The sequence below is a fragment of the Rhineura floridana genome, chromosome 6 (assembly GCF_030035675.1).
Source record: "Rhineura floridana isolate rRhiFlo1 chromosome 6, rRhiFlo1.hap2, whole genome shotgun sequence".
NCBI classification, from domain to species: Eukaryota; Metazoa; Chordata; class Lepidosauria; order Squamata; family Rhineuridae; genus Rhineura; species Rhineura floridana.
Genome location: NC_084485.1, coordinates 25,417,710 through 25,561,888, shown reverse-complemented (window position 1 = coordinate 25,561,888; position 144,179 = coordinate 25,417,710). Strand labels below are relative to the sequence as shown.

Sequence of the window (144,179 nt, the reverse complement as noted above, 5' to 3'; positions counted from 1 at the left end):
TTCCCATGCATTTTAAAAACACAGTTTAGTCTCAGAATTAGCATGGTTGTTTCAGCTCTCTGAATTTTCTTTCTGAACTAATTACTGTTTTGATGTTTTCTTTTCTATATCTGCATCGGAGAACTTGTGGCCCTCCAGATGTTGCTGAACTGGAACTCCCATCAGCCCCAGCCAGCATGACCAGCAGTCAAGGATGATGGGAACTGTAGTCGACCAACATCTGGTGGGCCAGAGGGTCCCATACTATGCTCTCTCCTTTGGAATGATTGATCTGTTTGATGCTTTGTTGATTGTTTTATTGGAATTGTGATTTTTAATCTTGTTTTCTTTAGTACACCAGTCAAAGAACAATTGCTTTTTAGTAACTGCTAAATGAATGAATGAATAAATAGATAAATAAATAAATGTATGTTAACAGGTAGTGGTTAGTGTGTTGGACTATGACCTGGGAGACCAGGGATTGAATCCCCACACAGCCATGAAGCTCACTGGGTGACTTTGGGCCAGTCACTGCCTCTCAGCTTCAGGTAGGCAATGGTAAACCACCTCTGAATACCGCTTACCATGAAAACCCTATTCATAGGGTCGCCATAAATTGGGACCGACTTGAAGGCAGTCATTCCCATTTTTACCAAGTGCAGTTGACAGAACAGTTTGGAGATTAATCCAATTGCTCCACTTAGTCAATGGAAAGAACGTTACTTGTCTCAGTAATCTTTTGATCCCGTCCTCAGTACTGTGAAACCAGATCTCACATTTTTACCACTTCAGGCAAGAGATGCCAGACTTTAGAGACAATTCTGTGTCTACTTTGTTTAACTTGGGAATACCCTCTCCTCCCCTCAAACTCAGTGATCCTTACTTCTGGGTGTTACCTCCTTCTGAGTGATCAGATGCAAAAGAAGATGAGGCCTTTGTACTTTTTGAATTCTTTTATTTTTAGTTAGAAGGATGCTGATAGGACTGGCATAAAAATGCATTTGGTTCAAAAACTGCCTTAACAATGGTGAAAGTAAGATCTTGTGATTCTGATTTAGCGGCTTAAGGCTGTAATCATGTGTACTCTTACCCAGGAATAAGTCCTATTGAGCATAGTGGACTTACTTCTGAGTAAACGTGTGTTGGCTTACATTGCACAAATGTCCCTTATTGGTCTTGAGGAGCTGAGGTTCTATCAAACAGAGCTTGTAGTAATGTAGTGCCTGGCTTACTGGGGGGGGGCAGTGAGGGGCCCTTAACAGAATCTAGAAGGCCCACCCCAATTTCCTCTAATTTTAGCTGTATTATGATCCCCATAGCCTTCTGAAGAACAGCAACAGGAATGGTCAGCCCAAAAAATATATAGTGAAAATGGACCCTTCTGGCTTTCCCTTTTATTCAAGCACTGGGAATATGAAAAGCTGATGGAGTGGAAGGAGGACTGGCATAGAGATCCCTGACAGAGAAAGGGACAGTCCAAGTTTGACCCAGTTTTTATCTACGAAACATTGGAAGGTGTGCAAAGAGGCCAGTTCTCTCCCTGTCCATCCCCCCCCCCCACGTCTTTTCTGTACATACTGTATTTCTTTAAAATGGGTAAGGAAATATATGAAATGCCATTCAGGGGTGATGGGAAGGCACTCAGTACATACTCAAAGGCAGGGATGATGCAGGGTGTTTAAAAAAGGTTCAGAGGCTTATCCCTGCTGTGCACTTACTCATTTATTAAACCATTGATGTGTGTTAACATTTCCTTGAACGTTTGGTTTTGTATTTTCCTAACTGCACTTTACAGAGTTACTTCTGAAGAAGTGAAGGTTAGCGCAAAGACAATATAAGCTCTGTTTGTTTGCACCATGTTCAATATCAAGTGACCATCTAATGGGTTTGTCAGAGAGTGCCGATTGCCTCACACTTCCGTTTTGCATTTAGAGGAACTGACCTTATACTGAGCCTTTGAACTTAACGTTTACATTAGTCACTCACAGCTTGCAAAACACAAGAATTCTTGGAACTACTGCTTAGCTTTTAAATGACACAAGCAAGCCAGATGGAAAAAGTGAAAGGATAAAATAATACCAGAGGAAAAAATGTATAATATTCAGAATCTGTAACAGGCACTGCTCATTCTCTGAAGCCAGGATAAATTCCCAGAACCAGTTTGTACTGAACAAATTTGAGCAAACTTTTTGTTATTGAGGTTATTGTCTTGTTCGACTGAACCTGCTCTTGGAATTCAAACTCCATATTAGACTACAGCAATGTGTTGCACATGAGAATGTCAGAAAAAAGATTTGAAAATGGAAACTGGAGTGGACATTGCCAATGCTTGCTTATTTGGTCCATGTCCCGGATAGAAATCAATCCAGCAAATACATCGTTCTTTTCAGTCTGCAAATGACATGCAATTGATGACTGTTACTTATGTCCATTTTGGAATTATTTTCTGGGCTCTGGGGTGCTGTACAGAAGGAGCAGATCCATTTACTGTGAACTGAACTGTGTGGTTTCAGGAAGACATTATAATTCTGAATAGGGTGAAGGCTGGAGGAGCTGAAAAGATGCTGGCTAAGCCTCCTTCAATGCATGGATAATTCTTCCTACCACACAAACATCAAGTTTAAACACAGCAATGATCCCTTTATCTTTCTTTGAAGATGGGTGTTTGGGTGGTTGATAGTTCTCTGATAACAGCACCAAAGAGACTTCTGGATGAGTAGATTCTGGTTACTCCTTATTAAGGCATTTCTAAAGTAATTGTGTGTCCAAATGGACACCCAGTCCTAGGATTTGGACACCTAATGGACATAAATGGACACATAAAATTTAATCCACCAATAGACATAAAAACCTTGCAGTTTAAGAACATATTTATAGCCAACAGATATTTCATGCCTATTAGTGAATTTCGCTATTAAAAATAGGGGATGTAAGAAATGGGATCCTGTGCAAGTTTTCTGAGAATGGATTGATCATTTGCATGATTATTGAGTTCAATGGGGTTTACTCCCCTGCAGTCATGCTTAGGATAGGTGAAACTGACCACAGAGGGATGGGGAGGGGAGGAGGAGGAAGGGCAGGAGTAGGGGAGGAAGGGCAGAGTGGAGGAGGGGGATGGGAGCAGGCAGGAGGGGGAAGAGGAGGGCAGGTTTTATCATTTGGATGTTTATTGAATTGAAAAGCTCCACTGGATGGCTCCTTGAGGATGTGATGGTGGAAGAGAAGTGGGCCTTCTTTACTGCCCTCACCATCACACAGTAGGCCCGATTATGATGTTTTACTCATGCCCGATTAGCCTCACAGCAAGTTTTCCCTACTTGCGCTCTAGCCATAGTCCAGCCCCTTTCATTGCCCTTAGCTCACTGGTGTACCAAGGTGCAGACTTGGCTCCACAATGCAGGAGAGAGCGCTCGTGTCAAGAGCCTGACGTGCCTTACTGTTCCACAGCGTGACAAGGGCTTCAACAGGGTCACTTGCTCTATCTACTGGGAACTACCCAGGGCATTCAGGAATCCAGTGGATTCCATTAGTCTCCAGGGGCAGACTATCTTAATCTGTCCACCACCCCTGCAGGGAAGGATCGGAGCCATAAGTCTAACCTTCACCAGAAAGTGGTCTGACCATGACAATGGGGTGACATCCACCCCCCCATCTCCAGACCACCCTTCCTTCATCTGGAGCAAAACCAAGTCGAGGGTGTGTCCTGCCCTATGCATCAGGCCGACGACAACTTGAGGCAGTTCCATGGTCATCATGGAGCCATGAAGTCCTGAGCTGGTACACTAGACATAGACTCAGGATTGGAATGGGGACTGGAAGGAGGAGGTGAGAGGAGAAGGTGAGGAGGAAGGAAGGAGGAGGGAGAGGGGAAGGGGAGCAGAAGGAAGAGGGGGAGGGGAGGGGGAGGAGAGGGGAGGGGAGGGGAGGAGAGTGGGAGGAGTAAGGGAGGGGGAGGGAAGGGAAAAGGGGGGGAGAGGGGCAGGAGGGGAGGAGAGGGGGGAGGGGCAAGGGGCCTGTTTTTCCCCGGGGGGGGGCTCTCCTGAGGAGTTTCAATAACAATAAGATCTCCCCAGCAGTAGGAATCAAAGCTTAGAATGAACCTTGCTCCTAGTAACTCACAGCACCTTCACAAGCTACAGTTCCCAGAATTCTTTGGGGGAAGCCATGACTGTTAAAGTGGTATCATAGTGCTTTTAATGTATGGCACAGATGTGGCCTGTACCATTTCACACTGCAAAAGCGGGCTTACATAATTAAATGTACCTCCATCCAAAATGTCCGTCCCCGTAGAAAACTATAAATCAAGGGGAAGGGTTATTGCCTAGTTTCTTTCTAGCATGCTAGTTTTCTATATACAAGCATTTTATGTTTTATGGGTGGCTTTTTCCCCGCCTCTATGTGTGTGTGCATGTGTTTTGCATTCAGTTATGTGAGTCACCTGCTACGGTACAGGCGAAATACACATTTTGCCGCCTCAGTGAAAACTAGGCCAAAGTCCCTTTCTATGAATAGTATACCAGGCTCAGGGTATCCACCATGAAGGTTCACCCAGGGCAGTTTTGTATGAAAGAAAGTTAAAAATAGACAAAAGTCCAATCCTGGTAAAACTTTAATTTGCTGAGATAAAAATAAGTACCGCACTAGGTCGGACAGACCAACAAAAACATTTCTTGGGGTCATTGTGCCTTCAACAGCTGCATAAACTGTGGAACAAGCATAATAACTAACAATTCAGTCTTCAAGAGACTGCACTGGGCCAAACACTAGAGGAATAAAACTTGGATTCTGCCAGAAGAGATATTTGAGGATCAGAATCTACTTGGGTTGCCAGGCTCAGGGCCTGAGACTGATCCTCAATCTTTAGGAGAAGAGAAAGTCAGCCAAGTGCAGGTGTTCTTGCAACTCTGTAATGGGAAAAACCACAAGGTGGAATTCTCCCTTCCCCCTGCACAACTTTTAAAGATACAGAAGACCTCTTGGAGGCTGGGCCTGGCAACTTACAACACTGTTAAAAAAAACCCATACCATAAAAAGTAACAACCACCCCTCCCATAAAGGTACAGAAAGCTTTGGCAGCAGACTAATAACAAAACAACACCATCTTAGTATATCCTGTTAAGTAAAAATCTCTAACCACAGTTTCTTGGGGTGGGAGTGGGAGTGGGGTTTCCAATCTTAGTTTTGTTATAAACCAAGATTTGTTTGTGGGAATATGTCATGGAATTTAACGGTCTTTGTACAAAAAATGGAAATTAATAAAATAAAATAAAAGATCTTAATCTATCAAATGCCTGAGGGGGGGGATATGAGTTTTTACCTGCTGCAGAAAATATGTCAATGAAGGTGCCAGGCGGATCTCAGTTGTGTTTGTCTGCGTGATAATTGTGTGAAGGTGAGAAGAAAGAGGAAACTATCAGGCTCCATCCCCTCTAATGCACCATTATTTTTCTTTGTTTTAGTCCTGCACAAGTTGGAGGACAAATGTCAGAAGTGGGCAGCCTCCTCTACCTATGAAGGCTCCCTGCCCCATTTAAAACCCTGTTTATGCATGATTGTTGTAACTTGGACACAGGGCTGGCACCAGGCATGACTGGGCCCTTGGGAGCCAGCCTGCCCTGGGCCCCCTGCTCCCAGCCCCCTCAGACCATGTGGGACTGCTCCACCTATCCTCTCTTTCTGTGAATGCCTTGAGTGCTGGGCACTCAGGTCGGTGCCATCAATCAAGATGGTGGCGGAGGCTTCTCTAAGGGGCTCATACCCCTGTTGCCATCTTCATTGAGGGCACGCATGTGCACTATGCTGCATGTATGCACATGCCTGCCATCAATCAAGATGGCAGTAGGGGCATCAGCCCCTTAGAGATGTCTCTGCTGCCATCTTGGTTGATGGTAGTTGTGCGCACAGCATGCAGGGCATTCACAGAAAGGGAGGAGAGGTAGGTGGAGTAGGTGGGCATTGCAGGCCTGCACATTCTGGGGGGGGGCTGGGAACTCCATCTCTGCAATCTGTGACAGGGTTGTCAGTCGATCCTGCTGAGGATCGCGGAAGGGGAGCGCTACTCCCACACCCTAAGGAGGGGCCCTTCAGGGGGCCTTCTGGATGACAAGGGCCCTCAACCAGGGCCCAACCTGGCTGCCCTTTGGTGCCGGCCCTGCTTAGACAAATAGTACCCCCCCATATTGCTGAAGTGAATAATCAAAACAAAAGCAAAGGGTCTGTTTTTCAAAGATGTAGGTGTTCACTGGGACAAGAAACTCTTTGCAAATCTTGTTGCCATAGTTGGCAAAAGCAAGAAAGAAATGTTCTTCTGTTTGGGAGCACTTTCCTGATCTGACTGGAGGATTGTCTTGTGATGTCTTCCCCTGGGTTTTAATTGAAATGTAAGCATCTGGGAAAGCTGCAGAGAGCAGACCACTGTTGAAATGAATGAAAGAACACTCACAAACAAAATGGTATACAAAATAACAATCAAGCACAGTATACAACATTAATCATCAAATAACACCCTTTAAAATAACATTATACTATCAGATCTGTAACACAAGGTCCCAGTCATTCACTTTGTACAACACAGACAGTTAACCAGATAACAACTCACATAGCCCCAGAATTTAAGTAAAGATAAATCAATGGTATATTTACTCCCTCCCTGCCTCATATCCATGGTGGGGGGCAGTTTTGTGCTGATAAGACTCTCACTTTGAATGGCAGTGAGCATCTTTATCTCATCAACATGTCAACTGCCCAGGCTCTCACCCTGAACTGGAAATCCCAGCCACCCATCACACCAACTTCTTTAAGCTCCTTACCTTCCAAAACAAACAACAAATGGAACATGGGAGGGGGGGTGAGAAACAAATTGAGAGGAAAAGGGGGACACAAAACAACCCAAGATATAGAAGAGGAATGGAGTGGGTATTCCAAATGTGTTTGCTCCATAGATTTGCATAATGACATTATACAAATAGGGGTGTTGCTGATAGGGACAGTTCTACCATTTGGCAGAGCGAGGGAGTTGCCTTAGGTGGCAGATGCTGGAGGATGGGGACTGTGGTGAGGTTTTGGAGGACTCAGCTATATGTGTGCCATCCAGCTTGCCCCACACCTGCTCAACTAGCCTGCTGAATTCAGGTGCAGTGGAGGATGTTTTTCCATCACCAGTGTTGAAGTAAGATTCATCTGCTAGCCTGGTTGGCTTTTGAACATGGAACAGAGGGGCACCATCTTGTCCCTTGCCTTAGGCACTGAAATGTTTTAGGCCAGCCCTTGCTGTTGTGTTACATAAACAGGCAATTATAGAGAGTGAATCAGTTCACTTGGACATCTATTGTGGGGTATATTCAACAGTGCTAGAAGATTCTAGAGTTGCTTGTATAATAAACCTTTGGCATGCTTTATGAATCCCAAAATGTTGTTATTGAGTAACCAAGCATCTGCAAGATATCTTTTCAGCCTCCAGCAGTCATGAATCATGAGGCAGCTGGAAACAAGTAGTTTATTCTCTAATAAGTGGGTTAAACATGACTATGATTGACATGAAGGAGGGAATGTTATGTTGGATTATTGCTGTTTCGTTGGATAGTCCATTTGTTTTGATGTTCAGTTCATTTTATAACACATGCTGTTGCTGGATCCTGCCTGGCGACTGCAGGGCATGAGGAATACATAATAAAGACAGAAGATGAAATTGTTCATTAAATGTTATTATTGTTATTTAGCAACAGGGTCAAGTGATTTTCCAGTCCTGAAAACAAGCCACTCCATATAAAATTGTAGCACCATAGTAAATATTTCTGCACTCAGAATTTGTGTTTATTATGCTTCCAGTCATATTTCATGTCATCAGAACAGATTATAGAATTAATTTATGCATCATAATGAGTTGAAGGGCTCATTGCCAAAGATCCTTGGGTTGTTGTTTTTGCATAACTCAAGAGCCATCTTTTCAAAACTGTTGAATGTGCCAGTACCTTTCACAGGTCTCCATTGATGAGATTTGCACATATCTCCACAGAATGTGTGAAGTAATGAAGAGAAACTTTTCGCTCTAAGGGAGGAATCCTATGATGTAACTGAGAAATTTATTCTAAGGGAAAAATCAGCCATCTTGGGCCCTACAATGGGCAGGGGAGGCCATGTTGGTGGTGCCACCTCTGGCTGCTACCTGGTTGGAACTGACCCCTGATAGTGCCTTCTTGGTGGTGGTTCCCTATTTGTGGAATGCCGTTTCTGGTGAGATGTGCCTTACTGTTAACTTCCAGGAAAAAAATTAAAGACATTCCTCTTCACCATTTGAGGGCTGATAAATACTGGCCATGGTAACCTTGAAATTAGTAAATGCGAGGGTATGTGATTGCTTTTAAGTTGTTTTAGATGTTCTAAATGTTTTCAATTTAAAACTATTATTATTTTAAATGTTTTTTAAATGTTTTAATTTTATTTTAAATTGTATTAACATTTTGATGTTTGCCATCCCAGGTTCCTTTGGGAGGAAGGGTGGGACACAAAAATTTGTAAAGCTTTTTTCTAAAGATGTTTTGTTTAAATATGTTTCTGAAGATGTTTTGTTTTAATATGTTTTAAAGTCTTTTGTTTTTAAAATGTTTTAGGGTGCTTTTAGTGTTTTGTTTGCCATCCTGAGATTTTTCTGAGAGTAAGGGTGGGATATAAATTAATTAATTAATCAAATAAATAAATAAATAAAATTAACAATGTTGGTGGAGCTGCCACCAGTGGCTGCCTGGTTGGTATGGACCCATGACAGCGCATTTTCAGTGGTGGCTCCCCATTTGTGGAATGTTCTCCCTAGTGAGGTGTGTCTGTCTCCCTCATTATTGACTTTCAGGAGGAATTTAAAAACATTCCTGTTTGTCCAGGCATTTGACGGCTGAAGGAGATTGTTCCTTGCAATCCAAAAATCAATGGATGGAAGAATGTTTTAACCTGTAATTGCTTTTAGGGTGTTTTTATCTGTAACTGTTTTTAGATTGCGCTTTTTTGTTGTTAAAATGTTTTGTTGGTGTGTTTGCCACCCTGAGCTCCATCAGGAGAGAGAGTGGGGTATACATTCTAATGATGATGATGATGATGAATGAATACGCTCCAGGGAAGGGTGGCAGAGGAGCCTCCTCACTGCAGTGGTGGAAAGCTCTGTCACTGTTGCTTCTCTGCTGGTGGTAAAGACCAAAAAGGGACATGCCAGGCTTATCAGGGGGTACCTTGGATCTGCCATCTATACAGAGCTCTCCTGTTCCCCTGACATAGGAGAAATTCATTTCAAATTTGCATTTAAAGGCAAACTTATCTAATTTACACTTTCCGAAATAATACAGAAACGGAAACACAGCCACCCTTGGAAATTCACACTTCTCTGAATTTTGCTAGAGAGTTCTCTAGCCAAGCAATGTACACAAAAATGCATATATGAGAATAAACCTGCATAAAAATGCATACATTTCTGAAAATAGCGCACAAAAATGCCTTATATTAGGGGGAATTGCTTTGCAAAAATGGATATATTAGGCAACATTTGCACTAGCAAAATTGGCACTAAAATGCTAATGAATTTTCATGAGGACTTTTTTTTAAAAAAATGCAAATTGATGTGGATGTGTGGAGAACTGACTTTAAGACGGGGAAAAATAAGAAAGTGAAAGAACAAACAACAACAACAATAAATAGGCATTCAGCTACTGTGTCCCATCAGTGCAATAACTTCCTGCTTGCACAGTGGGGCTTTTTCTACCTCTCCTCCCACTGCATGCACCCTGCACCCTCCCTGAATCTGCTCCAGAGGATTGGGGGAGATGTAGGGGGCACATAGGGGGAGGAGAGGGAGAGAATGTTCTGTTGTGCAAGAGAAATCCTTGGACTGACAGAATTATCGCCTTAGCGATATCTTGAATTCCACTCTTTTTTAAAATTAAAGCTGTTTTACTGCTTGCAGGTCACCTTCTGCTGTGATACCTCCCCACCAGCCACCCAAATTCTTCCATTTTAAAAAATAATAAAGGTTGTATCCAATGCTAGGCCTATTCAGAGTAGATCCACTGAAATTAATTAATATGACTAACTTAGTTTCATTAATTTCAGTGGGTTTACTCTGAGTAGGACGTACATGGATACAATCCTAATTTTGTTTTACACAACCTAAACACAATTCGCTTGGATTGGGGCTGTTTTCTAGGTTAAGGCTGCAATTCGAAACACATTTACTAGGGAATAAGCTGCACTGATTATAGTGGAACCTGTTTCTGAGTTTTTGTTGTTGTTATGTACCTTCAAATCGATTACAACTTATAGCAACCCTATGAATCAGTGACCTCCAATAGCACCTCTCATTAACCACCCTGTGCAGATATTGTACTTTCAAGTCTGTGACCTCCTTTATGGAATCAATCCATCTCTTGTTTGGCCTTCTTCTTTTTCTAAAAATGTAAATGTACTGACTTCAAGTCGATTCCAATTTATGGCGACCCTATGAGTAGGGTTTTCATGAGGCTGAGAGGCAGTGACTGGCCCAGGGTCACCCAGTGAACTTCATGGCTATGTGGGGATTAGAACCCAAGTCCAACACCTTAACCACTACACCGCACTGGCTCTCACCCTTTTTTTCTACCATCTTCTGTTTTTCCCAGCATTATTGTCTTTTCAAATGAATCATGTCTTCTCATTATGTGTCCAAAGTATGATAACCTCAGTTTCATCATTTTAGCTTCTACTGATAGTTCTGGTATAATTTGTTCTAACACCCAATTATTTGTCTTTTTCGCGGTCCATGTTATGTGCAAAGCTCTCCTCCAACACCACATTTCAAATGAGTTGATTTTTCTCTTATCCACTTTTTTCACTGTCGAACTTTCACATCTGTTCATAGAGATTGGGAATACCATGGTCTGAATGATCCTGACTTTAGTGTTCAGTGATACATCTTTGCATTTGAGGACCTTTTCTAGTTCTCTCATAGCTGACCTCCCCAGTCCTAGCCTTCTTCTGATTTCTTGACTATTGTCTCCATTTTGGTTACTGACTGCACCAAGGTATTGATAATCCTTGACAAGTTCAGTGTCCACGTTGTCAACTTGAAAGTTAGATAAATCTTCTGTTGTCATTACTTTAGTCTCTTGACGTTAATAATAAAATAATAATAATAATTTAATTTTTGTGTCGCCTATCTGGCCAAGGCCACTCTAGGCGACGTACACAATTAAATTCCAGTAAAATACAATTTAAAATATGATTTAAAATACATAGCAATACAATACAGTCGACAATAAAGGATTAAATTACAGCATAAAACAGTATGTAAACAACGGGCATTCAGTAATAGTGATAAAAGCTTAGCCCACCCCGGAGGTCCCGAAGGCCTGTCCAAAGAGCCAGGTTTTTAATGCTTGGCGAAATGCATCCAGGGAAGGGGCATGTCGAAGATCGAACGGGAGGGAGTTCCAGAGAATGGGGGCCGCCACTGAAAATGCCCTCTCCCTAGTTCCCACCAACCTAGCTGTTTTCGTTGGTGGGACTGAGAGAAGGCCCTGCGTGGCTGATCTAGTCAGGCGGCTAAGTTGGTGGTACTGGAGGTGCTCCTTCAGGTAAACGGGGCCGAGACCGTATAGGGCTTTAAAGGTTAATACCAACACCTTGAATTGGGCCCGGAAAGCAACTGGAAGCCAGTGTAGATGAACTAACACCGGCATAATGTGATCACGGTGGCGGCTATTTGTAAGTAAACGGGCCGCCGCATTTTGTACCAGCTGTAGTTTCCGGGTCGTTTTCAAGGGTAGCCCCACGTAGAGCGCATTGCAGTAGTCCAGTCGAGAGGTGACCAGTGCATGCACTACCAGTGGGAGCTGATGAGCAGGGAGGTAGGGTTGCAGCCTCCGTATCAGGTGTAACTGATACCAAGCTGCCCGGCTCACTGCCGAAATCTGAGCCTCCATGGACAGCTTGGAGTCAAGAATAACCCCGAGGCTGTGGACCTGATCCTTCAGGGGCAATCTTACCCCACTGAGTTCCAGGTCAACAATACCCAACTTTCCCCTGTCACCCACAAGCAGTACCTCGGTTTTATCAGGATTGAGCTTCAGCCTGTTTCTTCCCATCCATCCACTCACGGATTCCAGGCACTTGGATAAGGTCTCTACAGCCAACTCCGGTGAAGATTTAAACGAGAGATAGAGCTGCGTGTCATCAGCATATTGGTGACACCGCAGCCCAAATCTCCTGATGATACCACCCAGCGGTTTTAAATAGATGTTAAATAGCATGGGAGAGAGAATAGAACCCTGTGGCACTCCACAAGTGAGAGGCCAAGGGTCTGAAATCTCATCCCCCAATGCTACCTGTTGATGCCTGTCAGAGAGAAAGGAACGGAACCACTGTAAAACAGTGCCTCCTATTCCCAACCCTCCCAGGCGATCTAACAGGATACCGTGGTCAACGGTATCAAAAGCCGCTGAGAGATCCAGGAGGACAAGGAAGGTGAATTCTCCCCTATCCATAGCCCTCCTCATATCATCAACCAAAGCGACCAAGGCTGTTTCAGTACCATGTCCAGTCCTGAAACCCAATTGGTATGGATCCAAATAATCCGTTTGCTCCAAGTGTGCTGACAGCTGATTTGCCACCACTCGCTCAATGATCTTGCCCAAGAATGGTAAATTCGAAATAGGGCGAAAGTTGTTCAAAACTTGGGGATCCAAGGAGGACTTTTTCAAGATAGGTCTTACAATTGCCTCCTTGAGGGCCGGTGGCATTACACCCTCCTTCAAGGATGCATTTACCACCGCCCTAATCCCTTCGCCCAATCTTTCTTTACAGTTCACAAGGAACCATGATGGGCCAGGATCAGTCAGACAGGTGGTAGGCTTTACAGTTGAAAGTACCTTGTCCACATCCTCAGAAGGAAGAGGCCGAAACAGATCCCATGAAACCGGATTGCAGCTGGCCAACTCAGGATCATCTACCGCATCCACGGCGTACGGAATCGAGTTCTTTAGATGTTCGACTTTATCCGCAAAGTGCTTTGCCAATTTGTCACAGGAAGCCTTAGAATGTTCCAGGGGTTCCTGAGCGACTGGACCGACCAGGCTACGGACCACCTGGAACAGCTTCCTGGGACAGCTGTAGTCCTGCTTTTGTGCTTTCCTCTTTAACTTTCATCAGCATTCATTTCAAATCATTACTAGTTTCTGCTAGTAGTATGGTATCGTCTGCATATCTTAAATTATTGATATTTCTCCCTCCAATTTTCACACCTCCTTCATCTTGGTCCAATCCCGCTTTCCGTATGATATGTTCTGCATATAGGTTAAACAAATAGGGTGATAAAATACACTCCTGTCTCCAGGGCCAGCCCCAGGCATGCCGGGGCCCTTGGGCACCAGCCTGCCCTGGGCCCTGGCACCCACATGCATGCACGCACGCACGCACCACCTACCTACCTACCTACCACGTGGGGGCAGGATGGCAGGCGAGTAAGCAGGGTTGGTGGGGGAGGTGTGGAGGGCGAGCGAGCGGGGGAGAGGGTGAGTGAGTGAGCAGGTGGGGCAGACAGCGAGTGGGCGGGGGGAAGGAGAGCAGGCAGGGGGAGGGGGAATGAGAGAGCAAGTGGGTGGGGGCAGAGGGAGAGCGAGTGGGCAGGCGGGCAGTGGGGAGAGAGAGAGAGTGAGTGAGGGGAGGGCGAGTGAGTGGGGGAGAGGGCGAGCGAGTAGGTGGGGGAGGGCGAGCAGGTGGGGAGAGGGTGAGTGAGCGGTCATGGGTGGAGGGAGAGCGAACAAGAGGGCAGGCGGATGGGGGAAGATCAAGTGAGCAAGTGGGCAGGCAGCTCCCTCCCTGTGATCCATGGCAGGGAGCCTGCCGCGGAAGGTGAGCAGTACTCCCCCACCATAACAAGGGGCCCTTCAGGGGCCACTGTGGGCTGTGGTGCCCTCGGCCAGGGCCCCACCTGGCCACCCTTTGGAGCCGGCCCTGCCTGTCTCACACCCTTTCTGATGGGGAACCAAACAGTTTCTCCATATTCTGTCCTTACAGTAGCTTCTTGTCCAGAGTATAGGTTGTGCATCAGGACAATCAGATGCTGTGGCACCCCCATTTCTTTTAAAGCATTCCATAGTTTTTCATGATCTACACAATCAAAGGCTATAATCTATAAAGCACAGGGTGATTTTCTTCTGAAATTCCTTGGTCTGTTCCATTATCCATTGTATGTTTGTGATGTGATCTCTGGTGCCTCTTCCCTTTCTAAATCCAGATTGGACGTCTGGCATTTCTCGCTCCGTATATGGTAAGAGCCTTTGTTGTAGAATCTTGAGCAATGAACAGGATTATGCTGAGAATGAGTTTTGCACTCAGCTGTAATCTTGGTTTATATAAGAAGCAGAATTTAATTTCATTTGCTGTGTTTCCCATGTATTTCTGTGTTCAATATTACACATTCCTATGCTTTGTACTCACCAGAAAACCAACTGATTTATTTAATATCTCACTATGAATCTCATTCTTTCCTGATCCAAGGATTAATCACAATACCAAAAGGGAAGTGAAAGAATTCATTTTACCATTTTTTTCATAGAATGAACCCAATGACTAAGAAACTTAATCCTCCTGTCAATTGTTTTGATAAAGTTTCTCATTCTGTGTCACTGGGTGCAACCACGCTGTATTAACATGGAGGAGAGGTTCTCCAATGAAATAAATGAACACTGTTGATATTCCTCTGAAACAAAGTGGGGAGGTGGACACAAGCAAAAGTATATTTGTGGAAGTGTGTGTGTGTGTGTGTGTGTGTGTGTGTGCATGCGCACAGATGCCCCCCAAACATTCACTCACTGTTGCGTGTGGCCTTATGGGCAAATAGATTGCCCACCTCTGTTTTAGATACTGAAAGTTCCTACAGAAATCTCAGTGCCTTTCTCTATAGTTCCAGAAATACTGTGTACTGGAACTGGGAGCTTGGAACTTCAAAGCTGGGAGTGGGAGGAAAGTCATTTTCCGCCTTCAAGAAGACCCCAAATTCTACGTCTGGGCAGGATCACACATCAACCATACACCACAAAATATGCCCCCCACAACCGGGATCATCCTACATTAAGCACAATAGCAACTTCAGCACTTGATAAGAATATAAGAAGATCCTGCTGGATCAGGAGAATGGTCCATCTAGTCCAGCATCCTGTTCTCACAGTGGCCAACCACATGCCTATGGGAAGCCTGAAAGCAGCACCCGAACACAACAGTATTCTCTTCACAACTGTATTCCCAGCAACTGACATTTAGAAGTATACAGTCTGTAACAGTGACCATTATGTGCCAGAGTATTCACATGAAGAATCACTTCTTGGTAACTTCATACCATTAGCTGTCCATCTAAACCCATTCTTAGGTTCCTTAGAGTGACTCACACCAGTATGGTCAGCATTTGATGAGGATAACATCAAGCAGTGGCTTGCTTGTATGAAGATGCCCTTATATATCTGACTTCATTGACAGAACTTTGAATTAACCCAATGTCACCTAAACACAATGTTTTTCAGTGGAGCTCATCTGTCAGTTATTGGGTGTTGAGAAATCATGAGATTAGAAATCAATTTATGTACATCACAAGTGAGCACAAGGTAGACTAAAGTCCATCTGTAGACCACTAGGCAGTTTCCTATGGACTAGCTAGCACCTTCTGGTTGCTGCAAGTCTTGCCAAGAATTCTGGACAACACGAACCCTTGGCTGATCCTGCAAGCCACTTCTTATGTTCTTTAGCAAGAATACATGCTCAGGATCATTAAATACAGATTACGTATGGCTGAAATGTTAAAAGAGATCTTGAGTGTGTGCTCCTTCTTAGACAAAATGACAAATGGACTGCCTTCAAGTCAATCACGATTTATGGCGACCCTATGAATAGGGTTTTCATGGTAAGCAGTATTCAGAGGTGGTTTTACCATTGCCTTCCATTCCCCGCTGAGAGGCAGTGACTGGCCCAAGGTCACCCAGTGAGCTTCATGGCTGTGTGGGGATTCGAATCCTGGTATCCCAGGTTGTAGTCCAACACTCTAACCACTACACCACACTGGCTCTCTTCAGCACATATCAGTGCACAGAGATTCCAGGTTTTTCTTTTATTATTAAAGAGTAGATATTGGCCCAGTCTGGACAATTATTCCTGTGTTCATAAACCATGGCTTACGAACCCAGGAATGAGCATCAGAAGCAAGCACTCCTTCCTTCCCCCGTTGCGCACCAAGTTGCTGATTTATATTAAGCCAGCATTATGTCCAAACTGGGAAACTCTGGCTTTATCTTGGGCGACAAGCAAGAAAAATAAGCTAGGATCACAGCTCCATGGCTTCTTACAAGTCAGGATCTTTGCAAGAAAGCCAGTGTGTGATGGGAGTTGAGGAGGACGTAGGAAGGAGTGTCTGACCCCGAATAGTAAACACGCTTCAGACAGTTTTTAAGTTAGTAAAGGCTGATTCACATTATGAATGTCAATTATTCTTGGCTTCATAACCCATGGATTAAGAAGTTGGAAATGACTGCAGAAATTAAGCCATACAAGACTGAAGCCAGCCCGCCACTGACATTCATACTTATAATAATAATAAAATTTTATTTGTTAGTCGCCCATCTGTCTGACTTAACAGACACTCTGGGCGACTTACACAATATAAAATACAATTTAAAACGTATTCATACAACAGTCACCATATTAAACAATACATCTAAACCACCCGTTAGTAATACAACATAATAGCCTAACCCACCCCAGAAATCCCGTAGGCCTGCCTGAATAACAAGGTCTTTAAGGCTCGACGAAAAGCCATCAGGGAGGAGGCATGTCGAAGGTCAAAAGGAAGCAAGTTCCAGAGGGTGGGGGCCACGACCGAGAAGGCCCTCTCTCTGGTCCGCACCAGCCTAGCTGTTTTCACCGGTGGGACCGAGAGAAGGTCTTGTGAGGCCGATCTTGTTTGGCGGCATATTTGGTGATACTGGAGGCGTTCCTTCAGATAAACTGGGCCAAAACCGTTTAGGGTTTTAAAGGTTAATACCAACACCTTGAATTGGGCCTGGTATACAACTGGCAACCAGTGTAGATCCATCAACACTGGGGTGACATGATCCCGGCGATGGCTTTGCTTTATTAAGCGTGCCGCCGCATTCTGTACCAGCTGCAATTTCCAGACCGTCTTCAAGGGTAACCCCACGTAGAGCGCATTACAGTAGTCTAATCGAGAGGAGACCAGGGCATGTATCACTCGTGGAAGCAGATGTATAGGAAGGTAGGGTCGCAGCCTCTGTACCAGATGAAGTTGGTACCAGGCTGCCCGACTTACTGCAGATACCTGGGGCTCCATGGACAATTGAGAGTCCAAAATGACCCCCAGGCTGCGGACCTGGTCCTTTAGGGGCAATCTCACCCCATTAAACACCAGGTCAAAGTTTCCCAACCTTCCCTTATCCCCCACCAGTAACACCTCGGTCTTGTCGGGGTTCAGCTTCAGCCTGTTCTCTCCCATCCATCCACTTACGGACTCCAGGCAATTGGACAAGGTTTCCACAGCCAACTCTGGTGAGGATTTAAACGAGAGATAGAGCTGCGTGTCATCCGCATACTGGTGACACTGCAGCCCAAAACTCCTGATAGCTCCCAGCGGTTTCATATAAATGTTGAATAGCATGGGGGCAAAGATAGAGCCCTGTGGCACACCACAATTAAGGGGCCAAGGGTCTGAAACCTCATCCCCCAACGCTACTCGTTGATATCTGTTGGAGAGATAGGAACGGAACCACCGTAAAACAGTGCCTCCCATTCCCAATCCCTCCAAGCGATTTAACAGGATACCGTGGTCAACGGTATCGAAAGCCGCTGAGAGATCCAGGAGGACGAGGAAAGTATGTTCTCCCCTATCCAACGCCCTCCTCATATCATCCACCAGAGCGACCAAGGCTGTTTCAGTTCCGTGTCCAGTCCTGAAGCCCAATTGGAAAGGATCTAAATAATCTGCTTCCTCCAAGTGTGTCTGTAACTGTTTAGCCACCACACGCTCAATCACCTTGCCCAAGAATGGTAAATTGGAGACTGGGCGAAAGTTGTTTAAATCTTGGGGGTCCAAGGAGGACAATTAACCAAACAAAAGGGTTATCATCTCAAGGATATGCGATGTAGAATTTAAGATACAACAAAAATAGCATCACAGAATAAGTCATATTTATATATGCTAGATTCTCTTTTTAGTTACTTTCTCGTGGATTCTAATCAATCAAGTTTCTTAGACAACAAATTACAGGTTATAGCCAAAGCATGGATTCTACTCTAAATAATCATATTTCTAAAAATGCCACCCAAGTGGAGTTTCAGAATGCTGGGCCTCAAAAATTCAGATGTTAGGATCCGGAGATATAATATGCAGAAAAGAAAAGTGAAGCTGCACATCTTTTACTACCATCCCACCCACCCCCTGAGAAGTGGACACCAGATGTGCATCTTCCGTTTTTGAATCTTACACTGGAGCGGCAAAAAGGATACAAGATTATAAATCCCAGAATCCACTCAGTTATGACATAGAAGAGTTGCACCTTACAGTGCAACCTCTACACAATCAAGGCCTTAGCTGCCATGATTCTAGAGAATATAATGGGTTGGATCCAGAGTTGCCCAGGGCAGAACTCCACTGACTGGATGCTTCCACAGGCAGAACATGGAACACAATGCTCACAGATTCTGTCTTCCCTGCAACCCGCCAAAACTTTGCACCAGAGTTTGGGGTACCTCCACAACGGTGTGGGAGGCAGCACCAGGAGCAGGTGAAAAATCACCCTCCCCACTTCCTCCAGTGCGGAGTCTCTGATGAAAGTGGATTCCACAAACAAAATAAGCCCTTCTGTACATAGAACAGCAGGTATGAATCCATATCAATCTCTGCTGATTAGAAACTTTAGCCAAGTTTTAGGTCAACTTCTAGAAAGATGAGAACATGTTTGGAATGGTGTTCATGAATTTGTAAAAGAACTGAAGAACAAGAAGGAAGCCCTTAGTAACTTAAAAACTGTCTGAAGTATGTTTATTTTGATTGCCAGAGAGTCTTCAGAACAACCTTGGAGATCACTTTGCCCACTGAATGTCTGGGGTGTGGTTTCTTCCTGGCATTAGCATGAAGAACAAGTATTTGGGAAAACCAGCTAAGGCCTGTGAGTGCCATTGTTTGTTGCAGTAGCCTGCAGTGTATTAAAATCCTCCCTGGAAGGGGAGAACACTGATGCATTTAATTTGGTGATATACTGCAGTTAGGCTATCATTTAGAAACTGGGCAGTGCAACAGGTTCACCTGGTATATGCTCATATATGCTTGGTTATTTTTAATCCTTCGAAGTTGTTCAGAGATTTCACAATGTTGCCAGTTATGCAGTGTTTCTTAATGGGCTGGAAAAGCCAATGTGCTCCTGGGTTTAGCCCTTAGTGATTAACAATGCCCCTTCGTGCTGTGCCAGCAGCTTGAAAATTCATTATGGGTGAGGCCGTGCTTGCATCTGCCAATAATGGTTTAATAATAGGTTTAAGGTGTCCAATTAGTGGAGAGAAGTAAAGCAGCATGTTTTTGTAACAGAGTTCAAGATCACTCATGCTGAGCTCTTGGCTTTCAGGAAAGTCCTTTTGAAGCTTTATCATCGCATTCCTTGAAAGAGAGGTTGTGGATTCACAGGGAGCCATGTGTCCCACATGACAGAGGATGGTCCTATATTTGGAGGGCTCTCTGGACTAAGTCCAGTTTAAAGAGGAAGAACAGTAAGAAGGGAGAATGGATCCCTTGAAGTTGTCTGTCAACAGTTAGCACCTAGACAGGTACACAGGCCACCTGGTCACAGTCTTTCCCATCATGGTGTGATGTATTACATTTAAATTACAGTAATTATTTCTAAATTTGCATTTCTACAATATACATTAGCATGTGCATAAATGCAGGTAACCTGGGACATAGTTTTTGGAGATGCATATTCGTATCTTTTAAGGGGGGCAATGCATAAGAGGCCACCATAACAACACAACATTTTGCATTATAACAAGGGTAGCAAAAACAAATAATAAATAAAATAATAATAATAATAATTTAATTTGTGGGTCGCCTATCTGGCCAATGGCCACTCTAGGCGACGTACAATTTAACAACAATACATTACATCATAATAAAATACATCATAAAATACAATATAACAATAAAACAGTTCCAGTACAGAGTAGTAGGCTATTCGTCGTAAAAATTTAACCCTCCCCGGAAGTCCCAAAGGCCTGTCTGAAGAGCCAGGTCTTCAAAGCTTGGCGGAATACATTCAGGGAAGGGGCATGCCGAAGGTCATACGGGAGGGAGTTTCAGAGAGCGGGGGCTGCCACTGAAAATGCCCTCTCTCTTGTCCCCGCCAATCTAGCTGTTTTAGTTGGCGGGATTGAGAGAAGGTCCTGTGTGGCTGATCTTGTTGGGCGGCATGGTTGGTGGCGCTGGAGGCACTCCATCAGATAAACTGGGCCGAGACCGTGTAGGGATTTAAAGGTTAATACCAACACCTTGAATTGGGCCCGGAAAATAACTGGAAGCCAGTGTAGGTCGAACAACACTGGGGTGATGTGTTCCCGGTGGCGACAGTTTGTAAGCAGTCGAGCCGCAGCATTCTGTATAAGTTGTAATTTCCGGACCGTTTTCAAGGGTAACCCCACGTAGAGCGCATTACAGTAATCCAACCGAGAGGTGACCAGGGCATGTACCACCAGTGGGAGCTGATGAGCAGGAAGGTAGGGCTGCAGTCTACGAATGAGGTGCAATTGACACCAAGCTGCCCGGCTCACTGCCGAAATCTGAGCCTCCATGGACAGCTTGGAATCAAGAACAACCCCGAGGCTGCGGACCTGGTCCTTCAGGGGCAATTTCACCCCATCGAACACCAGGTCAACATCTCCCAACCCTCCCTTGTCTCCCACGAGTAGCACCTCAGTCTTATCAGGATTCAACTTCAGCCTGTTCCTTCCCATCCATCCACTCATGGATTCCAGGCACATGGACATGGTCTCCACAGCAGACTCTGGTGAAGATTTAAACAAGAGATAGAGCTGAGTGTCATCCGCATATTGGTGACACTGCAGCCCAAATCTCCTGATGATTGTCCCCAGCGGCTTCATATAGATATTAAATAGCATGGGAGAGAGGATAGAGCCCTGTGGCACACCACAATTGAGAGGCCAAGGGTCTGAAACCTCCTCCCCCAATGCTACCTGTTGATGGCTGTCGGAAAGAAAAACAAAGCAAAAACAAGGCAAGAGGGGTGGACTGAGACAATGGGGGAATGGGGGAAGCTGACCAAAAGTTTACTCCATTGCTTCAGTTACCATGTGGGAACATAGCACAGGTAAGGCCATCATTGCCATCCGTTCTCAGCTTTTTATGCAAGCATTCTGAGTTAGACCATTGGTCAGGTCTGTTGTCAGGTATTCAGGGACATTCAGGCAAGATGCACTAGGTGAGCCTCTCTCCTCCTCCATGCAATTGTCCACTTGCTCTCCTTCTCTGCCTCTGGACCCAATTCCCACCACTATCCAGAGAGAAAGGGCAGACCAGTGAGCAGTCGACAGCCATTCCTGCTCTGTCTATCCACTCTTGTTGCTCCTTCTGTTTGCTTTCATTGATCTCCCTCTGGGCTAGAACAGACAAGCAGGCTGCAATGGCAACAGGAGCAGCATCAGGGCCTGGGGGTCTCTGGAAGTCAGCAGTGGGGCCACCACAAATGCCCAGTGACACCATCCTCTGACACCAACTCAGCTATTGGTCTGCCTCTTTCTGGGATATGTCTGGTTAAGTGTTCTCTGCTTTAGGATCAAAGCCAAGAGTATTTCCTAGACCTGCTACTTCAGATCATTTCAGCAGGAAACTCCAAAGATGGAACCTGAGATCATTTGTCCTGTTAGAATGTTGGCTGAACCCTCCAGACAAACCATGTGCTGTAAGCCTAGCAGAAACCAAACAGACCTTGGTTTGTTTGGAGTGAGACCAACCATGAGGCTGGGTTCAGCTGTAATGCTAAGACAAACCATGGCTTAACCCTAGACAGTGCAGGAGCAGGAGAGCCAGCATAGCAGCCATGATCTCCTATCTGGGAATCTGCATACTTATTTATTATTATTTATTTATTAAATTTCTATACCGCCCCATAGCCAAAGCTCTCTGGGCGGTTCACAACAACTTCTGTGTTTCCTCTAAGGCATGGTTCGGCTTAGCGCGCAAACTGGGTAACTGTGTGAGTGATGGGCTGTGTGTGTTTTAAAGTGCCATATGCATCTGCCTGGAACCTCTAATTTGGCTGTGACTCCATCATGCATGCACATGGATGCTTAACTGTGTGTGTCTTGTTGCCCACACTTTTTGTGTTTGCTGTGTGGGAAGCGCCATTGTTACCTTTATTTTATTTATTAATTATTTGATTTATATCCCACCCTTCTTCCCAGCAGGAGTCCAGGGCGGCGAACAGAAGTGCTAAAAACACTTCAAAACATCATAAAAACAGACCTTAAAATACATTAAAACAAAACAACGTTAAAAGCTTTAAAAACATCTTTTTAAAAAGGGTTAAAAACATTATTTAAAAAAGCATATTAAAAAGCAATTCCAACACAGGTGCAGACTGGGATAGGTCTCAACTTAAAAGGCTTGTTGAAAGAGGAAAGTCTTCAAAAGGTGCCAAAAAGATAGCAGAGATGGCGCCTGCCTACAATTCAAGGGGAGGGAAGTCCACAGGGTAGGAGCTGCCACACTAAAGGTCCATTTGCTATGTTGTGCAGAACAAACATCCTGATACATCAGTGTATCTGTAGCAAAAGTGATGTTTAAAGCATGTTGCAACTCTTGCACTCCCATTGCTTTGTAGAAGCAAGATGTCCAAATAATTGGCACGTGCATGCCTCCTTTGGCTCTGCATTCAGTTATGCTGGTCGTCACATTTACAAAAAGGGGGAAAGAAAAGAAAAAAAGAATCCAAACTCTCATGGCACAGCAATATCCCTGCCAGCTGGAAACTGACGATCAAGACATCCTATACCGCTAATTTTCTGCACCTCAGAGCCTCCAATGATATTTTCCTGTCAACGACACTTGGCACGTGACTTGCCTCCTCTGATTTGTTTCCATCCACATGAAACACTTTGAGTTCAATGGGCACGCTTAACAATTAAGTGCCAGACTGTTCTAACTTGTCAGCAGGAACATGCCCAAAAAAGCAAAGGGTAATTTTCTCAGGTAATAAACCGCATTCCTCTGTTCTTGTTTTTAGAATATTTCTTGGAGCTAAACATTGTGTGTTACACAAGAAAACCTGTTCATCTTTGGTAGGATTGCTGGGCTGGGCCTGTTTGCTACTGAGAAATCAGTTGTGTTTTCAAGGCAGACTACTTGTAAACTTTAGCCCTAGTTAACCTTAGCTCAGATGAATTCCTGGGGAAGAGAACTACCAAAGCCAGCAGGAGCCCATGCACATGTGCAAAACATCCCCATGGGATTCTGGTCTTCCCTTCTGGTGACAACCCTTTTCCACCTTTGAAATCAGAGATGGGGAACCTCAGAGCTGGAGACGAACTGTGGCCTTCTAGGCCTCTCTGTCTGGCTCTTGGGACTCTCCCCAAGCCATACACCTCATCGGACCTGCTGTCTGCCCTCCCTGAGTGCCGTTGCCTGGACTTGAACTGTGAAAATGCCTCTTGCTTGCCTGGATGATGGATAGAGATGTGATTGTGGTGTGTGTGTGGCTTTTGCATGGCTGGTATACACAGAGGTACTGTACAACATACAAATGTACTTTAGAAATAAGGCATGCACCATCTAATTCCATGGTTTTAGCATATGCTTTTAGACTTTTTTGTTCACTCAAGAATTTCCTATGGATATTGGTGAGTGCGTATTGTTAGACATTATGGAAATTGTGGGATCTGATGTATTGATATTAGTATTTATTGTATCGTACTATATTTGTGTACTGTTTTGGAATTCCTGAATGTTAAGCGGTATGTAAGTTGTTAAAAATAAATAAATAGTGCTGTACAAAGGTAAGGATCTCATCCATTACCCACTCCTTTGTTTTGCTTCTGGCTTTGCCCACTTTTGCACCTGGACCAACCACCACTAGCATGCAGTCCCTGGGAAGCTGGCCACAAGGGAATTGCAGCCATTGGGCTGAAAACAGTTCCCTAGGGCTGTTTTAAATGCTGCTAGGGAAAGTGAGAGGCTTTCACCATTCGGAGTGGGTGAACAAAAAGGTGGACTGAATCCTCATATGCACAGGCCAGCTGCTTAAAGTTAGCTGTCTTAAGAATGCTGCCTGGCTAGAATACATAAAGGAGAATGCATCAGAAAATATCAGAGAGTGTTTGTGAATGAGGAAAAAAGAAACAAACTCTGCTGCTGATACATGATTATTGAGATATATATATTATAATATCATATAATATATATGATATAATATATAATGCAGTGATAATGATATGAATATGTGGAAGGACAATTAGTTTCAACAACTGACCAGCAAGTATTTACATCACACTTCTCCAACCTGGTGCCCTCCAGATGTTTTGGTCTATAATGCCCATCAGCCCTAGTCACTCAGCCCTGCAGGAATTCCCACATGTGTCAATATGTTAGGGGCTGGCTGCCACAATACAAAGGTAAGATAAAGGTGTTCTGCACACAGACACTTGCTTCTTTGTCTCAGATCTCAGCTCAAGTGCTGATAAGTTCAAAGACTGAGCCCTAATGAACTTTGGATAAAGTTAATTTCTGGGGAAATGACAATGCTATTATCTGTTAGAACAGGCAAATGAAGTAATCCAAGGGTACATGCACAAAGATTCCCTGACACAGATTAGTTACCTATTAATATCCTTTCAATCCAACCCTTCTCCAATTACGTTTGCAATTAAGCTTGTTAGACAGTACTGAGATGATGCAGGGTCTTATATTAGGATAAGGGTGCATATATTAATGAAAATATCAGGGTTCTTAATAAATGCAATCAAGGTTCTTGCTGTACAGAAGTAGAGCAGAAATGCTATTCTAATTAACACGAAGCAGGGGAATCTGATTTTGCATCAATGGCTTAGCACTTGCAAAAGCTCTTCTCACCCCTTATATATCTAATTGATCACTGTGCTCTGCAGGCAAGGGCCTCCTGCAGATACCATCTCTTTAGGAGATCTGTTCCACACAATATAGAAATTGGGCCTTTAGGAAGGGTAGTTGTGGCACCTACCCTTTGGAATTCCCTCCCATTAAATATTAGACAGGCACCACCTCTGTTGTTTTTTTGGTGCCTGCTGAAGGCATTCCTCTTTCAACAGAACATTTAGGCAGAGACCTTTATCCCAGTCTGCAATGGTGGCTGGTGGTCATTGGAACTTGTAGAGTAGAAGACAGGGAGTCCAACAGTAGGTGGAGCCAGAGCCTATGACAGGCAGCATTAACTAACCTCCCCTTGTCCTCCTCCTCCCTGCTGAGTTTTACAGTGGCAAAACTGAAACTAAGGAGGAGGACGCTCATAGCCAGGGCTGCACTCCCTTGGTCTAGTTGTAAGTAAGAAGGCAGGCAAGTGATCACAGGCTGAGGCTGGTGGGGCAGCGTCCCTCTTGCCCTAATGGACCAGCCTCAACTGCCAGTCTGCATCTGTACTTCAACTGTTTTTAGATTTTTGTAGATGTTTTAATTGTTTTATTGCTGTGTGTTTGCTGCCTGGACTCCTTTTTGGAGGAATAGTGGGATATAACTTTAATAATAAACCTAGTCAATTTCAGTGAAAGAGACAGGGTTGTTGTTAGGGGGTGGTCCAGGAGGCCTGAGCCCCAGCTCTTTGGCACTGAGCCCCAGATCTCCGACACCTCTCCCTCCCTTTTTTAAAAAAACAACATTTACAGGGCAACTGGGCACACAGCAAAGAGCAGCGATGGTGAGATCCCAGCCACCCTTAATTTGCCTAGACGCATCTATACATATAAATTAATAAGGATGGATGAACCTGTCACTTTTCAGTTCTTTCCATTTTGTCATTTTTCCAATTATAAATTCAGTTCTCCACGTTTCTGTGGCAATTTGCCAACTTGTTTTTAAAGAATGTGAAGGTTTTCAGCATTTTAGTGCTAATTTCTCCAAATAAACACATTTTTGTATGCAGTTTTGACAAATATACACATTTTTGCAAACATTTTTCCTAATATAATGCATTTCTGTATGTTATTTTCACTAACGTGCATTGTTATATACATTACTTGGCTAGAGAACTGCACTGCAAAATTTGGAAAAGTGTGAATTTCTAACAAAGGCTGTGTTTTGGTCTGCATATTTTTTGAGAAACTATGAATTTGGTAAGTTTGCCTTTAAATATGAACTGAATCTAATTTCTCCCCCATCTCTAGTGTCATGGGGCTGTGCCGCAAGCCATGTAACAATGCCCTTTTAGCAGGGCCCTAGAAGGAGATCCATGAACCCTTGTCGTGTGTACCTGATCTCCACCAAAAAAACCCTTTAGTTCTTCTTTTTTGGGTTTTCATTCATGCCAACTCTAGCACATGGCCTGAGAACAGTTAATTTCCACTCTATGTTTTGTGCGGCTTGACTCTTTGAAACAATGCAAGAGCAGTAATTAGACAAGAGGATTTGAGTTCAGTTTCATAACGCTTGTCGAAAAGAATGCCTTCCAAGTCTTATGTCTGGAATTCATTTGTCTGCAAAGTCATGCTTAGCACCACCCACACTCTGGCACACATTTCCATAGTAGGCTAATCTTTTTTAGATCAGTTTTTCACTAACAATAGTGGAGATTTGTCATGAATGCAGCATCATTTGACTGAGTCTGTTGGAGAGGAGAAGACAGGTAGAGGATTCCTACGGCATGCCTCACTGGGGGAAATGCATGAATTAGCCTTCAGGCTCGTAATCAGATTCTAGTAATCAGAACCACCTGCAAGGGAAATGCAGTACCTCTTTTATAGAACCAGAGGGTCCCACAATTTCTTTCCTGAGAGCATAAGGAGAGCCTTGCTGGATCTAATCCATCCTGTTCTCATCAACTAGATGCCTATAGGAAGCCTGTGAGCAGGAGTTGAGTGCAACAGCACTGATACCAGCAACTGGTATTCAGAGGCTTACTGCTTCTGACAGTGGAGGCAGAACATAGGTATTGTGATCAGTAGGTCTTGAATGGGTCTCCCTTAGGGTTTGTATCTCACTGTTTGCTTCTGTCCAGTCCAGCGATAGACCACATGTTGCTGTCCAGATGTTGCTGTCCTACAACTCCCATCACATCTGAAGGGCACCAAGTTGGCTGCCCCTGCTTTACCCAACTGTTCGGCATAACCAAGGTGCCCCCATGGGCAAAGAGGAGAAAAAAATTCCCATAGCCAGATGGCCAGGTGTGTGGACCATAACAGCCTCATGCTTCCAACATGAACAATGTGACTCCCATGGGGACAGGAGAAATTGCCACCTGGTACAAAACTGATGTGGTTCCAATGGGGTTGTTATTTTTAAACACAAATGCCCATATCTGCAAAAGAGATGGCAGTGAGAGAATGCAATTTGTTCTCTCTGTCTCTTTCTCCCAAAACAAGTTCATGTGCACTTATAAGATAAAGGATGGTATTATCTGTCTGACTATGCCACCAGCTTGGTTTTTGTTCCAGATAAACAAAACATCTCAAACTTTTGTAATTAAGGTGAGTAGCTGATAATCTCAGAAAGTAAGGCATGTATATACCTTTAACTCCAGAACATTCATTTCAGGAATTCAAACAGTAGAATTTATACATCTGAGATAAAGGTCTTACATAAAATACTGTAAGTCATAAACTCAATTGGCATAAATTGTTACACTGCATTGGTTTAAAGGTCAGTAGAAGGAGAGGCACTGCACTATGACAATAAAACATGTTTCCAACATCCCATACCTGAGACAGCCTGAAAATGTTAAAAAAACATAGGAACTCTGTCACCCTAGTCCAGTTCTTGTACTTATGCCTGTTTTAACTTAAACTGGGATCTCTAATTCTTAAATATTAGTGTACTATGGTTAAAGTCCTCAGGGAGCTGCACTGGTTGCCAGTGGTCACTTGGGCCAAATTCAAGGTATTGACTATAACTTTTAAGACCCTATATGATGCTGGCCCAGTCTACCTGAAAGAACGCCTTCAATATCACCAGGGGGGCCATTTAACAAGATCGACCACGAAAGGCCTACTTGATATCCCACCAGTTGAAGCAGCTAGACTGGTGAGGACTAGGACGAGAGCCTTTTCAGTTGTGGCCCCCACCTTATGGAATTCTTTACCAATTGACCTTTGCCAGGCCCCTCTTTGATGTGCTTCCACTGGGCCTTGAAGACCAGGCTCTTCAATCAGGCTGTCGAGGTGGGCTAGGTTTTATCAGGTTTGGCAGCTATTAGTTGTGATTTTAACCTTTCTGTATATGCTTTTATATTGACTGTACTATATGTTTTCTTACTGTACGTCGCCCAGAGTGGCAGGTCATCCTTCCAGATGAGTGTCAAATAAATAAATAAATAAAGCCATTCAAACGAGTGAGGGAAAGCTTGGTTGAAGATGCAGATTAACAAGAGGGCCCTTTGAGATTTTGATTGAGTGACCTAACAAAAGCTGTGTGACAAATGTTTGTGTGTGTGTTATGTGCCTTCAGGTCAATTACGACTTATGACGACCCTATGAATCAGCTGCCTCCAATAGCATCTGTTGTGAACCACCAGATCTTGTAAGTTCAGGTCTGTGGCTTCTTTTATGGAATAAACCCATCTCATTTGGTCTTCCTCTTTTTCTACTCCCTTCTGTTTTCCCCAGCATTATCTTTTCTAGTGAATTAGGTCTTCTCATTTATTTTGTGTTCAAAGTACAACAGTTTCATTATTTTAGCTTCTAATGATACTTCTGGTTTAATTTGTTCTAATACCCAGTTATGACTGATACCAAAGCCCAACCTTTCTCTCTCTCTCTCTCTGTATGTCTGCATCTCTCTGCTGAAGATATCCATTGACATGTTACCAGAAACAAGTTCATGGACACCAGTGAAAAAGTCTACAGGAGGAAATAAAAGGCAACCTTTGGAGTATTTCAAACCAACCTTTTTGGAAAACTACTCAACTGGGAAATCTCTCAATGTAATTTCAGACTCAGGTGGTGAGTGGCAACAGAAATGGTTCTAAAATAGGTCCACTGAGAGATAATACAAGCATCATCATTCTTGGGGACCCCAAAATTGCAGAAGTACAAAAAATCCTATTTAAAACTCTTAATACCCCCAAAACTGTCCAAGTGGAGAGTGTGCTCAGTAGTGACATATTGGCAGTCAGTTGGAAATGAAAAGTGTATTTGTGTGTGTGCATCCTGCTTCAGCTTCTTACAACTCAGTATTTTTTAGGAGAACATGGTTAAATGGCACCTTGAACAGGAGCACATCTGGTCGGTGATGAGGATTCATTGCAACATTTTAATGCACCTCCTACTTGGGTCTTCTTAATGCAGAATTTAGTTTTAAAAAATTGTTTTGTGATCCTGCCAAGCCCTGCAGTAATATTTCTCTAGACTGGCAACCCTTGTACCATATCCCACCAACCCTCAGTGGGTTCAACAGAGTTCAGGGGTTCCTAGCGTGCTGGCAAGAGATCTGTTGAACCATGGTACATGGAGCACAGATAAGTTCTTTTGAATGGCTGTCAGACACTGTAACATGTGCACAGATCAGTTGCCAGGAAGGAGCTCATAGCTCAGGTGTAGAGTATGTGCTTTACATGCATAGGATCTCGGGTTCAATTCTGATATTGCCAGTTAAAATTATCTCAGGGAGTAGCTCTGTTAAAACCCTCTGCCTGGACAGCTTGTCAATAGTGAATAATAGATGGAGCAATTATCTGACTTGGTATATAGTAGCAACCTCAACATGTTACTCCAAGCTGCCTCCCTCATTGTGGCCATAATATATACTGACAAATGTTTCAGTGACATCTAGTCACTACCCAGCAATATTCTCTTTACCCTGAATGTTATTTTTTTTGTATGGAGTACAGTACAGCTGCACTGATATGATTTTAATTTAGAAGTTTTCAAGTAGCTTCTAGCACAGAAACTACAATTTAAAGAAGTGTGGTGGTGGGAGTCAACAAGGAATAAGGAACGAGCAAACCAGAAAAGTGTATCACCATGCAACAAAAGGTTTTGCTCTAAACCAAAAACATACACACTGTTGCTTATGGGAGAGTTGATTGTCATTTGCAGGTGGTGTTTTTCCCCCCTTCTAAGTTGGTGAGAAAATATGAGCAACTCACACAATGTTTGCAAGTTTCTAAAAGATATGAAACATATGCACTGAATATGATCAGAGGCATCATATCTGAATATTCTTTTTTATTACAAAATTATCAGAAGTGTGGGTTCAATAACAAAAATTCAAACACTGGAAAAAATGAGAAATTCTATACAATAGATCAGCAACTGTTAACAATTCTCCGTACAGAGATTTTCTTTCGTAAAAAAGTCTAAAATACATTAAAATGTACAAAATAAAGATTCATGTAACAAAACAAGGAAGCTGTTTATTCTACAAGAACAGGAGAAAATACTGATGTACAATAATATTTATATTCTACTGCACACCATGATGCTGAAGTACCGATCTGCACAGCTTGTAGTTCACCAAGCTAAATGCAAGGGAATAAGATTGCTTGTGCTGGATCAGGCCAATGATCCATGCTGTGCAAGAACCCGTTTCCCACAGTATCCAACTGCATGCCTGCAAGGAAGGCAATATCCCTTTCCTATTGTGGCTCCCAGCAACTGATATTTAGAAGCAATATTGCCTCTGAACCTGGGAAGCAGCATATAGCCATAATGATGACCTCGTCTAATCCCATTTCAAAGCCATCAAAACTAGAGGCCATACCACTGTCTTGTAGGAGCAAATTGCATGAATTAATTTACGCATGGTGTAAAGAAGCAGAACACCCATCAGCTATTCATTTTGGTCATCTGAGTACTTCACAACCCCCCTCCCCTTTTTTTGCACTCCCACACAGCAAGCAAACACTCTGCATTTCATGGTGCCCCTGGTAGGCTCCAATACATAACTTTGGCAATGTGTATGACTTGGTGAGTCACAACCTGTGCAGGCCTGCCTGTATTGCATTATTCATCTCTTTGACCAATACTTACAAGCTCTGAAGTGGGCAACTGGATTTTTAAAAACACAAGCGTAGTTCGAGAGGCCTGCTTGTGACCTCCCAGTTCTATCTTCAGAGCACCAGACAGAAAGGACTGGGTAAGCATACAGGGGGTATGTATAGACCTCCCACTTCCCTTAATGGCCTTTTGTGCTGCCTGGCTGCCTCTTCCGGAGTATTGAGATGGATGGGATGCAAGGTTCTCCATACATAGCTGGACCATCAGCAAAGGTTTGATACTTGGTTTCTTCCAAATGTTGTGCCTGTGGTTTTTTTCCCAAGACAGTATTTGTGCAGTAAAGCTTTCACAGCTACTGCAGCAGGGCTCTGAGTTTTAACAGACACATACACTGAAGTGGATTCATTGCTGTTTTCCTCCCCTTTGTAAAAAATAAAAATAAAACTAAACATCACGCCCCTCTTGAAATGCTTCCCCCCTCATCACACTGATCCTTTTCTAAACAAAGATACAGGGGGAACAACAAACTAGCTCTGCAGCAGGTGGAATTCTTCACTTTTAAAACATGCACAGGCTCCCCAAAATTTGGGAAGAGAAATAACAAGTCTCTCCTTCCCCTGAACCTCAACACTAAGCTCACAGGATGCATTTCATCTATTCCTGGCCAGTTGCTCCTAGAAATGTTAACAGGACAGATGTACCAAGCTAAGACCAGTGGATTACATGTTGGCAAGGGAACAGAAATGGATTTTTGCCTGGCCTGTGTGTAAAGATCTACTGTCTTCCACCAGTCTTTTTCACCTTGCCATTTTCCTGCTTCACACCGTTATAAACACAGGCCGGTCCAGTTTCAGCTTTCATTGCGGTATTCAAAGCTTGCTCAGGTGCACTTATTGGCTTGATGGATTTGCCCCCTAAAGCAAAGTCAAAGCTAGCGTCATATGGCCCTTCTTCTCTCCCCATCCACAGCACACAGCTCAAAACATGCCTAGCCACTGGTTGCTGAAGGAGTTGGGGCTCCAAGCATTCAACTCTGCAGAAAAAGCAGCAGTCCACTGTTTTCCTTCAAAAAGTATCTGGTGTGGGGAGAGGAAGAGAGAAAAGAGAATTATTTATTCTTCACTTCTGGAAAAAAGGTGACATGACCATGCTAGAACAGATTCCATTCATATCACTGGGGACTTGCTTCAGTGAACTCGATAGAAACTTATACTGTAAGGTTATGTCTATTCAAACATGACTGAGTGTTCAAAGAATCTCGCTCTTCAGCTCCTATGCTACATTCAAGTAATCAGGTATCTTACTAGTCCAACTAATATATTCAGAGATGGATCCTGCGCAGTGGTTACTGGAAATTTGTCATGGCCCAGATCCATGTGGTTAACATGGTTTGAAATGCAGTCTGGGTGGTAACTTTCTCTTGGCTTACTTTGGCTCTTCTGAGCAATTCTCTGAAATTATGAGGACTAGGAACTTAAAATATATAGAAACTAGAATTAGCCAGAAGCTCCTAGTGCCTTGAGTATTGTCAGTGGCCCAAATGTTGCCCATGCTGGCTCTAGGAGGATAGTTAAATGCAAAGCCAAATCTTGCTCAGTTGATAGTTTCACTGTATAGCCTAACAGCAAAGAAGGTAGGGTGGTGTTGCAATGTTCAGGGTACTGTAGAAACGGATGAAGTGGACAAGAAGAAGTCTCTTATTGGCCAATGTCTCCTGAGAAGGTGGATGCACATTTCTAGATCTCGCATAGCTCTTCAGGCAGCTCTGTAAAGCTCAGGCACAGCCATACTTTCAGAAACACAAAGTGAGTCAGTAAGGGAGAACACCTTAATCCATTAACCAGTGTGGTGTGGTGGTTAGGATGTTGGATTAGGACCTGGAAGACCAGGTTTCAAATCCCTACTCAGCCATGAAACTCACTGGGTGAACATGGGCCTTTCAACCTAACTTGCCTCACAGGGTTGTTGTGAGGATTAAATGAGGGGACAGGATAACCTTGTACACCACCTTGAGCTCCTTGGAGAAAAAGATGGGACATAAATGCAATGAATAAATTACAGTGCCATTTTCTGGGAAGCAGCATGGGGCCACAGAACCCTACAAAAGGGACAGCTTTATTTACCTTTATCGTCTTCTGAAGGCGATGGGAAGTTCTCGATTGGGGATGAGGATCCCCAAGTGCAGGGCTTCCACTGGCTTGTCATCAGTTGCTACAATCTGATATTTCCGGATGAGCTGTAATGAAAAGATGGAAGACTCAAACCAGGGTATCTCAAACTAATCATAGTGAGCACCCCCAGGAGGGAATTCATCTGAGTGTCCCCAACTCATAACCAAGGTTTAGTCTGATCCTCAAAAGATAGCTTCAAAGTCAAAGCACAGCCTTGCTATTAGCAATGGCAAGAGGACAGTCCATCCCAAGTTTAGCATAGGGTGGCTAACCTCTCCTTGTGATGTCAGGTGATTGACAGGTGAACAGACCCGTCCACCTGTCAAAATGGCACATGGGAGTTGGGAGACCTAACAATTCCCCACCTCTGTTATATGGGCTTGTATCCAATGCTAGGCAGCATTCATCTCATACATTTATTCCACTATTATTCCTGGCTCTCTGAAAGAATCTTGGGAGGTGTAATTTGTGAAGGGTCCTGAGAGTTGTTAGGAGACGCTTATTCCCCTCACAGAGCTACAATTCCCAGAGCAGTTAATCCCTCTGGCAGTCAGAGAACTCTTGAGAATTGTAGCTCTGTGAGGGGAATAGGGGTCTCATAGTCTCAGCACCCTTCACAAATTAACTTTCCAGAATCCTTTGGGGGAAGCCAAGATAGTTTAAAGTGGAATAAATGTATGGTGTGAATGTGGCCCTAGACTTCCTCAGGGTAGACCTACTGGAAATAATCAACTTGAGTCCCTCATGTCCATGGGTCTAATCCAAGTACAATGCAACTGGATACCACCCATAGTATTTTATTTATTTAGTTAGTTAGTTAGTTTCATTTATAAACCGCCCATAGCTAATAGCTCTCTGGGCGGTGTACAAAATATTTTAATATTTTATTTTATATATGGAACCCACCCTGGGATCTTGTGATGAAGGGCAGAATGTAACTGAACAAATACCCCCCTCCCTATAATGTGAACTTATTTAATCAAGATTATGTGGCACTGGGACAAGCATACCCAACAGAGAGCTAATTGCAGCTGCAGCTCTGCCAAGCGGCGTCCGACACACATCCTTTTTCCAATCCCAAATGGAACATGAGCAAAAGGATTTATATTTTTCTGGAGCCAACGCTCTGGCTTAAATTGACTCCAGTCACTGAAGTATTCTTCATTGCATCCCAGAGCATGACTGTTGATCATCAACACCGTCTGTAAACATAAAAAATAGCATGGGGGGGAAGCCAGGGGAGAAAAGGTCAGCTGGGTGCAGTTTTATGAAGCCAGAACATCAAGTCATGTTTTGCTAATGGAAAAAGGATTGCAGATCAAGCAAAGCTGTTTTCTCTTGACAGAGCCTCGGTGTTGCATCAAAGGCTGTCATGCTTCATCGGTAAGAGAAAAGAGCACTGAGCAACAGCCAGGAGACATTTTTTTTAAAAAAAACCAAAGAATCCCCAAAACATGCTCCAAGTTGGGATTTATTTCCAGGCGGCTTTTTTAAAAAATAAGCAAGTGCAACCTTAATTTTGTCAGTGAATTTGCCTTCAGAGCCAATTTGGGGTAGAAAATACAAAATATTTTCTTCCCTGCAAATTTTTTAAGTGTGCTTTAAACATGTAAATACACAAGGTGGAACTGTGAGTCGCACAGGGCTTAATTTGTTCCAGAGGCCATGAGGCCTGTTTGCACCCTATTTTCAGTTCCAGTCCTGCTCCCTTAACAGCACAACAGGCAGAAATTCAACAGGTGCATGTTTCCATGTTGGAAAAAAACTACACTGACTGAACTTCTGTCTGCCAGTATTAAAGGCACGGGAGCTATGTCAGGAAAAAAACACATAGAAAACTTAAGATAAGGTGCATTTTCTAGGCAAGGCTGGGCTCAGGCACCTCTCCTTTCAGAAATTAAATCAAACTGACCCACACTGTAAATCAACATGAATAGTAAGCCATGCTCCATTTCCCATACATCTCATGTTGTCAAAGTAACTGATTGCTGAATGCAGCTTATGGTGCTCATATTCCACTGGAGTTACTTAATTGTGTACTTGATGGCATCCCCATTGTACAATCATATGAAGGAGAGAAGACCTGCTCTTTTGAGAGTTCGACATGTTTGAAAAGTGACTGTACAACTACAATGCTATGCTCAACCTGTGCAAAAAGCAATGACTCCATCACATGACAGCTTAGCCATGCCAAACAACCTCCCAATTCTCCCCACGCTTACAAAGAAAGCATCACCAATGTACCAGCGAGTTCAATGCTATTTGGAATAGGGCTGTATCTGAAGTTAATTTTGGTGGTGGGCATTATACTCACCCCTTTAGGAAGAGCATAGTCTCCAAGGACTGTTTCTTCATCTAGGGTCCGAGTGGTAAATGGCACAGATGGTGTTATCCTACAGCAAAAATGGTACATGCATTTACTATATTTGAAAGACAGATCTACCAGGAGCCAAATGATGGCATCATGGTATCAACTAAGAATGCACAAGATAGGAAGTTCCCAGTTCAAATGTCATATCTGCCATGAATTCATTAGATGGTCTTAGCCAAGCCATTCTTTCTCAGCCATCTTCGGGTAATAAAACTGGGCTGGCTTTGAGAGTTCAAATCTTGTGTGTGGGCTTTGAAGGCTTAATTATATAGGGCATTCCCATATCATCATCAGTGGCTATTAGCAAAGCTGGCCAAATAAACCCTCCATATTCCAGACTCAGTTTACCCAAAGATGAGGACAAACAATGAGGGCATTTATGTGATCATCATTCTCTGTTTGGGTGCTTTTCAGAGGTATCTTGGTGCTATATCCTGAAGGTATGTGATGCAGCATCTTTGCTGAAGCTCAGCTGGTATGGGATCCCAGGGAGACCCCATGTTCCATGATAGAAGAGTGGCGGAATATAAATGTAATAAGCATTAAGACCTCACCAAGTGCTAGATATCGGATGCCAGCAGGCAGTATCCTCGGTCAGCTGTAGATGGCCCATTACTGCTAATGGTGTTACCCTGAACCGCTATTTCAAGCCCTCCAATGAACATGGGGTGGCCACCATTGCAGGCAGCTACAACGTCCCGGAGCACGACTACCACTACCCTTAGGCATTGTGGGCAATTACAGTGGTGGCTGCTTCCAGCACCACCATCATGGTCCTCTCCTCCTCCTCCTCCAATAAGACCACTTACCCCCATGACTGTCAGAAATACACAAGGCAGGGATGGGCAGCCTGTGGCCCTCTAGATGTTTTTGGACTCCCAACTCCCATCAGCCCTAGCCCGCATGGCAAATGGTCAGGAACAACAGAAGCTGTAGTCCAACAACATGAGGATGGCCACAGGCTCCCCATCCCTGACACAGGAAGAGGAGGGGAGCCACCCACTGATGGAGGAACTAGAGGCTCTCCTCGAACTCAGAGTGTGGCCCCGAGAGTGCTGGGTTAGATGCAGCTTTGGCCTGATCTACCAAAACAATAATACTTCAGATAACAAACCCTCCAGGAAAGAAGCTCCTTTTAACAAAGTCTTTTTTTGGGTGCATGGGGTGCATAGTCAGAATGTGGCTCCTTGTCTACTAAGCTGTGGCTGCGGCAGGCAGCTCTCTCATATGTGGCTGGAATGGCGCTTCTTGCCAGGTGGCGCAGGCACCTCTGCAGTAAACAATGGTTTGGATGCCCTGGAGGCACTGTTTGCTGCAGACGCATCTGCTCCAGCGTAGGAGAGAGAGAGGGTAGCTGCCCCTTGCCTGCCTGCTGGAGTGTACAGAGAGGAGAATTGTGCTCAAAGCTTTAGATTGCTGCAGCAAGAGGCTACATGATAAAAGAAAAATGGCAAGGCAGGCATCCCTAGATGCGTTTTGGAAGAAGCCTTCAAGTGGTTTGTATGCAAGGCTTACTTGACCTGGTTGTTTCATTTCAGACATGCATACTGTTAGTTTTGCTGAAATATGTAGAACTGCTCTTCTTTTTTGTGTGATAGGAAACTATCCCTTTTCTTTTCATGTTATTCCTACCTCTGGTACCAAAGTTTCTGTTAAAGAAGTAATGTCCAGGATCCCATGTACTTCATTAACTGAGGTATTACTGTACAATCCTTGAATCTCTCTTCAGAGATGAGCATGGAGGGTGGTATTAAATCCTAGTCCTACTCAGAGTAGACCCACTGAAGTTAATAAGTTTTATAGATGCTTTTAGTGTTTTGTTGCTTGTTTGCCACCATGGGCTCCTTCTGGAAGGAAAGATGGGGTATTTATTTATCAGATCTATATTCCACCCTTCCTCCCAGTAAATTTAATAAGTACATAACATACATGACTAACTTAGGTTGATTAATTTCAATGAACCTACTCTGAGTAGGACTTAGTTGAATACAACCCTGACTGCTTATAGGAACACTTGCTTGAAAAACATTTAACCTATTACAGCACATTAATGTCACACCCACACTATGCATTAAAGCACTCTTTATACCACTTTAAGCAGTCATGGCTTCCCCCAAAGAATCCTGGGAACTGTAATTTGCTAAGGATGCTGAGAGTTTTTAGCAGGCTCCTGCACAAAGCTACAGTTCCCAGCACCCTTGAGAAACTACAGTTCCCAGGATTTTTTGGTGAAAGCCATGACTGTTAAAGTGGTACAACGGTGCTTTAAATGAATGGTGTGGGTGTGACCAGAGTGAGAGAGGCAAAACTGTTTATTTTCATGTTACATGCAGAATTTTACCTCATAGATTCTTTCAGGCAGGCCTTTAAATAGGGCATTTTCTTCAGATGTTCAGCATTTGGGTTCTCCCCAGCCGAGACCACACTCTGTATTTCCTCAAACAGCTTTACCTGGACGTGTGGGTTGCATGAGATGTTGTAGAGAGCCCAGAGTAAACTGTTGGCAGTCTGTGAAACAGCAGGAGATGTTTACTGAGCTCACTCTAGACTGCTACGTTAACATGAGTAATGAGCTACAACAAGAAGAAGAACCTTTCACAGTCAGAATATATTTATATTCATTATACACTGTTGGTTTCCGTACATTACAAAACTGGAGGGCTACAAGTTTCCCATCCCTCTTTGTGTACCAAAAACAAAAAGGGCCCTTGGCCACCTACTAAGGTAAGCAAGCACAGCCTGCCTCCTCTTCCGTGTGTGTGTGTGTGTGTCCAATTCCTTGAGAAAGAGACAGAAACAAGAACACCTGTTTCATAGGGAGTGAAGATTTTCCCAGGGGGGGGAATGACGGTTTGGCACAGCACTAGTTGTCGGACCAGAAAAAGGAAGGCATCCAACTTTTTAGATAGGCGACTGTCAGGGAATCCTCATCGCAAATACAGAAAAGTAAGCTAGGATTTACCGTTTCAACTCCGGCAATCTGGAGCTCTGTGATGGCAGCATATAGCTCTTTCTTTGAAAGCTGACTCCCAAAGTAAATGTCGCAGAGGAAATCCTCAGTGGGGTTGGCAGAATGTTTCTTCAGCCTGCTGTCAATAGAACATTTCACTGAGGGAGGAAAGAGAGAAAGTATTGAGCAAACAAAACCTATGCTTATGGGCCTCAGGTGTTTGAATCCTCCTCCAGGTAAGAAATTCCCTGCACACAGAAAGCTAGCTGTCAGGGACAATGGTCCAACCCTAGGCTTTACCCAGGCAGGCTAGTTTTCTATGTGCAGGGTTTGGTGTTTTTTTTGTATGGAAGAACATTCAAATATGTTAGCCACCCACCTGAAGTTTGAAATGCTACAATATGGGAACAGCCTCTACCCCCTACCCCACCCCACCATACACACCAGCTTGCAAAAAGAGGCATGGGGACACATCTAAAATGTGGGAAGACAAGGTTCAATTCCCTGATCAGTTATGAAGCTCCCAGATTAATCTTGGCTAGGTCGCTCCCTTTTAGCTTAACCTGCCTCTGTTGTGAGGTTATAGAAATGCAATCCTGGGCTCCTTCAGTGGAAGCTTGGAATACAAATTTAGGAAACATCTGAAGACTAGACTGAGTGTCGACTATCTGAGACAGAATAGCCAAGCAATCTGAAGGCAAATTTGGCTTTGCTCACCGGTCTATTCTACCATAGCTTTTTTTTTTTCAATTAATTTTTATTCAAATTTTCGAAACCAAAACAATACAAAAAGAAAATAACACAAATCAATAACTAATACAATAAAAAAAGGAAAAAATATATATAAAAATATTGACTTCCGATTTGTCATAATTCAGCTATTCTACCATAGCTTTTGAGGCTTCCCCGGGGAACTCAAGCAACACAAACCAGGGGGAGGCAAAAGGTAGATCTGGATCTGCTCGTAGATCTCTGGTTGATCCGTAGTAGATTAACAAGAATTTCAGACTCCCTATTGTTTAACAATGGCAGCTAAAAAGTGCCTCCTTCCTCCTCATCCTAAATGATATTGAAAGAATGCTTGGTAACGAGGAATGGATTATTGCATGAAAGGACTAGGAGCTCTATTCAGTTCTGGCACTCACCCAACTTGAATGAATGCTCTGCATTCATTATTATTACATGTTTGTCTTTTGCGCCTGGATTCAATTAGTGGATCTCAGGGTTCTAGTAACGAACACATCAGGACCCCTCACCAAGCCTGAAGTCTGCCCATAACTAAGAGCAAGGAAAAGCAATTCAGTTCTAGACTTCAGAATGTGTATCTAAGAGAAAGCTAAACAGGCAGTCTAGTAAGTCAGTGCAGGTTTTTTGGAAGGAAGTATACTAGACTTGGACCAGGAAGGCCTGGGTTCAATCCTTTGTTCAGCCATGGAGCTTAATGGGGAGGCTTAGGCAAATCACCATCTCTTAGCCTAACCTACCTCACAGGGTCGTTGTAGAAAATAAAGTGAGCTAACTCCAGGAATGCAGCCATAAGCTCCACTGCGCAGAATTCAAATATGTATCAAGAATCATTAATAGTCCAAATGTAGCACAGAATCCCAACTAACTGGACCCTTCAGTATGGTGACATGATCTAGAAATGCTACACTGAAGAACAAACATATTCTCCTGTGTTGGACTAGGTTCAACATTCCCTCCCATTCAGAAGATGGAGGGAGCGGTTGCTAAATTTAAGATATAAAGCTTATTTCATAAAATGCAGGCACTGCCCTCCAGATGTGTTCAGTTACCTGTCTTAAAGATATTGTCCCATGCCTTTGTATGAGCCTGCCAAACTTTAGTATTCAGGCTTTTGTGGAGTTCAACTGGGGTCACCATCATCTTCCCAAATGTACACATCATCTGTAATATATAATCAACAGATGAACTCCATTATTCAAATGAAACAAACTACTGTATACACTAGATAAAGAACAGGAACCAAGCCTTTTATTATAACAGAGAAGTGTAATTTAGCCTTCAGTTAAAATAAGTTGCTTTCTATTGTGAGCACACAGTAACGAGCCAAAACCCATTCGTTCGAAATCTCACATAGGGAAAGAACTATTTCATTTAAACCAATGCTCACTGGTGCAAACACCTTGTGTCAAGTCACGACACACTTGTGGATCCCAACGCAACATCTGAAGACCAAGGATGTTGATCAGGTGTGGGGAACCTTTGGCCCTCCAGATGTTGCTGAGCTACAGCTCCTACCATCCCTGGCCATTGGCCAAGCTTGCTAGAGCTGATGGGCGTTGTAGTTCAGTAACATCTGGAGGGCCAAGAATTCTCCACTCCTCGTCTCTATTTCTCAATGGCCATTATTAACACAAGAAAAGCCCTGTTGGATCAGGCCAAGTTCATCTAGTCTAGCACCAACTGTACTTCTTCAGACAGCACACAACTGTGGAATTCACTCCATGAGTGGTAATGGCCACCAACTAAGTAATGGCCACCAACTAAGATGGCTTTAAGAAAGCCTTAGCCTACATGAATTTGGCAAATCATATCAATGGATACTAGCCACGATGGCTATGTTCTACCTCCACTGTTTGATACAGTCTGCCTTTGGATACCAGTTCCTGGGAACTGCAAGTGGGGGACAGCGCTGTGCACTCAGCTCCTGCTTACAGGCTTCCCATAGGCATCTGGTTAAGAACATATGAAGAGCCCTGCTGGACCAGGCTAAAGGTCCATCTAGTCCAGTATCCTGTTCTCACAGTGGCAAACCAGATGCCTATGGGAAGCCTGCAAGTGGGACCCAAGTGCAACAGTGCTCTCCACACTTGCAATTCCTAGCAACTGGTATTCAGAAGCATACTGCCTCTGACAGTGGAGGTAGATCACAGCCATCCTACTAAGCATAAATGGCTCTTTTCGAAAAACTGGGTTGATGGAACTTATGCAGCTTCTGAGCATCTTTACCCATTCTCATTCTAGATATAAAAGACCTACCACTTAATATTGTGCCTGCCTACAATACTGCCACAAGTAATCCATTCCTATCAATAATTACATAAGAAAATGACTATTTTCTAAAGACTATCACTTCAGTGGGAGAGCATACGTTTTGCATGCAAAGGGTCTCAGGCTCAGTTCCCAGTATCTACAGGTAGGGTTAGAAAGAAACTCCTGTCTGAAACCAAAGAGAACTGCTGTTGGTCAGTGTAGATCAGTCTTCTCCAGCCTGGTGCCCTCCAGATGTTGCTGGACACCATCCCCATACAGACCCTTCAGACTATATGCTGACTTATGTGTACCATTGGACTCACCCAGCAAAAGGCTGCTTCCTACATTCATGTTGATATGTGTACACACACATACATTAGGACCCACTCTATTCTTGCAACTATAATTTGCTTTAAACCATTTTTAATGTTTTTAATGCATTTTAATTCTCCCTTTCCTGGGACCTTATGGTGAGGGGCAGATAAGAAACTGAGTAACAACAACGGCTAATGTGATTGGAGCGTAACTTCTTCATACCGTTTTTACAGCCTTGATAAAGTTCAAGCCTTCATCTCCGATGTCCCGCTGCAGGAGTCCAAATCTTTTCCCATACAGTACCAGACAAATACCTATCATTTAAGAGAACATCATTACAATTGATGCAGTGCCTTTGGGGCACTTTATAGTACCAGCAAAAAAGTGCCGAAGATCCTTATCTGAAGGTACTTATATTCTTATATAGAACTGAAGGAGTTTGAAGGGAAAGGCAACAGCAACAAGATATATATATATATAAAGTCCATTTTGTTTGGGGATGAGGAGCAAGAGTTAAGCCACACTCAACACAATGGCTTGTTTCAGATGCAATGCCAAACCATGATTTGGCATTGCACACCCAGAACTCAATCTCATGCTCTTTTCTCCTCTAATGGACGTTGATCCCCAAATAAAGATAATAATAATGATAATAATAATAATAGGTTGTGGTGAACTCTGGGGAGTAATCAAGTGAACTCCTTCACATGTTCAACCTAAGCAGGGTGGCAGGGATACACCAACAAGCTGTGCCTCCGCCCTCTCCTAAACAGCTGCTCGTTTTGCAACAGCATGATTAGTTGGGGTTCCTATTTGCATGTAAGAAGCCTGCACACAGGCATCCGGGTTGGATGCAGAGAGAAAAAAACAGCCAACCTAGTTCCAGGTTGCACATCAAGAAGAAAACTTACTTTCAAATGACCATTTGTTCAGTTCAGAATATAAATCTTCTATTTCTCCATTCTTGTTACAAAGTGTGTCTATCTGATGTATGAAATCTTCTAGGACCTACAAAGGGAATTAAATTTAGAATAGTGATGAAAAGCAAAATAAACATGGTTCTTTATTTTTATATATAATTATACAGCTATACACACAAACATAATAGAACCATTGAAGTTAGTTAATGACTAACTTAGGGTTATTAATTTCAATGGGACTACTCTGAATAATACATAGTTGAGTACAACCGTAGAGGTGTTCTGTGGAATAGAAATGTATTTTTTTATTTTATGCTGGAAGACAAAGTTCTACAGGTAGTGGGCAAGGCTTATATAAAATCCTGTTTGTTCATATTGATAGGTCTGCAGACCATTCCAAGGATTCCTCATTCTCTTATTAGCCAACTCACTAGCTCCATCTCACATCTTTAAAGTTTTTTTATCTCAAATCCATCAGCCACTAATAGGGAACATCTCACAGCAGTAGGTAAAAGTGTGAAACTGAAGTTACAGAGACACTTACTGTTCTGCCGGTTCCAGTGCCCCTCCACCTCTCTTTTCTGAAAACAGGCACATGAGGCTAGTCAAACCCACCACTTTTTACTGTAAAACTGGTGGGAGCAGCTTGAGTGCGGGTTTGTTAAAACTGACTTCACAGAGATTTTGCAACCAAACAGTAGATCAACCTGTTCCCCCTCCAGGTGTGGCCAATGGAAACACTTTGTTGTAGGCAACTAGCATGCTCACAGCCTGAATATGTGCCTCCCAAATGCATCTTCATTGTGATTTGTTGGCAAGAGCAAGTGAAGCCACTTCCAAGAGTAATGCCTCAAGTAACACAAGTTAATCTTGTTTCTACCCAGGGGTACATAAATGAAAAAGAATTTGATCAGTCCTACAGACTCATTATGCTCTTTTAAGAAGAGAAGGTCAAAGAGCAGAGAATTTTTTAAAAAAGACCTGGAAAGAAATAAAGGATTTCACTTGCATCCTCCAAACTGGATTCAGTCCATTTAGTTTTTCTCCCCTCAATGTGCACTGACCACTTCAGTTGCCATGTGGCAGAAAAATCAAGTGGCAGAAGAGGGTCTGAAAGGATACAATGAACGGTGCAGTATGTAGCCGCCACTTGATAGGCAAATGCAAGTTCACTACTTGGCATCCAACATTTATGTGATTGCCAGAATCCATTCACAGCAAGTTTCAAAAGCAGGAACAGACACACCACCCAGATGGAACTGATTGAATATAGAGCCACACATTCATCAAAATCAAGTGGTATAGTCCTTCCTGGACTCAGTCATTTGGAACTGAAGGCAATGGATTGCATTTTGAATGCTTCCCTTTATAAAAACCCACCCTCCATATAGAAACTTGACACATCAGGGAGAAAGTTCTAATCTAGTCCTCTCTCTCCAATATACTCAGTTTCCACATGCAAAGTTTTTAATTTATAAGAAGGATGATTCAATATGATTCCTCCACCTGTATTCCAATTTGGTAAAATTTAGGAAGGACTCCTGATTTTTGCAGAGAGTTTCTTGACTCCCCATATTCTAAAGCAGCCCATTCACAAACAAGGTAGCTCAAAATCTTCAATTATATCTGAATCAGATCAGTATTGGATTTCATGATGCATTACAGTTCAATACTATATGTGTCTACTCAGAAGTAAGCCTTACTGTGTTCAATGAGTTATCCTCAGGTATGTGGGCATAAAACTGCAGCTTTAATAATTTAAAGGATAAAATTAACTTCAGGTCTTTATGAATACCTCATTGATTTTGGTGTCCAACTTCACAATTTCTGTAGGCTTCATTAATTTTTTCTGAAATGCACTTCTTACTCGCTGCCAGTCTTTCCCTTCTCTGTGTGTAAGAAAAATAGAAGGAAATTAAAGGAGATCATTTAAATATGTCTACTATACAAAGTTCCAGAGACTCTGCAAATGCTGACATTTTCTACTTAAGTTAACATAGGGGGGTGTACACACACGGGAAATTAATGGGAAATGTCAGAAAATGTTGATGGTTGAAATCTAAAGAAGCAAATTAAATGGATGCCCTTTGGCCAAATGCTAGGTTTATGCAATTTACAGACAAATGCTAATATATACCAAAGAAGATCAGAAAATGCCCAAGTTAAATCTGATAATGTGAAAATGACCTTATGCTCCAATCCATCACTTTTTAGCTAGCTTTCTGAAGTGATGCTTTAATCAATCTTACAGAGCATTCCCCACAATCTCCATTCCTCTTCCGATTTGAAAGATGGCAGTGTGGGCAAGATGGTGCATTTGATCTAAAAACATGTCCTCCTGCGGTATCTGCACTTTCCTGCCAGCAGCCTGTGCACGCACGTGTGTGTGTGCACACGCATGTGCACGCGCGTGTGTGTGCGCGCGTGTGCACGTGCAAATTAAATTAGGAAAATGGCACAGAGCAAACATCCATCTTCCAGGCCCATTTGCTACGACCAGGTCTATAATGAATGTAAAACTTCCAGAGGCCAGAATGGCTATTTGATTTCTTTTCCATGAACAATTCTTTATTTAATAACATGCATACGTGGCACAAATAACATAGGAGAGACTCAAAAGGTGTTTTTTAAAAAATAAAATTGGATGAGAAAACAAATAAGAGCAGTTGCTTGATTTAATCTTGGATCAACATGGCTTTCCCCCAAAAAACAGATGTATAAGCATGGGACATTCAGCCTCTGCCCTTCACATCACTGGGAATGCAACAGCAAGCCACTCTAATCCTAGCAACTTTTGTGATGCCTAGTGATTGCAGCAGGATGCTATGACTGCCCTCCTTCACTGCTCATGAGCTCTGTCCCCAGCAACGCATGCCCCTTATACCATCCTCACTTACAGGATAAGCAGCCCATAGCCCTCTTTACGGTAGTCCCGGTAGGCTTTCCAGGGCTTGATCTCAAGTCGCTGTGGATAAGCACTCTCTTTCCTGTAAAGGGCCTCCAGCAAGCAGGGTGCTCCGATGTGCACAGAGTCAAAAGCCCCTAGCTTCATGCGGAAGATCTTGCCAAACTTGCGGTGGTAATCAGCCTGCAACAGAAGGAAGGAGAGGGTAAAGAGGGGGAGCTAGTGGATACGAGCTGCCAATATATGTGCGTGCTTACAGAGATTCACCCCAGGTTGCAATGCGAGAGAAGGTTAAGAGATCTGCAATCCAGCATCATTCACCTCTAGAACTGCAAGGGATCCCAAAGGCACATCTCTTGTATCACCTGGAAATAGGATGCTGCCTTATACTGAATCAGTCCATCCATCTATGGGTGCTTCTTAAAAGGAAATGGACTGCCTTCAAGTCTATCCTGGCTAGGGTTGCCAGGTTCAGGGCCTGAGACTGATCCAGTATCTTTAGGAGAAGAGAAGGTCAGCCACGTGCAAGTGTTTTTGCAACACTGTAATAGGAAAAAACATTCTCCCTCCCCCCTGCACAACTTTTAAAGATACAGAAGACCTCTTGGTTGCTAGGCCCGGCCTCCAAGAGGTCTTCTGTATCTTTAAAAGTTGTGCAGGTGGAAGGGAGAACTCCACCTTGTGGTTTTTCCCATCACAGTGTTGCAAGAACACCTGCGCTTGGCTGACTTTCTCTTCTCCTAAAGATACAGGATCAGTCTCAGGCCCTGAACCTAGCAACCCTAATCCTGGCTGATGGTGATCCTATGAATAGGGTTTTCAAGGTAAGCAGTATTCAGAGGGGGGTTACCATTGCCTTCCTCTGAGGCTGACAGGTGGTGACTGCCCAAGGTCACCCACTGAGCTTCATGGCTATGTGGGGATTCGAACCCTGGTCTCCCAGGTTGTAGTCCAACACTCTAACCCAGCCTTACCCAACCAGTATGCCTCCAGATGTTGTTGGACCACAACTCCCATCAGCCTCAGCCAGCATTGCCAATGGTCAGGATAGATGGGAATTGTAGTCCAGCAACATCTGGAAGCACACTGGTTGGGAAAGGCTGCTCTAACCACTACACCACACTGGCTCTTGGGGTGCTTTTAGACTATCACTATTTCCAGGGGGGGGATTCAATCACATACTGGCAAATTTAGGTTGTACAATTAGAATTGATTGGGAGGTCTTGCACAACCAATCTGCTTCCCCACAAGATTGTGGACTTTTTGCCCGAAGGAAAAAGACAGGAAAACACACTGGAAAGTGTGGGATAATACTTGCTTTGGCACAACATAATCTAACCTCCTTACAGGCACTAGAATGAATGCTCATTGAATGGCCAACACTGTCTAGCCTCCCTGCAAAGAAATCAGAAGGATTGCTCAATAAACAGCTGTCTGGAAGCACCCTAAGTCAAGGATTCCTAGAGATCTTTCCCATGCTACTGGCGATGCTATCAAAGTTTAATTGGAGATGGCCAGGAAGACTAAACCTGGGGTTTACTGCATGCAGAGCATATGCTGGACCACTGAGTTCGGAGACTGTTTCAGTGCCTTCGTTCAAAGAATGATCGTTTCAGGGATCCCTTGGATTGACTGTGTAGTCGGATCTGTCAAGATCAGGGGGTGGGACACTAGGAGGTCACTTACCAGCGTCTCGTGCTGTCTCTTGAGGCCCCCTTTCCAGAGGATGTCCAAGAGGCTGCCCATCAGAGGCCACTTGGTGGGACCAGGCAAGGCAGAAAGCGAGTGGGGGGCCTGCCTGGGGCAAGCGGGCATCTCCTCCTTGGGCTGCAAGGCACACACAGACGAGGTGGGCAGCAGCTGCTGCTGGACGGGCGCGCTGCCAGGGCCTCGCCGCTTCAAGAGAGAGCTGAGCAGGGGGACTCGCTTTAAGGGGGAGCTCATGACGCCAGGGATGGATCTCTCTGCGTGCGGCGAAGGAGCGTTAGCGAGGACCTGAGAGACCAGCTAGCCGCACGTGGCGTGGAACTGCAGGGAGAGGAGATCAACATGCAATCGACCAACTGGGGTCTCTCTCTGGTGGAGGAATCTAACCAAACCTCCGACTGCTGGTGGTATTTGGCTACAGGCGGGACCTAACCTTAAAAGCCGCGTGCAGCAGGAAGCTGGCCGGTCTCGTCGTGCGCAGCCAGGTGGGATATGCCCACAGCAGGTTGGATAAAAATACAAGAAGGAAAAGGAGAAAAAGAGACTGCTCAGCAGAAGGCTCTAGCTCGATGGAGGGGAAGAGATCAAGCAGGAGCGTGCCGACTCGTGCGTCTGAGGAGGAGATGGCCTTAGCGCAATCTAGCCGCGGGGAAGGATTTCCTATCAGCAATCTGAGCTGCGATGCGACCGGTTGATTTCTCTCTGGAGACCCGATTTCAAGGGATCGACTTTCCTCCAGGCGATCGCAAGGAAGAACCAAGATCCTGACGCGGAGGCAAGAGAGAGAAAAAGCCTCTAAAAGGGAAAGGGATGCTACTTTGGGCGCCGGCTTTCCGCGCGAAACTGCCATAGACGGTCCGGAACGAGGCTTATTATAGGTCCGGGGCCGGCACTGGACTTTTCTCTGGGGCCAATTGGAAGGGAGGGGAGGAGTGCAGAGCGCGGGGTGGGGCCGGTTGCGGTGGCCCTCGGGGGAAGTCGCGGCAGGGCTGGCAGGTTGTGGGCCGGATCACGTGACTTTCCCGGATTTAGGATGAAGGCAGGGGAATCCTCCCTGTGAAGCTGAAACGGTCCGGGATTATCTCGCCGAGATCCTCCTCCCACGGCGAGCGAGGAGACCTTGGCACCTGCAAACCCGGCGACTCGGGATGTGATCATTGCCCGTTTTATTCTCTCCACTCTGTCCTCCTTGCCAAACTATTCCCCCCTTTTCTTAGGGGGAGACGCCGAGCTTTGCGCCAAGATCTAAAATTTGCGTGCGGTAACAGTGCGACCCTATACTCGGGAGTAAGCCCCGTGTAGTTGGACTTACTCCCAGGTAAGTAGGTATAGGATTGCACTGTAAGTTTACAAGTCAGGTGGAGGAGGACGTGCTTGGGGCGGCCCAGCCAAAGAGGCGAAGGGCTAATCAAAACAGGCATGGTAGATGTCGTGGAACTGTCGCGTGGCGCACATACTTCTTTAAGGAAGGAAACAGCGCCCGGGAAGTTGTCCGATTTCGATTGGGGCAGCGGAGCTGGGCAGGGTGGGGGTGTTTAAACCTCCCGCCTTTTCCCAAGCTGAATCTCCTCCCAGTTAAAGTTAGCCACCTGGTGGGGGGGTATACAGGTAAGTTATAGGTGTGTGATCTAGTTTAATGGATTGTCTAGGGCGTGACCCTGTGCGTTTTTACTCAAAAGTCAGTCTCACTGGCTTCAATGGGACTTAGCTTTCTGAAAATCCAACAGTCAGATTTGTAATGGTGTGCAGTGTGATGCACCTTACCTGGGGGTAAACCTCACTGGACGCAATAGGGTGAATTACGTAGAACCTTATCCAGAGTCAGACCCAATGGTCTGTCTAGCTAGCTCAATATTGTCTACACAGACTGGCAGGCGCTCTCCAGGGTTTCAGGTAAGGAGTCTCTCCCAGCTGTACCTGGAGATACCAGGATTGAACCTGGAATCTTCTGCATGCAAGGCAGATACACTACCACTGAGTGATGGCTCTTCCCAGTGAGTAAGCATGCACAGAGATCCAGTGGGAGCTCCCTCTCCCAATCCAAATGGCAGGTCTGGACCACAGTTGGGTGGGAAAGGGTTCATCCATCCCTGACTCCCATTACAGAGTGCGGACCTGTCGGGAGGATGAGCTGGGCTCCTGGGGGGTTGTCAGAAGAGGATTCAAATGGCTGGCAGAGGGAGGAGGGAGGAACTTACCCTCTGTGGAGCGAAGCCGAAACAGAGGACATGCCAGAGATAGGGTCGCCTAGCAACGGGGAGCCTGAGAGCCTTGAAGTTTTAGAATCCCCCCCAGACATTCCCAGGTCCTCCCTTCTCCGCAGCTCAGAGCAAGAGGGAGGGCTGATCACAGCAGAAAGGCAGAGAGATGGTTTACCCTCAGCTCCTTCTTTATCACCCATAGGGGAATCGGACACTTCAGAAGAGGAGGAGGTGATGCCTTCCCCCTCACCACGCACACGCAGACGGTTGAAAAGACAGGAGAGAAGGGGGGAAGGCGGGCAGTACCTGAGGGGGAGTTAAGGAGGAGCGAAAGGTTGCGCGCCCGTTTAGCCCCTTCTTAAAGAACAGGCGGGAAGCAGCCCCTTGCTTTGTCAACTTTCTCCCAATGTTGCAGGACCTGTATCCCTGTATTGCTTCATGAGAAAGCGCAGTCTTTGTTGGACATTACTCTAATAAAACACGAATTAACTACAACCTCTGGTTTGGTTCCTGAGTCGCATCCTGGGCCTGACACGACCTGGATCAGGCCCCTGTGCCTGCAATTTACTATTAAAAAAGCCATCCACACATGGTTAATTACATGAATGGCATTGGGTCTAATTAGGCCCTGAGGCTGTGAGGACACTAATGGCCTACAGCAAAATGTTTCCATTGGCCACACCTGGAGACGCAATGGCCTCATCTGCCAATCAGTTACATAATCTCTTAGAAGTGAGTTTTTTTTAAAGAAAAACCACTCAAGCTGCTCCCACCAGAAAGGGGCAGAGTTTGTTCTCAGAAAACAGAGGTGAACATGCACCGGAACCAGCAGAACAGTGAATGTCTCTATCCTAAGTGTCCAAGATTTGTCTTCAGTGTGAATCTCTCATCTATTCCTCTTCAGCACAGTTTTGAGGCAAGTGCAGAGGTGAGGTGAATCAAAAGGGGTCCACCGCTTAGGAGAGAAAGCAAGGCATGTTTGTTATTAATTTGCACATCACAACCAAAGCTTGTTTGGTACTGCAAAGTGCTCAATTTTTACTGGATCATCATGCTGTAATGCTTACTCGGGGGGGGGAATATATGCGTGTATCAAAAGAAGCAGGTGACAGACCAGTCCTTTTGGGCCAGAGGCTGCCTCCATACTGAAATGCTGAAGAAAATGTAGAGTAGCTTTGAAGGCAAATGCAGTAGTTGTACCAGGAGAGGCGTGACTGCCTTGGGGAAGGAATTCCTTGCTAAGATGCGTGCCACTTCTTGTTTTCATAAGCTGTTTTTGAAGGTTTTGGAATGGAAAAGATTTTTTTTCCAGCCCCTGTGGTTGTGATGTAACCAGTGGGCAAGGGAGTCAAGGCATCTGCTACTTGCTACTTTAGCTAAGCACTTACTCATTGCCCCACTTTTTTTTTTAAAAAAAGGTCATAATGAACATTTCATACATAACAGCCATTCCACGCCTCTCCTTAAGCCCTTCCCATCTGCAGGAGAAACACGTGTCCAGTTTCCAGCAAGAGAGAAGACAAAGTGTTTTTTTTAATGAACTTTAGAACACAGAGAGCAAGATCAAACAATTTCTTGAAATAATGTGGACCTCTCTTCACTCTGCTACCTGATGCCAGTGAAAATAGAAATGGACTGCCTTCAAGTCAATCCAGACTTATGGTGACCCTATGAAGATGGTTTTCATGGTAAACGGTATTCAGAGGGGGTTTACCATTGCGTTCCTCTGAGGCTGAGAGGCAGTGACTGGCCCAAGGTCACCCAGTGAGCTTCATGGCTGTGTGGGGATTCGAATCCTGGTCTCCCAGGTCATAGTCCAACACCTTAATTACTATACAACACTGCCAGTAGCCACATAAATACTGTATATTTCAAAATGGAGGTAGGGTTGACCTCACTTCCAGTGGAATCCTACGCATATCTCTTAGTCCTATGAAGTTCAATGGGATTTACTCCCAGGTAAAGTGCTTTACCCACCCACTCCAAACCCCCTTTCATTTTTAAATAGCTCAATTAGCAAATCCAGAAAACGTGATCAGTGCATTAATGCATTAACAGAGTCTGCACTTGATTGAATATAGGTGTCCTAATGGGGCATCTTTAACATTATATAATAGATGATCAGGGCCAAATTATTTTTTTCCATATATTTAATTAGAATCCCATAAAAACAAAGGCTAAGGCTGCAATTCTACACAGACATATCTGGGCACCATTTAAAAATGGGACTTATGAGTAGACACACATAGGATTGCTCTGTAAGAAATTCACCAACTGAGGTGCAAAAAAAAAGCTAAGCAGGATATTTATTTCTTAAATTTGTATCCTACCCTTTCTCCTAAAGGAGCCCAGGACAGCAAACATCAAAATGTTAAAAACAGTACAATTTAAAATAAAATGGTATTTAAAACATCTAAAAACAATTTAAACCCATATTTTTATTTATTACATATATGCCCCGCCTTTCCTTCAAGAAACTCAGAGTGGTAAATGGCTCTCCCCCTCTCCATTTCATCCTCATAACAACCTTATGAGGTAGCTTAAGCTGAGAGACAGAGAGAAAGTGATTGGGTCAAAGTAACCCATTGAGCTTTGTGGCTGAATGGGGATTCAGACCTTGGAGGTTGTAGTCCAGCACTCTAACCATTATACCACACATACCCTCAAAATTAATTTCAATGTTGCCATGGCCAGTGTCTGGATAAAGAAAGGAACAAACCCAAAACAGCCTTCTAAAACAATATTGTTTTCGCCTGGCATCTAAAATCCAACAGGAGCAGGAGCAAAGATATGGTATAGCACTCTTCTGAGTCGCCCATTAACATCCAATGGCAGGACAACACAGAGCAGAACCTCCAAGGACAATCTCAGTAGGTGGATAGATTCTGATGAAAGATGGCAGTCCTCAGATTGATAATTTGTGGAAGGCTCCTAAGGGGGGGGGAATACGGTCTCTTCCTTTTGTGGGACTAGCAGTAGTATATTGGCAAATTTAGGAGTGCAGAGTACCTTCATGTTAGCTGCAGCCATGTCAACCTTTTTTGCTGCTGGGTTGAGATGGAGAATGAGATCCTTAATTCTTTCTCCCACAACAACAGATACTGCTTGGAACCAATAAGGACAAAAGGGTTAGCTGCTGAGAAGAGTCTTCTCACTAACACACCTCCTTTCACTTAGATTGGGTCCAATAAGCAGGAAAGGACAAGGAAGCATATTAGTTCTCAGTGGCTAATACAATCCCTTGTCATGCTGATTGCCTCATAGGCTGCTGAAGACATAGGGACCCTGCTCCCAAAAAAGTAAGGGGTCTAAGATCCCCCGAGACTCTGGATGATGAGATCTCTGGAGACAGGTGACTGCAACCAGCTATTTACATCCCCAGGTCTATCAGTATGTGGGCCAGCGGGCACTTTGGCTTCATTCAGATTTTATTGGAATGAAGGGAATAACGAAGTGCTGCTTTGAATGCTGTGCATATTTTTAAAATTATCAGTAGGTGGGAGCATTACTGTAGACAACCATGCAGTATTTTTATTGATTTGTTTGGAAAGATTTATAAACAGCTTAATCACAAAGCTCAACAGAAGATTTATGTAACTTTAAAGTTGACAATGAGGACATTGAACTTGTCAAGGATTATCAATACCTTGGCACAGTCAGTAACCAAAATGGAGACAATAGTCAAGAAATCAGAAGAAGGCTAGGACTGGGGAGGGCAGCTATGAGAGAACTAGAAAAGGTCCTCAAACGCAAAGATGTATCATTGAACACTAAAGTCAGGATCATTCAGACCATGGTATTCCCAATCTCTATGTATGGATGTGAAAGTTGGACAGTGAAAAAAGTGGATAAGAGAAAACAACTCATTTGAAATGTGTTGGAGGAGAATTTTGCGCATACCATGGACCGCGAAAAATACTAATAATTGGGTGTTAGAACAAATTAAACCAGAACTGTCACTAGAAGCTAAAATGATGAAACTGAGGTTATCCTACTTTGGACACATAATGAGAAGACATGATTCACTGGAAAAGACAATAATGCTGGGAAAAACAGAAGGGAGTAGAAAAAGAGGAAGACCAAACAAGCGATGGATTGATTCCATCAAGGAAGCCACAGGCCTGAACCTACAAGATCTGAACAAGGTGATTTATAACTGATGCTCTTGGCGATCACTGATTCATAGGGTCGCCATGAGTCATAATTGACTTGAAGGCACATAACAACTACTACTATGTTGGGCACACAATAAAATTGTAGAAGCAAGAGCTAAAATCCACACAACAATTAAAAACAAATATACAGAAACTAATTATTAAAGTGCTGATAAACTTAGTAAAACTTTTGAAAAACCAATAGGGGTGACTAAACTATGTTTGGGTAGGCTTGCTATAATAATAATTTTTCAGCAGGCATCTAAAATAATATATCGAAGGCACTTGACTAATGTCAATAGGCTGAGAATTCCAAGGCAGGCCTGAGTGTTAGCAACTCATCTAAAATTCGAGCACTACATTTGGTATGTCACTATCGGCAGTCAGAGCAGTTCTAATAAGGATGTGTAATGGGACAGCTCTGCCCTTTTTCCAGATATGACTGGTTTGTTAAAACTTCACTTTAAAGCAGTTGTGGGGGTTGGCTTTGGGGCTTTTGATTTTAACTGGAGCAGCAGTTCTGGAAGAACCTTCGAGGGTGGGGTGGGAGAACCAAGCACGGAAGGGCGAATTGTCTTTGTTTTCCTCCTGGTGAAGTTTTAATTACAGCTTTGTGCACATATCTGTGTGTGATTTAGAGGGGTGGAGGCAGCATGGGGGAGAGGATTTAACATCTTCCAGTGTTGCAGATCCAACATTGGAATTCTCCCCCTCCACAGCTGCCTTAAAACGCATCGGAACACCCGAAGACAAATCTCCTGTACCATGTCATGGCCCTTAAATAAGAGGACAACACAAGCAAATGCCAGCCTAAATCAGCAGGCAGAAACATGCTTTAAAAGACAAATGGTACATTTGATATCTCCTTGGGTCTCTCTCAAGTTGAGCAGGATGTTGGCCCTCCATGACTATCAGAAGAATTTTTTCCCTTCCTCTCTCCCTTTTGAATCAGCTAGACTTGTTTTTTACAGTGAGGCAAGAAATGACAGTGTTATGCTTTTTTATAGAAATAAAAGGTTCTTTGGTTTGAGAGCACTCTCCATCTGCAAAGACACACCATAGCTACTATTTGAAAGCCTCTGAGATTTCCATCAAAACCATAAGTAATTAAGATAGTTATCATCACCTTTGTGGGTAACTGCAATTTAACTTGTAATTAAATAGGGCTATTGTGCCTGCTGAACACAGCTGTGATCACAAGCATTATGAAAATGCAACCTCTTGCATTGAAGAGCATGTTCAAACATTGCTTTGGGATCTTGAAACTATCAGAGCTATTTATAACACCTCAACTGATTTTGCTTTTCTGTGTTAACTTGATTATGCTAAGCTAAGAACTGGCACAGGCTTATATTTTGCAGTTTTATGTTGATTCTGTAGAACAGAGGGGGGTGACCTCAGGCCTGAGGGCCAAATGCAGGCCTGAGGAGAAGGGGGACAGAGGGCAAAATCCCTGGAGCCCAGACCTCTGGGAGGGTCCGGGCCTCTGCAGGCCTGGACTGTGAAAAAACAAACAATACTTCACAAAATATGGTGTCTCAATAGATGAGGGAGTAGGTATGTGTGTTGCTAAATGTCAGTATATCCAAGTCTTCCATAACCACCAATATTTATTAATAAGATTCAAACATGGCAAAGCACAGCATACACCTTGAGACCAGAAGTAGCCCCCAGTTCAATTGACAAAACTACTAGGCTCCAATTCACATTTGCTCAACAAGCATTTCCTACAGTTCTGTTAAAGAAAAAGTGCACCACAGTGGCAGATAAAGAAAAAGCGAGTACATGTTATGGAGTGCATGGCACCTCTTATTGTTTGGTCTGTGACTAGAACTGTTGGAACAAGTAATATCTTTTTTGGCATTGTTTTAAGGTGAAATTAACATTGTGGAGTACAAATTCAAGTCTAGAACACAGGAAAGTGAGAAAAATATGAAAAAGCTAGGTGGGGAAGAAGGCCAGGCAAGTTTATTGAGCCTGGGCTTTGTTTCAAAATTGTCATGAGGTGATGAGGGAGATATTGTTGGATGCTCAAACATCATTAGAAGAAGAAAAGGCTAATGAGGATTCTGCTGAAGTAGAAGAACAGAGTTGCATTAGCACCACTCAGTAAGGATAGATTGGTCTCATATCTCATTCAATGCTTCACTGTGAATTAATTTGCCTGTACACTTAGTACATCAGAAGAATGGCGTATTTTTACTTCTCCTTTCCGTGAATAAAACTAAATATGAAACACTGTTCTTCAAGAATCAAGTTAATATTAGTGTACAGTTCCTAGTTTATAGTACTCGCAGGAAATTTAGGACCACCATGAATTTTCTGGACCTCCTTTGTAGGTCCTTTACTAATTACAAAATAAATAAACTATTTACATCACTGGAAACAACAAAAATTGAATTGACTGAACTGATAAAAGATGTCTCAAAATAATGTTGAATATATTAAAAATGCAAAAATCATGCATTTTCAAGGGTTATTTTGAACAAACTCATTTTAATATGTTAATGATCTCATTCTGTTTTTCATGTATTTTCAATCTTTCTCACCCCAAGTTAAACGTAAGACACGTGAAAACTTGTTTAAAGAAAGTAGTAATGTTTGGTTTATAAGATGATTTAGAGAGGGGGGTTCGCTCATGCCTCTTGCCTTGGGCCAGTTCTCGGCAGCCCTGGCCAAATGTGGACCTCCAGGCTCTGTCTCCAACCCTGGGGATTCTTCCCACACCATCACCCTCTCCCTAGGCCATATCCGTCACTGGCTCTGCTCCATGCCCTCCCTGAGGATTTTGCCTGGATGGAATGTAACCTTAAAATGCCTCTTATTTGCCCGGATGGAAGGGTTTGTGGGTGGGTGTAGAAACCTCCGACTTGAGTGCAGCTGGAATATAGCTTATTGTACCAATTTAAGAATCGCGTCTTGCTCCATCCACTTATGCCTCTGGCCCCATCCACCAGTGGCATGTGGTCCCCGGCAGGTTCTCCGCTGGGGAATTCTGCTAAATGGCTGATCTGTGCCCTCATGTAGCGAGCTGCAGTGAGAATACCAGAGGAGAGTTTAGGGTCAAAACAGATGTCAGACAGGTTATCTGTGGTCAGATTTCCTGATCTTCATGTTAAAGCAGTGGAGAGTACAGATGGATTGGCACATCAGCAAAGGGGGTATGGTGTTTTACCTTTCCCCTATGCCATTTCCTGATTAAGATCCCACTGCTTACTAGTCCCATGGGGAAAAACCATGTGTCTGTTTTTGTGCTTCACTCACCCTGCTAGGATAGCTAATACTAAACTTGGGAGAGTTTTCAATTGGAGAAATGGCACTGGGGAAATTGTCAACTCTTCTCCCCAGCCCCTCCCTCAATTGAAATCTAATTTGGCCCATGTTGCTGCTTTTAGTAAGGCATGACTCTCCTGTGTCATGTTTGCTTTTGACCCTCCCTTCTCCTACCAACACACCTTAAAAAAGTAGACCTTGGGTACACCTCAGCCAAGGTTTTGTTTTCATGGGAGTGTGTAACCCTATGCACATTGAGTTGGGAATGAAGTTCCATTGAGCATGGTAAGACCTACTTCTAAGATGTGTGCTGTTTGTCAGGTCCCACTGTGCTCTGCCTGCATTTTTCTGTTCAGTCTCTGCTTGGTAATTCAGCTGTATCTCCACATCAGGTGCAATTGACTGATCCTTTCACCCTGATGGAGGGATGCAGCAAATTACCTGACTGCAGAAGAGGTTGTTTGTCATGTTTCCGCCTCAGTCACTGCTCTGGCCTTGTATCCTTCCAGTCAGCCTCTGCCAACAAATTTTGCTGTGTCTCTGCATCAGGTGTGATTATGGATTGGCTGAATTATCCAGTTGCCTGATTCAGGGATGCAGCTGAATTACCCGTCCTCAGAGAATGTTGTTTGTCACATCTCTGCTTGAGTTGCTGCTCTGGCCTGCCCTCATTCAGAAGATCAGAGATGCATGCAGAAATATGGCACAGGAAAGGAGAACACACTCCCCTAGAAGTGAAGAATTATGCCCTCTTATGATTCTATTTATTTATATATAAAAAAAATTATACACTGCCCTTTTGCTAAACATCAAGGTGGTGTACAGCAACAGCAGCAAAAAAAAACATTTTAAAGCAATACAAAACAGTAATTGAAATGACTGGCTAGTAAAAAAAACATTTTAAACAGCTGTTGGCACAAAAAGGTCTTCAAGCAACATCTGAAAGTCAAAAGCTTGGATGCCTCTGAATCTCTTATGGAAGAGTATTACACAGCATGGGGTTGGCCTGTGTAACATCATTAGTGATGATGCTTATGCCACTAAAATAGCACTAACTATGCACAAGAGGGGAACCCCTCTTTCAGCAGACTTGAGGAAACCCCAGGGCTTCTAGAAGTACAACCCCTCCTTTTTAAAAATTCCCCCAAACAGACCAATAAGGAATGAGTGTGTTCAGTGGCCAAGAAATGCTGACACACTGTTGGAGGGGAGGGGAAACTGAGAACAAGAGGAGAGGAAATGGATTGGAGTGTCTTGGGAAAGGGCATGGCTGGCTGGCACCTTGAAATGGAGTGATTGTTTTTAAAAACATGTTTTAAGTTTTCAAATATTAAAACAAGTAACCATGTACGATACAATACCGTTCCAGCTCTGTATACAATGTTGAGCGTTGTGTCACATCCCGCCCACTGCAGTGAATGAAATTTAGTGCGATGGGGGGGGGGGTCAGCCAAAACAGCCACTGTGCCATAATGCAACTGCACTGTGAAAGAAATGTTAAAAATTGAGACAGAAGCAGTACCGTTATAATGATAAAGCTAATGCAATAAACCCCATGTCTCAATGTAGCCTGGGACAGCTGTCAAAGGGGGGTGGGGTGGAGGCTGGATCCCAGTGGAGCCTGGCCTCTTAGGGTGAATGGGGCGCTGCCCCCCAAACTCAGTCTGCCCTCAGCCAGACCCCTTCTGCCTGCCTTCCTACTTACAACCATTCCAGGAGGTGGCCTTGGATGTTGGATTCCTCCTCCTTAGTCTCAGTGCTGCCCTTGTAGAACTTAGCAGGGACTTGGGAAGATGGGGCAAAACTAGAATGGGCTGGATCTGCCTTTCATTGGCCACCCACTGTTAGGCCCCCTACCAGTCCCACTGGTCAACAGCCATCATGGCTGGAGCCCTTCCTCCGCGAGTAGGTTCTCCTGAGCAAGGACCCTGTTGTTCCAAGTGACCTTGGTGGGGAGGGGAGGCCTCCTCCACTCCAGCCATTTTTGAGGACTCAGATGTTATTTTCCTCCTTTGACAGCTGCCCTAATACGCAGCTGATGGTGGCAGCCGTCATATGTAGGGACTGTGCTGAAGGTATGCACTGGGGCACTCATAACTGTCCAGGTAATCTACAACAGCAAGTCCAAAGCTCTGGGACCAGCCTGCTTCACTTTGTACCACTTTTGGGAAGACCTGCTTCACTTTGGTGAAGGCCCCAAATAGCTCTGAAGTGACTTTATTTGGTTCTCTATTTGGGCTTCGTCTGAAGCGGGTGCACACCCCTACCAGTCTCTATTATTCAACTTAACCTACCTCACAGGGTTGTTGTGAAGGGAAAAGAAGAGAAAAGGGGGAAGTCTCACATTGGCCGCAATGAGCTCCTTTTGGAGGTCAGGCAGGTGTAAAGATAAGTTGATAAATAAACCACACCTTCTTGTTCAGAAGAACTTTGAAAACCTGTTTGATGTAGTGGCAAAACAGGCAGGTTGGCTACAGCATCAGCAAGATCCAGCTGGAAAAAACTAAAAGGTGTAGAAATGTTTCAACCCTCTAACCCTCCCTCCAATACACACTCAACAAGGGCTGAAGTCAGATTGCCTTTGTGAGAAGCCCATCTCTGTCATAAACATTGCAACAGGGAGTCAATAGCACAGCCTTTTTATCAGAAAACAAACACAAGAGGCCAAGGAACGGATATGTTCAGTACTTGTGTGAAGTGTAGCTAAGACAGATTAGCAATGCACAACTTTGGTTCTGGCTAAGCCCTCTATATAGGTCCTTACATAACTCTACAACCTTTGGATCCTTTCAGAGAAAGAACTTAATTTCAACCACCTCTGCTCAAATATTGTTCATATATGTAGTCTTCAAACCCTTCTCCCTTAAATTCTTATCATCAGTGCTATGACTTATTCACAACTCTTGGCGTTAATCTACTTCCAAGATTTATAGGGTTGACTGACTGCATTTAAATGCAGTTTCATTATTATGTAAATAACAGCCATGGGGAATCCTGAGTAGTTTTGGTACTGTGGGAAGCGGAAGGATTTAAACTGGTTAAGCGACATGGGGGAAATGGTTGAACCCACTTCCAACAACATTAGTGTTCTGATTAAAGTGGGACCTCCGCCCTCACATCTGTTTTAAAAAGTGAGGTGGGGGGAAAAGCCTCCACTGTCAGAAGCGATATGCTTCTGAATACCAGTTTCTGGAAACCAAAGGAGGAGAGGTCCTGGTTGTGGGCTTCCTGTAGGCATCTCGTTAGCTACTATGAGAACAGGATGCTGGACTAGATCCCCCTCCAGTCTGATCCAGCAGGCTCTTCTTAGGAATATAAGAACTTAACACCAGGAGATCCAGTTATGAACTCCTGCATCACATCTATCTTGGCTCTTAAATACAAATACTGAGATTCTTAAGACAAGAGCTGCGGTTGATAAAATGTCCTACTTCTTTGGTGCATCTCCAAACCACAGCCATTATCATCATTCTTTTGATTTCCAATGTGCAGGCTTAGAGTGTTGTCGTGTATGTTGCCAAAACATCACCTTCCACACACAAGAGAGCCATCAGCATGCTTAGGAGAATCCCATGGTTTGCCCATATACAAAATTAGGGTGTTTTTTTTGGGGGGGGGAGAAATCCTGAGGAGGGGTGACCACAAAAACAGTCCAGTGAGGACGGCGCATGTTGAGTGGATACAGAATGGCAACTGATTGATGGGGGAGAGAAAAATAAAAAAATGTGGTGATGGTGGTTAGATGGCATGTGTGTGTGGCGATGGTGGTGAGATGGCATTTGTGTGTGTGTATGTGTGTGGGGGGCAGAACCCTGAATGCTGGCATAAGTCTCCAACCCCAGCTCAGCCGGAGATGTCATTGTAAGTCTCCCATCCTGGTTCAGCAAAGGTTTGTGTGAGTCCCTAAAGTTTGTTTTGGGTGGGGGTGACACTGGATCCTAACTCTGTTCAGTTGAGTCATGTGATCTGGCAACCCAGTGGAACTGACACGAGCCATAAGGGTGGTGGACGTCAAACTCTAAAGGATTGTTTTCTCTCTGCCTGGCTTGGGTCAGTAGCCTCACTCCTAAATGAGGTTTGGATCTGGCATACTTCACACCGGCTTCACTTAAGCTGGTGTAAATTTCAATGGCAACCCGTAGTTGGGATTGCTCCCTTATTGAGTCTCTGGTGGGCCACCCATACTTAGCACAGGACGATTCTAAGTTCTTTCCATTTGTCTCTCACCTTTCTGCAAAAAGGAATTGTCTCCAAATATAATCAATGCATTCGCAAAACCTGACAATTTTTAGATCATTTCTATTTCAGTGCAGCATATGCATCATTTAGCAAAATCTTATTTCCGGGAGACATGGATTTCAAAATGAAACAGTTTGACAAGATTCCATTTCACTAAACATATCAATATTTTAAAGTATCAGAACCGGCCATATGTAGCTAGCCAGTGGTGTTTGCCTTACCTCAGGGATGGGGAAGCTCAGAAGCGTAAAAACTAGCCTACTGTACAAAGGTAAAACTTACATTTCTTGCTTTGCCCGCTTTTGCTACTACCAATCTGAGCAGAGCCGCTGCCAGTCAGTGCAGGCAATATTGAGCTAGATGGACCAATGGTCTGACTTGGTATAAGGCAGCTTCCTGTGTTCACTGCTGGCATGTGACCTGGCCTATGGCCCTTGGGCTGAAAAATGTTGCCCACCCCCAATACAGCAGGCCACAAATTATGCAGGCCCTTTGTAGCCCAACAGTTGCCAGCCCGATTAAAAGGTAAACGTTGACTTTTATCTAGGACAGTGGTTCCCAAACTTTCCCCCCTACACCACTTGAAAGTTGCGGAGGGTCTTGGTGGACCATTTAATGATATTTTTGTAGCAATTGTAATGGGCTGTGCTAGATGGCTGTATTTTTAATTGTATTATTGCTGCTTTTATTTCTTAGATTTTATTGTATTTGCATTCTGTAGAACTTGAAATTGTAATAAAATAAAACATAAGAAATAAAAGCAATAAAATACAATTAAAAATCAATATGAATATTTCATGGAGGCATGCTGAAGACCACCTGACTGAAGCTCGTGGTCCCCAAACTAGGAAATGGGGGGCTCCTATTGATGAACCAAACAGCCCAAACCCTTCAGCTGGGTTCTTATCAGCATCTTGAAAGGTTGTTACACAAAGGCTTGAAGCGATGCCCAAGCCACTTAACGGGCAGAGCTTGTCAACCGAGGCTCCGGTGATGTGTGCTAGATTAGCTTTGACGTACTTCCAATCTGATGGGAGTGTGTCTCTGTGTAAATATTTTCTGTAGCCAAGCTGGTGCCTGCATCCAGCCTGAAGGTTTCCAAAGAGCACACACGAGGGATAAACAAGGTATTCTCCCACTCCACCTTTGTGGCTTGATGTATCAAATGATGCGGAGCACACCACAGGAAAGTGATCTGCATGGATTTCATTCAGTGCCACCGGTGCAACTGGCACTTTGGTAAAAGTAGCAATGAGGATGGTTTATAATGGATCTGGACAGAATACATGCTGCTGTCCAGTGTTGATCTTTTTTCACGCAATGTTAGTAGGTGGAACTGTTGAGAAAGATAGATGGATGATAAGCAGGCAGCCTTCCAGCCTTTGAGACACTGCTGAACTCAGAACTCTGGGCTCTACTTCTGCTGGGAAACTACCCTGGCGTGCAATTTGATCCTATTCCTCAACCTTCCTTTACAAGCAGAATGAATGCAGAATGCTGGCCAAACTGGAGGAGCCTGTATATAGGCGAGGCTTTGCATCCCCTAGTTTTCTCACACTGTTGAGCTCATGCCAAGGGCTATATAGGCATGCCATGGCCAAGATATCATTTATGCCAGGGCTTAATCCCAGCAGCACTGGGGCTAGGGGGTTGGAAGAAATTTGATTCTATTTGCATTTAAAGGTGAAAAAACCACATTCACACTTTTGAAATTTGAATTTTGCAGTGCAGTTCTCCAGCCAAGTAATGTGTACAAAAAGGCATATACTAGGGTAAGGTGTGTATAAAAATGCATATAGCAGTGGAAACAACATACAAACATGCATTACATTGAGGAAAACAGCTTGCAAAAATGTGTATATTAGTAAAAATGCATACAAAAATGTTTATAAGAAGAAATTTGTAATAAACACTGATACATTTTCATGAGGGTTTTTTTTTAAAAAAAAGGCAAATTGTTGCAGAAATGTTAAGAATTTATGAGAAATCTGGAGAAGTGGCAGACTTCAGCTTCCACAATAATTTCTCTAGAAATTAAGTGCTGGCCATAGCCTCTACTTTTTTTTGGTACAAAATCTACAAATTGTATGCTTTTGTAATTCTGGGGTATGGCCCTTTAGTTATAGGAGGCAATAGCATGTTGAGCTGCTCACACTCCGTGGAATATGCTGTTTAGAGAGCTTGTGGTTGTCTTCTTTATGGTGCAGCAGAGACTAGAAAGAATTGAATCTTTAACCTTGGAACAGCTTGGCTCAGGTAAAAGTGAAATATTGATACATTATAAGGGGCATGATCATTTTTGTGTTTGTTGAGTAGATGCTAGTGCTGTGCATAAAAAAAACACTCCCACATTTCCCTCCTGATAATTCTCCAGCCATTAATGAGTAGGGATGGAAAGATCTGTCACTTTCCATTCTCTCAGTTTCTCATTTCTCTACATTTCTGCAGAAATTTGCGATTTTCTTAAAAAAAGATGGTCATGAAAGTTCCCCAGCATTTTAGTGTGAATTTTATCCTAATAAAACACTTTTTTGTAGACAGTCTTGACTAATGTACACATTTCTGCAATTAATTTCTCATAATATAATGCATTTTTGTCTGTTATTTTCACTGATATATTCATTTTAATGCATGCTTTCCCCAATATGTGGATTTTTTGAAACATTGGTTGGAGAACTGTGACAAAATTTGGATAAGTGCGAATTTTGAAGAAGGGCTGTGTTTTGGTTCTCATGTTGTTTTGGAAAGTGCAAATTTGATAGATTCGGCTTTCAATGCAAAATGAATCAAATTTATCCTCTATCCCTAGTAATGAGAAAAGAAATTGCATTCAAAAATGATCAAAGAGGAGAGAAAGTTTTGGTGACATTCTTACAGGGTGAAGTAGAGAGGTTTTGTTGCACTTACCTTACTTTTGCGGTGGTTAAAGGATATTTCTGAGGGTCCTTTCTTTGTCGTATCTCCAGCGGTCTGGCCTCTCCAGCCTTCCCAGATATTCACAGTTCAATTAAAGCCTAGGGGAAGACATCATGAGGCAACCCCTACCACAGGGCTTTTTCAGCCCAAGAAGTGCAGGCAGCCAGGGAGGCTACAAAGCACCGGAGGAATGTTTAATGGAAAGAAAAAAACTGTACACTTTACCCTTGGTCGCTTTGCAATGATGCGGTTAGCTCAGAACTCCTCAGGAGGGGAGAGTGTTCTTGCACTCGGGTCCTGCTTGTGGGCTTCCCCCAGGCACCTGGTTGGCCACTGTGAGAACAGGATGCTGGACTAGATGGGTCACTGGCCTGATCCAGCAGGCTCTTCTTATGTTCTTAACTCTGTACCCTCAGAAATGCTAAAGAAATCCCAAAAAGAGGCTGAAGAATGGGAGCCTCTTTTGGAGGAGGAGAAAACTTTTGAGATACTGGATTTCAGCGCAGCCGTAGCAGACATATTCTGCTCTCTCTCTCTCTCTCTGTGTTTTCAGGGTTTCTCTTTCTCCTTTCAGGCCCTACTTCTCTTTGCACCACTGGAAGGGGATTGTTTCTCTGACTTCATTTGATATTCATTTGATATTCAGTTGGAGTTTCTCTGGACACTATATGCAGGAAACATACCTTGCTGCTGATTTTGAAAGAGAAGGAGTAACTGGATATTGGAACTTTTGGAGAATGTAATGTAAAAATAATACAATAATGTTTGTTATTTTCATTGTGCTGTTCCCATTGTATACCCCTCTATCAAACCGTTATATTAATGAAAGCTATAAGTATGTTACAATTGAACATAGCAGTATGGAAGCAGTAATCCAACAATAAACACAGCAATAATCAAGACCCTTGGTACATCTACCTCAGTGGTGTCTACACTGACTGGCAGCAGCTCTCCAGGATTTCAGGCAGGAGTCTCTCTCAGCAGTACCTGGAGATGCCGGGGATTGAACCTGGGATCTTCTGCCTGCAAAGCAGATGCTGTCCCTCTGAGCTATGGTTTAGTTGTGTTTATTTGGTTTAATTGTCTTTGTGACTGCTTCCATATTACTCTTCCTGGTTTGAATCCTGCGGAAAATAACAGAAGACTACACTTTGATCTGACACTTCAAATCTGTCTGTGGAAAAACTAAGTATCTTAAAATTCTGTTCATCCATAAAATGAAGTTGCTCTTGTAATGAGCAACCTGAGATGGGACCCCTGACAACTCCATCAGAGTATGAGAGAAGGCAGCTGATGCCAGAATGTAGGAAACTTCAGTTACCTGGGGAGGGGGGTTGATCCAATCAGGGTTTGAGTCACTGCAGGATGAGGACCCTCCATAAACTTTGCACCTAGACCAGGGAATGTTGTCCTCTGGATGTTGCTGGATTATAACTCCTATCATCCCTGACCATTGGCCATGCTGGGTGGGGCTGATGGGAGCTGGAGTCCAACAACATCAGGAGAGCCATAGGTTCCCCATCCCTGATCTGGACAGTAGGACTCCTCATGAGAATATCTGCTTGTTGCTGCAGATGACCCTGAAAAGTTTCCCCACAAGCACTCAGGTTGTTCCCCCTGATCCTGGAGTTTACCACATGCGGGAACAGACCAGATCTGCATAGCAACAATATTTGAGAAAGCCTTGGAACAGTATTTGAAAAGTGTACTATAAACAACAATAGATAAATTCCTACAATTTTATATTGATGGGTCAGCATACATATTCTGCTAAGCCATGTATAGAGATCCCATTTGCTTCTTTTTTTCATTGGAGATTATTGCTGCTGCCACAATCGTCAATAGTTCTGCCCCTTCATTATCTCTGCAATCGGTGTCCTTTCTCACATCCATATGCTGCAGTGCTAACTAAGAGTTGGTCTAAAGCTTTATCAATGGATCAACTGTCTTGAAATTGCGCTTCCCTCAACTTTGGAAAATTCTGCATATATAACAAACACACACACACAGTACTATTGCTTCATTTCCCTGCAGTCACAGTGTCAGTTAACTCAAATTCTTGGGCCATAGTTCATTAAACTCAGTGCCCTCGAAGGAACAACTTCGATATCTCCATTCTTGTGCACTGATGTTAAAGATTATATGAGTTTGCTGGAGAGGCTCTTTGGACAAACTCTTTGCCTTGGATCCTGCCTGTCTTTTCCATTCGTTGCCTGGTTGTAATTCTCCCTCCTTAAGAATGGTTTAGATTACTGCATGGGCATATTGCCACAGGGGGAAATGATTGCACCACTTATCCCTTTAGGGGCCGAGCCTCCAATTAGAGCACATCAGAGGCCCTTACCAGAATTCAGTCCCCTCCCCACAAATCTACTTAAGTGATGAAATAAGGAGGAAAGGTGAGGGGGAGAAAAGCTGGGGAGGGGGAGAAAAGCTTTACAGAGGGAAAGAGACAAACTTCCAGTTGTTGTAGTCAGGTCAATGTTGAAAGAATAGAGAAAGCCCCCCCCCCCACTGCATTCATGATTATTTGTGCTTATGATGGCCTAGGGGCAGTTATATGCAATTCAGCTTTCAGTACTGTTCTTGCCTACAAGTTTCAAGGCAGAGCTACTGCCTGGTTTCCAACTAGTGCATGCCCCATAGCTTCTTACTGAAATCCTGTAACTTTTAATACCACAAATGTTTTTGGGGGGGGGTTGGGGAGTAGTGGTGGGGTTTTTTTAGGGGGATTGTCCAGTATAAATTCAGCACTAATAAACTATTATGACATGTTGCAGAATACACCTGCAAAAAAGCCCCCAGTCTGGAGGGGGCCATGCCAGCACAACACTGCGTTTGCAGCTAGAGCCAAAAACACATTTCAGAATTATTTCCCTACTATGAAACAGGGAGGTGAAACTGGCCCTAAGGTTCTTCAGTTCCTCTTCCGTTGCTTTCAGAGCTCTGCATGTAGAAGTGACAGGTGTGTATATTAATCATTATTGCTAAAAGGAAGAGGGATTGATTGTTAAACTACTCAGGAAATTGTAGTTCTGTGATGAGAGTAGGTGTCGCCTAACAACTCTCAGCACCCTTAACAAACTACAGTTCCCAATATTGTCTGTGGGAAGGCATGACGGTTTAAAGTGGTGTAATATTGCTTTAAATGTATAGGGCAGATGGGTCCATGCTTCAGCTCTGCTGACAAGGCAGCAACACCGGGAGGGGAGGGCACCAGGCAAACTTAAGGAGTGCAGAGCAGGCTGGATAGCAGACACAGCTGCAATCTCCAAGCTCTCCCCACTGCTTCCCTTCCCCCCCCCTGAATCTCGCAGAGCTACAATTTCCAGAGCGTTTAGCAGTCAATCCCTCTTGCCAGGTCCTGTAATTGTAGCTCTGTGAGGGGAATAGGGGTCTCCTAACAACTCAGCACCCTTAACCAACTACAGTTCCCAGGATTCTCTGGGGGAAACCATGACTGTATAAAATGATATAATGCTGCTTTAAAAGTATAGCGCAGATGGGGCCTCAGATTCACCTACCAGTTTAGTTGGCTTTGGGACATCATGGAATGCAAGGAGTGCCATCTTGTCCACCACAGGCAGCAAAATATCTTGGGCCAGTCCTTTGGCGAGTCTCACCTCCACAACCAGGGTGCTGCCACAGAAAAGACACTTCAAGCATTTCTGATCATGATTGAAGGGCACTATACAAATATTTACACTATATATTTTAAATCCTTGTATATCACCCTTCAGTCATTTTCCCAGGGTGGTTAGCTGTCAGGATTACTTAGATAAAATGCACGAGCAAAACCAGCCCTGACATGTAGCTGTACTGGCCTTCTTAAGGGACTTGTCATTATAATGGATTTTGTGGGATGCCACTGCAGTGATTCTATTATTATGCAAGGATGACATTGTTCACATTTGCAGAAAGAAACAGAAAATCAGGAAGGCATCCCACACAACTCCAAAGCCTCAAGCCTCCTCCTTGTGGTAAAGTGCAGAGAGTTCGGGAAGTTCATCTGACTCCACCAAGGACACAGCTTTCGCTTTTTAGAGTCAGGGAGAAACAACAACACATTTCTGGCTCAGCAGCATGTACCCAGCACAAGTCTTGCCTGCGCATGTGAGGGAAAGAGTTCTTTGTCATCCTTTAGAGCTGTCCAATCCTTTTTTTTTTAACTTTCTTTTCAATCCTCTTTTTTTCCTTTTTCAACTTTCATCTGGAAAGAAAATAAAAGTGATTCAGACATAACATGAATCATCTGTGGAAGTTGTCAAGCCTCTGGGAGAAAGAACCCACCTAGGTAATCCCCGGTGGGAGAAGGAGAAGCAACTCAGTCACCTTTGCAAAAACATTAAAGGTGGGGTGAAGGAGTTGAGAATTGTTGCATTGCAGGCAGGCAGACCATTGTTCCATCTAGCTCAGGATTGTCTTACACTGATTGGCAGCAGATCTCCAGGATTTTAGGCAGGGGTCCCTCCCAGTCTTACCTGGAGATGCTGGGGATTGAGCCTAGAGCTCTTAGCTTCAGAAGCAGCCACTGGAAAGCTACACTGAGAAAATTCAAAAGCATGGCTGGTTCAAGACATTCTGGTGCCTGAGATGGATTATCCATTCATTCATTCATTCATTCAAATTTATATCTTGCTCTTCCTTTCAAATGGAGCCCAGGGTGTCAAACAACAGTGATAAAACACTGAAAACAAGCTGAAAAACAAAAATCTTGAAAGACAATTACAGTTAGTAGCAGCAGCACAGTGGTAGTATTTCTTGACTGCCCTTTACCAGAAGGCCCTAGGTGGTTTACAGCATATAAAATAGTTAAATAGTTAAAAAAAAACAAAAAAACAAGCTCCACCGACAACCCCAAAATCTTTCCATGCAACACAATTTGCTCCATCCCATGTACTAATTAACAGAAGCTACACAGAAGCAATGCTTTATACATACTCATTGTTAAGATGCTCAAAGAACTGCAAATAAATTATCTTGATATCCATTATAGCAACTGCACAAGATAAGTTAGTACTGTCTCTCGTATCACAGATCAGCCCTCGGCTGAGAGATCAGAGTTGGACTCTTCTCTTGGTTTCCTGAGAGTAAGCAAACGGTGGAGTTTATTGAGAAAGTGGTACATGCTCTGGTAACCTCACGTTTGGACTACTGTAATGCGCTTTACGTAGGGCTACCTTTGAAGACAGTTCGGAAGCTACAACTAGTGCAAAATGCGGCGGCCAGATTGCTGACAAGGACCAAGCGGTCCGAGCATATAACACCTGTTCTGGCCAGCTTGCACTGGTTGCCAATATGTTTCCGGGCTAGATTCAAAGTGTTGGTATTAACCTATAAAGCCTTATACGGTGCGGGACCACGATACCTTGCGGAACGCGTCTTCCGATATGAACCGGCCCGTGCACTATGTTCTGCTACGAAGGCCCTCCTCCGGGTTCCAACTCACAGGGAGGCCCGGAGGGTGATGACAAGATCTAGGGCCTTCTCAGTGGTGGCCCCCGAACTATGGAACAGTCTCCCTGAGGAAGTACGCCTGGCGCCGACTCTGCTCTCCTTCCGGCGCCAGGTCAAAACCTTCCTATTCTCTGAAGCATTTTAAGTTATACTGATTTAATTTTAAAAATGTTTACTGTGTTGGATTGTTGCTTGTATTTTAGTATTGTTTTGTTATTTATTGTATTTTTATGTTGTTTTATGTTCACCGCCCAGAGAGCTATTGCTAGTCGGGCGGTATATAAATTTAATAAATAAATAAATAAATATAAATAAAGTTTGAAGGAGTGTCCAGGGAAACAGCAGATTTATTCGGAGATCCTGAAACCGTGGATGGTACAGTACAGCCTTTGCGATGGTCTGCAGGGCATGTGGCATGTTTGTCACCTGAGAAAGGCATGATACCAGCAGCCAAGTGCTAGTGATTATCTCTGCTGGAAAAGAAAATGAAAGGGATCCCTGGAGCTATTTAGACAGAGGCTGGAAACTATCTGTCAGGGATGCTGTAATTCGTACACCCTGCACTGGTGGGGTTGGACTAGGCCTCTGAGGACACTTTCCACTCTAAAATTCTGTGGCAGAATGGGGGAACCTATGGCTCTCCAGATGTTGCTGGACTACAACTCCCATCATCCCTGAACATGGCTGGGACTGATGGAAGTTGGAGTCCCCAACAACATCTGGAAAGCCAACAGTTTCCCCTCTCTGTTTTGTGATAAGGGCAAAGGCTAAAAAAGAGCAGCCTGCTTAAAGATGCCTGGTGGAGTCACTGGCATGGAGGAAATCTGACACCATCATCTTCCTTCCAGGTTCATTACTCAGTCTCTTAGCCAGTGTGCTACACCAGCTCTTCTAAACAGACTTGCCTTCTATCCAGCATTCCAGATATGAAAATAGGCAGAGCTTGGAAAAGTTACTTTTTTGAACTACAACTCCCATCAGCCCAATCCAGTGGCCATGCTGGCTGGGGCTGATGGGAATCGCAGTTTAAAAAAGTAACTTTTCCAAGCTCTGAAAATAGGAACATGTGAAATACCTGCTGTGCTATCTTAGAGTTTCAGATTATCTGCTGACTTTAATTGTGTACTTAATAATGTTGCTTTATTGCTTTGATTTGTGATCCTTTTTATTCTCAAGCCCTTTACGAGGATCTGTGATCCTGAACAGCAGCATGGAAGCCAAACAAATGATCCCTCTATCTTCACATTTACTCTGGCCCTTTTTGGTTTGGCCCTCAGATGATCCTGGACCAAGAGCTAATACTCTAGCGGCTGGGCAACACAGGGTTTCCTGCTGTGAAAAAATGAGAACAACATTTATCAGGCCACCCACTGGCTCTGCACAGAAGCTTGCTCACTAGTTGGCCTCAGGCCTTCAGCACTGCAATTATGCAACACATTTCATCATAGAAGGGCAGAAAGCCACTGCCAAATACTCGATGCAAGGCAAGCTCTTGGATCTGCAAGCTGTTTTTCTGCTCTCCCTTCACAGTTCTTCTGGACCTAATGAGTCCCAACTACAGCTTTTGTGGGGCAGCCAATGTGGTACAGTGGTCAGAATCCCCACTCGGCCATGAAGCCCACTGCATATCCTTTGGCCAGTCACTGCCTCTCAGCCTAACCTACCTCATAGGGTTGTTGGGAGGATGAAACGGAGAGGAGAAAACCCATGTATGCCACCTTGAGCTCCGTGGAAGGAAAAGCGGGATAGAAATGTAATAATAATAATAAACCTGGTGCCTTCCAGACGTTTTGGACTACAACTCCCATCACCCCCAGCTCAGAGGAGGGACTATTGTTTTTGTTATTTATTTATTTCCTTGATGAATTGCTTCTAATGAAACACCTCAAATCAATTTCACAATAGAATAAAAACCATATACGAAACAAGTGTGTATATTAAAACAATTACATATATAAAAAGAATTGCATGTATAAAATCAATCTCATATGAATTCAGATGCCCAACTGGGATAAAAATCTCAACTAAGAAAGCTTGTTGAAAGAGCAATGCCTTCAGCATACAGTGAAAAGACAATGAAGACGGCACCTGTCTTATATGTAACAGGAGTTGTCACCCAAAACATCTGGAGTCCATCAGGTTTGTGAAGGCTGCCCTATCAAGTGTTGTTTCATAAGCAGGCATGGCCTGAAGCATTTCCACATTATTTTTTAAATTTTCACTTGTTGCATTCTGTCAATTAACTAGACTTTTTTTTTTAAAAAAAATTAGCCTCATAACAGATGTGGAGGAGAGGGTGAAGAAGTTCACCATCACTTACTCTTCCTTGATGCAAAACACTTTTCATGGTCCAGCATTTCCAAAACGTCATGGGTACTTAGCTGGAAATGCTAAGCCAAATTTTGCCAGATGTTAAGAAACCAATTGTTCTTTTTATGTCGGACCAGCACAACCAGATGCCTGAGGTGACAGCAGTTCAAGGACCCCTGGCTCGTGCACCAGGAATACTACTACAACAACTAAATTGTAATACTGTTATGATGTCAGTGATGCAGCAAAATAGTTTATATATTTATTTAAAACTTTTATAATGACAGCCTTTACCAAATGAGATTTCAGGACAGTTTACAAAAATCTTTACAATCCTGTGCAAACTGACGTTCAACAAAAATAAGAGCGGTGTGGGGAAAAAACAATGTAAAACATGCTAGCAGTACATTGTCCAACAGAGTTTAAAAGGCCTGAATGGATAAAAATGGAGAGACGGTGATGCCTGGTGCCTAAAAGACAACAATGGTGCTAACAATGGTGAGTAATTTGGGTGTCTCTGCTTCACTGACATCCACCTTACCTCCAATGGTGGAGGCACTTGGAGGAGGGCTTTGGGAGATGATAGTAGAGCTTGAACCAGTTGTTGGTCTCTCAGTTTCCCCTCTGTGTAATGGGCATAATAATAATCAAGGGTCCACCTCTATGGAGCTCTAAGGGCTCTGAAGACTTTTAAAATCACGTCATATGATAAAACTGTATACCCTCTGCTTTCCTTTAAAGCAGGAATGAGGAACCTCCAGATGTTGTTGGACTTTCACTCCCACCATCGACTGACCATTGGACGTGCTGGCTGGAGCCAGAGGCTCCCCATCTCTGATTTATACTAATAAGTATTTCCCTGTCTTCAATCTCCTTTCCACCCAGCAGCTGAACACTCAAGGCACTCTGTGTGTGTGTGTGTGTGTGTGTGTGTGTGTGTGTGTGTGTGTGTGTGTGTGTGTGTGTGTATATATATATATATATATATATATATATATATATATATATATATATATAAAAAAGACAGTTTTGAAAGCAACAAACAGAACTTCACTCAAGCTTGCTCTGGATCCCTATAAGGATTCTGTTAATCACCTAAAAATATATATGAACGTAATTGTGATTAACCAAACAGAGGTTTTTATTGTATTAACAAAACATTTCAGCTTCCGCCTTCATCAGCTGCTAACATACAAATGCTGTTACCAAGGTGGCAGTTATAGAGATTTGAGGATGGAATGCTCAGAGGGGCTTCATTTGCAGAAGCTAAGTAGTGGTGGTATTGTCCTCCAGGTTCAGGCCATGTGGTGCCAATGTGTCCAGACAGTAAATCCAAAAATTATCCCTTTTAGTCAATGCTGCTGGATCTGCTGGCATCTCTATCGCTGTAATGGAAAAGTCCAACAGGCTGTGACCCTCGATGTTAAAATGCTTTGCAACTGGTTGCTCCACTTTTTTTGTCAAGATTGCCGACTTGTGGTTCCTGAAGCGCGTGCGTAGGTCAGTTGCGGTTTTTCCTATGTATTGGATATGACATCCTGGTCTTTTGCACTCGATGATGTAAACTATATTGCAGGACCTGCAGGTGATGTTCTGTTTGATGTAATATGTCCTGCCTGTCCTAGTGCTTGTAAAAGTGGCTGTCTCCCTGAGGTACACACAGGTGATACAGTGTTTGGAGTGACAAGGATGAGACCCTGGATTGGTGATAGGTGGCTTAAGCACAGCTCTCACCAACAGTCTGCACAAATTAGGAGGTTGGCAAAATGCTATAACAGGAGGCCTGCTGATGGCTCTAGTAAGATGTTCAGAGTTTGCCAGCTATGGGTAGCTCTCCCTGATATATGTGTGTGTGTGTGTGTGTGTTTATATATATATATAATACCAAAAGTCTTTTATGGATATGCTTTTTAAAAAGGCATTTAAGAAAATATGATCTCATAAAATAAAAGCATCTAAGTAATTGCATCGCAGGGTAATGCAATCCTATGCATGCTTATGCAACGTGAGTAAATCCTACTGAGTTCAGGGGCTGTTACAATTTGTAAAAGCTTTTCAAGGAAAATTCTTTCCAAAGTGGTTACAAGTCACATGCTAAACAAACAATAAAACACAACTGAAGATCATATAAAAATCCCACAAGAATCTCAAAACAGTATTTCAAAACATTACTAAAAGCCAAGAGGAGTAACTGTAATCCAGCATAATATAGTATTATCAAAATCAGGCAAAATACTCAATTTACCAGCCCCTTTTCTTTTCACAACATCAAAGCTGGAAGAACACAAAGCTCCCTGGTGGAGTGACTGTTTATGTTTTCCCAGGCTTCACCCTTATGGGTGTACATGTTGGCATAATTGAGAAGGAACATAAAAAAAGCCTGCTGGGTCAGGCCAGTGGCCCATCTAATCCAGCATCCTGTTCTCACAGTGGCCAACCAGTTGCCTATGGGAAGCCCACAAGTAGGACCTGAGTGCAAGAGCACTGTCCCCTGCTGCGGCTTCTGGCAACTGGTTTTCAGAAGCATACTGCCTCTGACTATGGAGGCAAAGCATAGCCATCTTGGCTAATAGGAAAAATTGCGCCCAATCTCTGTTACAAATGGAATTAATTTCAACAGTGAATTCCTATGTGTGGAAGTGTTCTTAGTGATGGAATTTATTATTATCAGTTTTTTATTATCTTGTTTCCTGACAAGACTGCTAAAGTGTAAACCAGAACCTACAACACCAGAGTTTGCAACAGTACCTTCACTGTTGGAAGTAGTATGCTCCCAGGGCTGTGGAGTCGGTACGCCAAACCTTTGACTCCGACTCCTCTATTTTTCTACTGTCCGACTCCGACTCCAACTCCACCCAAAATTGCTTCCAACTCCACAGCCCTGGAAAGGGATGTAAATGTATTTTTAAATTGGAAGCTCTCATAGGAGCATTTTTATCGCTGCCTGAATATGTGCTATCTTGGCATCACAGCATTTGTCTTCATCTGGGTCCTGTGTCATACACTGACACACAAAATGTTTTCCATCTTGAGTTATGGTGAAATGCTCAACTACAGCTGACTTCATGGGAAGCTTCTTTGACATTTTGAATTTATATTTTTAAAAATTTGTCAATCAAAATTTATTTTGAAGCCGGAGTCGGTACATTTCTTCCGACTCCACCCAAACTTGCTTCCGACTCCGACTCCACAGCCCTGTATGCTTCTGAATACCACTTGCTGGGAATCACAAGTGGGGAGAGCGCTGTCGCCCTCAAGTCCTGCTCGTGGGCTTCCCACAGACATCTGGTTGGCCACTGCAGAGCAGAATGTTGGACTAGTTGGCATGATCCATCAGGGGTCTTCTTGGGTTCGTATGAGTATTATGGAGCAACCTGCATGCATTTCTCATTCACTCCACACAAGGTCTGCTTGTGGATCCGGGCATTGACGTTGGGTCTGAAAGAGGTAGCCCACACATGCATGTGAAGCCAGAAGGGTGCTAATATCCTGTCCCTGTTCAATTGAATGGAAACATTGCAGCTAGACAATGCTTTCATCTCCCTAAAGACTGTGCCAAGGCTGTGTGCTCACTCAGGGCAGCCAGCGCCACATGGACTACATGGAAATACTGTCAGGTAGATTCACAACTGGTTGGAAGACCGTACTCAAAGAGTGGTCGTCGGTGGCTCTGCTTCGGACTGGAAGGAGGTCTCGAGTGGAGTGCCACAGGGTTCTGTCCTGGGGCCGATACTCTTCAACATTTTTATCAATGACTTAGATGATGGGGTGGAGGGAAGCCTTATGAAGTTTGCGGATGATACGAAACTGGGAGGGATAGCTAACACAATGGAAGACAGGAATAAAATCCAAAGGGACCTGGATAGACTAGAAAATTGGGCTGAAATTAATAAAATGACATTCAATAAAGACAAATGCAGGATTCTGCATTTAGGCCACAAAAACAAAATGCACAGGTACAGGATGGGAAATACCCGGCTTAGCAGTAGTGCGTGTGAGAAGGACCTTGGAATTGTAGTGGATCGCAAGTTGAACATGACCCAGCAGTGTGATGCTGTGGCAAAAAAGGCAAACGTGGTTTTGGGATGCATAAACAGAGCTATAGTTTCCAGGTCGAGGGAAGTAATAGTCCCACTATATTCTGCATTGGTCAGGCCTCATCTGGAATATTGCGTTCAGTTCTGGGCGCCTCATTTTAAGAAAGATATAGACAAGTTAGAGCGGGTTCAGAAGAGGGCGACAAGGATGATAGCCGGTATGGAGAACAAGTCTTATGAGGAAAGGTTGAAGGAACTTGGCATGTTCAGTCTGATGAAGAGAAGGCTGAGGGGTGACATGATTGCACTCTTTAAATACCTAAAGGGCTGTCACATAGAGGAGGGTACAGATTTGTTCTCTGCTGCCCCAGAGGGTAGGACTAGGTCTAATGGTTTTAAGTTGCAGGAGCGTAGATTCAGATTGGACATTAGAAGGAACTTCTTGACAGTAAGAGCAGTTTGGCAATGGAACCGACTGCCTAGGGAGGTGGTGGGATCCCCTTCACTGGATGTCTTCAAGCAGAGGCTGGACAGCTATCTGCGGGAGATGCTCTAGCTGTGGATTTCCTGCTGTGAGCAGGGGGTTGGACTCGATGGCCTACAAGGCCCCTTCCAACTCTGTGATTCTATGACATCCTGCTCCATCAGAGCTCCCCCGCTTGCCTCTCTCCTCCCAACCGCCCACCATTAAAGCTCAAGGCTTTAATGAAAGAAAAACATGCTGGTGACCGAATATGACTTGCAGCTGCCATTGTGAGATGTTACTGTTTGCCTTTTGTTTTGCTCTCTGGTGAATAGAAAAACAAAGTGAATGTTGAGACTGGATTACAGCGATATTACCCTTACCAACCCCCTTTAGGATGCACACCTTAATGTGGTGAAGGGGTTTGACAGTGTTGAAGAAGCTGAAAGCAAAGCCATCAGGAGTCTAGACCAAGAGGCTAGAGTCCTAGCAGGGGCACCCAATGCGGAATGGTCAAAGCTGAGACACCAGACTAAGATGCATCCAAACTCAGAGGAAGGCAATGGTAAACCACCTTTGAATACCTCTTACTATGAAAACTCTATGAACAGAGTATCCAAAATACAACACGAGATAGTGCTGGAAGATAACACCCCCAGGTCAAAAGGCACTCACTGTCAGGCCCAGGATGTGACTCAGGAACCAGACCAACGGCTGTAGTTAATTCGTGTTTTATTAGGGTAATGTCCAAACAAAGACTGCGTTTTCTCATGAAGCAATACAGGGATACAGGTCCTGCGGCATTGGGAGAAAGTTGACAGAGCAAGGGACTTCTTCCCGCCTGTTCTTTAAGAAGGGGCCAAATGGGCGCGCAATCTTTCGCTCCTCCTTAACTGCCCCTCAGGTACTGCCCGCCTTCCCCCCCTTCTCTCCTGTCTTTTCAGCTGTCTGCGTGTGCGCGGTGAGGGGGGAAGCATCACCCCCTCCTCTTCTGAAGTTTCCAATTCCAGGATGGGGGATAGGGGAGGGGCTGATGGTAAACTGCCTCCCCGCTTTTCGGCTGTGAGCAGCCCTCCCTCTTTCCCCTCTTGCTCTGAGCCTGAAAGAGGGGGAGGCGTGAGAATGTCCAGGGAGGGCTCAGGCTCCCCGTTGCTAAGCGACCTTATCACTGGCAGTTCCTCTGTTTCGTCTTCGCTCCAAAGGGGGGAAGTTCCTCCCCCTTCCCTCTGCCATCCATCCGAATACTCTTCTCCCAACTCTCCGGGATCCAGCTCCCCGGGATTGGGACCCCAGCTCTGCCTTCCGACACTCACTGAGCTACTGGGGAAGAATAAAGGACAAGTACGTGTAGTGCTGTGACTAATGACGCAGCCGAAAGGAAGCCCAGAGGCTGATGCGCACAGATGCGAAAGAGTCCAGAGTTGTACGACGCACACAATAGGAACATGGAATGTGAGAAGCATGAACCGGAGAAAGTTAGAAATTGTCAAACAAGAAATGGAACATATCAACATTACAATACTTGGCATGAGTGAATTAAAATGGACGGGAATGGGACATTTTCAGTCAGGCAACTACAAAATATTTTATGCAGGAAATGAGAAATCAAGAAGAAACAGGGTTGCTTTAATAGTGAGAAGTGATGTAGCAAAAGCAATTAGGAGCTACAACGCAAGGTCTGAGCGAGTTATATCAATGACAATAAATGGGAAACCTATTAACATTACCAGCATCCAAGTCTACGCTCCAATGGCAAACACAGAAGAAGAATTGGAGAAATTTTACACAGAAGTACAGGAGGAAATTGATCACACACCAAAACAAGATGTGCTGATAATCCAGGGGGATTGGAATGCCAAAGTAGGGAGCAGAGAAGAACTAGAAATTGTGGGGAAATGGGGCTTAGGAGACAGAAATGAAGCAGGAGAAAGACTTAGTGAATTCTGTGAAGCCAATAATTTGTTTCTTGCAAACACATTTTTTGAACAACCAAAAAGACGACTGTACAAGTGGGCATCACCAGATGGTCAATATAGCAATCAAATTGATTATATAATTGGTAACAGAAGATGGAGAATTTCCATACTTTTCACAAAAACAAGACCAGGAGCAGACTGCGGTACAGATCATGAACTGGTTGTATCGAAAATCAGAGTAAAGCTAAAGAAGACCAACAAAGCAATCATAATGCCAAAATACAATTTAAATAACATCCCAGAAGAACATAAAGATCAAATAAGGAACAGGTTTGAGGCTTTAAACCTAGTTGACAGAGAACCAGAAGAACTATGCAGTGAAGTCAGAGACATTATCAGGGAAGAATGCAAAAAGACAATACCTCTAGTTAAAAAGAGAGAAGACCTCAATGGATGACTAAAGAAACTCTTAAAATGGTTAAAGAGAGAAGGAAAGCAAAAGCAAAAGGCAATAGAAACACGGTCAGAACCCTAAATGCAACAATACAGCGACTAGTACATAGGGACAAAGAGAACTATTACAATAGTTATTGTATGGAAATGGAAGAGGACGACAAAAAGGGAAGAACAAGAGCCCTATTCCCAAAGATTAGGGAAATGAAAGGGAAATTTAAACCATGACTAGGGATGTTGAATAATCAACAGGGGAACACACTGACTGACCAAGATTAAATAAAAGGAAGATGGAAGCAATACACAGAAGAACTCTATAAAAGAGGTGCAAGGATGACAGATTCATTCACAGAGGAACCATATGATGAAGAACCAGAAATTTTAGAATGTGAGGTAAAAGCTGCTCTTAAAATACTTGGAAGAAACAAATCACCAGGAACAGATGGCATACCAATAGAATTGCTACAAGCTACTGAGACTGAATCTGTCCAAATTTTGACAAAGAAATATGGAAAACAAAACAATGGCTCACAGACTGGAAGCATTCCATATATATCCCAATTCCAAAGAAAGGGGATCCCAGAGAATGCAGTAATTATCGAACTATTGCCTTAATATCTCATGCAAGTAAAGTAATGTAATGCTCAAGATTCTACAAAAAAGGCTCTTACCATGTATGGAGCGAGAAATGGCAGATGTCCAAGCTGGATTTAGAAAGGGAAGAGGCACCAGAGATCATATCGCAAACATACGTTGGATAATGGAGCGGACCAAGGAATTTCAGAAGAAAATCACCCTGTGCTTTATAGATTACAGCAAAGCCTTTGACTGTGTAGATCATGAAAAACTATGGAATGCTTTAAAAGAAATGGGGGTGCCACAGCATCTGATTGTCCTTATGTGCAACCTATACTCTGGACAAGAGGCTACTGTAAGGACAGAATATGGAGATACCGATTGGTTCCCAATCAGAAAGGGTGCGAGACAGGGGTGTATTTTATCACCCTATTTGTTTAATTTGTACGCAGAACGCATCATACGGAAAACGGGATTAGACCAAGATGACGGATGTATGAAAATTGGAGGGAGAAATATCAATAATTTAAGATATGCAGATGATACCATACTACTAGAAGAAACCAGTGATGATTTGAAACGAATGCTGTTGAAAGTTAAAGAGGAAAGCACAAAAGCAGGACTACAGCTGAACGTCAAGAAGACTAAAGTAACGACAACAGAAGATTTATGTAACTTTAAAGTTGACAATAAGAACATTGAACATTGATTATCAATACCTTGGCACAGTCATTAACCAAAATGGAGACAACAGTCAAGAAAACAGAAGAAGGCTAGTACTGGGGAGGGCAGCTATGAGAGAACTAGAAAAGGTCCTCAAATGCAAAGATGTATCACTGAACACTAAAGTCAGGATCATTCAGACCATTGTATTTCCAATCTCTAGGTATGGATGTGAAAGTTGCACAGTGAAAAAAGCAGATAATAGAAAAATAAACTCATTTGAAATGTGTGTTGGAGAGCTTTGTGCATACCATTGACTGCGAAAAAGACAAATAATTGGGTGATGAACAAATTAAACCAGAACTCTCACTAGAAGCTAAAATGATGAAATGGAGATTATCATATTTGGACCCATCATGAGAAGACATGATTCACTAGAAAAGACAATAATGCTGGGAAAAACAGAAGGGAGTAGAAAAAGAGGAAGGCCAAACAAGAGATGGATTGATTCCATAAAGGAAGCCACAGACCTGAATTTACAAGATCTGAACAGGGCGGTTCATGACAGATGCTCTTGGAGGTCAATGATTCATAGGGTCGCCATAAGTCGTAATCAACTTGAAGACACATAACAAGAACAAAACCCTTACCGAGGTTGCAGGGTTGGGGGACCACTCATCACCATCTAAAACCAATTCATATGCTATTATACTGAGTAAGACACTTCTACTGAGTTCAGTGAGTTCAATTACTCTCAGCTGAGTATCGGATGGCCACTTGCGTATCCCGAAAACAGAGGACACGGGTCACCAAAGCAGAAGAAAAGGGAGGGCACAAATTTGCATAAAATGGGCATATGCTAATTTATGTCAGTTGATGCCAATTTAGAAATACTTGCTGTGATTTTCATAGAAAGACAACACACTTGCCCAAAGTGGGGAAGACTGTCACCAGGCGGGCTCTTTGCCTGCTCAGTGGGCTATCCAGGTGTTCCTACTGTGGATGGGCAACTCCAAGGCCGTTCCTGCTTTTCCTTCTTAGGGATTTTTCATCTTTAAACCAGACTGGACAGCCTTTCTAATGCACGTAGAGAACTGAGCGCTGTGAAGTAGACACTGGGTAAGTATTATAGGACTCTGAAACCATGCTGTGCAAGTCCCACTATTTTCAGTTGGGCTCATTCTCAGAGAAGCGAGCAGAGGATTACACTTACTTAGAAGTTAGTCCCACTGAAATTAGCATTATTATTGCAATTCGTATTATCAACTACGCAGGTATATTCCAGTGAGGTTGTTTCATCCTTGTCACCTCAGCTGGCAAAACGGGCAGGAAAACTGCGGCCCTCCAGACAGTATAAGACGACAATCCCCATCAGCCCCAGAGAGCATGGCCAACGGTCATTCCACGCACTCTCCATTCCTGTGCTAAAACCGAATTCATATCCTGGTCCGCTCCGCCACCTGCCGGTCGCTGCTACGCATTGCAACCCACCGCAGCACGTGTACTTGACAGGGCGCTTCCTGTACTGTATTTCCGTCGGCCGACGGCGTTCCGCTGAGTTGTTTCGCTCGTTTAACCTGGACCATACCAACGTCCTCTGCCGGGGGTGACGAAGGGGGCTAGTGGCGGCGTAGTCGGCCATGTGGAATTTCCCTCCCCCCCCGGAAACAAAACACGGAACCGCTTTATGTATTATTATTTGATTCTCAAGAGGTCGAAGAGGAGAAGAGAGGAGCTGCTGGGGGGTGGGCAAGGCGAGTGGAAAATCCTCCCCGTCGAGGAAAGGGAATAGTTCAGTCCCGAAGATGGCGGCCACTATGAAGAAAGCGGTGAGTGGCCTGGCTGAAGCGAGGCCGGGACGGGAATGAGGCCGGGAGTGGCGGCTATGGTTATTGCTATAGTTATGAAGGTTCTCTCCTTCTTCCTCTGGGCCCCATATTGGTTTCCCTGTTAATTGTAGTTGGGGGAAACCAGACGAGGCGGGGTTGTCGGGGAGCCTGTCTCTTACCCCCCCCCCCCGTATCAACATTGGCCTGAAGGCACGTGACGCTCTAGCCTCGCTGAAGCTAAGCAGGGTCGGGGCCTGGAGGGGAGACCTTTTGGCAGCTCCCCCCACTCCGTCCCCGGTGTCCGGCTACACGGCCTTGAGCCACCACCACCCTCCCAGGAAAGGCGGGTTGGAGAGTAATGCAGTAAGAGTTGTAATCTGGCCAAGTCATACTCAGGAGTCGATCCACTGGAATCAATGGATTTCAGTTAGTCTTGGCACAGTTCATTGTTTTCAGTGGGTCTGCCCTGAGTATGAATTCATATAATTCAGTCTCAAATTCCTTGTTGCTGTATGCAGTACAGCCTTTGGCAACCTGGTGACCTCCAGATGTTTTGGGCTACGACTCCCATCAGACCTAGGTAGGTTGGCGAAGGCTGCCTTAGTGATTTTGGGGAGAGGGGTGGTGGTTGTGTAGTGGTGAAGTGCCCTTGTTGATATATATATTCCCTTTTACGGCCCCGGTAAAACAGTGACTGTATCACATTGCCAGTTTTGCCTTTTGGGGAGATTCATTTATTTGTGTGTAAAAAAAAGTGTTTCTGTCCCACCTCTTGGTTCTTAATAAGGGGCCCTAAGGCACTGTATAGGAATGACATCTCTCTCATGCACAGACACACTAGACTTGATGTGAACAGAAAAGTTGGGGGGGGGAGAGAAAGAACCCACGTATGCAATCTACTGCTCCTTTGAGGAAATATGAGGTATAAATGCAATTAATTTAATGCACACCTTTCTGAGTAGCTCTGTTGGTCCTAATGAAGATATTACCCCATAGATCATTTTTTAATTTTATTCTAATGAGCCATCATCCTGCAGTTTTTCTTCTGGCACAGGTAGTGGTATCTTCCCAGTGGCAGCAGCTTGTCGGGATGGAGATGGAGTGAGGGTGTGGGAGCTCTGGGTTGGTTGTGGCCTGCACGAGTGTAGGCACCTGTGGGGATGTTGTTCAGGAGCTTCCGTGACCTTGCTGCCACGTCATGCCAACCTTGTTCTGATGAGCGAAGCACTCTCTTTGCCAGTAAGGCACTGCTCTCTCCGTTCCCCTCATGATCCACCCGTGTACCTATGAAGATAGTCAGTGTTGTTGTATGTGCTGTGTATGTTTTAGCTAAATCTACAGTAAGTAGATTATGCTTTAAGTTGGATTCCTGCATTGAGCAGGGGGTTGGATTCGATGTCCTTATAGACCTTTCCAGGTGTATGATTCTAAATAGAACCAGTTCCCATTGTGAGATTTGCAGCCTGATCCTGTGCATTTTTCCTGGGAAGCAAGTCTTGTTAAATGTAACAGGAATTACTCCCAAGTAGGAGTGCGTAAGCAACCTGGTGTTTGCCCTAAAAAAAAAAGTTTGAATGCCTGAAATTCCTGAAGGGTTGGTGCATGGTTTGCAAACATGAAAGGATTTCCAGAGTACACTGGAGTATTGGTCTTTTTTGCAGAACGACAGTCATGTAGCACCTTAAAGACTAGCAAATTTATTATGTTACCAGCTCTTGTGAAGTATAGTCTACTTCATAAGAAACATGAAATGTTACCCTGGAATGCAGGTACATGAGGTCAATGAGGTCAGAAGAAAATGAAATGCAGAGAAGTATAAGGTAATAATTACCTTATTAAGTGTGACCAATGAACAATGCTTGATAACACAGACATTCTGGCATTGGTAAGCCAGTTAATACACGTAATGTGATAAAATCCATTTTGCTGATTCCACAAGTGACAGCATTGAACTGATTGAATATAGTGGACACCTATTTATTCAAAGATTCTGTGGGAGAAAAACATGCACCCCCATTATAAACATTGACTTTTTATTTATTTTATTTACTACGGATTGGATCCAGATTAAGTTAGTAAATTCCATTGGAATCAAAGGGACCTAGTCAAGACTAACTTTTCACATTGATTTCAATAAGACCTAAGTTCAACTAATTTATTCTGGATCCAACCCTACATTTATCTCCCACCAATTGTCCAAGGAGCTCAAGACAGTATACATGGTTCTCTCTCACACACAACAACCCTGTGAGGTAGGTTTGGCTGAGAATTATTATATTTATTACCCATCCTTCACCAGAAGGTCTCAGGGCGGGTTACAGCAGTTTAAACTTCAGTATTAAAAACAATTAAAACAAATTACAGTCACAGGGGTAGTGTGGGTCCTGAAAACATACATCTCATTTGCCAAAGAGCTGGGTAAAGGGGTGTGTCTTTAGCATTTGCTGAAAACTGTACAGCTAAGGTGCCAGACACACTTCTGTGGGAAGGGAATTCCATAACCTAGGAGATTCCACAGAGAATGTCGTCTCCTGGGCCACTGTCCCTCAAACTTCTGAGGATGGTGGAACTACCAAGAAGGCTTTCTCTGCTGATCTTGACACCCAAGATGCTCTGTAGGGAAGGAGGCAGCCTCTCAGATATTTGGGGCTTAAGTCATTCAGGGCTTTAAACACTAGTGTGAGCTCCTTAACTTGTTCCTGGAAACAAACTAGCAACCAATGCAACAGTTCTAGACCAGGGGTTACAAGAGTATATAAACAGTGACTGGGTGAAAGTCACCCAGTGAACTTCACAGAAGTGTGGATTTGAACCCAGGTCTCTCAGGTACTAGCCCAGCACTCTGACCACTACACCACACTGACACCACTACACCTCCTTTGGTTCCTGTGTGATTTCAGGTGTTTCCTAGGTTACTGCTGTCTATGCTACTGCCCCAAGCCCCTTGGTAATGTTGTGCTTCTCTTTCATTCATGGCCTTGTCCCTAATGAGTTTATAGTAGCTGGCTGGTTTGAAATATTTTGGAAAATAACAAGTGAAATGTGGATATGCTGACTAATTAGTCTAAAGCTTCAATGGTGAGCATGCTATGTTCCCTAATTTGGTGGGAAAAGCATATTACTGTCTTGTGCAGTATGTGTGTTGAGCTCTTGTTGTTTCTGTTGGTCCTTTCCAGGCGGTAGAAGATGTCAATGTAACTTTTGAAGATCAACAGAAAATCAACAAGTTTGCAAGAAACACCAGCAGAATTACAGAACTGAAAGAAGAAATAGAGGATAAAAAGGTACCCTATAAAGCCTCTGGGCAGGATTCTCTTCATTGTCTGCAATCCTATGCACACTTTACTTGTGTGTAAGTTCCATTTAACTGGGAGGAACTTCCAGTGATGTGAGGTGGAAAATGTTCTCCTATTATATTTTTCCATTTCTTTAGAAATGCATTGTTTTCATAGCATTGTTAGCTGAATGAATAAATGCAGTACAAATCAGACTAGGCAACTGAAAATGGATGCTAGTCAAATCTAAAATCAAATGTTGTAATTAATATTTTCTGGGTGACTTTCACTAGGAAGCACATATATTTATGCACACAGCAATTCAGGCATGCTAAAATTAGCCTTCGTTTTCCCCATTTGAATGTTTTGAGAAACCCCTGTTTAATTTTAACTTGGATTCCTGCATTGAGCGGGGGGTTGGACTTGATGGCCTTATAGGTCCTGTCCAAATCTACTATTCTGTGATTCTATATTAATGCTTCTGAGAAAGCATGCTTAGGTTCATGCTGTCAGTGCTCAGTGAGGCTGGGTACTTAGGTTCTTCTGCCAAGTGGGAGTGATGTGGCACTGCCACTTTTTTCTGGACCGTTGAGGTTCTGGGACAAGCTCTAAATCACATGGGAAGAGTCTACATTGTGGGTTTTCCCTAAGCCTGCAGTAACTCAGGAGTACTGACAATGGTGTGGGGAGGAGCCACAGTGTGGGCTTCTCACATTCCACTGACAGAGTAGGAAGGACCAAGCTGCAGTGATTCCCGTACCGCCAGGGTAATGTTAGCACATGTGTCCTTTTCATCAGCTGTGTTGGGTAAATTTTGATGCAGCTCAGAATTGGCATCCAGATAAGGAAGAGTAGGTTGTAACTAGAAAACCTGATTTAGGATGCTAAAAAGGCCCAAACTCTTAGTCTTTCCTTGCAGGAAAATGTGCTGAACCCTTTTGACTTATTTTTGCTGTGGCCTTCTGTGCCTTTCCTAGTGCAATGATACCCTTTTTAAAATGGATTGACCATAACTGTATACAGTAATGTTCCTGTGCACAGCTACAGCAGCTATATACGTTGATATAAAGGCATCATGATACCTCCACATTGTATTCTCAATCCCTTTCCCAGTAGCTCCTAGCACTGAATTTGCCCTTTTCACTTCTATGGCTCATGGAGTTGATGCTTTCATTGAACTCTGACCCAAAGAGCTCTTTTCAAGATAGCTACAGCCAATTTAGAACCCAAAACCATGTGTGTGAAGTTACAGTAGTTTTGTTCCAATATACAGTACATCCTGCTGCCCTTAACAACTAGTTAGTTAAATCAGATGGGAGAGTGACTGATTTTTTTATCACAGAAACAGCTTCAGAACTTGCAAGATGCATGTGATGACCTCATGATGCTTGATGACGATTCACTACTGATACCTTACCAGATTGGAGATGTCTTCATTAGCCATCCCCAAGAAGAAACAGAAGAGATGCTGGAGGAAGCAAAGGTTGGCGCTTTATTCTTTTGTGGTTCTTCTGTGTCTCCTTAATGATGCAGCAAAAAAGTATAGGGTGGTTCAGCCCAGCAGATGAAAAACTGATAAGAATTTGTTCTCTCCCTTTCTTTTTGCTATGCTAATGTATAATAAACATTCCTGCTTGTTAGGTTTTCTGCATAGAACAGGAACAACGTCCTTAATAATAGGGCAGCTGCTCCTATACTGCCCCACTAACTTAGCAACAGGGAGTGGTCTTATAGCAAGCCAGGCCTGCTGTCATCACCTGGTATGGATAACAGGAAGGCTTGGGAAGTCAGCTTCTGCTAGCCCCTTTACACATACTTCACTCTGGATCCAACTGTTTCAGTTTTTTTTCTATGCAGAAGGTCCCAGGTTCAGTCTCCAGCATCTCTAGGTAGGACTGGGGAGAGACTTACGCCTGAAACCCTGAAGAGCTTCTGTTAGTCAGTGTAGACAGTACTGAGCGAGCTGGACTCACGGTCAGACTCAAGATAAGGCAGCTTCCTATGTGAAGTCTTCCGTGGTGAAATGCTCCTCAATTCATCAGATAGCTTCCACATAGAAAATTAAGTTGTCTAAGATAAATAAAAATAATAGTAATAATAATAATGTTAGAATCCTATGCCTTACATCTAATTTTCTGTGTGGAGGTAATATTTTCATATTCAGTCAAGGGAGCCCCCTCTTGCAGTTTGAATGCTCATACACAGGTTTATTACCTTAGTGAAAACTAGGTCTTTGGGCTTTGGAACAGCTTAGTGGAACTGGACCTCAGTACCTAATAATATGTATACCTTTCAGTGGGTTATTGCTCTCATTCTCTGTCTCATATGTAAGAGTATAGTCCTCCAATTTTAATTGTTGGATCTAGAGTAAAGAATATGTAATGATGCTGGTGGAAGCTGAATTCTCCACACCCTTTATTGCCTCCCCTGCCACTGCCTCCTCCCTGCCCCCTGGAAATGCTCCATGGAATGCAGTGGGCTCAGTGTAGTGGGCTATCATGAAAGGGGTTATGGGGGAAGGGGGATTCCCCCTAAAGGGAGGAGAGGATTGGGAAGTCAGCTTCTGCTAGCCACATTTCACATACTTAACTCTGAAACCAACCATTTGGTTATGTTTTTTGTTTGTTTGTTTGTTTGTTTGTTTAAGAAAAGGGTTCTAACCAGAATAGTGGCCAAAACTGGCTGAAACTGATTGTCATCAAGCCCATCAAGTTTCATTTAGGCTGAGTTCAGACAAAACAATCTTGTCTTAATAAACCATGGTTTATTAGGTTAATTACCAGTGTTCTTCCATCCTCTCTCATGCCTTAATGCAAGACTCCTGGAGTTTGTTAAACCACATTTTCCCATTGTATCCAACCTAATCCTGGTTTCCAGGGAACTCTGCCGAGACTTTCCTACTGCTGGGTTCTAAAGAGGGCTAGTCTAAACCCTGACAGAGTAGGAAGCTTGTCTCTCTGATTTTGTTATTTTTGTTCTAGACCCCTAAGCCTGATTAAAGTGTTTTCAAAAAGTGTTTACAGTGGCTTGCCATTTATAATAGTTGGACCAGTCAAAAAAACAAATGTTTTCTTCTGAGAAACAGAGTTTTTAAAAAATTGATTTATCTGTGGTTGCTATGTTTACCTTTTCTGTTTTCTCAGAAAAGCTTGCAGGAAGAAATTGGCGCTTTGGAGTCACGAGTGGAATCCATCCAGAGAGTATTATCAGACCTTAAAGTCCAGCTGTATGCAAAATTTGGCAACAATATAAACCTCGAGGCAGATGATAATTAAATATTGTAGAAATCATTTTTTTTTTGGACTCATTATTCTTCTCTTACAATAATGTTTTGAGAAGCCCAACCTGTTTGTCTGGTGTGGTTTTTTTTTAAAAAAAATTACATTCACTTGCTTGTTTCATGTATTTAAGGAGAGAGTTCCTATTTTGCTAACATAATTATTTATATATGTTAAGTGAATACATCCACATTCTGTTGGTGCATTATTAAGATTAGGTGCTTAAAGGCTTATTGAAATAATAAAAGTCAAACAAACCTATTGTGTCTTGTGCTTAAAGTGTCTCTCCATGGTATAAAAATGGGATGGTGTGAATTCCTTCTGATAAGTCTTCTTCTTCTGGCAGTCATTGTTTTTAAGCACCATCAATGTAATGGTAATGGAGATTGTCATATAGAGGCAAATGGACAGAACTGTGACTTAGGAGGCAGCCAGCTGGAATGGATGTGAACTCATTAAGTGAACTTAGAGTAAACCACCCTCAGCCTCTCATTTACATTATGGGGCTTATAACACTGACCTTCTACATTGATTGTGAGGACTGAGACAATGAAGTGCTTTGAATATCCAGCTGCCACCAGAGAACTGTTTAGCTGATTGGTGAAATATTGATGTTAGAACCCACACTCCAAAGTACCATACAGGCATATCCCACTTTAACATACGCAATGGGACCGGAGCGTGTATGTAAAGTGAAAATGTACTTAAAGTGAAGCAATTATCTATGCATGTACTGTACTGCAATCACCACTAGATGGCAGCGGCGTCATGCCATTAAGTGTCTGTAATTGCGAACCACATGTACGTTAAGCAGGGTATGGTGGTGTATGGAGCATGTACGTTATAGCGAGGAGACGTTAAGTGAAGTGATGTTAAGCGGGGTATGCCTGCATTTTATGTTAATAATTGTTGCTGCATCTCCTTTGTATGATGTGTAATTGCATAGTAGCACCTAACATTAGTGTTATCAAAACATAGGCTCAGATAGTTCTGGTTCAGTTTTTCTTATGTGCCTTCAAGTCAATTACAATTTATGGCAACCCTGTGAATCAGTGACCTCCAATAGCATAAACCACCCTGTTCAGATCTTGTAAGGTCAGGTCTGTGGCTTCCTTTATGGAATCAATCCATCTCTTGTTTGGTCTTCCTCTTTTTCTACTTCCTTCTGTTTTTCCCAGCATTATTGTCTTTTCTAGTGAATCATGTCTTCTCCTGGTGTGTCCAAAGTATGATAACCTCAGTTTCATCATTTTAGCTTCTAATGATAGTTCTGGTTTAATTTGTTACATCACCCAATTATTTCTCTTTTTTGTGGTCCATAGTATCTGCAAAGCTCTTGTCCAACACCACATTTCAAATGAGTTGATTTTTCTCTTACCCACTTTTTTCACTGTCCAACTTTCACATCCATACATAGAGACCGGGAATACCATGGTCTGAATGATCCTGACTTTAGTGTTCAGTGATACATCTTTACATTTGAGGACCTTTTCTAGTTCTCTCATAGCTGCCCTCCCCAGTCCTAGCCTTCTTCTGATTTCTTGACTATTATCTCCATTTGGGTTAATGATTGTGCCAAGATATTGATAATCCTTGACCAGTTCAATGTCCTCGTTGTTAGCTTTAAAGTTACTTAAATCTTCTGTTGTCATTACTTTAGTCTTCTTGACAGTTAGCTGTAGGCCTGCTTTTGTGATTTCCTCTTTAACTTTCAACAGCATTTGTTTCAAATCATCACCAGTTTCTGCTAGGAGTATGGTATTGTCTGCATATCTTAAATTATTGATATTTCTCCCTCCAGTTTTCACACCTTCATCTTGGTCCAATCCCACTTTTTGTATGATCTGCATATAGGTTAAACAAATAGGGTGACAAAATACACCCCTGTCTCACACCCTTTCCGATTGGGGACCAATCGGTATCTCCATATTCTGTCCTTACAGTAGCCTTTTGTCCAGAGTATAGGTTGCACATCTGGACAATCATATGCTGTGGCACCCCCATTTCTTTTAAAGCATTCCATAGTTTTTCATGATCTACACAATCAAAGGCTTTGCTGTAATCTGTAAAGCACAGGGTGATTTTCTTCTGAAATTCCTTGGTCCGCTCCATTATCCAACGTATGTTTGCGATATGATCTCTGGTGCCTCTTCCTTTTCTAAATCCAGCTTGGACATCTGGCATTTCTCGCTCTATATATGGTAAGAGCCTTTGTTGTAGAATCTTGAGCATTACTTTACTTGCATGAGATATTAAGGCAATAGTTCGATAATTACTGCATTCCCTGGGATCCCTGCATCTAGTCTGTGGGCTATTATGTAGTTTTCCATATTTGTTGACAAATTTTTGTCAAAATTTGGACAGATTCAGTCTCAGTAACTTGTAGCCACTCTATTGGTATGCCATCTGTTCCTGGTGATTTGTTTCTTCCAAGCATTTTAACAGCAGCTTTTACCTCACATTCTAAACTTTCTGGTTCTTCATCATATGTTTCCTCCGCTAATGAATCTGTCATTCTTGCATCTCTTTTCTATAGTTCTTCATTGTATTGCTTCCATCTTCCTTTTATTTCATCTCAGTCGGTCAGTGTGTTTCCCTGTTGATTATTCAGTATCCCTACTCTTGGTTTAAATTTCCTTTTAATGTCTCTAATCTTTTGGAATAGGGCCCTTGTTCTTCCCTTTTTGTTGTCTTCTTCTATTTCTATACAATAACTATTATAATAGTTCTTTGTCCCCACATACTAGTCATTGTATTATGCATTTAGGGTTCTTGCCATGTTTGTATCTCCTTTTACTTTTGCTTTCTCTCTCTCTCTCTAACCATTTTAAGAGTTTCTTCAGTCACCCGTTGAGTTCTTTCTCTCTTTTTAACTAGAGGTATTGTCTTTTTGCATTCTTCCCTGATAATGTCTCTGACTTCAATCCATAGTTCTTCTGGTTCTCTGTCAGGTAAGTTTTAAAGCCTAAAATCTGTTCATTACTTGCTACTTATACTGTGACTGATTTATCATCTGCTGTACAAAAATTTAAAGGCAAGGCCCTTGCAGTCTTAAGGAAAATGAATTTGGGGATACAGCAGTTTGCTTTTGTGTTGTTGAATAATGTGTACTAGCAGTTAAGAGGCTTTTTTTATATGTATGCTAGACATTTAACTGCATACAGGCGGGCCCCGCATTACGGCGTTGCGCTAATGCAGCGGCTTTCAGTTCCAGAAAGTCCCCACTTTAAGGCGTTTGTTCCGCTTTTACGGTGTTCTTTTTCATCGCGTGCCATTTTTGTGTCATTTTCACGCAGTGCGCACCATTATTTTCAATGGGTTCCACTTTTCGGTGGTTTCGGCTTTTCGGTGGCAGTCCGGAACGGAACCTGCCATATAAGCGGGGCCCGCCTGCACAAATAAAAACCTCTGTTAATTGCTGAGAATCTTAGATTATCATGTGTGCCTTTGTGGCTAATGAAACAACTGCTATTTTTGACAGTCCAGAAGATGGCACTAGAGCACCAGTTATCTCCAGTCGGAGAACAAGTTAAGGATGTTTCCCTGAACTGAAGTCATTTTTGCCTGAAAACTGCAAATGCATTTTAGTGGTAGTAGGAACTTAGATTAAATAAATTCATGGAGGATTGGCCTATCAATGGTTATTACCCATGACGATGATAGGGAGCTTTCATATTCAGACCCAGGAAGCCATTGGCTATCAATTCCTGAAGTGCAATAGGACCATTTCCCTCTTGTCCTACAGTACTTGTGGATTTCCTGGAGATATCTGGTTGGTCGCTATCAGAAGCAAGATGCTGGACCTTTGGTGTGACCAAGCAGGGCATTCCTTATGGTCTTAGATTCAAGCTCACCTGTGCACCATTGCATCAGGTTCCATCTCACCTCTACAACAGAAACTAGTTCAGATTATTCGAATTCATTCAGTTCTGATTTTCAAAAACCAAGAAGCCATTAGGGAGGAACAGCAGAATGCCATGTACTTTGTTAATGTTATTCAGTAGCAGACATCTGGAAGGCAATGGACTGCATCATGTGCCTTCAAACCATTCTGTGGGCTGAAGCTGAAATAAGTGAGAGATTAGTATAGTATGCTGTCCTTCCACCAAGGGCCTCTCATTCCCCTCCCCTGCCCTAACAGCCCTGTGATGAGTAGTCTGAGAGGTAGGGAATGGCCCAAGGTCACCTTTCTAGAGGAGAGAGTGATGCAGATAGATAATTTTAGGTTCTGGACTTGATAGTCTTAACAAGGTTCTCTTTAGATTGTAATTGTTATTACTTCACTCATATCAAAATGTTAGAAGCCAGATCTGCTGCATTTGGGGGCCCTTCTGCTCAGTGGGGCGCTGGACTGAAGGAGGAGCAAAGCAGCTGCAATCGTCTCTGCTTGTTTGCATTTAGCCAATGGTTTAGCTTAGCATCATGTTGGAACTGTGCGTGTATCTGAGGTGAGGCAGGTAGCTTGGTGGTGATGTAGCATTTATGGAAGGGTCTCCCCAGAGAGGTTTCCTAGTGCCTGTCATGACCCCCAGACCCTCAAGGTACTGGGTTCATGCATCAGACTCAGACCCCCACCCTTAGGGAAATGAGACTGGAACCATAAAGCTATTACTTCACCCTTGCCAAGGCTGTGTACGCTCACAACAACCCTGCAAGGTAGAAGGTAGGCTGCCACCACCCCTGTATACTGGTCCACTCAGAGCCAGGGGATCTCTGAGCCCAGAAGATATATAAAACCAAGGTCCTAAAAGGCAAGAGTCACAGTTACACTCCTTGCCAGGTACCTCTGGTTTAACACTTAAAATCCAAGCCTTTAACTTCTTAACCCTCTTTGGTAGTTAGTGACTGAGATTGGTCAAGGTACTGAATCCAGAACCACCCCTTCTCTCAATTGAACACACCAGGTTAAATAGAAGTAGCTTTATTAAGATATATAAGTGCACATAACATATAGCAGCAAGTAATCCTTTAAGACCATTCATCCAACAGGGGTTTAGGTTCTTACAAGAGAATTCATACACACAACAAGAAAATAACAAACTAACTCACCTAACTACTTACACACGAGGTAGTTGGTTGCGTGGCACCTCTCCTAAGAGAGATGGATGTTCAACATAAAGCAATGGAACCAGACATAGGTTGCCTTCCCATAAGCAACCCCTGGAACCATAAGGCAGAAAGGTTTGGAACTCTGGTGCCAGTCCGCATAGGCAGAGAACAGAGAACAAAGGCTATGGGTCTCTAGCCCTATACTTAAGGGAAAAGGATCCTAACGGTCCAAAATTAATTGACCAATCAGGAATTGGCTGATGTAACTTTCTTCTCGGTGTTTCTCACATTTTCGCGCCTTCAGGCCCCCCTCCCAACTGTGTTTTCCAACTGTACAGGCCAAGGATGACCTTGGGTACCAGGCACTTGCTAATCAGCAAAGATAAACAGGTGCAGCTTGTTAAGGCTTCTCTAACCATCTTCAGCTGGGAAGTGAAACTCAAATTTGCAAATTGGCAAAGGCTTGTCTTTTCTGACTGTAACCGTCTCCCAGAGTCCCTTACTGGAGCCAAAGTATTGCTATTAGATTTTTAATAACTCATGACCATTACAGGTTCATGACAGTGCCCACCTTATGGTCCTTTCAATGCCTGGCAGAGAACTTTTCATTTTCCAAGCTTTTTAGATGCAAATTTAATCCTGTGGACTGTTTCATGTTGCTTTTTTAAATTTGCAATTGTTAGCTAATTTTATTTATGTTTGTTGTATTCTTTTTGCATGAATGATTGAAAGGCAGTATACAAGTACCTATAATAAATCAGTAAATAAACTAGGGACAGACTCGCTACAAAATATCAGGGCTTTCGGGGGCCAAATTACATGGGAGGCTTTTGATGCTTAAAAGCAGCCTTACAGCGGAGGGCTTGGGTTGTATCTAATGTAACACTGAATCAGGGTCCCAGTAGCACAAAGTTTACTGCTAATGCAATGCCCCCTCCTCTCTCCACATGCCCCCCTCAAGCTGTTCTGGGGTTCCCCCAACCCTCCAAAGCAGATTTGGGGAGGGCATGGGGCATGTGTCGGTATATGTATGAAAGTTCTGTTGCACTAGTGGTAATTCTTGCTGATGGGACATGGTAGTTTGATACCAATCCCTGTGTTTAATAATTTTCTCCTGTGCTGTCTCAGTCAGAATCATCTTGCCTCATTCCCAGCCTGTTATTAGGCACACGGGAGTGGGAGGTGGGGAGGGCAAACAAAACAAACAAAAAAACCATACCTGCCTTTTGGGGTGTGTGGGTCTCAATCAGGGGAAAAGGTACAGGGGAGACATGAAACATCACCTTCCTGTGTGCTCTGATCTAATTTGCCACCTCCTCTAGACATGGCTATTTTTAAGCATTTAAAAAAAAATATGTTGAGAGGTTTGATAATTACCCCCCACCCCACGTTTCGCAAGTAATTTGGTGTTCACCATGTATGTATGAATTTATATCATGAAATTGTTCAAGTAAGTTCTTGTTCTTGTGTGTGTGTGTGTGTGTCGGTAATCCACACTCTTGCGGAAACAAGAAGCCAGTAACCAGCACATATCTTTTCTTTAATAATGGAACAATGCAACATAATTGTATTTGGAAACACCAGGGCAATAAGTCAGCACCAAAGAAAGCCTGTTAACCTCTGCATGTAAACAAACTGTTAGAAAGTGGTGGAAGAAGATTGCCCGCTCAATATTGGCCTGTTTTAAAATTAGCACTTGGGGGTAAACTAATAAGATGTGCAGTTTGATTCCAGTTTGTGCTTCTCTGGTGCCCAATAACACAATTAAAAAGTTTTGTACAGAGGAAGAAATTTTGGATGTATGTTTTTGAAAGGCAGAAATTTTACATGGGCATAAAGACCTGCTTCACACACTTGGCCACATCCAATTTGAGCGGCAGCTGAATGTGTGAATTAAGAGCCAAAACAGATAGGAATTGCACAACTAGCAATTACACATAGGTTTGGTTTTTTTAATCCATTGTGGGAAGGGGCCTTGATTTTCATCAGGACCACAGTGTGCAGGGAGGGAAGGTGTAAGGAACTATTGAGAAGGTGATTTGTCTTCGGCTCTGTCTAGCCTCATCATGGACAAGTACAAACACAGCCAGGCCAGAAATTGGCTGGTGAGGTGACAGGACAGGGATGGGAGCACACTTATCAGCAGATCAGGACTAAGATGAACTGTGAGAGGAGGAACAGCAGCCATATAATGAGGAAGCTCCACATTCTGCTATGGCTAGCAGCTGGAAGCCTTTACCACCCTGAGGGAGGAAAGCTTAACAAAAGAGATAAGTATTCCGGACTGGGGTGGTGGGAGAGGTCAGGCAGAGACTGTGGCCCTATCTGCACTATACATTTAAAACATTCAATCCCTCTTCCCAGGGAACTGTGGGAATTGTAGCTCTGCGAGGGGAACAGGGTTCTCCTAAACTCTCAGCACTTCACAAACTGCAGTGCCCAGGATTCTTTGGGGGTAGCCAATTAATATAAACACTCCATATGTCCAAATAGATATTTAAACAAGATTGACAATGATAAGATACACATTCAACTACAGAAAGTGCAATGAGATTTTCAGACCACTGAGTTGTGGATGGTGGGTGTTTATCTTTCCAACTTTGTAAAATCTTTACAACCATAAGGGCTGGCAGGATCCAATTTCATTGTCCATCTGTGTTAGCTTAATTTAATAGTGTATTTTAATATATTTATTTATTAGATTTATATCCTGCCGTTCCTCCCAGTAGGATCTCAGGGTGGCAATAGGAGCTGTAACATTTTATATTGCTGCAACATATCAGCCTCAACTGTGAAAGGTTAATTTATTCTGCTGCATCTCTTTATTGGCTAACACTGGATACTTCTGATGCAGAGGTGCAGCAAGATTACCTGCTCTCAAAGGTGTTTGTTGTATATCTGCATGAGTCACTGCTCTAGGTTATTGTTCTGTCCAATTAGGAACCAAACCTAGATAAATATTTCATGTAGTAGCGTGCAGGTGCTCCTCTGAGAACAGAGCATTTTTACCCTTGGGGCTTAGCTATTCATTAATTCATTCAAAGATGTTTTTCCCGCCGACAAAAACAGCTAGATTGGCGGGAACTAGAGAGAGGGCATTCTCAGTGGCGGCCCCCACCCTCTGGAACTCCCTCCCACAAGATCTCCAGCATGCCTCTTCCCTAAATGTATTTCGTAAAGCCTTAAAGACCTGGCTCTTTCAACAGGCCTTTGGGATTTCCGGGGAGGGTTAACTTCTATGACTGAAATGCCTCTTACCCTGCACTAGTATTGTTGTTGCTGCTGTATTGTTTATATATTGTATTAATGTATTTTATCGCATTGTGTTTTAATTGTTTACATGTACGTCGCCCAGAGTGGCCATCGGCCAGATAGGCGACACATAAATTAAAATTTATTATTATTATTATTTATTATTTAAAGATGTTTTGTTTTTAAAATGTTTTTAAGTTGTTTTCAGTGTTTTTGTTTGCCGCCCTGGGCTCCTCCTGAGAAGAAGGGCGGGATATAATAATAATAATAATAATAATAATAATAATAATAATAATAATAATAATAATAATAATAATAATAATAAATACCCTGGGACCTTTTGGTGAAGAGTGGGTAAGAAATCCCATTAACCATCATCTGATTGGCCACTCTGGGAAACAGGAAGCTGGTTTAGATAGGCCTTTAGTCTGATTCAGCAGGGCTCTTCTTAGCTTCTTCTAACCCTCCCCTCTAACTTTTTTGGGGTGTGTAGTTTCAATGCCCTGTACGGCTCTTTTCTAAGGAGAAGCAAAACTAAGTTTGCAAAAGCAGCAAATAGATGTAGTGACATCATCCGTCTGAGGCAGTGTTCAACACCTTAGTGATTGAAGTTAATTTGTTTTTCTCCTGACATAAAGGGAAATCCATTTTGTGTGTGTGGACTGGATGATTGTCACTTCAAACATAATGCTTGTAAAATTAGGCACTAAGTAAGCTTTTCGCCAGTGGCAATGATTTATATAAGGTGAGTGTCAGCAGTTGTGGGTTGTCATATTTTCTTCCTTTTCGTAACCACATGCAACTGTGGCATGTCGCCTGACGAAGCAGAAACAGGCAAGTCTGAAACAGCATGCCAAGTAGATGTGAACTGCCAGTGGGTGATGGACATCTTCTAATGCATGCAGAATTGGTACTAAGCGCTGTTTACAGCTGCTTGATCTCAACATAGTAACAAAGGGAGGGAGAGTTGTACCAACAACCAGTAACATCATATATTTGCCAGGCTGTGGATTCTGGATCTTTTAATTAGGCACATTTGGAAAAAACAAATAAATCAAAGGAAAAAATAAGAAAGCTGTTTCACTGGTCCCTAGGACCACCCGTATTTCACAGAAATATGGAATCCTCATAGCAACAAACTTTGTTATCAGCCATTTGGAATAAGATGCAATCAGAAGCCTGGAATATATAGTCACACAAATTTGCACTTGGAAACAGACTCTCTCTCCCGCACATTTGGAAAACCCATTCCTTTGTGTGGGGCTTTTGACAAAGTAACCCTTGGTGAAGTGAGATTGCTACAGTTAGGAATATTCAGTTCAAATGCCACCAAAGCACTGATCATCCATAGGTAAGGCTCATTTTAGATTTAGCACTCCCTACTGCAGCATGGAGATAATGATACCTACTTTATAGGGTGGTTGTAAGGACTATTGAGATCCTGCATGCAAAATGAAAAGTAGTTCATTAAGGACAAAACTACAAGCTACAAGAACCATGGTGCTGCTGCTGAAAATGTTGCCCTCTGAACTTATCCAGGACCACTTCCAACTTACCCAGGGCTGCTTCCAGATGACCTGTTTATTGAGCATTCATTCTGGTTTGTTTAGGAACATATGGAGCTGCTGTATGCAGAGTCAGACCATCGATCCGTCTAGCTCAGTATTGCCCACACTGACTGGCAGCAGCTCCCCAGAGTTGCAGGCAGGAGTCTCTCCTAGCCACACCTGGAGGTGCTCGGGACCTGGGGCCTTCTCCATGCAAAGCATGTGCCCTATCATTGAGCTATGGCTCTTCCCCAGGGTGCCTCTCTTGTAGTGTATGCTTAACAAATCTGCCTTATACTGCGTCAGACCACTGGTCTATCTAGGTCAGTTTTGCCTAGACTAACTGGGACAGCCTCTCTGAGGCTTCAGGCAGGAATCTCTCCCAGTCCTACCTAGAGATGTTGAGATTTGAACCTGGGACCAGAACACATGCCAAGTATGTATTCTCACATGACTCCTTGTGGGGAGGTTATGCAGATCACATCAAGCAATTATTACCCCACACTTTCCAGTACATTTTCCTGTCATGTTCCTTACTGCAACACACACATTTGGAAGTTGTTGTTTTTGCCTGTGACTTGCATAATGTGAATTTATTGGTATGCTTTTTTCCCACCTGCAAAATAGCAACAGTCTAGAAGTGACTCAGTGTTCTGACATCATTACTCTGTTTGTTCCCCTGCCCCTGAAAGGCAGCTAATTATGTGCCACAGGAGTACAGCATAATGAGATCCAGAAATGAGGTAAGCTATACTCAGTGCTTTTCTGGTAAATGAATGAATGAATGAGGTGCTGGTACTCATATCTTGATAAAAGTACCATGGGAGCCACCACAAAAGTCTGGCCTAAGCAGCCAAAAAAAGCAAAACCCAGGTCCTGGTATCCATACCAGTGAGCACTGTCACAAAAAGCCATGGCTATACTGCACATTTGGGGAGGGGGAGAGAAAGAATGCAACCTGTAGGGCTGCCTCTTTGAGTGGTAACCCCATATTAGCTCTTCCCTAAACCCTAGCCCATATTCAAGGCAAAATTAAATGCTTCCAATTCTATTGAAATGAATGGGATGAAGGGACCACACTTAACTCTGTACTCAACAGGGGCCGCTAAAAGTTCTTATCTTCAGGGACTGACTTTGCAAAACGACAAGCAGTTTCATTAGTGCATCTTGATCCAGCGGACCCAGATGAAGGAGAGCAGGCTCGCTCAAAGCTTTCTATCAGAACCAGATAAATAATTCATGGGGAAGTTTACCAGGTGCATTTGGTGCATATCTCAGAAAGGATATTATAGAGTTGGAAAAGGTTCAGAGGAGGGCAACCGGAATGATCAAGGGGATGGAGGGACTCCCTTATGAGGAAAGGTTGCAGCATTTGGGGCTTTTTAGTTTAGAGAAAAGGCGGGTCAGAGGAGACATGATAGAAGTGTATAAAATTATGCATGGCATTGAGAAAGTGGATAGAGAAAAGTTCTTCTCCCTCTCTCATAATACTAGAACTCGTGGACATTCAAAGAAGCTGAATGTTGGAAGATTCAGGACAGACAAAAGGAAGTACTTCTTTACTCAGCGCATAGTTAAACTATGGAATTTGCTCCCACAAGATGCAGTAATGGCCACCAGCTTGGATGGCTTTAAAAGAAGATTAGACAAATTCATGGAGGACAGGGCTATCAATGGCTACTAGCCGTGATGGCTGTGCTGTGCCACCCTAGTCAGAGGCAGCGTGCTTCTGAAAACCAGTTGCCGGCTTCCGGGAAGGGTGACTTAGCCTGTGCCTGCTTTTGAGACGGGCTCCTGCCTCAAAAGAAGCTTATTCAGATATATCAGTCAGTTTTTTCTTTTTTTTTTGACTGATTAAACTTCTCCCGGGTAGGGAGAAACGAAGAGATTAACCTCAAAGCCTATTTTTGTTGGGACGACCAGATCTCATTAATTTATGGGACGAGGTCCAGCCGACGAAGGTGGGACGGATTTTTAACAGCAAGCTCTATCTGATAAAGCGAACGTTCACCTTATCTTCTAAGAGAGAACGCACTAACAGGCAAGCACCCTTCTTTCTATATTTTTCTTTTACTTGACTTAAATTGTTGCTGTTTAAAAGAGATTTGCCAGATTGATCAGTTTTTGACATCTCACTGGGGAGCCATAACTTCTCTCTGCTACGCACTAATTAATAGCTTATCTCTGTTTTTGTTGCAAAAAGCTGTCCTGGATTTGCATTCTAAAGATATACACAGAAGAGGGATTTCTATTCCAGATTTTTATTTTGAAAAATATTATACTGTTTTGAGACTACTCTCTTTTTGGTCTATTTTATTTTGACGAATCTGTTTCTTGACGATTGCCATTAATTGTTTCGATCCTGGGAACTGCATTTTGTTTACTTAACTATTGGAGAGATAAGGCTGTCTGCTCTGTTTATACTGTGATGTCACCAAGTTTGGAGTATTAACCCAATTGTTGCTGAAATAAGAAGTGGTTTTCCTATATTTTTCTTTTAAAATGGCAATTAAGAAAGTGGCTGAAAATCTGGAAATAACTATGTTTCAGAAAATAATGGATGAGATTGAGATAATGAAAATTGAATTGAGTAAAATGAAGCAGGAGATTAAAGATATAAGGGTCCCTGTGAGAGAGGTGACCCTGGAAGGGGTCCCTGTGAGAGAGGAGACCCCGGAGATTGGAACAGGGGTCCCTGTGAGAGAGGTGACCCTGGAGACTGGAATAGGGGTCCCTGTGAGAGAGGAGATCCCGGAGATTGGAACCAACGTGGAACAGGAACAAGATTTGGAGTCTATGGACTTTAGAAATAAAATCTATTGTTTGGAACTCAATGTTATCTCTGAAGAAATGAATGAAGATTCTAGAGATAAAGTTATCAATGGCATGGATAATCTTCTGGACTGGAATGATGTGATGGAGCCCAATATAGAGAAAATCTATGGAATTAACTGCAGCCATGTGACAATGGAAAAACTTTTAAGAGATGACCCAGTGTATTTTGAAAAAAAGAACAGAGATATGATTTTACAGCAGTATTTCAGCAACCTATTCAGAATGGATGGCAAGAAAATATTTGGGATAGAGGTAATCCCCATCAGACTCTTACTATATGACTATGGCTTTGACAGCAAGATTATTATGGAATACTGATAATGGAAGATTGGATATTGAAATTACTGGACTTAACAAGACTACTGAAGATGGAAGATGGAAAATGGAACTAATAGAGATAATAGAACAATGGCTACTGAAATTATTGAACCTAACAGATTCTGATGTGATGGATTAATTGAAATGTTTATTTTGACTATGGTTATGACAATAAGATTATCATAATTAGTAATGAGATGGATTAATCGATATGCTTATCTGGAAAAAAAAATTGATAGATATATTTCTTAAAGAATTGAAACCTCTCTTTGACTTTTTGTGGAAAGAATAAAGTAATGTTTATGAGATTTGATGATTAAGTAAGATAACTACTGGAGGAAAGTGATTTTATAATATGACTTAAGAGACAGGATTGTTATATATTATAGACTTATAACTGATTTGATCTTTGACAAATGGGAAGTCAATATTTTACTCTTTATTTTTTATTTTTGTTTTTTTTTTTTTTTCTTTTTTTCTTTTTGTTTAACTATTTTTGATTTTGTTTTTTGTCTTTGAATGTTTTATGATTTTGTCTTGTATGTTTTATGAAAATCTGAATAAAAATTATTGAAAAAAAAAAAAAATGAAAACCAGTTGCCGGAAGCCTCAGGAGGGGAGAGTGTTCTTGCACTTGGGTCCTGCTTGCGGGCTTCCCCCAGGCACCTGGTTGGCCACTGTGAGAACAGGATGCTGGACTAGATGGGCCACTGGCCTGATCCAGCAGGCTCTTCTTATGTTCTTATGGAGTTGCAAATTGGCTGTGAAAAAACGAGTGTGATTTTTCTCCCATGGATTAATTATTCAGGATGAGTTGCTGAATTGTTTCCTCGTTGCTTCCTGATTGTTTTCTTGCAAATATCCAATACTTAGGTGGTGTTTAGGTGCTTGCATGCGGTGCTGCTTGGATGGTATCGATTAGTTCACGCCTGATTAGGGGAGCAACGCTCTTAGAATAAAGTCTGAGAGCTATTGCTCATGATTTTTAATCTGAAACTCAATTTGTGCTGGTTGTCAGAAACACTTGTTTTCAGTTCTGTCCCCTACCTCTTTTTCACACCATCAACACAAAAATCTGGCATGTATGGGAAGGTACCTAAATGTGTAGGTTGTATGTGGAAAGAGACAATGCCACTCATTCATGGAACTATGGCTTATATCCCTTTAAGGAATTGTACCTGGTTTCATAGAATCATAGAGCTAAAAGAGAACGTGGAGGTCATCTAGCTCAACCCCTTGCTCCATGCAGGATCTACAATGCAGGATGCAACTATAGTATCCTTGGCAGATGGCCATCCATCCTCTGTTCAGCTACCTTAAGCCAGGCCTGGTGGCAGCAGTCAGCCAGGTCAGGTACTGGCCAAGAGCCCAGGTGCTCAGAAGGACCTCTCACTAGTCCATGCCAGACCCTGTTGTTCTTCCCACTCTTCTCTCCAGCACATCTCAGATCTCCCCAAAACAGCCATCTTCAAAAGCCAGGGCTGCAGTTCAACCATTCACAGAATGTTTATAGAAGAATCAGACCACCAGAGACAGGGATCTGCAGAGAGGCCCATATGGTGGAACTTACATAATCATGTAAAGGTTGGGAAAGCCTGGTGAAGGGGAGATATGGTGAGTTCCCTGTTCCTTTAATCAGGAGGGCTTGGATTCCTCTGATCACCAGGTCTCCTGGCAGTAAATGTGACCCAATATTTATATGCCCTACTACCTTAACCAATTGCCTTTTTAGTAGGGCCTTGTCATTTCCTCACTGAAAGCCCATTTACTTAGCTGTACTTTCCTTATGAAATTTCCCCCCTCAGAATTTCCATTGCTGCTTTTCCTGTTCTCTCAAAGATAAGTCTAAGGTTCTATCCTGACAGGCATGCTGCTGTCTCTGTACTCCTGGCTAGCTTGCTGTGCTAAATGCCGGCAGGAGAAGTGGAGGCATCCCCTCCCATACACACCCATCAACCACCCATTTCTGACCTGGCTGGGTTTACTTCCATGAACTACCAAAAAGGAGAGGGTTCTACAAAACAAATGCAAAAAAGGAGTCACTACCCAGTATTGAAGAATAACTTAACTCTGTAGTTGAAATTCACAAGTGTGTATTGTTGTTCTTTGACAATAAGGGGTTGCCTTATCAGTCAAAATTTGTTTTACTTTAGAGGGGTGTTATAAGAAATATGTTCGTGACTTGCTCTGGTCAAATAAGTTGCAGGACAGCAGTTTAGAAGAAAAACATATTAAAAGGTTTATTAAAAAGGCACTCACAAGAAACAGCTAGCAATGTGGGTGCGGTCGACAAAACAACTGCCTTTGTTCACTAACTTTTATACCCCCAAGTAAACAAGTACATTCCATGTCCATATAAGGCAATAAGACGAATGCTACATTCTATTTGACTATCTCCCAGCTCACACCAGTTCAGCAGACCTAACACACTTCCGGTCATTCCCTGAAAACGGGACCTGCTTGTTTAGCTGAGATGGCAGATTCAAGACATCCATTGGAAATGGAGGTGCTAAGTTTTACAGTGAAGTAACTTCCAACAGGGGTGAGGCCAAGAGGGAGGAGGAGTATGGCTTGAGGAGGAAAGGGAGTGGACAAGGGTCCCACTGATACCCTGGTGAGCCGGTGACTGCATGGGGTCCTTGTCACTACACACTTTTGCACTGAAATATTGTAAGTCTCCCTGGGAGTGATGGGACTTTACAGCTTGGTGATGTGTTATCACTTTCCAGAGGAAATTGTAAGAGAGAAAAAAAGACATGTTAAAATGTGGGGGCAGCCATGTTTTTTCCATCCAATTTCCCTCTGAGAGTGAGGCCACATCAGCCAATCCCATCACTGTCTGCTCCAGGTGGCTGGATTATCTTTCCTAAAAATGTAAAAGGAAGAGCCTAAGCAGCGCTTGTCCCTCATACCACCTCGTAAGTACTTTAAGGTTTTCCTTTTCTATCAGAGTTATAAGAAAACAGAATGCCACATACTTAATCCTGTCTCCATGCAGAACTGGGAGAGACTAGACTTTAATGAGTCAGTCCACCTCTCATACTGGTGCTGTGCTCAATGTCTTCCCTCACTCCAAGGACAACTTCTATGTCCATGGCCGTCTCCGCTGTCAGATCTGGATCCCAGCCAAACTGACTGCTCTCTTTTCCTTCTTAAAAGTTTAATGGCAAACTGCCATTGGGGGTGAGTGGGGGTGGAATGTTTTTACTTTTTAAAAAAAAAAAAAAAAGCTCAAGAAAAGGCATGAGCAGGTAACACCACCACTGAGGACCCCCTCCCACCTCTAATCCAAGGATTTTTTAAAATGATATTCATCCTGTCATCTGGGCAGAGCTTGGAAAAGTTACTTTTTTAAACTACAGCTCCCCTCAGCCCCAGCAGGAATGGCCACTGGATTGGGCTGATGGGAGTTGTAGTTCAAAAAAGTAACTTTTCCGAGCTCTGCATCTGGGGCTCACATCACAGTCCACATTCATTCTCTCTCTCTCAAAAAGAAGGAAGATGCAATAGCAGTCCTACTCACAGCACTGTGGCAAAATGGCTGCCTGGCATGTTCTGAGAACTTACTGCCCAGAAAAGAAGCAACACTGCACATGCTGACAGCCTGCACTGTGATTGGCTATGAGCAGCCATAGCCCCACCCTATCTCCAATCTTAATTTAATGTACAGTACTGTGCTGCTCTGTGTAAAATTACACTGCCTCACTCGACTATCCTTCCAGAAGCGGGGAGGGGAGGCAAAACTGCTGGTTCCAAGGGACCAGCCACTATAGTAAAATGGTAATCTATTAGATGTTCTGCTTATGTGTTTACTTTGTTTCTTGCCCGGAGACGGGGTAGGACACTAGCTGTTGCAATGGTTTGCTATTGGCTAGAAGTTTAAAAAAGTGGAATGACTGATTTGAGAAGGCTGATAGAAACAAGTTGATGAGTGAAGTTTCAGCTCTCTATAATTGAAAACGGGAGCATGGAAACATTGCAGAGGACAGAGAGGATCCAGAATTTTCATCGGGCGCAACCTCCATCACCCTAAATGAGAGACCTCCACTGATGTAGATTTTTGAGTTTAACTGTAGCCCTCTCCAGTTGTTTTAGAATTGTAAACATGTAGGAGGTACAGGGCTACGTGAGCCAGTCCAAACCTCTCCATGAGCAGAAAATCAAAGCTATAGTCTTCTCTTGTTTTGTTCCCCTGTGACTCTTATTCAGAATCATGTTGCCTCTGGTACTGAAAGTAACATAGATGTAATGAATATAGCCAGGGCTTTTTTGTGATGGTACTCACTGGTACGGAGCACCCACACTTCCTTTTTGGCTGCCCATGGCAGCCATTGGGTGCTGGCACCCACAGCACTTTTGTGTACCAGCACATTATGTGTATTTATTTTTTTTTACCATAAAAAAGCACTGATATAGCCATTGGTAGCCTTATCCTCCATGGATCAGTTTAATTCCCCTTTAAAGCCATCTAATTTGGTGGCCATCGGCACATCTTGCAATAGTGAAGCCCATAGTTTAGCTATGTGCTGTGTGGGAAAAAATGCTTCCTTTCATCTGCCCTGAATCTCCTGGCATTCAGCTTTGTTTGTGAGAGAGAGAAAATCATCTCTGTCTACTTTCTCTCTGTGTGGTTTACATCTCTAGGCAAGAGAACATGCCCAGATTTAGTTACAGCAGCCCACATCTTCAGCCTGGCCTGGACCATTTATATGGCACAAAGACTCGCATCATTTCCATTTTCAGCCCTATTGCTTTTCTGCCTCAATTTGTTCCTTGGGACAGGAGAAACAAATGATTAGACAATAACAACATAGTTATTATTCTGCTGAAATGGCAACAACATGGAGAGTGCAAGATGACATGAAGTCCATGGAAATTAGATATAATCATATTCTCTGCTCAGTTTGTTTCCCTCTCTGGGGTTATTTTTAGTCTTGTTTACTTTAATTGTGTGGATGTCTGAAAGCCTATCTTGTTCCATGTTGCACAGAGTATAATATAGTTGTTGCTTCTGTGTGTGCTGTGCGGTTGTTTTGTCTGCAGCCGTCTCAGTGCAAACTTTACACAGAATGCCAGGCTGAGCATGTCCTTTGCACCTCAACTCTTTCGTTATAAGACCCACTTTTTGAAACTGTAGGCGTATAGGAGGCACAGGCTTGTTCCGGCCAGGCCGCCTCCCCCCTGCCCTCCCATTGACCTTGCCAGAGATTTGTAAGCATGTTTTCCTGACTGTGCTCACGAGTCTCCCTGCACGTGTAGTCAGGGGTCCCTTATTGCAAGCATATTCAGGCAAGCCTTCCTACAGCCCCCCTTCCAACCTTGCCACTCATTGCAGCAAGGTCAAGGGTGGAGTAGAGATGTGTCACCTCCATGCTTACAGTTTTACAGTGACTGGGTAGGGTTATAGTTAAACTCAAAAAGACCCATCTATATTGTGTTCTGCTTGTGGCAGTGAAGCATGTGGCACTGGGAAGACTTGGCATGATGGCTCAGAATGTACAAAGCAGTTTGCCATCCCCCCCCCAAAAAAATCCTCATGAAAATTCATCATCATTTTAGTGTGAATTTCTTCTAATACACACATATTCGTATGCAATTTTGCCTAACATACAATTTTTTTGCAAAGCATATTTCCCCTAATATTTATATTTTCCCCAATAAAGTGCATTTCTGTAAATTAGTTTCACTAATGTATGCGTTTCTATGCACACTTCACTTTAGTATATGCATTCTGTACGCTTTACCTGACTAGAGAACTGCACTGCAAAAATTGGAAAAGTGTAGATTTTGGAGGATGGCTGTGTTTTGGTTTATGTATTGTTTTGCAAAGTGCAAATTAGGTGAGTTTGCCTATAAATACAAACCGAATCAAATTTCTCCTCCATCCCCAGCTGCAGTAGCAGTGGCAGTGAGAGAAGTTCTGTACTGGGTTATCCTGGCATTTGGAAGGAGGCAGGCACTTTCAGAAAAGACGTTTGTTTGGTTTCATCTCATCGCTGGGTGAAAATGGCCTCCCAAAAGTCTCCACCGTATCTGCAAGTTAAATTGGAGAGGAGCAATTACGGGAGGCAGAATTCTCCAACTATTCTGAAGGGACGATACAGGCTCTTTTATTTTATTTATTTATTTATTATTTGATTTATATCCCTCCCTTCCACCCAGCAGGAGCCTAGGGCGTTTTAATATTGAACAAAACAATATTGTATCCGGTGCAATGCAAGAGGAGTTCCACACGCGTGGCAGGACTTCACCTTCCTTTCCTTTCTCTGTGCACTCCCAAAATCTGCTCAAGGGGGTGCCCAATCCTTTTAAGGATACGGAGGGGGGGCTTCAGATTAGAGGAAAGGAGGGGGAAGTTCTAGAGTGCAAGAGGAATGATGGAATTCGATTCAACCCTAAGTTCATGCAGTGGGATGCAGGAAGCAGTGGTTCAAAGAGAAGGGCTGGAATGAGTAGGCACCAAGCTCTTCCTTTAAGAATATGAATATGTATATTGGGTTACATCCACAGTTGTGCTCAAACGTCTCCACATATTTTGCAGATGCTTGGAGGAACAATTTGCCTAATGTTCTCTGGGAAGAGGTCAGAAATCCTCCAATTGTGTATGTGTTTGTGTGTGTGTGTAAACATATGGCTTCATATACACCATATATTTAAAGCATATCCCCCCCCGAAGAATCCTGGGAACTTTAGTTTTTTAAGAAAGCTGGGAATTGTAGCTCTGTAAGGGGTAAACTACAGTTCCCAGGATTCTTGGGAGTGTGTGCTTTAAATGTATGGTGTGTACACAGCCTTAATTAAAACCCTTATGATGAAAACCAAGATCAGATGACTGACAAAATTTGGAGCTTTAATGCAGCTTAATTTCTTGTGACAGGGAAGCAATCGCTCTACCCTAGCAATTTTCAGCTGCACACTCAGAAAATAAGTGGTGATCATCCTGCTTCCAGTTTAAGCAGCACCACTGTAAACTAGTGTATAAATGAGAAACTTGTCAGGGGAAAATACATAAATTAACCCTGACAGCTCAGCTGCACCAAAACACATTTATAAGTCGAAAGAATGCAAATTGTTATTCATGCTTCTGGGCTGACACTAGATACCAACTATTCTGACATACATTATTGCAGTGTGATCATTGGCATTTGTGCCGCTGACAGTAGCCCAGTTCTGTATTAATGAAATGCTACAATGTGGGTCTAGAAGTTCTGCGCAGTGCAGAGTAGTAACATTGGTTGAGTTTAGATAACCTCTTTTGGTTTCATTTTGAGAGATTTATGACAGAGTTATGTTGTCAGGGCTTGGGATCAGCTCAAAGCTCATAGGAACCATAGTTAAGAACATACATTCAGTAGTTGAGAACATGCTTTCCATGCATAAAGTTTCCCGTGCAGTCTGTGGCAGTCATGGTTGGTGGAGTTGTGGCAGTTACCTGACCTCCCATTACTGACATCGCTGTGGATTTCCAGGAGAGACAGGGGTGTCGCAGCAATGAGGTTCATGTGGTGCAAATGCACCAGCAGGGCCAATCCAGCACTCCCAACTTGCATTTGCATCGCACTGACGTCACCTTGCCCTCTCCCTCCCGGTAAGCTGTAGCAATGCCAGTGATGGGAGGTCAGGTAAGCACTACTGCCCCACTTCACTGACCATTACTGCTGTGACATCTGCAGCTAGAGGGTTTCAGTTCACAGGTCTGGGAAAGAGCTTGATGTGAGAGATGAGCTCTAGACAAAATTGCACTCAGACCTCAGTAATTAAGAAACGAGACGCTGTTTGGGCATTTCTGTACCACCAATCCACTGTGTCCTCCGGGCAGTTCACCATTTAAAATGAATAAAATACTAATACAATAATCAGTACTAAAAACAGTCAACATATAAAAGCAACAGCAGCACAAAATTAATAGAAAGCAGCATTAAACCACACAGCAACATAAAATCAGTAAGCAGCAGCAAGGGAAAAACAAATTAGTTCTGAGAAATAAAAGCCTGGGAGAAAAGAAAGATATTCACCTGGCTTTGGAAAACTCCTGATATGAGAGTTTCTAAGAAGAAGCTTTACAGGAAGACCTAGGAAGCGGCCTTATACGGAGTCAGACCACTGGTCCATCTAGCCAAGTATTGTCTACCCTGACTGGCAGCAGCTCTCCTGGGTTTCAGGCAGGGGTCTCTCCCAGCCCTACCTCAAGATGCTAGGAACTGAACTGGGGACCTTCTGCAAGTGAATCAGTTGCTCTACCAGTGAGCTACAGCCCCTTCTGATTACCTAAGAATTGTAATTTATTGTTAAAAGCTTTGGACTATGAGCTAACATAACTATCCTCAAGAAGGTGTAGATAATCCTGGAAAGAGGGATTGGCTGTTAAACCACTCTAGGAATAGTAGCTCTGTGCGGGGGAATAAGGGTCTCTAAACAACTGTCAACACCCTTTACAAACTATAGTTCCCAGGATTCTTTGAGGGAAAGCCATGACTGTTTAAAGGGGTATCATAGTGCCTTAAATGTATAGTGTGGGTGTGGCTAAAGGAAGCTCTGTATGATCAAGTCAGTGGTGGCTCCGTGTCAGTGGGGCAGTGGAATCCCCTCTGAGTTTTAGTCCAAACATTCAAGGAGCTGTCCAAGCACCTTGGACAGTTCCTTGAAAGTGTGGACTAAAACCTGGAGTGGATTCCACTGCCCCACTGACATGGAGCCTCCAGCCACTGGTGTCTCCAACAAATTCTGACCCAAATTCAGTGGGGATCTAAATGTTCTTGTCTCACCCCCCGTGCTTGCTAACTTGATACAACCATTCAAACAACGCACAAAAAGTCTGTGATTGTCACTCCAAGCTCGAGATGGAGAATTAATTGTCCTTTGGAGCACTTTTGACTGCAGGTTTAACTCCTGCAAACATTCTGCAAGAAAAATATAATTGAAATGCCTGAAGAGAGAGAACATTGGTCCTCTTGTGAACAAGCACATTTTATTCAGGAGAAAATGTAATATAAGCAAATAGAATTACCTCTTCATTTTCTGTACTAACAGGCTGGAGAATTCAGGATTAAAAAAGAGAGAAGGGGAAACCCCTTCTCTGCACCTGTCACTCTGTAGATCATATAATCAAATTTCCTTCTAAATTTCATCAGATGAACTCCCTAAGTCATTGCAGAGATAATAAAATATGTTTTGACACTCGTCTCATATACATCAAAATGTCTTTCATATATCTTTAAGCGGTTATTAATCTCTGAATTAGTTTAGAATACATTAACCTTCAAGGTAAATTAGTTCAATCAAGAAAATGACTCTAAAGAATAGATGTCTCTCTGTCACATGCATGCATGCACATGGACATACACACACACTTTCACAAACTCGGTTTATGAATTTTAACAGACCTTAATCCGGGGTAGATAATGTGGTACCCTCCGGATGTTGCTGGACTCCAACTTCCATCAGCCCAGCCAGTGTGGCAATTGGTCAGGGAAATGATGAGAGTTGTAGTCCAACATATTGGAGGACACAATGTTGGCTAACTCTGAGTTAATCAGTGTTGCCAATCAGGGATAGTGGCAGGGGAGCCTTGATACCAACCCCTCATGTTTCAGACCATATGAAAATATTCCTTAGAAGGACCTGGTCATTTCATAAGAACATAAGAAGAGTCTGCTGGATCAGGCCAGTAACCCATCTAGTCCAACATCATGTTCTCTCAGTAGCCAGCCAGATGCCTGTGAGAAGCCCACAATCAGGACGTGAGCACAACAGCACTGTCCCCTCCTGAAGTTCTCAGCAATCGACATTCAGAAGCACACTGCCTCCAACAGTGAGTGGCTCAGGCGTTACGTGCCCTGCCACCTGTGAAGCCGTGGGCAAGCTGCATAGTCCCAAGAAGCCCAGTTGCCCCCCAGCTGGCAGTTGCAGACAAGGAAGGGGCTGGCTTGTGCAGCTGTGGCAAGCTGAGCAGGCCCCAGCCAGCTGGGGAGGACTAGCCTCAGAGGGAGGCAATGGTGAACCCCCTCTGAATACTGCTTACCATGAAAACCCTATTCATGGGTAGCCATAAGTTGGGGATCGACTTGAAGGCAGTCCATTTGCATTTTTTTTCAATCTCCCACCTGTATATTGTGCCAGGTGATGGTGCCAGGATGTGTCTGGGTGGGTATGAAACAGGGAATTGTGAAGATGCTCCCCCAATTTCAGTGGTGGTGGAGCGGGGAAGGTGTAGTCAGAGTGAAGGGGCTAACCACCATTTGGGATGGAGGACTAGATGTTTGGCCCATGTCCCCAATTTCAGCCCTCTCATTCCTCTAGAAATTACAGGTAGTCTGTACTGTTCCTCTGGTCTGGTGGTGCTGTTATTGAATGCTAGGCCAGTCCACAATAAGACCATGCTCCATACATGACTTCATTGTGAATGAAAGGACTGAGTCGGCATGTATCACCAAGACTTGGATGGGTGAGCTGGGTAGGCCTGACTGCACTCACCTGTGCCCACCTGGGTACTCAGTACAGAACCAGGCTAAACTGGGAGTCAAGGGGAGGTGTTGCTATTATCCACAGAAGCACCATCTCTTTCACCAGAAAAATCTCTTGATCTTAGATAGGCTTAGAGAGTCTGTAGCTAGTGTTGGGCCAGAGAGACAGATTGGGGATGTTGCTGGTCTATCAACCCTGTTGCCCAGTGGCAACCGTGCTTGAGCTGACCGAAATAGTCTTGACATAGTGTTGAAGAACCCCAGGATGACAGTTTTGGTGACTTCATCATCTATGTGGAGGCCAGCACGGGATTTCATGACCTCCATGACAACCATGGGGCTGTATCAACTAGTCATTGGTCCCACACATCAAGTAGGGCATGCTCTTGATGTAGTCTTTTTTACACCAAATGGTACGAAGGATGAAGGTGGTGATGGTGGTGCAATGCATTCCCTTGTCACAGTTGGACCATTACCTGGTGAAGTTTGGACTGGTAGTGGCAATTCCCCCCTGTAAGGTGGGATGATGGGCTCATTTGAGTGGCCTGCCCTTGGAGGCTGATGGAAACTCCTCCTGAATGCTCTAGAGGATTTCTAATGGGGAAAGCTGATGAACCTGTTGAAGCCCTGGCCTTGCTATGGAATGGTGAGATGAAATACGTGGTTGAAATGATGGCTCGTGGGCATCCTCTCCGGCATTGCGAAGCCTGAGTGGCTCCTTGGTATTGTGGAGAGCTTCAGGCTATGAAGCAAGCCAGATAAAGACCAGAACACAAGTGGCACAAGTCTTGCTCCAAAGCTGACTGAACACTAGTTAGTGCACACAACTGTGCCTACCATGTGGTGGTGCAGGCTGCGAAGAAGTCTTATTTCACACCTTGCATTGCATCCTCTAGTAGAGTTATTTTGGATGTCCCGTTACTGACATACTCTATGGGGGAGGGACCTCTGGAGCATTTCAGGACCTGCTGTCACCAACTGGCTACACACTTTGAGGATAAAGTCACTTGCTGTCAGAGTGACCTTGACTCTGCAGTTGTTGCAGTTCCAAATGAAGTACCCAATGTCAGAGTCGGTAACGTGTTGTGGGATTGGTTTCAGCCGGTGTAGTCAGCTGATGTGGACAAGGTGCTGGCAGCTATTTGGCTGACCATGCACCCTCTTGATCCCTGTCCTTCTTGGTTTATTAAATCTAGCAGAGGGTGTCCGACTGGTTGGGTCCACAGTGTGGTTAATGCTTGAAGGGGTGGTTCCTGCTGCCTTGAAAGTGGTGATGGTGCGGCCACTCCTACAGAAACCAGCCCTGGACTCCTTGGATTGGAATAACTATTGGCCAGTTATAAATACCCCCTTCTTTGGGAAGGTCATGGAGAGAGTAGTGGTGGGGCAGGTGCAAACATTGTTGGATGACATAGATTATTTAGATCCATTCCAATCTGGATTCAGGTCTGGCCATGGGACTGTCAGCCTTGGTTGCCTTAATGAATGACCTTTACAAACAGCAGGATGGGGGAGTGTGAGCTTGCTCCTGCTTCTCAATCTCTGACGCTTTCAGTACCATTGACCACTGCATCTTCCTAGACGGGCTCCATGTAATGAGAATTGGTGGCACCGTGTTACAGTGGTTCCAGTCCTACCTATGGACCTAGTCCAGACAGCAGCATTGGGAGAATGCTTTTTGGCCCTCTGGCAGTTATGCTATAGGGTGCTGCAGGGCACTATTTTCTCACCAGTGCTATTTAATAACCACATGAAGCCACTAGCAGTGGTCATTAGGGGGGTTGGTGCAAGGTGCAATCAATAATGATGTTGTTATGTGCCTTCAAGTTGATTACGACTTATGGTGACCCTATGAATCAGCAACCTCCAATAGCATATGTTATAAACCACCCAGGTTAGATCTTGTAAGTTCAGGTCTGTGGCTTCCTTGATGGAATCAATCCATCTCTTGTTTGGTCTTCCTCTTTTTCTACTCCCTGCTGTTTTTCCCAGCATTATTGTCATCTTCTCATTAAGTATCCAAAGTATGATAACCTCAGTTTCATCATTTTAGCTTCTAATGATAGTTCTGGTTTAATTTGTTCCATCACCCAATTTGTCTTTTTTGTGGTCCGTGGTATCTGCAAAGCTCTCCTCCAACACCACATTTCAAATGAGTTGATTTTTCTCTTATCCACTTTTTTCACTGTCAAACTTTCACATCTGTTCATAGAGATTGGGAGTACCATGGTCTGAATGATCCTGACTTTAGTGTTCAGTGATACATCTTTGCATTTGAGAATCTTTTCTAGTTCTCTCATAGCTGCCCTTCCCAGTCCTGGCCTTCTTTTAATTTCTTGACTATTGTTTCCATTTTGGTTAATGACTGTGCCAAGGTATTGATAATCCTTGACCAGTTCAATGTCCTCATTGTCAACTTTAAAGTTACATAAACCTTCTGTTGTCATTACTTTAGTCTTCTTGATGTTCAGGTGTAGTCCTGCTTTTGTGCTTTCCTCTTTAACTTTCAACAGCATTTGTTTCAAATCATTACTGGTTTCTGCTAGTAGTATGGTATCATCTACACATCTTACATTATTGATATTTCTCCCTCCAGTTTTCAGAACTCCTTCATCTTGGTCCAATTCCGCCTTCCGTATGATATGTTCTGCATATAGATTAAACAAATAGGGTGATAAAATACACCCTTGTCTCACACTTTTTCTGATTGTGAACCAATCAGTTTCTCCATATTCTGTCCTTACAGTAGCCTCTTGTCCAGAGTATAGGTTGCACATCAGGACAATCAGATGCTGTGGCACCCCCATTTCTTTTAAAGCATTCCATAGTTTTTCATGATCTACACAGTCAAAGGCTTTGCTGTAATCTATAAAGCACAGGGTGGTTTTCTTCTGAAATTCCTTGGTCCGTTCCATTATCCAACTGGACCAGTGCCTGAATACAGTGGTGGGATGGATGAAAAGAATAAGCTGAGACTGAATCCTGGCAAGACAAAGGCACTGTGAATGAGTAGCTCCCCTGTCTGAGAAATCGCCTGTCCTGGGTGGAGTTGCACTCTCCCTGAAGGAACAGGTATACAGTCTAGGGGTGCTTCTGGACCCAGCTTTGTCACTGGAGGCCCAGTAAGTCTCAGCAGTTAGAAGTACCTTAATCAGCTGCACCTGGTATGACAGCTACAAAAATTCCTGGACTGAGTGAGCTTGACCACAGTAGTTCAGACACTGGTGACTTCAAGACTGGATTACTGCAATGCACTCTATCTGGGTTTCCCTTGCACTTGACTGGGAAACTGCACTTAGTGCAGAATCCTGCAGCGAGGCTGCTGACAGGCAGCATATAATATGTCTGCTCAGAGATCTGCACTGTTTGCCGATTTGTTATCGGGCTAAGTTGAAGGTGTTACTATTGGATTATAAATCCCTTAACAGCTTGAGACCAGTTTACTAGTTGGACCACCTTACCCCATATGTGCCCACTTGACCACTCCAATCTGCGGAACTAGCACTGTTACCAGTGCCGCATAATAGTCGTTCCACCCTTGTAAGAGATTGTTCTTTTAGTGTGACAGCACTTACACTTTGGAACTCCCTGCCTATGGACATCAGGCAGGTAACTTAGCTGTGCTGGTTTTGGTGCCTGCTTAAAACATTTTTGTTTAGGCATGCCTAGCCACACTTAGATGTTGATGTGTTTTAATTTCTTTTTAGTTTATTGCTGTTTTAATAGTTTTAAAAAATGTTTTTAATTACTTGTTTTTAACTGTTTTTATTGATAATTGTAATATTTCTTGTAAACTGTTTAGAGGTCTTTTTACAATCAAGCAGTATGTAAATTTTGTTAAATAAACAAATATAAAATGCATTTCCTCTTTGAAGAAATCTCTCTCTTTTTCTCTTCCTCCTCAAAATCTATAATGACAGCTTATCTTGAGCTCACACCTGGGAACAGGCTGGTACAGAGGGCTGAGCTGTCTGCCTTCAAGTGTAACTCACTAGGAATGATACCCTGCAGCATCTTTTATGGAGGTACCTAACTCCTTCGAAAGGTCATGATAACCCAGTGCAGAATTACCATTGCTACTGCAAGTAGGGATGGGGGAGAAATTAAATTTAGTTTGCATTTAAAGCCAAATCTATCAAATTCATGCCTTCCAAAATAATATGAGAACTGAAAAAAATATGAGAGCTATCCTCAGAAATATGCACTTATCAGAATTTTGTGAAGCAGTTCTCCAACCAAACAAGGTTTACAGAAATGCATGTATTAGGGGAAAGTGTGCATAAAAGTGAACATAGTGAAAATAACATTAAAATGCATTATATTAGATGAAATTGTTTGCAAAAATCTGCTCATAAGTCAAAACTGCATACAAAAATGTCTTTATTAGGAGAAATAAGCATTAAAATGCTGAATTATTTTCATGAGGATTTAATTTTTTTTCACAGATTGCTGAAGAACTGAATTTATTGTTGGAAAAAACAGAAAGCTAGAGAACCAAACTTGACAGATCCTTTCTGTCCCTAACTGCAGCCCTCAATTCTGGCCTCTCTTGCTTCTCTCAATGATCCACCTGTCAACCTTCATTTTGTTTTTGGTTTTTGTAAAAATAATTGTATTAATTTTCAGAAAAATAAATCATACATCCATTGAGAGTAAGGGGTAAACCACATATATAAAATAAAATTTCCTGCACTTTAATATACAAGCAAATAATCAGTTATTATTATTTGGTGACCTTTATAAGTTCCATAAATTTTGAAAAGCCTTGGGAACCTTGTTTTTATTGTCTCCTGCATTAGTATATGTAATAAAGCTCCCCCCCTGCCATAAAAGATTTCTTACATTTCTGTCCTTTCACCATCTTTAGCTTCTGCAACAATTTCTCCAATAAGGCTAATTGCCAGACTTTACTATACCACAACAAAATAGATACACCTTTCAGATCCTTCCAAAATTGTGCTATTAATAACAGGGCTGCGACTAACTAAAACCTCATCAATTGTTTATCCTTCATTTTGTGTTTATCATTTGACATCTTGAGCAGTGCCTAATCCTTTCCCCAACTTCATGGCATTGAAAAAGAGCCAGTCATATTTGACGAGACCCTAGGGCTAGCTGCCTCCTTTTTCTGGATTTTGTAGTTGAGTATAGTGCCAGCTCAAGATCTGGAGGAGGAGGGCTTCAGCGGTTCACAATGTGGCTCTCTCTTTTCCTTGCCTCATCCTGTTTTCATTGCTGCTCGCTTGCTCAACCCTTCTGAGCCAGAGTTGGGTGAGCAAAGAGATGACTTCAGAAAGAAGTTCAGACTCAGGACAGGCTCTCTGTAGTGGGCTTCAGCAGGTGCCTGGCTCTGTTTAATTATGTGTATCCCTGAGTAGAAGAGTAGAATGTGCAAGATGCTCTTCAAAAGTGTAAGAAGCCACTATACTGAGCCAGACTACTTATCTATAGCTGAGAACATGTGTGGGTGAAAAACTCCCATCATCTATGGCTATCAGCCAGGCTTGTTGGGGCTGATGGGAGTTGTAGTGCAGCAACATCTGGAGGCCCACAGGTTCCTCACATCTGGTCAAGAGGAACACAGAAAACTGCCTTCTACCAAATGAGACCATAATGCATCTAAGCCACTACTGTCTACATTTAATGGCAATGGTTCTCCACAATTTCACACAGGAGTCTTTTGTAGCCCTTCATGGAATGCCTGGGATTGAATTTGGGACCTTCTACATGCAAAGCATGTGTTCTTCCCAATGAGCTAAAGCCCTTCTCCAGAGATGTTTCTAGCCCTGATATGACAGGAGCAGTTCTTAGAGATCCCTGGCAAACAACTTCTTCAGATACATGAGGTTCTTTAACTAGAGATGTTGAAGGATTGCACCTGGAATGGTTTACATACCTAATATTTTCTCTGCCACTGCAGCCCTGTCTTCTCTCTTGTGTTTCTAGTGCAGGAACAGACCATAGTTCTGTGGGACAGAGTTCATGCTTTACATGCAGAAGGTCCCAGTTTCAATTCCTGTCATTTTCAGTTGAAAGGATCGGAAAGCAAGGATGGGACAGAGTCCTGTCAGAAACCCTGGAGAACCATTGCCAGTCAGCTGGACAATGCTGGGCTGGTTGGACAAATCGTCTGACCAGGTATCGCACAGTTTCTTATGCTCCTAGGTGTGTTGGATCTGGATGGAAAAAGCATTTGAGCAAGGGTATTTTGACGAGCACTTCAGTGGGCTGTCATAGCAATGAGAAAAAGTTGAAGGCAATTCCAGAACTGAAACTAATAGTGAAAAATGGCCAAGGGTACTGAGGGACAATATGAAACTGTTTGGAATGGTAAGCTGCTAATGATGCAGAGAATGATCTGGAGGTATGGTATGTAGCACAGTTCTTCAGCAGGTTCTGGTCCAGTAAGCTGTCTGGAAGGGAGACTGAATGGGAACTATAGATAGGTTGCTCTGAGCTGTTTAGAAAAAAGTGGCTGTAGCTACAGAAGTCAAAACAAAAGGAGATAGGCTCTGGTGCTATGTAGATGATTTATTACGTTCTCTATGTGTTTTGGAGAATATATCTCCTTCCTCAGGAGCTGAAAACAAAAACAATCAATTGGACGGAACACTTTGGTCAGTGCTATGAACATACTTTTACTATAATCCAAAGATTTTTCCATTGTTCAAACGTAACTTTCTAAAAAACTTGTTTTATTGCAAGAGGTTGCATCTGCAGTCACGTTTCAAAAAATATTACTATGCTCTGACCTTTAGCTAGATACATAATCTGAGTATTGCCGTATTTCCCAATTGCATAGCCATTGACAACTCCTACCTCCCCCCAAAAAACAAACAATGGCTTGTACTGACCTATGGAGCCATGTGTTTTCTTCACTCTGCCAAATTATTAGTCAGAACAATAGAACATATACAAATCCTTTGCCAAAGCCCCACACAAAACTTAGTTATCTGGGTGTAAGACTCTCATACAAAATGCTAGATCTAAGATTCAGATATCTCAGCTATGGATGCAACCACTTGCAATAAAACAAGTTGTTTTCTTTTTTAAAAAAGGTTAAGTTTTAGCAATGGAGGAGTTTTGGGGTTATAGTAAAAGTATGTTCATAGCAATGACCAAGGTGTTGTCTTTATGGTATTAATTCTGTCTAACTGAATGTTTTTGCTTTTAGCTCCTGAGGAAGGAGATATATCTTGCAAAATGCATAGAGCGCATAATAAATCATCTACATAGCATCAGAGTCTGTCTCCTTTTGTTTCAACTACTACTTGGTGCTTTCCCCCTTTTTGTTCCTGTAGCTACAGAAGGACGTAGGAGCATAGGAAATACTGAGTCAGATCATTGATCCATCTAACTCTGTACTGTTGACTATGACTGGCAGTGGCTCTCCAGGGTTTCAGGCAAAGGTCTCTCCCAGCCTTACCTGAAGATGGTAAGGATTGAAGATGGGACCTTCTGTGGGTAAGTCAAATGCTCTATCATAGAGCTATGGCTGCTCCCCCTAAAGTATGGCCCTTCCCATTTCACTAGGGAATGCAAATGCTGTGACCCTCCTCATTAAAAACCCTGTTTAAATGCCACTTCTACGATGACACCTACTACAGCACATGAATGCATAATTTAAAACAGGGATGAGGTAACCTATGGCATTCCAGATGTTGTTGGACCACAGCTCCCATGATTCCTGATGACTGGTCATGCTGGCCGGGACTGATTGGAGTTGGAGTCCAAAAACATCTGGAGGGCCACAGGTTCCCCATCCCTGTTTGGACAGGAATTTAAGTATCTCCTTCCTTCAGAACCTTAAATGCATGCAAATGTAATTGATGGATCAAAGCCATATGATTAATGGTGACTAAGATTTATTTAATAGGACCAGGGGCTTGGCTACTGCGCGCTTTGCACACCAACCCCACATAAATACATGCACACAAGGACTCCCAAACACACACACACACACACACACACACACACACACAGGGACTTCCAAACACGCACACACAGACAACTCCCACAATAGCCCCTCACCTCCCAGGCAACTCCCTAAATGGCCCCCCAACTCCAGGCAACTGCCCAAATGCCTCCCATCCTCAGGCAGCTCACCAACTCCCCCCTCTTCCAAGGCGACTCCTAAAAGATCCCCCCAGGCACTTGGCACTACCCCATTTAGGAAGCTTACAAGCCTCCCACCTGCCCAGGCTGCTGCTGTCCTTACTGCCCTTCCTCAACTGCCAACCTGAATCTCATGTTGTTGCTGCTGCTTGCTCGCCCATGCCCTACCTTGCCTCCTCGCTTGTGCCCTCACTGCTGTCTCCCGCTTGCATATCTCCAGCTGCCATCCACCCCCACCTGCTATCCTTCCGTCCTTCACTCCCCCACCTTGCTTGCCTGCCCTCCTGCTGATGCACCTTGCCCCCATGCGTGATGGCTTACAAAAATACTATGTAGTTAGAGTTAGATAGAAATTCCACTAGTTCAACCCAGTGTTTCTATATCTCCCTGGCTTCTTCAAAGCTTTCTTGCCCTTATTGGCAGTGCAAATTAAGCCTGGTAACGTGCCACAACTCCGTCAATGATTCAGCAGCAATCCTGTAATAGATTTGCCCAGGGTAATTTTGGGAATGATCTGTCTGCTGACACAACATGCAAATGACGTGGAACAAATTATTTTATTTCTGCTTGTTTATCATCTTGTCACCATTTGTCTTCTGCCTTTTCCATACAGGATTGTAAATCTGACACGCACAGGGAAAGTTAGGGGAGGTGCTTGCCTGTTTAGAATTGCAGTAATAGGATGATGAAAAATGCATTCGTTTATCTGTAGAAAAAGATTTAAAGGTTGTTGCATTCATTTGTTACCTAGGATCTGGCATTTTATCATACAGACTCTGGCCAGAAAATTATCTCTTCTTCTCAAGTCTATTAAGGGTATTTTTTTTTCTTCCAGAGCCCTGACAAATATAAATACTGGAACCCATTCATGAAAATTGCATTTAAACCTGAAGTTTTAGTGTGCTGAAGACATGATTAAGTAACCTGTTAATTAACTTCTTTTTGGAATGATAATGGTAAATGTGCTGTCACACTTTTTAAATCATTTGCACTGTCTACAAAAGAGTACAACTATTCAGGCGGTTCAAGACTCCAGAATTCTGAACATGGAATGCAGCCTCCATTAAAACACACAAATACAGGTAGAAAATATTAGGAATTAATATGGGATTAGATCCAACCTAAGTTAGTCACACTTAGGACCCACTGAAATCAATGGGACATAAACGCTTTATTCATGAGTCGTGACTAACTTCTCACATTGATTTCAGTGTGACCTAAGTGCAGTGGATCTAATCCACTGAGATTTAGCACTGCCATTTTATTGTGTCTTTGGGCTACTCTAGATGACCTGTTTATTGAGCATTCATCCTGATTTGTTTGCACAAAGCTTATGCAGAGGTTAGGCGATATTCAGTCTTTACTAAACATTTGTTCTGATTCATCTGCAGAGAAGTTTTATGACAATGATCTTTCATCCTGATTTGCTTATGTGGATGTTTTACAACTTCTGGTTCATCAGTCATTTATCCCACATTTTTAGGACATTTCCCCATCACTTTCCTAACTGCAAAAAGTCCATTTTTTGTATGTGTGGATTTATTGTGCCAGAGCGCCAGAGTGCTTTAATCTACTTTAATTGTGCAAACTTAAATTTCCAGGATGTGACTGAATCTCTACCACAAAATACTGACAGTCAGAAGGTGACCCTTGACTGCTGCATATTAGACAGATGATCACAGGTGTTCTTTCTCCATCATTGCATTACAGTTCTGGGAAATGCCATACCTTTCTCTTGTGTAGCAGTTAAATACACAGAAACCTGTGAGATAAAGCCTCTCAGATCAGGTCTGATTGACACTGTATGCTTTGCCTTGATAGTTGAAGTCTTCTGATGAGGCACTTTTGGTAGTTAGAACATAAGAACACAAGAAGAGCCTGCTGGATCAGGCCAGTGGCCATTATTATTATTATTATTGTTGTTGTTGTTGTTGTTGTTGTTGTTGTTGTTGTTATTGGTTTTATTTATTTATTTATTTATTTATTTATTTATACCCCGCTTTATGGCCAAAAGGCGCTCAAGGCGGCTTACAAGAAAAACACAAATATAAAAATACATCATTAAAACAATACAATTTACAAAAATTAGGTAACAAATAATATTATTAAAAAAACTAATATGAGGCCTATGGGAAGCCGGAAAGCAGGACCTGAGTGCAACAGCACTTTCTCTACTTGTGATTCCCAGCAAGTGACACACTGCCTCAATCAGTGGAGATAGAACATTTGAGGGACATGTGACAAAAGCCACATCTCTTCCAAGATATTCCATTCCCACCTCCTGGTGGGTGTTCACACATTGCATTCAATGTGTGTACAATTTGTGCACTGTTATTCACATGTAACATTCAACCTTGGCAGGGTCTGTGTGTCTGTGTACACAGTACTTGAACTGTACAAGTCAACATGTGTACGCTGTTTCATGCAAACACTTGTACGTGTGTAGACAGCTTGTACCAGCGTTCAGTGTTCAGTGTGAGCAAGACACATTTCACGCTCCAGCAATCATCAGTCAGCATTCTGTGCCTACTGAGTGTTATATTGATCAGGATGAGACCGAGGATAAAATAGAGCTTCTTTATTTAACAATTCTCAAACAGTAAAACATCTGAGCTTGTTCTGTGCTAGGCCTCACCCAGCACACACAACACTGACTAACTCCAGTAACTAAATCAATCTAGGGTGCGTAATACCCTCTCTAGAGAAAGTTAACTCTTTCTTTGCTCAGCTAACCTAAAGACACATTTAATTACACTGAGCATACTCAGTCCTCATTGGGCTGTTTGGGGTTTCTCTAACACATACACCTTTATGCACTACCCCCAGTCTTTGTATTTCTGCTCCCCTTGGGGTTCTTGTAAGGGTTAAGTCCTTCTGTTTTCCTTTGGCTAGAAAGACACAGCCCCCTTTAGGATGCACACCTTAACGTGGTGAGGGGGTTTGAAAGTGTTGAAGAAGCTAAGAGCAATGCCGTCAGGAGTCTAGACCAAGAGGTAGACTCCTAGCAGGGGCACCCAAGGTGGAATGGTCAAAGCTGAGACACCAAACTAAGATGCGTCTAAACTCAGAGGAAGGCAATGATTGACACAAGCAAGGCGCCCTGATACTGTATTCTGAACTTGGTTCTATGACATTGTTTAATTATATTGTTTATTGTTATACTGTTATAGTTTTTTGATGTTTCTGATATTTTGATGTGTTATATGCTGTATTGTATGTCGCTCAGAGTGGCTCGGAAGTCAGCCAGATGAGTGTTTAACAAATCAAATAAATAAATAATAATAATAATAAACCACCTCTGAATACCTCTTACCACGAAAACCCTATGAACAGAGTATCCAAAATGCAACATGAGATAGTACTGGAAGATGAGATCCCCAGGTCAGAAGGCACTCACTGAGCTACTGGGGAAGAACAAAGGACAAGTACGAGTAGCGCTGTGACTAATGACGCAGCTGAGTCAAAGCCGAAAGGAAGCCCAGAGGCTGATGCGCACAGATGAGAAAGGAGAGTCCATAGTTGTACGGCACACACAATAGGAACATGAAACGTGAGAAGCATGAACCAGGGAAAGTTAGAAATTGTCAAGCAAGAAATGGAACGTATCAACATTACAATATTTGGAGTGAGTGAATTAAAATGGATGGGAATGGGGCATATTCAATCAGGCAACTACAAAATATTTTATGCAGGAAATGAGAAATCAAGAAGAAACGGGGCGGCTTTAATAGTGAGAAGTGATGTCGCAAAAGCAATTAGGAGCTACAACGCAAGGTCTGAGCGAGTGATATCAATGAGATTAAGTGGGAAACCTATTAACATAACCATTATTCAAGTCGACGCTCCAACGGCAAACGCAGAAGAAGAGGAATTTGGGACATTTTATGCAGAAGTACAGGGGGAAATTGATCACACACCAAAACAAGATATGATTATAATCATGGGGGACTGGAATGCAAAGGTAGGGAACTAGGAATTTTGGGAAAATAGGGCTTAGGAGACAGAAATGAAGTAGGAGAAAGACTTAGTGAATTATGTGAAGCCAATAATTTGTTTCTTGCAAACGCATTTTTGAGCAACCAAAAAGACGACTGTACATGTGGGGATCACCAAATGGTCAATATAGGAATCAAATTGATTACATAGTTGGCAACAGAAGTTCCATACTATCGGCAAAAACAAGACCAAAAGCAGACTGCGGTACAGATCATGAACGGGTCATATCGAAAATCAGAGTAAAGCTAAAGAACACCAACAAAGCAATCATAATGTTAAAATACAATTTAAATAACATCCCAGAAGAATATAAAGATCAAATAAGGAACAGATTTGAGGCTTTAAGCTTAGTTGACAGAGAACCAGAAGAACTGTGGAGTGAAGTCAGAGACATGATCAGGGAAGAATGCAAAAAGACAATACCTCTTGTTAAAAAGAGAGAAAGACCTCAATGGATGACGGAAGAAACTCTTGAAATGGTTAAGGAGAGAAGGAAAGCAAAAGGAAAAGGAGATAGAAACACAGTCAGCACCCTAAGTGCAACAATACAGCGACTAGTATGTAGAGACAAAGAAAACTATTATAATAGTAATTGTATAGAAATAGAAGAGGACAACAAAAAGGGTAGAATAAGAGCCCTATTCCCAAAGATTAGGGAAATTAAAGGGAAATTTAAACTACGAGTAGGGATGTTGAATAATCAACAGGGGAACACAGGAAGATGGAAGCAATACACTGAAGAACTCTATAAAAGAGATGCAAGGATGACAGATTCATTTGCGGAGGAACCATATGATGAAGAACCAGAAATTTTAGAATGTGAGGTAAAAGCTGCTCTTAAAATACTTGGAAGGAACAAATCACCAGGAACAGATGGCATACCAATAGAGTGGCTACAAGCTACTGAGACTGAATCCGTCCAAATTTTGATAAAAATTTGTTAAGAAACATGGAAAACTAAACAATGGCAAACTAAACAATGGGCTACAGACTGGAAGCATTCAATATATATCCCAATTCCAAAGAAAGGGGATCGCAGTAATTATCAAACTATTGCCTTAATATCCCATGCAAGTAAAGTAATTCTCTACAACAAAGGCTCTTACCATATATGGAACGAGAAATGCCAGACGTCCAAGCTGGATTTAGAAACAGAAGAGGCACCAGAGATCATATCACAAACTTACTTTGGATAATGGAACAGAGCAAGAAATTTCAGAAGAAAATCACCCTGTGCTTTATAAATTACAGCAAAGCCTTTGACTGAGTAGATCATGAAAAACTATGGAATGCTTTAAAAGAAATGGGGGTGCCACAGCATCTGATTGTTCTGATGCGCAACCTATACTCTGGACAAGAGGCTACTGTAAGGACAGAATATGGAGTAACCGATTGGTTCCCAATCGGAAAAGATATAAGCAAGGATGTATTTTATCACCCTATATGCAGAACATATCATACGAAAGTGGGATTGGACCAAGATGAAGGAGGTATGAAAACTAGAGGGAGAAATATCAGTAATTTAAGATATGCAGATGATACCATACTACTAGCAGAAACCAGTAATGATTTGAAACAAATGCTGTTGAAAGTTAAAAGAGCAAATCACAAAAGCTTTATTTATGTAACTTTAAAGTTGACAATGGGGACACTGAACTTGTCAAGGATTATCAATACCTCGGCACAGTCCTTAATCAAAATGGAGACAATAGTCAAGAAATCAGAAGAAGGCTAGGACTGGGGAGGGCAGCTATGAGAGAACTACAAAAGGTCCTCAAATGCAAAGATGTATCACTGAACACCAAAGTCAAGATCATTCAGACCATGGTATTTCCAATCTCTAGGTATGGATGTGAAAGTTGGACAGTGAAAAAAGCAGATAAGAAAAAATCAACTCATTTGAAATGTGGTGTTGGAGGAGAGCTTTGTGCATACCATGGACTGCCAAAAAGGCAAATAATTGGGTGTTAGAACAAATTAAACCAGAACTGTCACTGGAAGCTAAAATGATGAAACTGAGGTTATCATCCTTTGGACACATAATGAGAAGACCGGATTCACTGGAAAAGACAATAATGCTGGGAAAAACAGAAGGGAGTAGAAAAAGAGGAAGGCCAAACAAGAGATGGATTGATTCCATAAAGGAAGCCACAGACCTGAACTAACAAGGTCTGAACAGGGTGGTTCATGACAAATGCTCTTGAAGGTCACTGATTCATAGGGTCCCCATAAGTTGTAATCGACGAAGGCACATAACAACAACAACAGATTACAGAATTATATCTTTGACGAGGTGCGCCTGGCGCCAACACTGTTATCTTTTCGGCGCCAGGTCAAGACTTTCCTCTTCTCCCAGGCATTTTAGCATGTGTTTTAAATTGTTTTTATTTTGTTTTAAATTTTAAAATTGTATTTTAAATTGTTTTTAAAATATGTGTTTTAAATTGTATATTTGTTTTAATGTTTTTGATTGCTGTAAACTGCCCAGAGGACTTCAGCTATTGGGGGGGGGGGTATACAAGTGCAATAAATAAATAAATAAATAAACAAAAAGACACAGAAGGGGAGCTTTTCTGCTGCTTGCTTTTTACTGAACATTCTAGCAAAAAGACCAGGACACACACAAGGGGACATGTCTGAATCTGTTTTCAGGCAGCCTTCAATAATCAATGGAAGAACAATAGATTACAGGCACACTCAATCAACCACAGTCATAACGTTACAGCATGCCTGCTGACACCTCCCTCTTCTGTGTTGGTGGTCCTGTTTTGGCTACATAAAGACAGGCTCTCAGAGAATGCGTTCACCAGTAGCATATGTCTAAAGTGGTTTTATAGAGGAGGCTCTTTTTCTTAGCCCTCTGAAGCCAAGAGGTGGGGAAAAGGCCTGGAGACCTGTTGTCTTTTCTTTATTACTAATGTGCTTCCAGAGTTTGAGGGCTTTTTAAATGATTGATTTCTTACTCCCTTCGATAAAAAAGCAAAACTCTCTATAAAACCCTTGTTGAATCTACCTCATCGATAAACTGTATAATAATAATAATAATAATAACAATAATAATAATAATATTCCTCGCCTTTATGCTGGGACATAATTTACAAGCTGGGAGATATATCAAAATTGTCCCGGTGTATTATGCATTATTAATCAGTTAGTGGCCTGTATGGAAGAAATAAATAGTACATTAAATAAAGTGGGGGGAGGAAATATGAGCATCAGTAAAGCCCATGAGTGTAGGTTTTAATTACACTCCCCTCTTCAGATCATTAGCTGCATAACTACCTGTGGATGAAGTGATAAAATGCTCTCTCATAAAGCTAATGAATTTGCTTTGGCTACAGTAAAACTTCATACACATAACCACATTAGACGACCTGAATAATTATATCTGGTTATATAGGCACATGAAACTTTGTCATCTTATGATGGGGTGGAGAAGCATTTCATCCGGTCCGCATTTTTAAGCAAACTGAACTAATTTGCACTTCCTGGATCAGAATGTAACTATCCTTTGGATTTTGCCCTTCAAAATTTCCTATATAGGCCATATTTAAAGCACTATCATACCATTATAAACAGCCATGGCTTCCCTTAGGGAATCCTGGGAGCTATAGTTTGTTAAGGGTGCTGAGAGTGGTCAAGAAACCACTATTCCACCACACAGCTATAATTCGTGAAATGATTTAAGAGTCAATTCCTGTTCCCAGGGAACTCTGGGAATTCCCCTCTGTGAGGGAAAGAGGGGTTCCTTAACAATCTCAGCACCCCTTACAAACTAAAGTTTCTAGGAGCAGATGTGGCCACAGTCCTTGGCTCAAAAATGTATGAAAAATTATTATTATTATTATTATTAATACTCTGCCCTTTCTCCAAATGGGAACTCAAGGCGGCTTCCAGATAAAAGTAAGTACATATCATTAAGAACATATAAACATATAAAACATATAAACATATAAAAAGCATTAAAACAGAATTAAACTATTAAGATGTTAAAACCAATTAGACATACACTTAAAATACTGCAACCCAGTTTAAGAGCATACAAATAAAACAATAACATACAGCACCCTCTTTAATCACTACCTTGAAAGCCTTCAGTTCCAAAGGCCTGCCGGAAGAAAAAAGTCTTTAGCTGAAAATGTGCAAAACCATGTACCTTAGGATAAAATATTTAGAAATTTATACACTAAGATAAAATATATGTTTAAATAATATTTTGTGAAAAAATACACATTTAAATATATTCTTACAAATTTTCTTTTTTTATTATTAAAAAAATCACAGATAAATGAGAAAATGGGACAAAATAGACTTATGAGTCAACACAGATGAAACTGCCATGGATTGGAAATAGAGTGATCTGTCCATCCCTATCTTACAGATGTGATGATAGAATTCTTTGAATTGGTGGATTAGGTTATATCCATTGCAGTGCCTGTGCAAGGCTGATTGTGTGTAGGGGGAATTTCAGAAGTGTGGTTTAGAAATTTTCCCAGGCAGAGAGCCTCCTCAAGCGTTGGAGGACTTGAGGCATGTCCTCCTTCCGTCATGGTCTCATGTGTGATAAGTACTGTTAAAATAATATTTTCCCCACACAACAACAGCTGTGACCTGATACTCTGATTCTTTGCGCAGATGACACACAAAAACTTTCCACCTAGAAAGATATAGTTGGAAGGTACCACAAAGGTCATCCAATCCAAACCAATGTTGATTCAGGACTTCCCTGCTACAGTGTCCCTGATAAGGGTGGCCATCCAGCCTGTGAACATAAGAGTGTTTCTGGATCAGGCCAGTGGCCCATCTAATCCAGCCTCTTGTTCTCACACTAGCCAACAAGATGCCCATGGGAAACCCAAAAGTAGGATCTGAGTGCCACAGTTCTGTCTCCTCCTGCAGCTTCCAGCAGCTGGTATTTAGGGATGGAAAAATCTGCCTGTTTTGGTTCTCTCTGTTTCTTATTTTTCCAATGTTAAATTCAGTTCTCTACATTTCTACACAGTGATCTGAGATTTTTTTAAAAAAAAATCCTCATGAAAATTCTCCATTTTAGTGCAAATTTCTCCAAATAAACACATTTTTGTAGGCAGTTTTGACAAAGGTACACATTTTTGAAAGCCATTTCTCATCATTTCATGCCTTTTTGCATGTTATTTTCATTCATGTATTCATTTTTATGCACTCTTTCCCCTAATGTATGCATTTTTGTAAATGTTGTTTAGTTGGCGAGCTACATTCCAAAATTCTAATAAATGTGAATTTTGAAGGATAGCTGTATTTCAGCTCTCAAATTGTTTTAGAAATTGTGGATTTGATAAATTCTGCTTGAAAAGCGAACTGAATCTGAATTCTCACCCATCCCTACTGGTATTGAGGTATACTGGAGGTAGGATATAGCCATCATGGCTAGTAGCCATTGATAGACTTATCCTCCATAATTTTGTCTAATCTTCTTTGCAAGCCATCTAAAGTGATGATGGGACATCATTACCAGAGCTTGGAAAAGTTAATTTTTTAAACTACAATTCCTGTCAGTCACAGCCAGCATGGCCACTAGATTGGGCTGATGGGAGTTTTAGTTCAAAAAAGTAACTTTTCTAAGTTCTGATCATTACATATTGTGGAAACAATTTCCATAGTTTAATTATGTGTTGTATAAAGAAGTATTTATTTTTGTCTGTGCTGAGTCTTCCAACATTTAGTCTAAACTTCATTAGGAAGTGGTCTGATCATGACAATGGGGTGACATCACCCCCCCATCTCCAGACTACCCATTCCTCCGTCTGGAGCAGAAACCAAGTCGATGGTGTGCCCTGCCCTATGTGTTAGGCTGGTGACAACTTGAGACGGCCCCATGGTCATCATGGAGGCCATGAAGTCCCGAGCTGGAACACTAGAGGTAGCCTCAGCATGGACATCGAAATCACCCAGCACTATCGTTCTAGGCTCCTCCAATACCACAGACGAGACAGCCTCCGCCAGCTCAGTCAGAGAAGCTGCCTGGCAGCAGGGTGGATTGTATACCAGCAGCAACCCTAGTTTATTGTCTCCTTGCCCCGACACCAGGTACAGGCCCTCACAGCCAGCTCCAAGCGGTTTCTTGGTGACAGAGATGGAAGTTCTGTAGACCACAGCAACTCCTCCCCCCCCATCCCTGCAGACTGAATTTTTAGTGAGTATACACACGTGGGGATTCAAACATACATGTGTAGTAGTTCTATCAGTACAAAGACTTTTCCTTGTACAACTAAATGTTCTCCCTTTTTATTTATTCTCCTCATCTGTTCTCAGGGTTCCCCCAACCCTCTGGAACAGATTTGGGGATGGCACAAGGCACATGGGAGCAGGGGGAGGAAAGGGGGGGAATTATCTTGCACTAGTTGAAGTTGTTTCACTAGCACAAGAATTTAGTTGAACGCTGCCCATTCCTTCAGTCCTTTCACTGCCAGGCACATCCAGGTTGAGAGCAATTGCATCCAATATGTGGGAACTCCAGTCATTAACACATTTAAAAACATGCAATTTAAACCATATGCTCTCTATTGAGAGTATACATGCTCTTATCTCTTTTACGAAACACTAAAAAAAACTACCATGAATGAATAGCACTTTTAATTCTCCCTTTATTATAACTTAACATTTTTATGAGATTGTCAAAGTAGTCAAATTGAAGTCTGTCTTTTGTGTGTAACTTGGTTAATTGGGAATGATTTTGCTACACATCATTTAATCTTCCTTTACAGCCAATTAAAAGAGACCTGATTGGGGTGCTAACCTTTATGGAAGTCACTGTATTTCATCTCTCCACACTTGCCTTTTCTGACTATGCTGGTCTTAGGCTTTATCTGTGATTATACCTAAAAGAACAAACTGTTATGATGGAAAATCCAATGCAATAAAAATGTTAAAGCTTAGGTAAGAATGGTAAAATCCGTTTGGCCAGTACTGAAGTGAGGGCCTAAATAAATAAAAGAGAGTCATGAAAGGTGACCCCAACACGTTATTTAGAACATGTTGCTTACATTCATTTTAGATACGACCAATCATTTATGTAGCATTTTCACATCTATATATATAGTTGCGCACCTCCCCAATCTCTGAGCGGTGAGATTTCCGGGGTCCCTGTGCTCATCCAGGGTTTGGTTTCCTTTGGGAAGAAGGTCAGCGGAGACTGGGGTGTCTTTATGAAATATGGTTTATTTATTTACATACATTCCAACCTGAGCTTAGGATGCAGGAGTTCAAGGCATCAGCAGTCCAATATCCAGCTTTTCCATCTGGGTTGCAGGAGGCATCCTAAAGCCATGGTGCTGAGGGATAGCCTCTCTGCCTGTCTCCAGTCTCCAGCCGTTCTCTAAACAATTCTAAAAACACTCAAAGCACAAACTTCTGCTAGCCGCCAGGAAGGGGGGGGGAAGGCTCCCCTGAAGAGTTTCAATGACAAAAAGATCTTCCTGTCTCATGCACTAGTTGCTGGGCACCTAATAGGCCCATTAACTACCTGGCCACGCTATTAGCTTAACAAAAGAAACTCCAGCAGAGCCAGCCCCTCACCCCAAGGCATAGGATTCCAAATCAGAGGCTGGAAGGAGACCCACAGGAATCATCCATTCCAACCCCCATACTCATAACAATATATTTATCCTGCTCTTCCAGCCAAGAGGGCAATGAACACACTTTAATCCTCACAACACTGCTTTTAGGCTAAAATGTCTGAACAAGAAGGGCATTTATTTATTTATAAAGGAGCCCAGGGTGGCAAACACACAAGCAATAAAACAATTAAAACCATCTAAAACCATCTAATAACAATTTCAATACAAATGCAGACTGGGAAAGATCCCTATTTAAAAGCCTTGTTGAAAGAGGAAGGTCTTCAATAGACACTGAAAAGACAACAGAGATGGCACCTGTCTAATGTACCAGCCATGTGATGTAATGTAGGCTGAGAGACAGTGATTAAGTCAAGCTCACATGGACAAAAAGGGACAGTCTAACTGAGGCTACACATTTACCTACCTTGCAGGAGCAGCTCATCCAGTGGGGACTGGATAGCAGTAGCCTCCTGGCAGCAGCTCTGGGAGGGGTAGTGGAGTGCCGACAGGATGGTGAGGTTGAGTTTGTGCAGGCACAATGGTGCAGCCAATCTGGTACTTCTGCTGGTGCACCAGCTCAACTCTGACCTCACTGCCACTTTGCCCCTTCCAATGAGAAGGACATGTTGCCAGGAGGCTATTGGTGAGGGTGTGCCTGTGCCACCTTGCGAGCTACTCCTGCTACTTTGCAAGCTTAGCTTGCATAGTTGGGAAAAACAGTGTCGTGAATTCACTCTGTGATTTTTTTTCTGGTGTCAAACATCTAACCTGAGCAGAGGCATATGCTTTCTCAGTTCATCCATCAGAAAGAAAAGCTGGAGGTAGGAGTTTTCATGATCGCTTTGCCAACTGCTCTGAAGGACAAACAGTAACATGTTACATTATTGTAGTTTCCCCCCTTATATTTTAACATGCTTGGATGAAAGTGTTCAGTGAAGCCCCTGAAGGTTCCCTGAGTTTCTCCAATTCCTTGCAACACAACTGTGTCTTGGTGGAATGTATTTATTTATGTTAGGCATAAATCAGTGAACTGTTTACTTACAAAAAACAATTGAAGCCACAAGACTCACAGAACAGTAATTTATCATGGGGCTTTGGTTCAGTGGCTCAGAACAGCATAACAACAACAAAAGACAGTTAAAGGTCTGATTTTGTAGAGATGGCCAAACAGCCGATAGAGGAGGCAAAGCTGAAATAAAAGACATAAAACTGGCAAGGCAGGACTCCCACCTCACCAGAACTGGCATTAGTCTGTTCACAAAAGAAATGGAGGGAAGGTATTTTGAAGCCTTTTGAGGATAGTGTAAAGCAGGTGTGGGGAACCTTTGGCCCTCCTGATGTTGCTGAACGATAATTCCCATCATCCCTGGTCATTGGCCATTGGCTGGGGCTGATAGAAGCTTTAGTTCAGCAATATCTGGAGGGCCAAAGGTTCCTCAGTCCTGGTCTAAAGATTCAAAACAAGGCCAGCCCAAGAGATTTTGCTACCTCAAGTGGAGAAGATGGTTCTGCTTACATAATCCAACCAGACTGGGAGCTGAACATCACTTTAACACTGGAAATTGGTAAGGATGAATGAATCTGACATTTTGTTTCTCTCGTGGTCCCTCCAGACTGATGTTTTATTGCAGGTGCATTCTGCAACATATTCTTGACACAATAATATTGTATTATCATTGTATTAGTGATGGATTAAATTTGTTCTGTGATGTGTCCCCAGTGCTACCACATTTTTGCTGCCTGGAAGTGCTACAGAGCAACAAAAGCAGGGCAAAAATAAACTAGAACATTTGTGTTGTAAAAAGCGTACAGGATCTGAGCAAGAAGTTACAGGAAATGCACTGACTGGTAATGAAGCAGTGTGACCAACCCAAAGCTTTTGCAGACACAAATAGTATTCAAAATGGTATCGTGTGAGACCACCTTGCTAGCATAATGAGCACAAATCATCATCAATGTGCATTAAGAAGGATGTCTGGAGGAGCCTTCTTTTTCCAGTCATAAGTTCAGTTCACCACATTTCTACATTAATTTGCTAATTTTAAAAGAAGAAGTCCTTGTGAAAATTCACCTGCATGTTAGAGTGCATTTCTTCTAGTGTTGCCATATTGCTCAGTTAGCTGGGTTTTACCCAGATTATAGCCCTGCTACCTGGCACCCGCTTAGCCCATTAGGTGGCCCAGATCGTCTCGATTCTCTCTGACTGTTTTGTGTATCACCATGGAAATTTAGAGGGTTGTTAAGCAAGCATTTCTGAGTTCAGGACTATACGTTTTGTAATGTTTTGTTTTGAAATGAGCTTATGGGAAGCATCAGAATGGCATAGGGGGAATTTTCAGTTTAACAGTTTGGAATGTGAAAAATTCATGCTGACTATAGTATATAGCCACTCTTGTGGTTGTATAATAATGGGTGAGCAGCAAAAACAAGATGTTGTTCGGTGCAGCAGTGTGAAAGACATTTCTGCAGAATACTGGTATGTTGGCCGAAAGAGCCACAGTCCTTAATGCAACAGGTGCTGCAGTGTAAAACGAATTTTAGAAACTGGGACAGAAGCAGTACCATTTTAATCCACAAAAGTGATGTAATAAGCCCCATGTGAAAGCACCCTTAGTCTGCATCTGTACTAGAATTATTTTTAAGATGTTTTTAGATGTGTTATTGCTTGTATGTCTACTGCCCTGGGCTTGTTCGGAGGAAGGACAGGAATAACAACAACAACAACAACACCATTTTCTTTGTAAAATTTAGCTATACAGACACAGAAGAAAAATATTCCTGGTGATAACCTCCAAGTGTAAATTTCCTAAACCTCCAAATCCTCTTCTCTTTATGTTACTCATTTGTATTATTGACACATTTTCTTATTATGTGCTACTCTTTTGCCCTGTCACCTTCGTTGATTTGGATGTCTTTTATGACTTTTTTTTTTTAAAAAAAGGAGACAATGCCTGTCTTGAAAACATAAATCAGTTTCAGTGCATGAACTCCTAATGTAATAAGATATATGGGAAAAAATGTGTGTTTGCTGGAGCAGATGGCTTTTTTCAGTTTTGGTGATCAGTATCAGGGCCAGTGCCAGGCATGACAGGGCCCTTGGGCACCAGCCTGCCCCAGGCCCGTGACGCCAGAGCACAATACATTTATCCAGGCCACACAGGGCTAACAACCTCCCATGCATCCCACCTACCTCTATTGCTCCTGTAAATGACATCTGCCCTGCGATGCATGCCTGCCATCAACCAAGATGGTGGCAGGGCATCAGCCCCATAGGAAAGCCTCCGCTGCCATCTTGGTTGATGGCGGACATGCATGCGCAGGGCAGATGTCATTTACAGGAGTGAAAGAGGTAGGTAGGGCATGTGTGGGCCGCACTGACTATATTGGGGGGTGACGTGCCTGGGAGATCCGTCTCCATGATCTGCAGCAGGGTCAGGAGCTGATGCTGACACGGAATGCAGAATGGGAGCACTACCCTCCCACCCTAAGGAGGGGCCCCTCAGGGCCACCCCCTGGTGCCAGTCCTGATCAGTTTGTACCTCCCATATAACTTTCCTGAGATTATCCTGGTTTTAATGAAGAAACTAAAATATGACATCACAATTATACAATGCTGTTTTGTAGGAAATAAACAATAAAGTTTATATAGACGTTCAAACATCAGTCTTCACAAACTTTCATGGATCATGCGTTGAATATACTGTCCCCTGTAAGCATGTCCACCCTCTTAGGTTGTCAGATGAGTAACCCCCCCCCCGTCATGAAGGCTTAGAGGATACACCAGTCAGGAAGTTAGACAGTGTTTATTGTTTCACTTCAACAAGGACTAGACAGCAACAGGAAACTCTTGACTCTGGTCTACTTAATCCAGTGCAACCTATGGCTTATCCACATGGGAGCATAACGTCATGCTAAAGACGCTGTTTTTACCTCCATTTTCTCTTTGCACCATCCACAGTAAGGGCTCAATGCCAGCTGCAAACATTGAATCACACTTGAGGGGAAGCATCAATCACACAGTTTCCTAAAGACCACACCCTCTAATTTAACATTTCCACTCCCTCTGGTTGCCTGGCAACCGAGCATGCTCAGTTTGTTCTACCGGTAAGTTTCATTTTTTAAAAAACAACCCGGAAGTGCGATTATTTGTATTTTCACTGGTACAATACAGACGCAATACAAATCTTTGAGCAGCGTTATAGTTTTGCGCACAAGTTAGGAGGAAAAAGAAAATAAAGGCACCATTTGCAGCAACATAAAAAGGCTTGCAAAATGGGAGACAGCAGCAGAAGTTTCTCTTCAGCCCACAGGAAATGAAATGAAAGGAGGAGGAGGGAGTTGGGCGTGGAGAGGGGAATGATAGACACACCCACCTAAAATCATTGGGGCAAAGCATCTGTAAGCCCTAGAGATAAGGAGTGAAGACGTTTTTTCCTTCCCTTTTTGGATTATCAGAGGATTGGGTTAGTACGGATTTACAGGGGGGAAAGCTGTGTGATAGCTCCTGCTTGCCAGTAACATCATGTGAAGCATGCAAATTAAAAGGGAATGCGAGTAGCACCAGACACATAGTAAACCCCTGCGTAGATGAGCTCTTAGATGCAACTTAGTCCAGTACCACCTAGTGACTCAACTATACAGTGACACTCTCTGGAGCTTCAGCAGACAATCTACTTTAGGAAGGGTTGCACTCCCCCTGAAGGAACAGGTGTGTAGTTTTTAGGCAATCCTAGATCCATCCTTATCACTTGAAGCTCAAGAGGCTTCAATGACTTGGACTACCTTTTGCCAACTAAGGCTGATTTGCCAGCTATGGCCATTCTTGGACAGAGATAGGCTGACCACAGTAACTCATGCTTTTGATTGGATTGCTGTCATGCCTGCTGTCAAAGATGACCTGGAAGCTACAGCTAGTATGGAATGCAGCTGCTAGGCTGTTGAGTAGAACAACTCACTGGAGCCACATTGGCTGCTAATACAATTTCAGCCTGAATTTAAGATGTTGGTGATGACCAGAAAAATCAGATTGGGGGGATAGGAGGGGGAGAGGAACTACTTGCACTAAAGGGACAACTTCTTGGATTATATAGCCACAAGAGTGGCTGTACACTATAGCCAGTATGGATTTTTCTCATTCCGCAATGTTAGATTGAAAATACCACCATGCTATTCTGATCTTTCCCATAAGCTCATTTCAAAACAAAACCTTACAAAACTTATAGTCCTGAACTCAGAAACTCTTGCTTAAAAACCCTATAAATTTTCATGGTGATACACAAAATAGTCAGAGAGAATTGAGAGTTCAAAGTGTAAAAAAAGAGAAAAAACACAAAGCACAGCAACACTTTGCAACAGTAAAAAAAACCCTACAAAAATGGTTGTGGAATAATGGCACTGACTGTTCTGCAGAATAGTTTCCTATGGATATGAGGAGTTTGCACAAGATAAAACAGTGGGAGGTGAAATATATTATAGCAAATTTCTAGGTGTGCTCTATGTTTTTAATTGACTATGTCCACCTTTCCTTAAGTGGAGTGGTTTAATCATAGCAGGCTGAAAACATGCATCTTAGCCAGGCCAACTTTCCCCCCCCCCAACAGCTAGATTTATTGCTTAAATAGTAATAGTATTGTAATCGGTTTGACTTTACATCAAACTGCAGTTTCAGATTCAACTGTTAATGCACCCAAAATAGAAATAGAACATAACCTCCAGTTTGAAACACAAAAGGCTGTCTTCACCATCATATGACTCTGACCAATAAAAAGGCTTTGGAATTAATACAAATAGGGACTTCCGGGAAGGGTGACTTCGCCTGTGCCTGCCTTTGAGACGAGCTCTCGTCTCAGAGGAAGCTTTTTCAGTTTTAAAATCAGTCAGAACGTTTTTTTTTTACTGGTAAAGACTTTCTCCCGGGCAGGAAGAAACGTAGAGATTAACCACAAAAGCCTGTGTTTGTTGGGAGGACTGGATTTCATTAGTTTATGAGAGAAGGTTCAGCCAGCAGTGCCGGACGGACTTCCAAACAAGCTCTAACTGATTAAGCGACACGTTTATCTTTTCTTTACAGGAAAACGGATGTTAACAGGCAAGCATCCTTCTTTCTATTTTTATCATCTGGCTTAAATTGTTGCAGCAAAAAGAGATTTGTCAATGAATCAGCTATAAAGAATCCCTGGGTGAGTTATAACTCTTCTCTTTCATTTACGAAATTAAGGAGGAAAGAAATTGAAAAAGCTTATCTTTGTTATTATTGCAAAAAGCTGGCCTGGAATTGTGCATTTTAAAGATACAAACGGATGAGGGATTTCTATTCCGAGGAGAAAATAAATAAACCCTTAAGTTGCCTGCCCTTGGATTCCATTGAGATCAATGTGAAACGTTAGCATGACTAGCTTGATACTCATTGATTTTTCAACTGAGCTTAACTGACTTAGGTTGGACTCAACTCATTAGTATAATTTTTTATCACACTGTTTCAGCTTGTCTTGACTTGTTGCTTCTCTATGCCATTCTCTCAGAGGTTGCCAAATGGTGGTCCAGCTCCATTCAGATGGTCCATAGAAAGGCTGGAGAACAGTTGAGAAGATTCTGCGCTTGATTTCTTTTTTCCAACAATGGAGAGAGAGGCTGTTTTGACCAAGGCTGGATTTATGAAACAGGCTCACACGGTCTTAGGTTAGGATCCATAATGTTCATAATACTAATTTTTCCCTAAAAGGTTACCAGTTAAAGAGACTTTTTCTGCAGCCTGACCTAGGTCCTGTGCTTTAATACTACAATGCTGATCTTGTTGTTGATGTTGGCAATAAAAAAAAAAGTTTATTAAGCGGTCTGCCATGACACCCGGCAATGGTTACATGATCTGCAAAACCTTGAGATCAGAGAGCCATGGTGTCAGCTGCTTTGAGTTCCTCCAATGGAAGAAAAGCAGAGAAGATTTTTCTAAAACCTAATTAATTAATTATTTTTCTTTTTTTTTGAGATTTTGTAAGCTGCTTTGGCTGCTTGTTTTAAAACAAACAAACAACACTGCTAATATCCATGTCTATGTCTCAGTCTACATCTACATTAAGATGCATTATTGTGACTTATGATCAGTAACTGGCGTAAAACTAAAAGGTAGAGTTCATTAGCCGTATCCTAAGAATAAATAGGAGTTGCCATAGGCAAACTATGAAAAGCTAAATTTTTGCTTCTGGAGTTATTTTTATATTATACCAAGTAGTTCAACCCTTGGAAATTGGGAGCACTCCTGGCTGAATAGAACTTTGGCAAGGACGCCAAGGATAAAGTCAAGTGTCACAAAACGTATCATCAGGAGATATTTTATATCCCTTCAGGGAGAAGGAACATCTGCTTACCATTGCAATGACAGCCTTGCATTTATTCCTAAAGAAGCAAAGTACAATGTTATTTGCTCCCAAGCAGCATATTTGGAATGTTATTGGTGCCATTAAGATAAGCTATTTATGACCATCAAATAATTAAAAAAGGTACAAAGGGGAAAACCCTTAAAAAAAAGTAATGTGGGGTCAAATCTGATCTTTGTAGGAATACATGAAAATGCAATATTGCAGGAACATACAGGAGGCTGTCTTATCCAGAGTCAGAACAATTAGTCCATCACGCTCAGCACTGTCTACAATGACTGTCAGCAGCTCTCCAGAGTTTCAAACAGGGGTCTCTCTCCGCCCTACCTGGAAATGCTGGGGACTGAAGCTGGGTCCTTCTGCATGCAAAATAGATGCTCTGCCACTGAGCTATAGCCTTTCACTAGCTTTTCTGCTGACAAGGAATCCCTGGCTAGGACCAAATAAGTTTATGGCATTTGAGCTATTTGAACATAGAAACTTCAGACAGTGGCCGTGGTGTGGTGACAGTGGGGGCGAAGGGCCCATTCTGCCCTTATTTTTCCATGCTGAGAGGAAGTGATGGAAGCAGAAGTGTCCCATGCAAGGCCACCATTGCTGATTAGGTGGCAACCCAGGCATGGATAGAGGTTGATGGACATCAGCAGGGCTGAGTATCCAGTCAGCAACAATGCATGTGCCTTGTTACCACCTGCCTCTGCCACCACCTCCCAGTGTCTAAAGGTGAAGGGGAGAAGGTCTATGCCTCTTCCGTTACAGTTGCAGTGTTTTGGGCCAGAACTAGGGGTTGCCGTTCTGACACTGACTTCACTGCAGCTTTCCTGGGCATGGTTGGGGTGAGGCAGAGCAGTGGTGAGGTGGGGCTGTGCAGACGCAGCTGTGGAGTCATTCGAGTGCCTCCAGCCCCGACCTCACCACTGGCCTGCCACTGAGCTGCCCAGGGAAGTGTCCTGGCTCCTGCCTGAAACACAACAGCAGAGACTCTTACCTGGAAGTAAAGGAAGATTTTTAAAGCAATGTAACAGTACAGATTCAGCAATGGCAAAGAGCTATTCCAGTCCCAGAGCTGTTGCAAGGCGCCAGGATGGCAGCCCAAAGCCCAGTCTAGGAGCAAGGTTCAGGAGTCCAAGCTCATGGACAAGAAGTTCAAGACTGCATGGGAGTTGCAAAGTTGTTCCAACAAATTCCCATGGCCACCCGCCAAACTTGAAAGTCCTGCTTGTCTCGCCTGCATCTAGGTGGGTATGTCTCTTCCCTTCTTCAGCAGCATTGCCTGGTCCAGGGAGACAAGGCTGAGCCTGCTTCCTTCTCCTCTGAATTCTGTTTACCCACCCCAGGCTGCGGATTTTCAATGCCCTCTCCCCTACTGGAGGGGAGGGAGGAGCCGGGTCCATCAAAGCCAGCTGGGTTTGGCAGGAGGGGAAGACTCTGCTCCGGTGTTCCAGCCTCCCCCTCCCATTCTTCCACATCTTCCTCCATAGTCTGCCATCCCATCCCAGGTCTGGGCCTGAAGGTGCCACGAGACTCATTAGAGCAAGCTGCAGTGACACCATTGTCAGGAGGGTAGCTCCACAATTCTGCCCCACCACACAAGCTGCTACTCCTCTAATGCCCTGTGATGGTTTTGCCTAGCAATTCCCGAGGTGGCCGCAATTGCCCTGCATGCTTATCTTTTCATCCTTGGCTCTGAGCTGCAGGTGTATTTCAGTGGAATTGTAGCATTATATTCACTTGGGTATTACTTCTAGAAGTCAGGCTGAGGTCAGATTATAATAAACCAAGCAGGCTAGCGGCATCTTTGACCAAATGTTTTATTTCCAATTGAATGTTTTTAGCTAGGTGTTGCAATATTATTTTCCATGCTCCCGTTGTGAGAGCTGAGAAAGTCTATTGATTTTCCAGGCTTCATGCCTTCATCTTCAGGGTTTCATTCTTCTACTTCTTAGCCTGCTCCCTTCCATCATAACCCGAAACATGTGTGAGCATCATGCACACCTGGAGGTGCAACAACAAGCACATGTTGGCATGCGAGCTGGAGGGGATGGAGCCAGAGTAGCTATAAAAGGGGGGGCATAGTTCAGTGGCAGAGCACATGGTTTGCATGCAGAAGGTTCAAAGTTTAATCCCTGGCATCTCCAGGCAGGACAGGAAAAGACTTCTGTCTGAAACCCTTTGATTGTGGCTATCAATCAGAGTAGACGGTATTGACCAAGCACTGGAGTATGAGCAGATTCCTATGTTACCTATGCCATGCTGCTCCTTGTGCTTCCTCTATGAATCATCTTGCTGCCCATCCTTCTGCCCAGAAGGATCCAGTGTAGATATAGCTGGTCACAACAGAACTGAGTAGGAATGCTTGTCTGTGGCTCTGGTTGGCTGTGGGGAAAGAGTGAGTATGAGAGGGTAAGTGCAGAGTAGGCAAAAACCAAACAACACTCCTCCACCCTGTGCTGTTTCGCACAGCAACCAGGTCCATAGGCAAACATTCAGGCAGCCCTACCTGGAGATGAACCTTTAGACTGCAAAGCATGTGCTCTGCTCCTGTGCTATGACCTAGTTCAGTACTAGGGATGGAAAGAACTGTAAGTTTTGGTTCTCTCGTTTTTCCAATCATAAAATTCAGTTCTCCACATTTCTGTAGCAATTTGCAATTTTTTTTTAAAAAAACTTCTCATGAAAATTCTCCAGCATTTTAGTGCGAATTTCTTCTAATAAACATATTTTTGTAGGCAGTTTTTACTATTGTACACATTTTTGAAGCAATTCTTCATCATATAATGCATTTTTGCATGTTATTTTCACTCATACAGGTTATTCATTTTTATGCACACTTTCCCCTAACATATGCATTTTTGTAAACGCTGTTTGGTTGGCAAACTGCACTGCAGAACAAATTTTGAAGGATGCCTGTGTTTCAGTTCTCATATTGTTTCGGAAAGTGCAAATTTGATAGATTCTGCTTGAAATGCGAACTGAATCCAATTTCTCTCCATCCTTACTCAGCATCCTGATGCAAATTGCCCCCTCACTGATTATTAGATTGATCATTTGATGAGTGGGGAGGTGATGATAATGTCCCTCCTCAACTGATCTGCATGGATCGGCCATGGGGGGATGGGAACTGTGTTTGTGTGAGTTCACCATAGGTGAGCATATAAGAGTGTGCATGGGGTAGCCGTGCCCACTTTTGGCCACACCCACAACTAGCGTGTGGACCCTGGAGGGTTGGCCAAGGGTGAGTGTGGCCCTTGGGCCAAATAAGCTTAGACACTCCTGGGATGGAGTATAAGGGTAAAAGGAGGAAATATAAATTATCCTGTCCCTTTTCTTCTTCGAGAATAACATGTAACAAAAAAGGTAGGAACAAAGTACACAAATAAATAGATGAATAAATAAAATCCGCACGTCTACACTTGTTCTTAGTGTTCATTTACATTAAAGCACTGTTGCTTTGCTTGTGTTGGTCAACATATTATTCTGAGAAAGGTCAAAATTCATTCAAAGCCCAATCATACTCTTGGTGAGAGAGACTTGTTTCAGCCTCATAACAGTGCAATTACGGGCTCGATTCATTTCTGAATCATCAGACACAGGGCTGTCTTCTGAGAAATATCCTGGTGCCTGATAAAATAAATGACTGTTCATCAAGATGAGGCACGTGCCTTGGGTTCTAAAGTAGGTAATGTTTGAGCAAGAGCAGATAAAATGCGTGAGGACAGAAATCTTTCTCTTAAAATATCTTCATACATCAGTTTTCTTACGTTCAGATCTCAAGAATGTTATTGGGACTACAGATGTACTTGAATCTTTTGATGCTTTGGAGAGATGTGTCTTTTTTGACAGTGGAGTCTTGTTAAAGATTCAGACCAGACTATTGGAGGAATGGTTCCTGTGCATATATTTCATCAGATCATAGAGTTGTAAGTGTGTGTGTCATCTAGTCCAACCTACTGATGATGCACAAAATCTGCACTTACAGCAACCCCAGAAAGGTGGCCATCTAGCCTCTCCCAAAGAACCTCTACAGAAAGAGAGCCCATTACTTTCTGAGTCAGGCTGTTCCACTCTGAAACAGATCTTACCATCTACTATTAGTTCTGTGTAATAGTAAGGTATAGGTGATTTAATGCCATCAGGGCCGATGGGGGGAGAGGGAGCCGGTACAAATTACCAGGGTCCAACTATGTTGCATATGTTTTTGTCTTTCTTGGTAGTATCATATTTGGGGAGGGGGGTTGCACATCAATCCAAATCCTGTTTAAAGATTTTTAGCCAGTCTGCCCTTGCTGGGGGGTCCCCAATTTTTTTTCACCGGGGGCCAAACCCACTCTCGGCGGCCCTGAATGCCATCCCCTGTAGTAAATTCTTCCCCTGTCCACAGGTTCCTGGTTGCTCTTTTACTGTGCCTTCTGATCTTGTGGTGCTGTTATTTAATGCAAGTCACTCCATAATAAGATCTTTCAGCCATGATTTAATTGTGAATGAGGGGGCCGACATGGTATGCATTATGGAGAGTTGTATGGGTGAGTTGGGGAGAATAGATCTGACCTAAATTTGCCTATAGGCCAGGAGGCTGAGGGCCAGGAGTGGCTGTGGTCCATAGAATGACCATCTCTCTCATGAGGAAGCCTTTTTGTCTTGAGATAGGCCTGGAGGCCTTACATCTAGTGTTGGGACATAGAGAGTACCTCTTCTGATATGAACCTACCCAGACCCTTTCATCTTCATCTGAGCCCCTTCTCCAGGTGGAGAGGGAGATGGCCTTTTCAGTCAAGGCTCCCCATCTATGGAATGGTCTTTCCAATGAGGCCTGTCTGACACCATCATTAATGTCATTTCATCTGGTTACTCTAGAGCAGGGTTAAAGAATTGCTTTCCTACTCGAGAGCCACATTCCATTACAGCCAATCTTCTGGGGGACTGCATGCCAGTGGTGGGAGGGACCTGAGGCAAACATGGCTGAGGCAATGGATGAGACCTTTACCTTTATAAAGTAGGCAACATTCCAGCCATGCAAAAGCCAGAGATTTCGTCTACCCAACCACACTACATCTCTCCATCCAGACAAGGAAAAGGCATGATCATAGTTC

General features: G+C 43.0%; 2 protein-coding genes across 9 annotated transcripts; one reads left to right on the top strand and one right to left on the bottom strand.

Annotated features, from left to right (window-relative positions):
- Positions 1-32,128: 32,128 nt before the first annotated feature.
- LOC133387115 (1,25-dihydroxyvitamin D(3) 24-hydroxylase, mitochondrial) lies at positions 32,129-49,987 on the bottom strand. 5 transcript variants are annotated; one of them, XM_061631223.1, is made up of 13 exons: positions 49,883-49,987; positions 47,486-47,827; positions 45,792-45,982; positions 44,690-44,783; positions 42,886-42,982; positions 42,197-42,288; positions 40,459-40,570; positions 38,675-38,820; positions 38,054-38,220; positions 35,656-35,734; positions 34,352-34,543; positions 33,294-33,406; positions 32,129-32,246 (listed from the first exon to the last, which is right to left on the bottom strand). In XM_061631223.1, the coding sequence occupies exons 2-12, from the start codon at positions 47,741-47,743 to the stop codon at positions 33,296-33,298; spliced, it is 1,539 nt and encodes a 512-aa protein (XP_061487207.1). In that variant the 5' UTR covers positions 47,744-47,827; positions 49,883-49,987; the 3' UTR covers positions 32,129-32,246; positions 33,294-33,295. The 5 variants fall into 5 exon arrangements, with proteins under 5 accessions (XP_061487207.1, XP_061487208.1, XP_061487211.1 ...); XM_061631224.1 differs by lacking the exon at positions 49,883-49,987 and adding an exon at positions 49,705-49,854; XM_061631227.1 differs by lacking the exons at positions 47,486-47,827; positions 49,883-49,987 and adding an exon at positions 49,705-49,853.
- A 490-nt stretch (positions 49,988-50,477) lies between these two features.
- On the top strand, positions 50,478-88,807 carry PFDN4 (prefoldin subunit 4). 4 transcript variants are annotated; one of them, XM_061630277.1, is made up of 4 exons: positions 50,478-50,635; positions 85,170-85,277; positions 86,611-86,751; positions 88,412-88,807. In XM_061630277.1, the coding sequence occupies exons 1-4, from the start codon at positions 50,522-50,524 to the stop codon at positions 88,541-88,543; spliced, it is 495 nt and encodes a 164-aa protein (XP_061486261.1). In that variant the 5' UTR covers positions 50,478-50,521; the 3' UTR covers positions 88,544-88,807. The 4 variants fall into 4 exon arrangements, with proteins under 4 accessions (XP_061486261.1, XP_061486262.1, XP_061486265.1 ...); XM_061630278.1 differs by having other exon boundaries at positions 50,479-50,623; XM_061630281.1 differs by lacking the exon at positions 50,478-50,635 and adding an exon at positions 81,694-81,993.
- The last annotated feature ends 55,372 nt before the right edge of the window (positions 88,808-144,179 follow it).

Coding starts and splice junctions, on each gene's coding strand:
- LOC133387115 (XM_061631223.1), bottom strand. CDS start 47,743: ATGAGCTCCCCCTTAAAGCGAGTCCCCCTGCTCAGCTCTCTCTTGAAG. Junction 44,784..45,791: donor GGCTATGGGCTGCTTATCCT/GTAAGTGAGGAT, acceptor TCTTACACACAG/AGAAGGGAAAGACTGGCAGC. Junction 38,821..40,458: donor GGACAATATCTTTAAGACAG/GTAACTGAACAC, acceptor TTCCTCCCTCAG/TGAAATGTTCTATTGACAGC.
- PFDN4 (XM_061630277.1), top strand. CDS start 50,522: ATGCACCGGAACCAGCAGAACAGTGAATGTCTCTATCCTAAGTGTCCA. Junction 85,278..86,610: donor AAGAAATAGAGGATAAAAAG/GTACCCTATAAA, acceptor TTTTTATCACAG/AAACAGCTTCAGAACTTGCA. Junction 86,752..88,411: donor AGATGCTGGAGGAAGCAAAG/GTTGGCGCTTTA, acceptor CTGTTTTCTCAG/AAAAGCTTGCAGGAAGAAAT.